The sequence below is a fragment of the Gopherus flavomarginatus genome, chromosome 5 (genome assembly GCF_025201925.1).
Source record: "Gopherus flavomarginatus isolate rGopFla2 chromosome 5, rGopFla2.mat.asm, whole genome shotgun sequence".
Taxonomy (NCBI): domain Eukaryota; kingdom Metazoa; phylum Chordata; order Testudines; family Testudinidae; genus Gopherus; species Gopherus flavomarginatus.
Genome location: NC_066621.1, coordinates 21,556,622 through 21,678,195, shown reverse-complemented (window position 1 = coordinate 21,678,195; position 121,574 = coordinate 21,556,622). Strand labels below are relative to the sequence as shown.

General features: G+C 47.9%; 1 protein-coding gene across 4 annotated transcripts; it reads left to right on the top strand.

Annotated features, from left to right (window-relative positions):
* Positions 1–19,952: 19,952 nt before the first annotated feature.
* Positions 19,953–85,822, top strand: KCNC4 (potassium voltage-gated channel subfamily C member 4). Of its 4 annotated transcripts, none has more exons than XM_050956185.1 (5): positions 19,953–21,984; positions 33,118–34,054; positions 37,436–37,621; positions 38,861–38,977; positions 85,053–85,123. In XM_050956185.1, the coding sequence occupies exons 1-4, from the start codon at positions 21,340–21,342 to the stop codon at positions 38,956–38,958; spliced, it is 1,866 nt and encodes a 621-aa protein (XP_050812142.1). In that variant the 5' UTR covers positions 19,953–21,339; the 3' UTR covers positions 38,959–38,977; positions 85,053–85,123. The 4 variants fall into 4 exon arrangements, with proteins under 4 accessions (XP_050812142.1, XP_050812141.1, XP_050812139.1 ...); XM_050956184.1 differs by lacking the exon at positions 85,053–85,123 and adding an exon at positions 70,348–71,154; XM_050956182.1 differs by lacking the exon at positions 38,861–38,977 and having other exon boundaries at positions 85,053–85,822.
* Positions 85,823–121,574: the final 35,752 nt, after the last annotated feature.

Genomic DNA, 121,574 nt, shown 5'->3' with positions numbered 1-121,574 from the left:
TAGCCTACAGCGCGGGAGACAGACCTTCATTCCTTGCGCTGCCACAGACGTCTTGTGGGACCTTGAGCAAGTCCCCCAGGCCCTGATCCTGGAAGATATTTGGGCCCAGGGCTGGCTCCAGGCACCAGCTTCGCAAGCAGATGCCTGGGGCGGCCAATGAAGAGGGGCAGCACCTCCAGCACCTCCACCTCCTGCCACCGAATTGCTGCCATAGAATGAAGCAGCAGTAGAGTTGCTGCTGAATTGCCACCAATCACGATCGTGGCTTTTTTTTTTTTTTTCCTGCTTGGGGCTGCAAAAACACTAGATCCGGCCCTGTCTGGGCCCCTAACTCCCATTGCAATCAACAAAAATACGTTTCGGGATCTGGGCCTTTGTCTCCCTGTGCTTCAGTTCTCCAGCTGTGACAGCACTGCTCTACCTCGCAGGGGGGTGAGGATAAACACACTAAAAAAAGATAGCGTGAGATGCAAATCAGGCCCAACCCCGCCCGTTTACACCCAAACACCCTTTCACTTCTGCTCAGTAGGACCCACTGGGTTCCCACAAGCCACTAGACTTGTGTCACTTCCTCTGGCTTTTGTACCATCACCATACTCTTTCTCCCAATTCACCTTGTTTTCCTGGGCAATGCATTAGGAGTCACGACATGGGTCCCGCTAATCTTCGGAGCAGAGTGAAAGTGATGAATGTGCCCTGTGCAGAGTCGAGTTCTTTGCGTCTGAGGCTGATTTTGTCTAGCTGGTGCATTTGCTTCGAGATGGGGATGGAGCAGCTGCAGGATGACCCTGGAAGGATCCATTAGCCGCTTGATAGACGCCAGCATCCCTAAGAAATTTCCACCTCAGATAATAGAGAATTTAAACCCAAGTGGGAATCAGAAGGGTTAGGAATTGATTCTTTTCCAAACTTCATGGGAGAAACACAGAGTCAGATCCCCTGCTGGTGGAAATTTCATTTTGACGTCAGTGATTTGCACCAGCTGTGACCAGGACCCCCCTTTTTTTCTGCTCTCATTTACACTGGCGTCTCCACGGATTTCCATAGCGTTACCCCTGACTTGCACTGAGGCGAGAATCAGGCTTGGCATTTGAATCACTCAGCTGAGCAGTACCTCAGCCTGGAATTGCAAATCTGTCATCTGACCCCACTCCGCAGGATGAGGAGAGTAGCAGATGGGACAGAAGTGCAGGTCAGAGGCAGTTTGGGGAGAGCAGGGTATTGATGGCATCAGAACCGAGTCCGTTCTGCTTGCAGCTTGGAGTCCCTGTCACCCGGGGAGCTTTGTAGAGGGTTTCTGCTGGGACAGGTAGCCATGTGCAGTTAGAATCAAAGCCACCCCTCTCCCTCTCTCCATCCTTTTGTGTCCCAATCTCTCTCCTTCCCACCACGCTTAGGAACACAGGGATGGCCTCACCTCTTCAGATCAGGGTCCACCTCCCCCAGGGCCCAGCATCAGCTGCTTTACAGAAAAGTCCAAGGAATTGTCTCCTGTTTAGTCACGGAATAATGTGCCCACTGGGGACAGGTCCTTCCAAACTTCCTCTCTTTCTCCCCCTCCAGGTCTTTTCGCTCCCATTGGGCCCCAGAATCCCAAGCAGGGGATTATCAAAGGAGCACAAGCATTGTACCTGATGCAGCCTTCCCAGACTGCGTCTGCAGAGCCACCAAAGCAGGCTACGAGCTGGTGCAAATCAGTGTCGCGCCATTAGAGTTAATGGGGCCAGATCCCCTGCTGGTGTCATGCCATTGGAGTTAAAGGCCAGAGCCCCAGCTGGTGTAAATCAGTCATAGTTCCATTGGAGTCAGTTTGCCCCCAAACAATCCCCAGCTGATGTCAATCAGCTCTAGTTCCAACTGGAGTCAATGAGGCCAGATCCCTAGCTGGCGTGAAGTAGTTCCAGCCACTTTAATGAAACAATGCTGACTTATGCCAGCTAGAGAGCTCGCCCACCCTCTCCTGAGCTAACGCTTTCGAGCCAGCAACCAATCCACTCAGTCCCCCTCCCTCTTCTTGTGGTGTGTCAGCAGTGGTGGTAGAAAGGCGAAGAACAGCTCTCTCACCTGTATACATATATACATAATAATCTATAGTTTCTATTTCTATTGTATATTTACTCTGTAAATGTTGGTGTAAATTCTGTTAAATGACGAACATATTCCAAAGTGACCCGTGGGCTATTTTCATTCTCAGTGCTGTACAGATCTATTTTCATTGTATATTTGAGATATTTATAATTTCTTAGTCTAGTGTGTGATTGGCAGCTGCCCCGCCACGTTGCCCACAGTGGGGAGCCACAAGCAGGAGCTGCCTTCATTTTTTTTCCGTGGAAGTACAGTATTGCTTGTGGCGTTTGCTAGATATTAGGTTCGGGGCGGGGTTTAAGTGTTAGGTGCTGTATGCTGTGTGTGTGTGTGTGTGTGTTATGTTTAATAGATGCTACATGTGTATGTTATGTTAAGACTTTTCGGTAATTCAACCACTCTTCAGTTTCTATTAACAACCAACTTTAGTCTGTTTATAACAGCAAATATGCCCTAGGGTACGTTCCCAGATCTTGCTCTCTCCCTGGCAGGGGAAGGGTTAAAGCTGATCATCTGCAGGGTTTTATGGCCAATGATCAATTTCTATCGCACTCTCTCAGACATGAGGATGAGCCAATATTATGACTGCATGCACTTTTTTTTTCTAATTGCAAAAATTTGATAGGTTGAAACCCTGTGGAATTAGTGGCCTTGGATGGGGTCAGTGAGGATTGGGGAGCAATAAGGGGTGTTCTCAGAAAGTGTCCCCACCTATCGTTGAGGGGATACTTAGCTGGCACCTGTCTGCTGAGGGGAGGCTGGTTTACTCGAGCACAGGATACAACTTCGACAAGCACAATAGCCTCTAATGAAGAATTGACCAACTTGCACAGCCTGCGTGGCAGCTACCAGCACTGTTTGTAACTCCACTCTCACCAGCTCCCTTACCCTGCCCAGCCCCACAGTATCTCTGGTGCTCCTCCGCAGACAGTCCTCCCTCTCAGCCTTCCAGGAAGAGACTGCTCCTTGCGCTGCTGAGCAGCCCTTTATATATGGGCCGCTCCAGCAAGCCTTCTCCTGATTGGCTCTCCCAATAAACCCTTTCCTGATTGGCTGGGTTCTGCGCAGTATCTTCAAGGCTGTCTTAACCCTTCTCCTGCCTCTATGGGGCAGCCGCCCCACCACACCCCCAAACACTTCCAACCTTGGGAGAGTGGGGAGGTCAAAATCTCAATTCTGGTTTAGTACATGGTCCAGTTATTTACAAAACTCTAGATCTGAACTTTGGAGATGTTCAGAATCCAGATCTGAGATTTTGGAAGCTTGTGTCTGACTCTGCTAAGTGTCCCTCAAACAGACAGCTGATTTTGCCTTTTGCTGCTAAACCACTGGCAGGACCGAGTGGCAGCTCAGCCCCTCTGCGAAGTGATATTTCTATCCAGGTGGCAGTAAGTGGGGTGGGTAATGGTTTCTGGCAATACATTCCCATGCACCGTGCTTTTAGTAACATACCGTAGATCATCATTGTCCTTGTCAATACCTGTTAGTGGTTGAACAGGTGGTGTAATTCCTCTGGGAACGATACAGACTGGATGCCATTTTTGCCACTGTGAGAATGGGGTGAGCAAGTCTCCACATCTCCCCCTAATGGCCTTGTGCAGTATTACTGCGTGATGCCATCCCCCTGCGCCGTTACCTATAGAGGACCTGGTGACTCAGCATTGCACTCAGCTGATCCCACAGTCCCTACCTTGCTTGTGTTTTGCTCAGGTCGTTTAAATGGGAGCCAGATCTCATTATCTTGTGGAGTTTATTATTGTAGATGTTCTCTCTGCATCCCCTGCCTTTTGTTCTGTCTAGAGGGGAATCTTCCTGGCCAGGGATGTCCTTGCATGAAGGAGGCAGCCGCAAGGGGCACCTCATAGGCTGATAGTTTGCGAGGCCAGAAAAGCCTATGGTGATCGTCTAGTCAGAAGTCTTGTATCGCGCAGGCCGTAGGACTTCCCCAAAATAAATCCTAGAGCAGATCGTCTAGAAAAACATCCCTCCTCCATTTAAAAATGGTCAGTGATGGAGACTCCACCACAACCCTTGGTAGAAGGGGGACCTTCGGGGCTGCATACTTCACCCCCAGACCAGTTCTGAACTGCTCCTCAGCTCCTGGTTCTGTTCACTCCTAGTCAGTGAGAGCCTGTGGGAATGAGGTGAGGTGGGGCACCATTACAGACTCATCACTCACCAGGTCAGCTACCTGATGCAGGTTCTGTCTACACTGCAGGTGGGTAGGCATAGCCGTGCTAGCTAGCATGGGTAATCATAGGAATGAAGACAGGGGACTGGGATTCAGCAGGGGCCAGCTGCCAAAGACAAGCTTGCTGGGGACAGTGGATACGTATTTGCATTGTTAGCCCCTGCCACCATGTTGACACTGCTATTGTTACCCATGTCAGCTAGATTAAAGCTAGCAGGGGTATGCCTACCTGTGCTGCAAACACCCCACGACTTGCAGTGTAGACATATTCCTACAAACCAAAAGGGCTGTGGGAATCAATGGGGGACTTTCCATTCCCCTGAGCATGGGGTCTTCCTGTGCTGAGCCTAGCAGGCACTGTGGTACTGCGGAGTGGCAAACACGGTGTCTGGTGTATGTCCCAGAATCCTTTGTGTTGGGAAACCAAGGGCCTGATCCCCAGTGCAGACAATGGCTAGACTCCCATTGGCTTCCAAGAACTTTAGATCAAGCCCCAGAGGAGCAGAAACAAGGGCCAAGAAGCAGGGGACAGAGGCGGGGAAGAGGTCTAGTTGCCGGTGAGCTAAGGGCTGACCCTGAGTAGCAAGGCCTTTAGGCCAGCGTGCCCTACGGTGAGATAGCCCCAAATGTAGCAGAGAAGAGCCCTCAGAGTGGCTGCGGTGTGTTGTGTGAGCTGCTGTGGTGATTAAACTTTGGAAAGCACATATCTGATGAACCCCTACTGTACAGGGCAAAGCAAAGAACTCGTCGTCTCACGTAGAATATAGCCGGTGTATTTACAAAGCACACCCTGGGCCGGCAGGAAAATGTATAGTAGGAGAAAGATACTGTAACAACTGTAACTGAGTCCCATTAAAGTCTCTTCTTATCAAGCACCGCCTCCTGGACTTCCTTTCTTGCACTCCGTGTCTGGGTAACTCAAAGCTTCGGGGAACAGGAATGTCACATGAAAAACAGGAGCAGCTGTGATGCTATCTTGGGGCACCCAGGACTGTGAGCCACCGTGTTACCGCCCCGGCTTCAGTGAGAGACAGGCTTGCTGGTACTTAACTGAGGTCAGCTCCCTGACTCATAGACTCATAGACTCATAGGTCAGAAGGGACCAATATGATCATCTAGTCTGACCTCCTGCACAAGGCAGGCCACAGAACCCTACCCATCCACTTTTATAACAACCCCTAACCCAGGACTGAGTTATTGAAATCCTCAAAATTGGTTTGAAGACCTCAAGCTGCAGAGAATCCACCAGCAAGCGACCCATGCCCAACGCTGCAGGGGAAGGCGAAAAACCTCCAGGGCCCCTGCCAATCCGCCCTGGAGGAAAATTCCTTCCCGACCCCAAATATGGCGATCAGCTAAACCCTGAGCATGTGGGCAAGACTCACCAGCCAGCACCCAAGAAGGAATTCTCTGCAGTAACTCAGTTCCCAACCCATCCAACATCTCCCCACAGACCATTGAGCAGACTTATCTGGTGATAATCCAAGATCAATTGCCCAAATTAAACTATCCTATCATAACATCCCCTCCATATACTTATCAAGCTTAGTCTTAAAGCCAGAAAAGTCTTTTGCCCCCACTACTTCCCTCGGAAGGCTGTTCCAGAACTTCACTCCCCTAATGGTTAGAAACCTTCGTCTAATTTCAAGTCTCAACTTCCTTATATCCAGTTTGTACCCATTCGTCCTCGTGCCTACATTAGTACTAAACTTAAATAATTCCTCTCCCTCTCTAACGTTAACCCCCCTGATATATTTATATAGAGCAAGCATATCCCCCCGCAGCCTTCTTTTGGCCAGGCTAAACAAGCCAAGCTCTTTGAGTCTCCTTTCATAAGGCAGGTTTTACATTCCTCGGATCATCCTAGTAGCCCGTCTCTGGACCTGTTCCAGTTTGAATTCATCCTTCTTGAACATGGGACACCAGAACTGCACACAATATTCCAGATGGGGTCTCACCAGCGCCTTATATAACGGTACTAACACCTCCTTATCCTTGCTGGAAATACCTCGCCTGATGCATCCTAAAATCACATTTGCTTTTCTAACAGCCGTATCACATTGGCGGCTCATTGTCATCCTGCTATCAACCAATACCCCAAGGTCCTTCTCCTCCTCTGTCGCTTCCAACTGATGCGTCCCCAACGTATATCTAAAATTCTTATTATTAATCCCTAAGTGCATGACCTTGCACTTTTCACTATAGTATTTCATCCTATTACTATTGCTCCAGTTTACAAGGTGGTCCAGATCTTCCTGAATAGTATCCCTGTCCTTCTCCGTGTTAGCAATACCCCCCAGCTTTGTGTCATCCGCAAACCTTATTAGCACATTCCCGCTCTTTGTGCCAAGGTCAGTAATAAAAAGGTTAAATAAGATTGGTCCCAAAACCGATCCTTGAGGGACTCCACTAGTGACCTCCTTCCAGCCTGACAGTTCACCCTTAAATACGACCCACTGGAGTCTCCCCTTTAACCAGTTCCTTATCCACCTTACAACTTTCATATTCATCCCCATCTTTTCCAATTTAACTAACAGTTCCCCATGTGGAACCGTGTCAAACGCCTTACTGAAATCGAGGTAAATTATATCTACCGCATTTCCTTTATCTAAGTAATCCATCACCTTCTCAAAGAAGGAGATCAGATTGGTTTGGCACGATCTACCTTTAGTAAATCCATGTTGCAATTCGTCCCAATTACCATTGACCTCTATGTCCTTAACTACTTTCTCCCTTAAAATTTTTTCCAAGATCTTACATACTACAGACGTCAAGCTAACAGACCTATAATTACCCGGATCACTTTTATTCCCTTTCTTAAAAATAGGAACTACGTTAGCAATCCTCCAGTCGTACGACACAACCCCCGAGTTTATCGATTGCTTAAAAATTCTCGCTAACGGGCTCGCAATTTCATGCGCCAGTTCCTTTAGTATCCTCGGATGGAGATTGTCCGGGCCCTCCGATTTTGTCCCATTAAACTGTTCAAGTTTGGCCTCTACCTCAGTTGCGGTAATATCCACCTCCATATCCACATTCCCGTTTATCATCCCTCCATCATCGCTAAACTCCTCCCTAGTCTTACTAAAAACTGAGGCAAAGTACTTATTTAGATATTGGGCCATACCTAGGTTATCCTTAACCTCCATTCCATCCTCAGTGTATAGCGGCCCCACTTCTTCTTTCTTTGTTTTCTTCTTATTTATGTGGCTGTAGAACCTTTTACTATTGGTTTTGATTCCCTTTGCAAGTTCCAGTTCAATGTGGCTTTTAGCCTTCCTCACTTTATCCCTACATGTTCTGACCTCACCAAGGTAGCTTCCCTTGCTAATCCCGCCTTTCTTCCACTCCCTGTAAGCTTTCTGCTTTTTTCTAATCCCCTCTCTGAGTTGCTTGCTCATCCAGCTTGGCCTACAACTCCTGCCCATGGTTTTTTTCCCCTTTCTTGGGATGCAGGCTTCCGACAATTTCCGCAGCTGCAACTTAAAGTAATTCCAGGCCTCCTCCGCATTTAAATCCACAAGTTCCTCCATCCAATCCACTTCCCTGACTAATTTCCTTAACTCTTTAAAATTAGCCCTCGAGAAGTCGAAAACCCTAATCCCAGATCTACATTTGTTTATCCTTCCATCTAGTTTGAACTGAATCAGCTCATGATCACTCGAACCAAGGTTGTCCCCTACCACCATTTCTTCTACGAGGTCCTCACTGCTCACCAAAACCAAATCTAAAATGGCATCCTCTCTCGTAGGTACTTCAACTACTTGATGAAGAAATCCATCCGCTATCACATCCAGAAAAATCTGACCCTTATTATTCTTGCAAGCACTCGTCCTCCAGTCTATATCCGGGAAGTTGAAGTCTCCCATAATCACACATTTCCCCTTTGTGTTTACTTCATTAAAGACATTAAAGAGGTCTCTATCCATATCCAAATCAGATCCCGGTGGTCTATAGCACACCCCAAGCACTATCTCAGGGGAAGCTCTAGTTGCTTTTTTACCCAGTGTGATTTTTGCCCAGACAGACTCTGTCTTATCCATTCCATCGCTTCTTATTTCATTACAGTTAATCTCATCATTGATGTACAAGGCTACTCCACCACCTTTGCCTTTCTTCCTGTCTTTTCTAAACAGCACATAGCCTTCAATACCTGTACTCCAGTCATGAGTACTATTCCACCAGGTTTCTGTTATCCCTATAATATCCGGTTTCACTTCCTGCACCAGTAGCTCCAGTTCCTCCATCTTGTTACCTAGGCTCCTTGCATTAGTGTACAGACATTTTAATTTTTGGCATTTGGCATCAGTGACATTCTTTCCCCCGTCGTGCACAGACCTTCTACCACCAGCATCACCCGATACTCTGGTTTCTACTCCACTATTCCTCCTTGGATCAATTCTTTGGTCCGCAAGGGTATCCCCTCTCACTTTGTTTACTTCCCTCTCCAGGTTATATTCCGGCGTGGAGATCTCCTGAACATCTCCCAACCATCTCCCCCAACTTCCTAGTTTAAAGCTCTCTTGATGAGGTCGGCGAGCCTCCATCCTAGAATTCTATTTCCCTCCTTACTTAGATGAAGTCCATCCTGAGCGAACAGTTGTCTATCCGTAAACGCTTCCCTATGACCGTACATCCCAAAGCCCTCCTTATAACACCAATGCCTGAGCCATCTGTTGATCGCCATAATCTTGTCACTCCTTCGTCGCCCTGCTCTAGGAACCGGCAGAATCCCACTGAAGATCACCTGAGCCTCGATTTCTTTGAGCGTCTTCCCCAGTCTGGCATAGTCCTCCTTGATACAGTCCAGCGAGTAACTAGCCGTATCATTCGTTCCCACATGAAGGACAATCAACAGATTCTTTCCCGCTCCCGCTAGGATCCTATTCAGCCTCAGGTCCACATCCTGTATCTTAGCCCCTGGCAGACAGCACACCCTTCTGTTCTCCCGATCAGGTCTAGTTACAGGCCTGTCTATTCTTCTCAGTAAAGAGTCTCCAATCATGTAGACTTGCCTTTTCCTGGCGACAGTGTGATTCTCCGGTCTATCCCCCACACCAGCTGGCCGCAAGTCCTCTCGATTTGTATTCGCCCTTACAATCCTCCTAGGGCTCATACTTGGTGTCGCCTCCATTGACTCCTCCCCTCCTTCTGCAGGACTAGCTGCTCATCTCTTTTTCCTTGCCCTCTCTCCTTCAGCAGCCTGCTGTGCTCCATCTTCATTTTCCAACTCAGCAAACCTGTTCCTGAGTTCTATTTCTCCATCGCTGGCCCGTCTTTTCCTCTGCCTGGTTCTCCTAGTCACATGCTTCCACCGTCCACTTTCCTCATCCAGCAGCCCCTCCTCAGAGTTCTTTGGTCCTGACGCCCCTAGTCTCTTAGCCACTTCCACTTCCATTTCCTCAGCTCTGCCAGCCCCGACTGTGCTTTCCAGTGTACCCCAAGCCCCTCACAAAGTGTCCCCCTGTAGTATCCAGCCCCTGGCACTGGACACTCAAAAGTAATTACCAAGGTCGCTGTTCCCAACTTGATTAGTACAACTCAGGATTTGGTCCTTTATAACCACACTGCACGGAGAGAGCTTTATAGTGGAACAATCCTACATCTTTTATCAAAGATTAAGCTGTAAGAGACACCGAGTATGTATAATGGAAGCAGAAATGGTTACATATAAAACAAAAAGCATAACACACTTCTTGAAGTCGAAACTTAACTTTACCAGGCTGGAATCCTTGTCTAAGGTAGGTTAGCACTTAAAGCAAACACCCAGTGACACCATCCCTGGATGCAAAAAGTGCTGTCTTTTTGGCTCCCTCTGCGATTGGCTAAAGATGTCCCCTTATACTCCATTGTTGCTCTCCCCAGAGTCAGTAAAGCCCCCTAATGTCTATTCCATGGTGACTGGTGGCTTCATATTGACTTCACAACCTCATATTGAGTCGTGTGCAAATGGGCTTCTATTGTGTTGACTTACAATGCTTCATTTACACATGAGAGAGTAAGAGACATTTTCGCTCCTGTGTGGGGGAAGCCCTGTTTGCTGGCTCTGCCTGGGACGCAGGTTTTAAAGCCTATGTCTAGTACATAGACACAACTTCTGAAATATCGTCCGTTCATACAGCATGCCATGATAAGCTAAGGATCAACGTGATCCTGGCTTTCATTTCAGATCTCACACAGCATTCTTTACAGATAAATACAGTGACAGGAAAGTGTTGGGTGTAGTGAGTTTCTCAGGCCTGCCACGGGCTGCTGATCCAGAACAGCGATCCCTTTGCCAGAGGTCACTAAGGGGTCACGGCAGGGATTACAAGAGCAATACAGATGAGCCTGAAGGAGGGATCTGGCTGCAGTGATAGAAGAGGGAGATTTTAATGGAGAGCATAAATATCTATCCATCCATCCAACAAACCCTCTGTCTATGTCTATCTATCACCCTACGTGTCTCTGTCTGTGTGTGGTGGGGCGGGGGCAGGGAATCTCTTTAGCTATTTGTACAGCAATTAGCACAGGAGGTCAGGGCCTTCAGGCAGTACAAATAATACTTAATGAGCTCGGTCGATCGCCATATGATCTCCTATATGGTGCTTCAGTCATCAGCCAGGCTTTGAGGAAAGCATATAACCATGGCAGTAGAATCCACAAACTCATAAATGAGGCAGAGAATTGCTTGAACTGGCTGGCACTTGGTGCCTGCAGGAGCAATGAGGTTCTCCCAGAAGATGAGATGAGCCTTGGAGAAGCTCAGACATTCAGAGAAGCATTTGGAGCTGTGGAGAAGGCACACAGGGAAAAGCGACAGGAGGTGCAGAATGGGCGGGCAGACTTCATGAGCAGCACCCAATCATTGCACCATTACTTGCTAGAGCTTGTATAGCTCTCCTCTCACCCTGCCCTCCCCCTCCACCTCCCCCTGTAGGAGCACGGGGGGAAAGGGGAGCTCCAGAATGCCTCTCATACCCCCATTTGGGCACCCCGGGCTCAGGGCTCTGTGTCTAGGGCATGCAGTGAGACTGCTTGTTCTCAATTCCCCACCCTCGTTTTGGGGGTGCTGCTCTGGCAAGCACTGATGGGGCCTATTTTGCATTCCCCAGTGACCTCCATGCTTATGGCATTCGCAAAACAGGCCCACTCTCAGCTCCTGGGGACTCAGCGGCATGTTTGTGGTATGAACCCAACCACCCCTCTTTGGGCTCAGGCTGTTTGCCTGAGTCATGTCCATTCTCAGTCCCCTTACAGTCGCAATGCTGCTTGCCTGTAATACAGACCAAGTAGACTCAGTTCCCCTCTGTCTCAGCACACAGGGACTTAGGTGTGGCAATACAATGTTACCGGCCCTCACTTTTAAATGCCTACAAAACCACTGGAAGAACAATGGGACCCCCTAAGCCTGAGTTAGGTGCTTAGGCTCCCTCGTCAGTAAATGGGGAAGAGACAGGCACCTAAGATTAGGATGCACAAAAGCCACCACATTAGGCAGGGAGCCACCTAAGCCAGCCACTGGGAGATGCTGCCGAGAGGTTGGGGGGTGGGAAACGGTGGATTTTAGAGCCACAGGGCTTGCTCAGAGGTATACCCCTGCCCTAGGGATGCTGATGGGGCAGAAAGATCCCAGACAGACTCCATGAGGGGAGCCTCAGAGAGTTTTCCTCCCACCCAAAGCACTAGCATGTGGGTGGTTAGGATGATTAAACCCAGGTGGAGCTGACACTTCTGTCTAAACCTCTTCCAGCCACAAGGTGGCGCCTTCTCCCTGCAAAAAATCACTAGGAGCCACTTCCCTGAGCAAAGGGCATGAGCTGTTAGGACTCCCCCCTTTGTCTGAAATTTGCAAATAACAGTCTGTCACTTTCCTCACTAACCCTTGCCATGGTGTGTGTTCACTTTAAAAATGCCCTTGACTCTGTGATAACGTAAGAAACTATTAATTTTCATAGCAACTTGGCCCAGAAACACCAACCAGTGGAAGTGAGGAGCCTAAATACCTCCTGAGATTTTGGACCTTCCCACGCAATCTCAGAGCACTTTATCACAGGCCCTGCAAATTACAGGCCACAGCCTCAGCTGGTGTAAATCAGCACCACTTCGTCGGCTTACACCAACGGAGGATCCTGTATCATAGAATATCAGAGTAGGAAGGGACCTCAGTCCAAGCCCCTGCTCAAAGCAGGACCAATCCTCAACTAAATTATACATAAAAGTATCAAAATTCAGCCACTTCTAGGGTGAAGCATGGCCCCTACTTAACAGTGCACAGCAACCCGCCAAAGGCCAGGAAAACTACTGCATCCGTTTGAAAGCGCAGGCAGAATTTAGAGCAGCAGGATGTAGTTCACCTGGGTAGAATTTGGCCTGGACACCAGGTCTTGCTCCTGGGACAAAATGCATGGGATGTTTAGTGCCCCAAAATACAACCCCAGCAGCCCAGGTAATAGGCCTTTGTAATAGAATCGGGGAGTTATTTGGATTTGAAAAGGCCAACCAGTAAAACACTGAGGGCCTGATTCCCTCTTTACTTGCACCCATGTAAAATGGGTGTAAATCCTTCCACTTCCCTGGAGTTACTCCTGATTTTCACCATCTTGAGAAAGAAGAGGATCAATCCCTATCCATCATGGGGGGACGACTGAATGAGGAAGAAAGACTGGATACAAGGGACCAGGTCCACAGTAGGCTATAAATTGGGAACATTGCCATGGCGCTTCCACGAGCTACAGCAGCTGAGGATCTAGCCCAGCACGCCTAGGGACATGCACCATATTGGAGCTGTAAGAATTTAGGGTACAATCCCCCAGATACCACTGAAATGCAGCCACCTCTGGGGTGGAAGGCAGCAACCAGGCAGACAACTGGCTCACTGCCAGCCACTAAGAAGTTTTGGACAAGACCACTGGGGCAAACTCCATGTTTTCACTCTTGGATCAGCACAGCTCCATGAATTTCAGTGGCGTCACTCCTGATCTATAGCAATGCACATAACGTCATTCAGACCCTGGTCCTCTGAGGAATATAGACCCCAGCCCTTGGGCAGTAGGGGCACAGGCCCAGTGGATGCTGCTAGCCCTGGTGGAAATGGGGTCCAAAGCTGAAGAACAAGCTGCCAGTGACTGAGACGTCTTAGCACTTGATAAGAAAAACCCCTCTACATAAATGTCCTAGGGATTTATACATGAAATAGGCTGCACAGATAGGAACCACCTGGAGCTGCATCACCCCAGGGCTCCACAGAGGCACAGCTAGGATGACCAGACAGCAAATGTGAAAAATCGGGACAGGGGGTGGGGGGTAATAGGAGCCTATATAAGAAAAAGACCCCAAAATCAGGACTGTCCCTATAAAATTGGGACATCTGGTCACCCTAAGCACAGCTCTTGCCTTGGTTTCTGCTCTGCTCCAGGGGGTTGTCACAGCACGCCCCTCATCCTAGCTCAGGTGTGCTGGCCAGTGAGTGGGAGGGGTCATAGCACCTCTGTAAGCCAGTGGGGCCAGCTCTTTGGCCAGTGTATTAGATAACTCCCAACAGCAGCTGCAGCTAAATCTCTTCTCTCTAGGAGGTGAGATTTGTTTCTCTAAAAAGAGCTCAACATGACTCATGTCTCCCTCAGGACCCTACCTGCACATTGCAGGTCTTGCTCCAGGGGGGAAATGCTTGTTGGCCTTTGAGCTTAGCACTTTGATCTTTGGGTTGTCTTCTGGCCTGTGACCTCCTCACATGAGAGACAGATAATTAGTCACAAGGGGTGTGTGACAGGGTCAGGCCAGATGGCTAAAAGACAGTGGTCGATGGTAGATACATTAGCTTCAGGTTAAGCAGGTCTCTTTTCCCTGGGTAAGATAACAGGGACTATTCCAGAACACTCAGGAACTTTCTAGAACTAATTAAGGCAGGTAGGCTAATTAGGACACCTGTAGCCAATTGGGAAGTTACTAGAATTAGTTAAGGCAAATCAGGACACCTGTTATAAAAAGGCTCTCACGCCAGTTAGTGGTGTGTGTAAGTAAAGAAAGAAAGAAAGAGCTGGGAGTGAGAGGATGTGCTACTGGAGGACTGATGAATACAAGTGTTAAGAGACACCAGGAGTAAGGTCCTGTGGTGAGGACAAAGGAGGTGTTGGGAAGGGACCATGGGGAAATAGCCCAGGGAATTGTAGCTGTTGTGCAGCTGTACCAGGAGGCACTCTAGACAGCTGCAGTCCACAGGGCCCTGGGCTGGAACCCAGGGTAGAGGATGAGACTGGGTTCTCCTCAAAACCTCCCAACTCCTGATCCAAAACAGAAAGATCTCTGAGGCTAGTCAAATCTGCCAATAAGTGCAGGACCCACCAAAATAGAGAAGGAACCCCAGTTCTCTTCAAGGGCCATCCCAGTCTGGGATACTGCCTATTTCCAAGCCCTGTGGTAGCCTCCAGAAGCACGAGTGACTGAAACTCTCAGAGGCTGGAGCATCCTTTCACAACAAACCCCTGTGTTCCCCATGGTTGTCTCCTCTCTGATCCAGGTTAGTCCATCACACAGCAGCGAGCAGCTTCTAAGGCTGTAATTGAGTGAGCCGATAAAGAGCCGCCCTGACCTATGGGGTGGAAAGAGCTGAGAGAATCTCTATTAGCAGAGGCTCGAGTGAAAGGGGACTGATAAAGGGAAGCAATTAAATTAGCGGCACAGGCAGTGGCAATGGGGCCAGTGCTGCGTTTAAAAGATACGGGCGCCCTGCACCACCAGCCGTGGGCTCTGCCAGTGTAGGAGCCTCCCAGGATGATTGGTATTAGCGTAGCACCTGAGACAGGCGTCTCCTCATGTTAGATGCTGTACACACAGCAGTGAGAAACCGCCTCTCTTCCAAAGAGCTCCCACTCACCAGAGAAAAGGCAGGGAAAGGAAGGCTTATCCTGCCTATCCTACAGGCAGGATGAAGGGCCTTACCCAAGTTCATACAGCACCTGAACCGAGGTCAGTTACATGACGCCGTCTTTGCACACTTAGAAAGCCGGGCCTCTAGAAAATGCACCTGAGGTGTTAGCACAGATCTGGCATGCATCCCGTGCTGTTACAACCCTCCTGTCAGTTGCCTTTGAACTGTGGCCTCCAGCACCAACCTCTGCCTCTTGAGCTAAAGAAGCAGCTCCCCTGACTGTAGTAGGGTCTGGTCCTCCATGTGGCCCTGAAACATGCTGGGGATGTGCAGCCCGTGGGCAGCATCTTGCACATGCAGATTGTGCGGGGGCTGGGTTTCAGAAGCCCTTTGGGATGTTGGCCCTGTGGGGAGCGGAGAGGTGAGTGAACGATTTGGGAGCCCAATTAAGCTGAGCTTGAGGCTGCTTCGCTGATGCCACTGGGCGATCTGGCAGGTATGTGACGGCATCGCTCCTCTTGCCAGCCAAGAAGAGCTGTGCATTCCAGGAGCTCGTTCTCCAGAGCAGAGAGAGCCTCAACCCATGGAGACCAGCCTGCCTGTCCTGACAGGATGATGTTTACATCATGCTGTCATGACACACTGGCAACCTAAGCACCATTCTAATCTATATAGGTTTATATTGCTCTGCAGTATCTGTCATGAAGCCATGAAGTCAATGCAGAAAGTTGAGAAAAGTCCTTTGGGCTCACTCTGTTCTGCTGACTGTTAGAATAGCAGTGTGTTGTGTGCCCCTTTGTTGGCTGGTCCTCATAGAGGATAACAGCCTACTACTGCTGCCAACTAGTGGAGTAATTCCTTTAGCTCAAGTGGCAGAGCCAGGTGCTTTGGAGCTGGTCTTGGTTTCTGCCCCTGCTGACCTACCACACTGGGGTGGGAGGGTTGTTATAATGCAAAGGTGCTGAGCACCATCTCTTTGGGATGAAGGACTTTCAGATCCTTGCAAACCCACCAGAGGGCAGAGTGTTCCTATGATGCTCCCCACGTCTAATCCCCAGCTTCTGCTGTTTAACCCCTGAGTTCTGTGCTTATCCCCCATCCTTCCTCCCCACAATCCTCCTTCAGCCCTGACTCTCTCAATTCCTCCCCACCCCATCTGTGCTTTGTCCACTGCTTCTCTCCCCTCTTGCACTCACACTGCTCCCCCCACACTGCAGCTCTGCTTTTTATCCTTCAACCATCCATCCAGCCTTCCCTCTTTCTCGCCCTTCTCCACTTGCTCCCTTTCCTATGTGCTCCTTGTCTCCTTGCCCACTCACTTCTTCCTTTCCTTCTCTCCAATCCTGTTTTATTCCCCGTCCTTGTCCTTGTGCAGAGGGACTTGGGACAGCTGGGTTCTGTTCCCATCTCTGCTACTCTGACCTGGTATTTCCCATCCCACTCGCCCTTGTCTTGGTAGATTGTAAACTCTTTGGGGTGGGCCCTTGTCTCTCTTACTGTGTTTGTACAGCACAACAGCTGAAATGGGTGAATTGAAAGAAGTGAGAGAAGGGTCCCAAGAGGGAGTCACAACACTGCTGGTGGAAAGCTAAATTCAGGTGAGAGAGAGAGAGGGCTCGGGATGAGCTGTCCCCAAACTCCAAAATGTCCCCATCCTGGCTGTTCCTTTGGTTTGGGAAGGGGCCAGCTCATAATGGGTGCAACTGCTACCACTAATTATACCTGGTTCTTACCTAGTGCTCTTCATTGGTAGATCTCAAAGTGGTTTACAAAGGAGGTCTGTCCCTTTTTACAGGTGGGGAAACTGAGGCACCATGAGAGAACACGACTTGCCCAAGGTCACCCTGCAGAGCTGGAAATAGAACCTGGGTTTTGGCTTTATCCATAGTCCATTCTCTAAATTGTCCACCTCCATAATTCTCTCTACCCTGCAGGCTTCACAAGGTACCCCCTTCACAACAACAATATCAATGCCCCTCTGCTATGTCGTAGTAGATATCTGCGTCCTCCAGCTCAGTTTCCTGCCAGAGGAGAAATCAATGATATGGAGCCAAGGTATTTTCTTAGTGGAACTTGTTTATTTACACTATATACACCAGTCCTGGAACAGAGATGATCTCAAGCAGCATGCAAGCAATCCCCTCTCAGCCCAAACACTGATGGCCAGTTCCCAGGGAGAACTCAGTCCTGAGAACTGGCTCTAGTTAGAGAGATTTGGGCAGAGAGCAAACTTTCCTGTGACTTGCAACAGCTGCCATGAGGCAAACCTGCATCACAAAAACTAATAGCAAAAGAGCATGTTTTCAAAGACTGTACACTTGCTCCTATACTGAAAGGGGAGGGGGAAGAAACTTTATAAGACTGTGAACAGGGATCCCTAATGACTCCTGCAAGAACAGTTATTTCCATAAGGCAGAATAATCCATCCCACTGAAACTGCAGTCAGAAGCATATAAATATATCATCTGAATTTAAACAGGACAGTGGGGTTAATACACCTCTCCTACTCTATAGACTCTTTAATGACCAAATGGGCCAGACCTCAGTTTCACATCTCATCTGAAAGATGAATGAGACACCTTCCTTCATCTTTCTGATGGAGATACCTGCATAGAACTCAGTTTAAGGACACCTCTCGGGGGAGACAGTATGTGCTCGCTATCTTTCTGCATGCACACTAAAGAGCTGATGTCATTTTTGGACCGAGCACAGGTGTCATTGGCCAAAAGTTCCCTTCCTCCTCCTGATGTGAGCTAGTTTTCTGGCTGGCTGCTTCCCTGCACCCCGCAGGGGGCTGCAATCCAATAGTGCCGCATGAGTATGGGTTCCTCAGTGCATTAAGATCTCCTGAGATGACAGGCACTATATAAATGTAAGATATTGTCATTTTGGGTCCCATCCCACAGTTTTCACTCCGACTTCATTCTGGCAAATCATCCATTAAGAATGGCAGGTATAGCCTGTTATGACAGATTATTATGTATAGAAAGGGGCGAGAGCGTTTGCTTTTCCATAGCAGATTTCCCAGTCAAAGCATCCCAGGGCCAGATCCTCAGCTGGTGTAAATTTAGGGTAGCTCCATTGACTGTTACAATGCTATGCTGATTTACACCAGCTGAGGATCTGGCCCCAAAAGGACACTGAGTGAACCATGGATAGCGTGTGTGTGTGTGTATGGGGTAGTTTGGGTCTAGTACTGCCATTGATTTTTTTTTTAATACCTGATCCATAATTGAACATTTTTCTCTCAAGCCTAAGGGCCAAATTATGCTCATCCTTCTGTGGATCTGCAAAGAGGGATGCCAGGTACCTCCAACTCCTTGCAGGAGGTAGCTGTACTTGGGCTGCGGATGCTAAAAAGAGTGAAGGAGGGAGGTGCCAGCACTGCCAGGGAGGTGTATTTGGGACCATGGACTGGCCACCCCCACGCCCCCCGTGCACACCAGCCAAGGGCCTCAGGGAACAGGAAGTGAGTGTAGATTGAACCTTTCCCACGCTTTATGCTAAGTGACCTCTGCATAGCATATTACCCTCTTCCTTCTCGTCTCATACGCGATGATCCCTTGGCTGGAGAGAAAAGTGCCATTTGTACCATTCATCACTTCCCTGCAAAGGCAGAAGAGCCATGTGGCCTATTCTGGATCTCTCCTCTGACCGTGGGCTGGGTCCCAAAGCCCAATAAGCTCAAGGGAAAGACTTCACTCCCTGAGCTCTGGGGTTATCCCTAGCCCTGCTCCAGAGACCATCCAGAAAGCCCCGGCCTCCCGCTCAGCCCAAACTGCCAGCACTGTATTTGGGATCCTACAGACCTGGTTGCTTTCCTAAAGGCCCAGAGATGACTATGTAGGTAAACATGGCACCAGTAAGCCACTGATTTGCAGAGAGGCTGAGCCAGCCAGGTCATGAGCAAATTGCTCACCCAGGACCTTGGGCACTGGCCTTGGCGAAGGAAGTTGTCCCTTATTCTTTCTCCCAAAGGTGCCTGGGCTCCTTAGCTTCTCCCTGGACAGTCACTAGAAACCAGCCACAGGAAGGTTTTGATCTGAGATCCCATCCAACATCTAGCAGTCCAGCTTTCCCCTGGGGGTGTATTTTCAGCAGAAAGTGCCTGGTATTGGATTTCCTATCGGGATATCCCCCGCACACACACAACAATTCTGGCAGGTGGTCAGCCCAGGCACTTTCTGAACCCTCCTCAAATTTCCCCTGGCACATCATGGCATCTTGAAAGATACCCCTAGGAGGGATAAAGAGCCCTTTGCCTTGCAGGGTGCCAGGAGGGAATGGAGCACCAATGGACATTGGTTGGCACATCCCATGCCAGCTGTCTAGGGCATTAGGGAAAGTGGGAGACTATCTGCTAACTGTCTCTTCTGACGTGGTCAAACTGGGCTGGGTAGATTTACACCAGTTGAGGATCTGGCCCATTCTATCTGCTGATGGCATCTATTAGTCTGGCTGTGGATGGAGCTGGGTGGGGAAAGTCAATGGGTCTTTTATTCGAGCCTCTGGAAGTAGCAGAAAGCTGGGCCGGTCCCTCCAGAGCTCTCTGCTGTCTTTTCCCCAGGGAGATCATTACATTTCCATCCCTCCCTGGCGTGTGGCCAGGCTTAATTCATTGGGGTAAAGTGCTGGCAGATCCCCAGATGGTCCCAGGGTGTAAACTCTATCTGGGTAGAGACGGGTGAGGGTGGATAGGGCTGGACAGATCAATACAAGGCGAGCTGTGAGGCGGGGCGAGAAGGGTTAACCGGAGAGGAGAGAGGGGCTGGGCTAGCGCCGGCTGAAAGAACAGGAGCCGAGTATAAAAGCAACAAGCAGCCGGAGGCATTTCATCAAACCAGCCCCAAAACATGGCTGTGCCGCTGCCTGCGGGTCTCTGATCGGCCTCCACCCCAGACGCAGCTGCCACCTGCAGCGCTCCCTCGCTGGCGCCCTGCCTGGGAAGGTGGCGAGCACAGAGAAGAAGCAACAGATCCCCGTGCCCCAGCCCCGGGAAGCCAGCGCCTGCTGGGTGATGCAAGAGGATACTTTGGGTGTGAGGAAGCTGCAGCTGCCACAGCCCAGCCCAGCCCCCCCACCCCCCCAGATCGCCTCCCTCCCTCCTTTCCTCCTGCCGAGGCAAAAAGTGACCGTGAGTTGGCAGCGAGCGATAAACAAGCAGCTCCTGGAGCTCACCCATCCACGCGCGTGAGCTCATCTCGGGGCTGAAAAAACCCAGGCTCGGAGAGAGAGACAGACAGACAGAGACCTGGGCAGTCTCCTAGCCAGTGTGTTTGCAGCGCCTCTGCCTGAAACTGACCCGACTCCCAAGCCAGCCCTCTGCTCCCTGCTCTCCCCGAAGCGCACCTGGAGGGGAAATCCAGCCGAGTTGTGTGTTTCTTCCTCAGCATCCGTCCAGGATCCCGATGCATCCGGTGCTGGCTGCTGGGAAGCGGATTCTATGGAGTGTCTGACAGGGAATCAACCAAAGCAGCCGTTCTTGTTGGTTCTTAAGCCTCTCTTGGAGGGAGGTATAAACACAGGGAACCAGCTACTCTAAATATAGACAGGACCAGGTCTCTACTCATCTTGTGTAGGGGAGAGAGAGCGAGAAAGTCAGAGATCTTCCTGGAGCACAGATCTCAGTCACTTTCCTTCCAGCTCTTCCAAACTTTAAGATCTATTTTAAAACAGAGCAAAGCTCTCCCATCTTTTCCCAAAGACTCCGATTGTTGGATTGATTGATTTTTCTTTATTTTTGCCCTCGCCAGCAAAGAGAGGATCACTGACACTTGCTGCTGCTGTCGAAATCCCCCTTTTTCTCTCTCTTTCTCCCTCAGATTCGTCTTTGTGGCTTGCCCAACAGCCACATCTATTTGTTCCCCTAATCAAAGTGCCTTTGCCGCTACTTTTCAGCCCGCATCGCGGTGGCAGGAGCTTCTATCACCGTTCTTCTCTTCCCGGTGGGAATTTCCTTGCTGCTGCTTCCTGGTGTCTGGAGCAAGGGCTCCAGGCCGTTATATTGCCCCCTTCCTTCTCTCCAAAGCAACCACCTGTGCCCAGTCTCCTCCTGAGGAGAGGGATCGATGAGGCAGCCAAAAGGCAGGGCTGTCTGAGGTTGGGGAGAGAGAAATCTGAGCTCCCCTCAGACCTCCCCCCACAGTCGCCCTTCCCTCCCCGCTCCTCGCTAGAGGAAGGGTGTTTAGAGGGCATTTCCCATCCACCTAAATCTATGATCAGCTCGGTGTGTGTCTCCTCATACCGTGGACGCAAGTCTGGGAACAAACCACCCTCCAAAACATGCCTGAAGGAAGAGATGGCCAAAGGAGAAGAGTCGGACAAGATCACCATCAACGTAGGGGGCACCAGGCATGAGACCTACAAGAGCACCTTGCGGACGTTGCCTGGCACCCGCCTGGCTTGGCTGGCCGACCCCGATGCCCAGAGCAACTTTGACTTTGATGGCAAGAGCAACGAGTTCTTCTTTGACCGCCACCCGGGCATCTTCTCCTACGTGCTCAACTACTACCGCACGGGCAAGCTGCACTGCCCTGCCGACATCTGCGGGCCCCTCTTTGAGGAGGAGCTGACCTACTGGGGCATCGATGAGACCGACGTGGAGCCCTGCTGCTGGATGACCTACCGGCAGCACCGCGATGCCGAGGAGGCGCTGGACATCTTTGAGAGCCCCGAGCCAGGGGCAGGGGGAGAGGAGGCCGAGGAGGAAGGGGGCAGGGAGATGGCCCTCCAGCGCCTGGGCATGGACGACAGGTCACCGGGGGCTGCTGGGGCCAAAGGAGGGGGTGGATGCTGCCGCAACTGGCAGCCTAGGATGTGGGCTCTCTTCGAGGATCCCTACTCGTCCAGGGCAGCAAGGGTGAGTTTGCGAGAGACAGCCCTGGGGCTGGGGGCGGGGCTGAGGAGAGAGGGATCGGAGCAGGTGCAGGGTCATTGACATGCATTGGTTCCCCCCTCATTGATCTGCTCCCTGGGCTCATTGGTTCACTCTCATTCATCTGCCACAACTCCATGGGTGCATTTGTTCACGCTGTCATTCATCTGCCATCCCTCCATGGGTGTCTTGGTTCACCCATTCATCTCCCCCACCCCACCTGAGCTGCATTGCTGCCCTCCTCATGTTTCCTCCCTGAGAGATGCTGACTCTTCCTCCCTCCCACCACCCATGCTCCTCTCTAACTTCCTCTACTCCAATTCTCCTGCTGTGCACAAAGGGTGGTTTCACCCACCGAACGATCAGCAGCCAGCCCCCAACACACGTCCCCAGCTGCCATCTCACCGCTGATGGGGACCGAGGGATTGCCAGGGAGAGTCCTTGCTAGCCCTAAATCCTGGTAGAATTCCAGGTGGCGCCAGAGGCAGGTGGATTATCCAGTTCCTCTTGTCGTTCTTTGTGGATCTACGTGCTGAAAGCGGTGTTTAATGTCACAAGGTTACAGCAGGAAGTCCAGGACTGGAGTGCTCTCACAGCCATGCCCACTGAAGTGGACAGACCCACAACATACCCTCACAAAGCCTGTCTCTCTCACACACACATCTGTGCACATTAAGGGGATTCATGCAAATACACCCACCCACACCCATCTGTACATATTCAAATACATGGAACATCCCCATACAAACTCTCCTGCCTGTTCCCTCACTCCTGCATACCAGCATCCGTGCCAATTGACACACTGGCACAGACACTCCCCCATATGCATGAACACAGACCCATCCATGTGTACACAGCAACACAGACACACACACAGTGTATCCCTACCCAATCCCAAAGAAGTTCAGCTGCATCCATCTTCATCCTCCCCCACACCAGCATATGCCTCTTTTCACACACTCCTCCCCAAGCCCACACACTACCAACTCATATAAACACACACACACATGCTGCCACGCATGTCCCCATCTTCCCCTGCTCCCTCATCCGCTCCTGTTCACACGTCTGTTCCCCTAGTCACACCCAGTTCATAAATACCAACAGGCTGACACACTTGGGATCTAAAAGAGTTTTTGACATTTTTGGAGGTGCAAAAAGGAACAGCAACAAAAAATAGACTCTAAGCTCCAAGCCTGCTCCTGGCAGGAACCACACGCAAACCCAGAGAGTGAGATGCTCCTTGAGAGGGTTTCCTTTCAGCTAAAAGGGAAACCCAACAGACGCCAGAATAAAATGCTTAGGCAGTGACAGCCTTTCCAGAGAGACCCGTTCTAAAGGGGGAACCAAACCTCTGTCTCAGCTCTGAGGGATATCTGGCTTTGAGAGCTGCTCCCAAATAGACTCTGCTTAAAACAACTGCCTAGGAGTTTTTTGCACTGCATTTCCCTCACCCTGAGCTCCTGTTTCCCCCCTGCCAGGCCAGGGTGCTGCTGATGGAAGCCATGCTTTAGGTATTTTTTCTAACTCCTTCAAGCCAGGGAGTATGGCAACACCAATGCTGCCAGGGAGCCTCGGGCATAGCTCATTGGGAGCAGAGGTTGTTGTCCTGGGTGCAGTGGCTCGGAGGCTATAGAGCAGCTAGGTAGACAAGTGACCATAAAAATGGCTCCTTCTTACCCATTATAATAGATGTCTACTTAGCACAGAGCTGCAGTGAGCTTGGGCTCTTCTCTGTAGTGCTTTCCACTCCACTAGCTCACAGCATTGTGCAAACATTTGGGATGGCAAATGGTACCTTCTTTTGGGAAACTGAGGCACCAAGCAGTGAAATCACCTACTCCAGGTCACTCAGAGCCAGGAACAGAATATGGGTTCCCTGATTCTCAAGTCAGTGACTGATCCCCTGGACCACAGTCTCACTGGCACAGAGTAACTAAAGGAGGTAGCCATGGTGGGTGGTTAAAGGACGAGGCAAGAACTGGGGCTGCATCCTCAGCTGACATAACTGGTGTCGTTCCAAAAAGCCACACTGGAATTGGGAGTGTTTAAACTGGGGCTTTGTTTCCAACCCATCTTTAGGTCGCATAGTCACCTTTACTCTGACCTACATCAGTAGCTGTAATGAAGTCAGTGGAGCTGTGCTCAGGAGCCAAACCTCTTTGTAACCTGACAGGCTGGGGGCTAGACGAGTGTTTAAACACGTGGTGAAATCTGATTGGGTTCTAAAGCGCTTCTCGAGCCAGGCCTTGGTATTCCACTAGCTGGATTATAAACAAATGCTTCAGCCTACTGGACTCTGGGGTTGGAGGAGAAGGAACTGGAGAGTGTGACCAGCAAGTCCCCTCTGACGTCTGTGTTGTCTTGACAGTGAGTTTTGCAATCCTATGCTCTTTGTTGGGGCAGGATTTGTCAGTGCTTGGCCTGAGACTCCTCTCCCTCACCCTGGTGTAGATCAGGAGTAACTCCACTGGGGCTCATGGCATTATGCCAGTGTAGTGTGAGAGGAGAATTGGGCCCATACCCCATCTATCCCATACACCCTTTTACCACTGCTGAATAGGACCCACTGAGTGGAAATGCACCAATTACACTGGCGTAAGCAAAGTCAGAATTTGGCCCAAGTTGTTTTCTCAGAGGATGTGATTGACTTGGTAGGGCCAGGGAGAACTTCTACGGTAACCAGTTTGGTGTGGAGGTGACTCCCCTATAACTATATAGGATGTATAGGTACAGGGCCAGACCCTCAGCATGTGTCAAGCAGTGTAACTCTATTGAAGTCTTTGCAGAGTGAGTCTTGACTCTTTATTTGACTGTGGGAATGAGAGGGGAAAGGAGAATATGTTACATATAAGCCTCAGCAGGCCACCTCCTCAGTGAGTGTAAATGAACATAGCTCTGCTGAAATCAATGGAACTATACTGTTTTACACTCCTCACTGGGAGTAATTCCCCACTGGCTTATGCCTTGTAAAGTCTCTGACAACGGTGCAAAGTGAGTGTAAACACTCGACCAAGTCAGAAGGGTGGTGTTTATATAGCATTTTCATCCTGAAGGATCCCAAAGAGTCTTACAAAAATTTGGATCAAATTCTGCTTTACTTACACCAGTGTTAATGCAACATAAGCCCATTGAAACCCTTGGAGTTGCTCCAGATTTCTAGCAGTGTAGCTTAGAAGAATTTGGCCCTTTATAGAAAATTTGTCACCCACCACCAAGATACAGTCACCTCTGAGGTGGAGCATGGCAGCAGGTAGTAACACTTCCTGAAATATGGGAGCAGGAAGCCTCCAACATCCACATGAAATAGAAGGGAGACTTTGTCTTATGGTAGTGCCTGGAGGTCTCATGGTGCAAGGAACTGTACAAACACTGTACAGTAAAACAGTTCCTCCCTGTAGAGCTTATGTTCTAAGCAGACAAAACAAGTAAAGGAAGGATTACTGTTCCCATTGTAAAGGAGCTGAGGTGTAGGGAAGTTAAGTGATTTGCCTAAGGTCACACAGGGAGTCAGTGGCAAAGCCAGAAAGCTAGTCCAGATGTTTTGAGTTGCTGGCTAGTGCTGTAGAAAGGAAGGATGGTCCAATGGTTAGAGCACTGGCGGAGGACTTCAGAGAACTGGATTGAAGACACTGCTCCGGCCCAGATTTAGCCTCTCTCTATCTTAGTCCTCCTTCAGTACAATGAGGATAATAGCACTCCCAACAATGGGGCCATCTAAGCGCTATATAGAAAGCTAATTGTGAGGCCGTCTTTCCTGGTGTGGAACTGCTGATTCAGCCTATCCTGGGGCTGGCATTACCCTGGTCAGGTGAAAGGGAGGGTGCATTCCTGAAGTGACAGAGTGGCTCCGAGGCTGCTGTTGTGAGCTGAACCCTGAGTAAATCTAGTGCACTCCGGTGCTGGTGGAGAAGTGACAGACACATGATCACAGCAGCTCGACTCATGCATCCCACCTGGCCTGCAGGCCTCCGCGTCAGCGACCGAGCATTCAGATACCCTGAGTTTGAGAAATAAATTGCTCTCACCGAAGCTAAGCAAAAAGTGAACAGGATGGAGGGGTGTGGAACAGAGCTGATGAGAGCTACCTGTTGCCTAGGTACGGGCCCGTTTCCTGCTTACTCGAGTTCTGTTTCACCAGAATCACAACGTCCAGGGTGTCTGGGCTTGGGAGCCAGCTGATGGCTTCTGTCTCCTGCCCTGTTTGTGGCCCTGGTGCCCCCATCTTAGCCCCTTGCAGCACAGTGCTATTGCCACACGGTGCCAGGGTTTTGCCTGGTTACCTCTGTGCCCCGCACAGTTTTTCAGTTGTTAGACTATAGTTTAGGTCCCTAGGACTGTTGCTGTGTTGCAACGGGCAGGTCTGCTGCCTGCTTTATCTCAGCCCATCCAGCCCGTGCCTCACATGTCAAATTTATTAGATTTCACTCGTCGATTTAACAGATAATTTAGGATCAGCTGGAAAAAATTATTCTTTGGATTTCTGTCAAAACATGCCAGTGTATGAGGATCACTTCTTCCCTTCTATTAGCTGCCTCTGTTGATGGCAGGGCAGAAGCCAGTTATTTAATTCATCTGGGAGCCTGATCCTTTCCTTCCCAACAGCAGTGTCTTTCTGGATGTTTTTTCTCGATGGGTGAGCATGAGATGGGCTGTGATTATTTTCCCAGGGCAGTTCAAAGGAAACCGAGTGAGGTTCCCTGATCTTGGAAGCCAGGTGGGACAAGTGCACCGCCCAGGTCCAAGGCTGGAGGCATCTCTGATGCTATGTGAAATGAGGACGATGTCACAGAGCTGGTGTGGCTGAGATTAGAGATAGGAGGTAACAAAGAAGGGAGCCTAATTCCCCTCTTTCTCATCCCAGTGTAAATCGAGTGCATCTCCACTGGGCCTGATTGCTCCCTCACTAACCCCAATGTCAGTCAATTGTTACTCTACTGATGCCAATGGAGTTACACCAGCGTAAAACTAGTGCAAATGACAGGAGATTCAGGCCTATGAGCGCTTAACCCTTCCTGTGCCAGAGTCCAGATGTGCAGCAGCAAGTACCTTTTGGATTAAAAATGTAGGAGAAGGAGGGAATAGAAGATCTCCCAAGCAGAGTCACAGTCCTTGTGAAGTATCAAGACTGAAGTATTAGGAACAGATGGGCTCTCCCACTCCTGGACCCCAGGCTCCTTCCTAACCAGCCCTTTCACTGAGGGTTACTTCTGGAAGGCACCAACGCTCTTCAGGCTGAATGGCTCAGAAAGACTGCCAGTGGCTTCGAGGGGCTGATCAACAGGCCATTGAAGTCAACACAGAGACCAGGGTGAGCTTCCGATTAGGCTCTAGAAGCCTTCCCTTCCCCGCAGCCCCAGATCACTGATTCAAGTCCAGCCCAAAGTGGCAGCGATCAGAAGCTGCTGCCAGGCGATGGCTGTTTGACAGCCAAGAAGAAATGAGTTGACAATATGCTGGTGTCCCAGAGACTATCGCTGTCGTTAGCCCTACCCGCGTCCCAGGGGAGCAATAACTGAAATCCCCAGGATTCTCTCCAGGGTAGAAACCTCATGCTGCCCTTGTCCATCTCTGTGGCTGAGTCCTCAGAGCTGCCCACCTGGCATCTTTCACTGGCACTGAATCACTAAAGTGACCGAGGAGCTTTCAGCCTTTTTGTCGCTGTCTGACTCGAACTCGCGTGTCCTGCTCTAGACGTCTCTGAACAGCTCGTCTCCAGGTTCTTCTCTTTTCTTTACTTCCATGTACTATTTTCACAAGCAACATGAGGGAAAGAGCGGGGTAGCAAGAGAAAGCCACAGGCAGCTTCCCTTGAGATGGAGATTAGATGCCAGCCTAGCCTCTTGGTATTTAACCTTCTGCTCGGCACTCTGCATTATCTCTGCATTAGCCTGACAGCAACAAAGGCTGATGGGAATGATCCTGGCTAAATGGCTAGAGCACCCAAGCAGCAAGCAGCAATTTCCTCCCCCAGCCTGGGGATTGTGAGACACCCTAGAGCCCCTTCTGGAGAAAGTAGACCTGTCTAATGCAGCTAAATTGTAGCTCAGGGGCACTTTGCTTGGTGCAGTGGCTGGGATATTGCTCTACGCAGAGTTTGTGGGTTGGGTTTTTTATTAGTATCTCCACCTGTAGAGCTTGGCAACTGACTCAGCATCTGCTTACAAGGTTCCCCCGAGCATTTAACCTCTCTCCCCTGTGGTAAGTTGACAGCATCAGTGCCCGCAGGCTCATAGACCCATTAGCTCATCTATCTAGTACAACTTCCCTGGCACTGGTGCAAGATTGGTCCTAGTTTATGCTCTGCCCCCCACCCCCTTCTGTGGAGAGAGCTTGATCCTTAGCTGGGCATAGCTTCAGCACAGCAGGCACTGTTTTCTAGTCTTGTATTAAAGACAGGTCACTTGGAGTAGGGAGAGGGGAGGTATTGGGACACTTCCAAGAACCACCTGCAAAATAAGCCCTGCCCACTTTAAGATGCCAAGGGGCCGCTCACAGTAACATATGCAGATGTTCTAAATATCATCCCATGTGTTCTGTTGGGCCCCTTTAGTGGGATTTAGAAGCCCTCCTGAGCTCTGCTAGGCTTCTTGGGTTTGGTGCAGTCCTGAGTATCGCGAGAATTGAAGGGTGAAAATCTCTCCCCAGGGGCCACTCACTTGTGGCACCAGAATGAGTGGTCATTCACATGTAATATGTCCACTTTCTAATATGCTCTGTCCCGTTCCTGGCCTCAGGCAGCAGGGAAGTGATTTAACAATGTTGACATCTCAATGGTCATTTTTGGGAATCTGAGTCAGCATCCCAGTGAGGTGAACATGGCAGGTCACGACACTCAGAGGCAATGTTCAGGCTCTCCGTGGACAAAGAGCATGCCTGGCACTGGGAGAGCCAGTGGCAATTGGACACTTAGCTCCTACAGGCCCATGTAAGACGCTCCAGCCTTAAACCTTGAAATCACAATGAAATATTTGGGGGTCTGGAATTCTCCTGTGACTTGATCTCCCTTTGCTCACGCTGGAGCCTTCTAAATAGCAGGCTCAGAAAGGAGCCCTTTAAAAAAAAAACAAAAAAACACTTTGACTTGCTACTAGACAAAGGTTGGAGCCAAGGTAAAGATTACGGACCAGATCCTCAGCTGGTCTAAAACTGGAGCTGTTCCACTGACTGCAGTAGAACGTCATCAATTCACATCGGCTGGAGATCCAACCCTTCTGTGTTTAGAGGATAGTTATACACTCCAGACCTGATTCTGCTCTCCCCTATGTTGGGTTTAAAACCAATGTAGCACCAATGTCTTAAGCAGAGTCACTCCAGATTTACATTGGTGCAAGAGAGAGCAAAATCACATTTGTTCTTTCTTTTGTTTGGTCTTTTGGGCTTAATTTGGATCTAAATTACACTGGTGTAAATCTGGAGTTAGTCCTTTTTAAGTCAATAATTGTGGGCTGGATCCTATTAATTGCCTATTGACTTCAACAGAGCTACATCAGTTTTCACCAGCTGACAAATTACACTGGTGGTAGGGTAAGATCAAAATGAGGTCCTTTGTCTGCCACTTTCTCCATCTCTCTCTCTCATTCATTCCATCTTCTTCTCCTTCTGTGTGCTGTGGGACAGTGTCTTTCCCTTCAGTGGTTCTCTGCACTGAACACAGTGTGATATGTTGTCATTCATTTCTAACTGCTCTCTTTTCCTTGGGGAGCCCAGGATGGGTTTCCGGGATACAGATCCTCTCAGCCTCCCACAGCCCTCAAGTCTTGGCATTTAGGACCAGCCTCTCCACTGGTGTGAACTAAGGTAGCTGGAAGCTGATTCTGATTCACTCCAGTTGAGGATCTGGCCTGTAATTTTTAACAGTCTTGTGGTGTCATGGTCTGATGCAACAAGGAAGGTCAAAAGAAGGTCTGACACACAAACTGGTCCAGTCCTCTTGACCAGAAGAGACTGAGCACTTAATTTGGCCCAATTCTGCTCATGTTGCAGCCAGCAGCGGGGAGTTTTGCTATCAACTCCAGTGTTAGCAGAATCAGGCTTGTGTTCAATGCTATAGGATGCTGCATGTCACTTCAGTGCAGATCAGGTCCCTGCAAAGCGGAAAGCCTGTATGTGCTGTTAATAGAGGAACCAGAGAAGATTCAGCAAGCTTCCTCAGCTGGGGCTTTTCTGCTCTGAGGCTTTTCAGGTGCTTTTAAAAACACATGCTCTGGATAATGGACTCATGATGAACTCATCCTGTCAGGAAGGAGGTCTGAGCATGGCTGATTGGGGAATAAAACCCATGTCTTCCGCAGAGTGTTTTCTTTCCAGCTAATTATTTTGGGCCTATTTGCAGTTGCTTGGAGTCTAGATGAATGAGAAGCCTGGATTGCTGTCGCTATTAGTAGAGGAGCTTTGCTAAGCATTTGAAACCAGCAACTGAAGAGTTAAAGGTCTATCTAAGGAGCACAGGAAAGCCAGATTCGTCCTGTGGTTCTATGGGTTTGGGTTGCCTACACTGCCTCAAGACTCCAGAATCATCCCAGAGCTGGAATTGCTCTGGAATAATTGTACTTTGCAGCTGTTCCCTACGAGCAAAAAATTAACACCCCGCCCCCAGTGGCAGCTCAGCTCTGGCAGCTGTTTATACAGGCTCCATCCCTTACCCACCTCTCCCCACCTCACCCTACCTCCCTGTTCAGAATGGGGGTGAGACATGAATGGACAGCAGCATCCTGCCTGGACATAAGGGCCTGGGAGCTGCTTAGCTGGTGTAAATTGCTATTAGAGCTACACCAATTTGCAGCATCTGAAAATCTGGGCCCTCTTGCTGCAATGGGGTCTGACAAATTTCTGGAGATTCTTACACTAGAGTTACAAACCTTTCCCTCCCCCCCAAGCAAAATTAATTTCTCTATTCAAATAGAAACCCAGACAGATCCTTAACTCTGGAGCTGTGAATAGCAACACTATCAGTTCCAGCAAGAGATGTTGCATGCAGAGCAATTGAAGGCTTTTAATTGGTGCTGTTACACCAGCCTTTCATGTGAATTCACAATGGACACTTAAACAAATCTGTTACTAGAGGGAGTTCCATTTCAGAATCTACATCACCTCATTCCAGCAGCTGCTGCAGCTTGACACGCCCTGCGGTCACACCGGATTGTAGCTCCTGTAAATGGATCTGGCCTGGCAGCCCTGGAGCTCGGAGTCCACGGGATGGGTACAACATGGGCACAGCAAGCTTCCCAGCACACGATCCTCAGAGCTCATCTGGGGCCAATTCTAGCCCTGGGAATGGAGTGGGATTTAAGGCTTTAGCTGGAGCCCTGCAGATTTCCATCAGCAGAAGAGCTGGCCCTTCCCTTCTATAACGATTCAGCACTGCCCTTTTAAACTGAGGCTCCCAGTTCGGATGTGTACCTCTGCCTGCGGGGCAGCTTTCTGTGTGTGCAATCTAGTGGATAATGCATTGGCCTAGGACTCAAGAGACCTGCATTCTATCTCTGAGCTGCAGGGGTACCTTGAGCAAGCTGCTGCCTCGCTCTGTGCCTCAGTTTCCCCATCTCTAAAATATGCATGATGATACTGATCTTCCTTGGTAGAGTGTTCTGCTAGCTACTGATGTGCTATTTACGAACTAGGTGTTGTTATTACTAGTAGGAACACAACACTGATCTCACCTAGACTGCCAAACAGCCCTCAGATGATTTATATACCTGAGTCTCTTTGGGCTTGGGGTCAAATGCATCCCTGGGGTGCTCCCAGAGGCTTCAATGGAGATTTGGTTCCAGGGTTGGATTTGAATGAGAGCATAGTGGTAGAGGTCAAAACCACTGTGGGGCTGGAATTTCAAACATCCTCTGATCCCATTCAGAAACCTGGATGAAGTGGCCAGATTTTCAGCTGAGTTCAGGACCCAGCACCTCCCATTGTTCTCAATAGTGCGCAGGAGGGGGTGTGTGAGGAGCAACCATTGTTCTCAATGGGAGCTGCTGCAACTTGAGCTCTTGAAATTCTGCCCCGGGAGGCCTTGAGCCAGAGGGGACTCGGACTTGAATGGAGCGGCTGCCATTCATACAAACTGAGGAGCAGGCTGGTTACCCTAGGAAAAGATGAGCCCAGGGTCTCCCAGCTTTAACTCAAGGTCACCGTGTGCCCGGGGAAGACGTCGTTATCACACCACACCGTTGCCCTTTGCGACTTAGAGGAGAGTCTAATGATCGAATAGTGGTATTGTGAATTTTAATTTCTCATGTGGAGCTGTGAGCTCAGGTGAAGAGCAAATGGACTGAGAGAGATGCAAAGGCACAAACATACTCAGGTCACCTCAACCGCAGAGGCCTAGCTATACGATCAGGGACTTCTTTTTTTTATTGGTAGTACCGGTGGAAGGTGCTGGGCTGACATTTTGAAAGCCCTGGAGGCCAAAGTCCTATAAGATACATCACCACCCCTAGCAGCTGTGAAAGCTTCCCTTGGCCTGTTCAGTCCATCACCTTTTCTCAACAGGAGGGTCAGGCCATGGTGGCTTTGTGACGTCCTTGTCTGTTCCCTGGGAAATGGTCTAAGAGCCACCCGAGATCCCCGATCTAAGATGAAGAGGGGAGCTAGAAGTGAAACGCTCTGTAGTTGTATCATCTTCCTGGTCCTTGCAGTCTTGAACTTCGACACCAGGGTTTGTTATGAAGAGTAGAGCAGGGCCGAGACCTCTGACCCCAGCAGAGGTGACCACTTTAAGAACATCCCCACCGGGTCCTGGAGGGCAGTGGTTACCATAACAATGCTGGGCTCTGGTGACAGGTACCCTGTGCTAGTCTCCTAGGTGTCACTGGAGGGGCGGCATCCTCTCCTTACCTGTGACCTCTAGCAGGGCAAGCTTCTGGGCTCTGCTTTGAGAGGGAACTGAAGGAGATAAGAGCAGGACTTGGGTCAGAGGGAGTGTATGAAATACAAATGACACCAGGAATATCCTGTGGTTGAACCCTTCCCCTCAGATTTGGACACAGTGTGTATCTTTCCTCCTACCCCCTTGTAGTGATTGATAAGAAGGGGAAGGAAGTCTATTCTGAAGTGCTTTCATACCTTTCCCTGTCTGCTCCGGGTTGTTCCCCTAATCACTGAGTTCATTTCTTCTTGCAGGTAGTTGCCTTTGCCTCGCTCTTCTTCATCCTGGTCTCCATCACGACATTCTGCCTGGAGACACATGAGGCCTTTAATAGAAATGTCAACGTGACTGAGACAATGGTGGTTGGCAACACCACAAGGGTCCTGCTGACGAATAAGGTGGAGACGGAGCCTGTCCTCACCTACATCGAGGGGGTGTGCGTCCTGTGGTTTACGCTGGAGTTCCTGGTGCGCATCATTTGCTGCCCAGATAAGCTGCTCTTCATCAAGAAACTGCTCAACATCATTGACTTTGTGGCTATCTTGCCCTTCTACCTGGAGGTAGGCCTCAGTGGCTTGTCCTCCAAGGCTGCCCGGGATGTTCTGGGCTTCCTGAGAGTGGTCCGTTTCGTCCGGATTCTCCGGATCTTCAAGCTGACGCGCCACTTTGTGGGGCTCCGGGTGCTAGGGCACACACTCCGGGCCAGCACCAATGAGTTTTTGCTCCTCATCATCTTCCTGGCCTTGGGGGTCTTGATCTTTGCTACAATGATCTACTATGCCGAGCGGATTGGGGCCAAGACATCCGACCTGAGCGGCACCGATCAAACTCACTTTAAGAACATCCCCATCGGGTTCTGGTGGGCAGTGGTCACCATGACAACGCTGGGCTATGGTGACATGTACCCCAAGACCTGGTCGGGCATGCTGGTGGGGGCTCTGTGTGCCCTGGCCGGGGTGCTGACCATCGCCATGCCAGTGCCTGTCATCGTCAACAACTTTGGAATGTACTACTCACTAGCTATGGCAAAGCAGAAGCTCCCAAAGAAGAAGAAAAAGCATATACCCCGTCCAGCCCCACTGGACTCCCCCACGTACTGCAAGTCCGAGGACAACTCGCCTCGCAACAGCACTCAGAGTGACACCTGCCCCCTGGCAGCGGAGGAAGTGGTGGTGGAGCGAAAGCGATCAGGTGAGATGCAAAAGCCCACAGTCAATAAGAACTGGTGGGGGAAGAAAAAGTGCCAGGTATGTAAGTCCCGCCTAATGGAGACTCCAGGGAAGAGTCCACGCCCACTGGGGTGTTTGGCTGACTGCTTTGGTTCAGTGGGTACACTCCAGCTTCATGGTGGAGCAAGAGCAGAATCTGGCCTGATGCCATCACCTCAAGGGGAGGCTGTCCCAAGAAGGACCAGTGGCACTCAGGTACTGATTTTTTGAGAGGGATTCCAGGCCTTTGACAGAGGCAGCTGGCTCAGGTGATCGCAACATGATGGAAGCAGAATCCTTGGAAAGCAATTAGGAATGGTGTCGCATAGATCTGATTCTGCTCTCACTCTGGCGTAGATTAGGAGTAAGTCAGTGGGGCCTAATTCCTCTCTCACTGCCCCTGGCGTAAACTAGGAGTAACTCCACTGATGGACTGCCTGATTTAAAAGCCCTCATGAGATCAGAAGCAACCCCAGTGTGTTAACCATTTTGCCTAACCCGAGAGTGAAGGTAGTAGCGATGAGTTTTGTTCAGTGTTGCTTCCTGTCTGTGGCTGGCATTTCTGTCTCGGTGGCTAGCATGTGCCAAGCTTCCCATTGCTAATGGCTAGCTAAGAAAATTGCGCTAATCCATCGGCAAATCCTCTAAGTACCTCTGTGCTAGCAGCTAGCCCGAGAGTGCCAGTTACTAGCCAAGCACTATGCCTCAGTGTGTTTTGGGCTAGCCTGACCTGTGCATTGCCCTGACACCTTCCTAGCTGGCCTGGCCTGTGTGGTAGCTAGCAGCTAGCCCAGCTATGCAGCGCTCCTATGCCCTGGTAGCTGGCCACACCCATGTCATGACCTTGTTCCCTGGTAGCTAGCCCAGCTTGTCCTGTGCCATGTGATTTGCCTGAGCTGCTCCAATGACCTCTTTGGTCTGGATCAGGTCAGGAAATGGAATTTCTATTCCCTGGGAAATTCCGACATTTCAAAATTTTGTTTAATTTCAAATTTTACAGCAAAAAGCAAAACATTTTGAAATGTTCTCGTGGATGAAAATTCTGGGGCCATCGAATTGGTTAGTTTCAATACAGTAACAATGTTTCCTTTCGGTAACGTTACAATGTGACCATACCCAATTGCACAAATGCAGCTTGATGTTAAAATTGGCATTTTAATATACACGTCGAACCAAAATGAATCAAAACGATAAAGGCAAAACAAAATGGTTTTACTTTATTGCAAGAAACCTCAAAATGATTCATTTTGACATTTGCCTCTAAAATGTTGTTGCAATGGATGCTGATCCTGGCAAACATTTCGATTTTGACCAAACCGCATTTTCCGATGGAAAACGGTTGTGTCGAAAATTTTACCGCTAGCCCCACTGGCATCTGGCAGATCCTCTGTGCTGTTTTGTCCAATCTTATTTGCACTGCACTGAGCTGCCAGCACCAAGCATCCACATGTCTTTGGGGTGCAAAGGTTAGCAGCCAGCCCCCAATGGAATGGATTACAGGGTAATAGATTGGAATCACTCCTGGGATGTCTTCAGAGCATAGCCTGTCATTGGAGCACAGGAGCTGCTGCATGCTCCTGATTTCTGCTGTATCTCCTGGTGCCAACACCTGGCAGCAGTTAAGCTCTGTGTGGCTGCTGCCTGGGGTTTGCCTCTCTCTGGGATTTCTTGCTACAGGCTCCTGGCTGGCAGAGGAAAGCACTCTGAGGCCTCCGTTGGGAGCCTTGCCCCTGATGTTTGTCTCCAGTTTTGAATTGCAAACAAAAGATGCATTTAAATTGCATGGGAAGGCTTGGCTTAGAGCCAAGGAATCCAGAGTGAAAGCTGAAAAGCCATCCTTAGCTTGGCCTGTTGCAGGCCTGGAGCCATCTAGGTCACTGGCTCAGATCTATTGAGCTCAGTTCTGGCTATGAGAGGCTGTAGATCAAAGCAACAAATACTTACAATAGCAAGTTGATGGTGACCAACAGCTGTGGCTGAAAGTGAGTTGGCTGGGTCTTAATCTAGTTCCCGGTGAAGAGGGGTCTTCATCACAAAGCTGCTGTCTACATTGCAAAGTGAAGGGGTGATGGTAGCGTGGGTGTCAATAGTTGTGTAGACGTGGTGGCGTGGTCTTGGCTACTGGCTAGTAACCAGAGTATATACCCTAGTGGACTTGTACTCTGGTTGCTAGCCCATGCCATCGTGTCTGCATAGCTATTGTTACCTATGCAAGCTAGATTGAAGCTAACATGGGTATGCCTACCAATGCTACAATCACACTTTCGCTTGCAGTGTGGACATACCCTAAGACACTAGCATAACTGGCACCAGCAGGCCACCTTGTTGGCATTCTCAGCAGAGAAAATAAGGACTGAATGGGCTGTGGAGACTGAACTGCCCTCTGGCCCCAGGAGCTGCTGATATTTGAGACGTTTGTGAGGGAAGTTGGCCCTGCTACTTCCCTTGATCGTACTTGCCCTACAGAGGAATCTCCACCCTGCAGGGCTGTTAATGTGGTGTCTTCACCAGCACTAAATTCACACCATGTACAGGGCTAGATCCTCAGCTGGAGCGAATTGCTGTAGCTCCACTGAAGGGCTTCACTGACTTACACCAACCGAAGATCTGGCCCTGCTCATGTTCCCTCCTGGGTGAATAGTGGGGTCTGCTAGAGGCCTGTGTTTTATACTCATCAGCACAGGACCTGAGCACCTCTATTAAAGTTGCAGGAATTTCCTTTCTAACCCCTTGTTTGTCCACACTCATGGAACATTTCCCTTCTAAACGGACCCAGCTCTCAGCCAAAATCCACTGGGTGCAGCTTGGGACAGTTGTAAAGGAGCTCGAGGATAGTTTTCCCAATCCTGCAGGTGGCTATTTGTTGTAATTCAGAGCCGCCTCTGGACTGATCTGAGGGTTGAGCCCAGAGAGCCAGGTACTGAGCTGGTGTAAACTGACGCAACTCCATTGGCATTACTAGACCAGATCTTCAACTGAGGTAAACTGACATAGGTCCTATGAAATCAGTAGAGATTCTCCGGTGTACCCCTGCTGGAAGGTGGCCTCCATCTCTACCTAATGGTGGATTTTTACTTTTTGGAAGGTTTGAACAGAACCCTCAAGTTATTTCTGATTTCTGGGAGAGCGGCATTAAATTCTCTGGGGGATGAGCCAGCAAACCCCATTGCTGCCTCAGTTCCACTCACATCAACTTGGGCCACATAAGGGGAAAGCTTGCCCTACCATAGCTAGTGGGCAGTCAGCCACACAACCTCCCTATTGCCAGTAGCAGAAGCAAGCAGACAAGTATCTTGGCTTGTCAATTTCTCTGGAAAATTGATATTTTTCATCCTTTTTGCCCCCTCCCATCCTGGCCCTGAAGACTCCAAGCAGAACGGCGATGCCAACACAGTGCTGTCAGACGAGGAGCAGCCCCTCTCGTCCTTGCACGAGGAGAAGCGGCCGATGAGGCGCTCCAGCACCAGGGACAAAACCAAGAAAGCAGCCACCTGCTTTCTGCTGAACGCCAGCGATTTCTCCTGCACGGCTGACGGCGGCATCCGGAAAGGTACAGGCGAGACCCAGAGGCATCTGGTGGACAGAGTGGCAGCGCGGGTCGGGGAGATGGAGGACAGAGGGACGAGTATGGACACGTAAAGCTGATTTCCCACTGGGGGTGGGGGAAGGTGGGGGGAGGACATTTCCCAGTCACTTCCCCATTAGCTCCCCCAATAGCAACCCCCTTCAAAAGCAAAATGCTTTGTTTCTCAGAAGAAACACCCCCACCATTGCATGAGAATGGCTGTTTAGAAGTGAATGCTGGAGCAGAGGTTGTCCATAAAATGCCACCTTGCCCTGAGCTTTGGCTTCCTCAGGCTCATCCCTTCACTGCGCGCCACAGGCATGTGCTGATCTTACAAAGGGCTTGCCCAGTGCACTGTGTGATCCATTTCCATTGTCCTGTGTGACCTTTTTCCTCTTTCACATCTGTCCCCGGGAGACCACTAGGATTATTTCCTTCCCACCTACTCCATCTCCCTCTACCTTTGTCTTTCTGTGCTAATTGGAATCCCCTTTGGCCTTCTCTTACCCATAATCCTCACCTGTATTCTTGGGGTCCTTCTTCCCCATCCACATCTAGCTGCTTCACTAGCCACAGCATTACCTAGAACCACTGGTTCTTCCCTGCACCTTGTCTGATCATTTACATCTGTGCAAAGTGCGTGTAATAAGCTACCAATTCAGCATGAGAGTGCTTTACGCTCACTTTGCCCAGAGAATCAGGTCTGCTTTATCTACCTGCCTCCCATCCAGCTAGATTATCTGCCTGTGAAGCTACCTTGCCACCAGTATCTTCTCTTCTCTTTACAGCTGCTGACTTTTGTGCCAGCTTCCTTACCCTCCAGCTCTGCCCATATCTTGTTTGTCCACTTCCTGACAGGGCATTCTGATGCCACTCAGCTAGCTAGATCCTCAGCTGATGTAAACTGGAGAAACTCCACTGAAGTCCATGGAGTTCCAGCTATAGCTGGTCAAAATGTTTTCTAGCACAAAAGTGATGCTAGGGCGGGGTTTGGTCAAAATGTTCAGGTTTTGCAATTGAAAAAACAGAAATCAAAATTAGAACATTTTTTGGTGAAAATATTTGGTTTTCTATAAGCATTTTGAGTTTATGGATTTCAAACCTCGTACCTCAGTACCAAAAACTGTTTCCTAAAACTGAAATGTTGGGCAATTTCAATTTTTCAATGAGAAAACAAAAAATGTTCATGAGAAATTTTGAAACTTTTTTTTTTTAAATTTCCAGCAAAAAACAATTGGCCTTTTCCAACTAGCTCCAGTTACCCTAATTTACACCAGCCAAGGATCCAGCCAATGAAGTTACTGAGAGATCTGACTGAATAGCCCAAAGGGATTGACCCAGGTGGGTTCGTGCAGGTCTGATGGTTTCGCATTGGGTCCTCGCTCCTCTAGTCCATCAGATGATCACTTTGTATGTTGTTGTTTCATAAACAAATTCTGCAAAGAGCTTAACTGAAAACTTGGAAAAATAAATCAGATCAGGATTTTTCTCTTTCCTATTTAATGAGCCGCATAAAGCAATCTGCTGGCTCCGTCTCTCTTGCTGCATTTAGAGCTCAGAAGCTCTGAGCAGTGGCTTTGTTCTTTAAATCTGCCACTGAGGCATCATGGCCTATTCCCCCCCTTTCTCTCTCTCTGATGGTGTAACATAAGCCAATGCTTAGGTGCTCTGCTAGTAGGCAGGGTCAGTGTGTATTACACAACCCTCTCTGTGCCCAGTCTACAGAGATGTCTCTCACGGTCCCAGGGATGGACCCAGGCAGTTTAGCTCAGACTGTGGGGGATTTCCGTTCATTCTTTGGTGTGAGCCAAGAACACTGGCTGCCACGCTATTGTCTCTTGTGGCATTAGAGACTGGATGAGCCAGCACTGAGCAGTGCCCAGGATTGGGGAGCCGTGAGCCACTTCACCAGTGCCAGTCTCTCTTGCAGTCTGAATGGCTAATCCAGTGGCAAGAGTCTAGTTCCAGTGTTCTCTTACAGCAAGAATAACATAATCAGCTTCAGTTCCCTTTGTACTATTTGCCAACCAGGAACAGGTGGGTCAAGGCCCCCCCAAAGCTAATGGGGGAGTAGTTGCTATGCTCATGCTACAAGGGAGTGTGTGGGACAACGAAGGGGAAAACAGGAACGGGAGTGAGGTCAAAGGTTGAAAGTCAAGGAACCAGATGGGGACACCCTCGGAGAGCACCCACTGCTCCTCAAAGGCACGAGGTCGTCAGTGGACACTGCCCAAAGGAACTCTGCCCCCAGGTGTGATTGAACAAGGCAATGGAAATAGCTCCCAGAGTTGCAGAGCACACCACACCCCACCTCCCAGCTTCCTTCTGCTGCAGTGATGGAGGCCATCTTGGCCAGCACCAGGAGGAGGTTGATAAGGAGGTCCCAGTCCCATGACTTTGTGCATAGGTCAGGGAATGCAGGGAAAAGTGCAGCCAGAATCTGAATACAAGGTTCTGGAGGAGCCAGAAGAGGGGCTGCCACTTGACACACCTTACTCCAGTTTCCCTTGTCGTGGCAGTGGCTGATCCAACTCTGAGGCGCTTTGGAGCAGCACTGCCTTTCCTGTGGTCAGTGTGGATCCAGTGCTGTGTCGCTGTGCCAGATCCAGTCTCTGGCAATGCAGAGAGCCCTGAGTAGCTTCGTCAATTCCATCCTCACTTTGCCATCAAAGCTTCTGGCTAATCCAACACTACGCAGGACTGTGCACCGCTGCCAGCCCATTGTTGTGATGTAGAAGCAACATTGCTAGACCAAAACACTCTAGCTCCTCCAGCAGAGACAAGAGCTGGAGCCTTCTGTGTGACTCTGCCATGGAAGGACCCTCTGTTATTCTCCACTAATGTGGAGATTAGGAACCAGATCCAAAGGCCACTGAAGTCCACTGATTTCATTAGGATTTAGATCAGGTTTTGGGTCAGCTAGGAAATTGGAGCTGCATATTTTGATTTAGTTGGTGTTGGTCCTACTTTGATCGGGGGTTGGACTAGATGACCTCCTGAGGTCCCTTCCAACCCTGATATTCTACGATTCACAGAGCAGCTGGAATTTATAACATATGAAGCTTCGTGCTTTATCAGGTGAAGGAGGGAATTAGAAACTCAGAGATATTAAGATTTTCAGATTTTTGAGAGAGTTGGAAGAAAAATGTCAATTACTTTTCATGGGAAACATTGAAACACTTTTTATTATATACATTTTCCTGCCTTTCTTTTTAATGAAAAAGCAAAACTGAAAAGGACTTTTTTCCTTCAGTATTCAAAACTAGTTTTTGGTTTTTAAAAAATTGACTTTTGTAAGTCAAAAATAACCAACAATGTTTACTATACCAAATAAAAATATTTTTTGACTAAAAGAATAAAATGGGGGGGTTTAAAAAAATTCACCCTCTCCCACCAAAAAAATGGTTTTGAGGGTTTTTTTGACCTAAATGAAAAATTTCTGCAAACTTTTTATTTTGGACCTGAAGCCATAATTTTTCAATCACAAATATTTTGATTAAAAAAAAATGTTAACCAGCTCTGATTTGTAAACTTTCAGACCAGATGGGGAAACAGGTTGGGGAAAATGAGGAAGAATTAACACTGGGCTTTTCCCTTTCCAGGAAAACCTCTTTAGACAGAGCCTCTGCTGGCGTAAACTGGAAGTAAACTTGCTGAAGATCTGACCTGTTCTCTTTTAAACTGCACAAGTCAATTGTAGAGGGTTGAGTGGGATCTGAACAGGAAGTTTCATTGCATGTTACAATGGGCTCTTGAGCTGTCTTTTATAAAGTCATGATTGCTGATTGATTATATGGTTCCTTTTGCAAGCACAAGGGGCTTTACAAAGGTATGAATTCTATGCATACAGGGGTAACTTGCCGTCACCCTCAGCTGAAATGCACCACCTCTGGAGTGGGATGTGGCATTAGAATAGCTTGGGTAACACTCCAAGGGTGCTCTAAAACAGAAAGTGGGAGAGATTACCGTAACCAGCTGGAGCAACTGGGAAATGTAAGTGGACAGGATGCAATTACTCACATTAGGTGGGACACTGGCACTGGCTTCCCTTCTCTGGTGAAAACCTCCATGGGATCTTTCATGATGACATGTGGTCAGGACATCTCACCCAACAGAGCAAAGTATCCTCTAACACCATGCTGGGGCACTGGTTCACTAACAATTCCAAGCAAAGCGCAGCCACCCTACTGGATCACCAATACTATTTCCTATAGCATCTGCCTGTGTTGCCAGAGATTTCTCATCCAAGGACTGACCCAGCTTGGCCCTGCTTAGCTCTGAGAATCAATGTAACCATTGGTTCGTGGTGCATGAAATTAAATGGACCAGCACATTCCTTTAATGTCCCTCCAAAATATCTAGACCTCCTGGCTGAGGTGCGGTCAGAACTTGGTATCAGATGATTTGGGTTGAGAACTGGGGAAGATGCTCATTTGGAGATGTGACTTCTAGTTACTGTGTGATGTGATGAATGATAGGTCTCTCAGGGGTGAGATGGCCGTTTCTCAACATGCTTCATGAAACACATTTAGCCTGGAGACTAGTGATTGTTTCTATTAACTGCGACCTTTGTTTCACGCATTGTTATTTAAAGAGGTTTCTTTGGACCAGAGGAGAGAGAGAGAGGATTAGATATGCTTAGGAGGATCCTTTGTATCCAAATATTAGAACCTTCTAGCTCGATTGTCTCAGTCCTAGACGAAGTTAATGGGAGCTGTGACTGCTCATGCCCTAATTAATCTCCTATTGTGGCTTTTTGTGCTGGTACTGGACACCCTGGCAATGCTCCAAACTCAGAGTACCTTGGTTCTGAGCCCAGCTCACTGAGAGACTTCTGTCAAATTTGGGGACAGGTACTTATGTTATTGCAAGCTCTGGAAGCCAGGACATTGGCATTTGGTTGGAAGAATAATGCAGATATCAGCCATCGACAGGATTTTGGTCCTGGTTCCAGCAGAAATGTTGCAAACTGAGCATGGTTTATTTCAGGAAGATGGAGAATATAATTCTCCTTCCCATAATATCCTTCTTCTTCGGTCCTGAGAAGAGCAAGCCCATCCTAACACAGATGAAGCATTTCCCCCTCTTTTCCCTTCAGAGGGCATGACCCCAATCCCTCATCCATACAGATGATGTGTTTGAAACCATCTCAGCAGCAGAAGTGGGGGAATCATTTGTTGCTATCCTGAAACATGGCTGTGTGTATCCGTACTGGCATGTTTCTGTGCGCATGTTTCACTTTGCGTATACCCTGCATGTCGGTGCACATCCTGGCCTTTTGCTGAGCTACACACAGGGCTCTAGAAGGTACACGCCGGTGGCAGGTCCAGAACTCATCTCGCCAGCACCAGGCAGGGTGGTTCAGGGCAGCCCTTGGGAAAGATGTGGAAAGTCTCTTGGATTCTAAGGCCTAAAGGGACCGTTGTGATCATCTCGTCTGACCCTCTCTAGAGTACAGGCCAGAGAACTTCCCCACAATAATTCCCAGAGCTGATCTTTTAGAAAATCATCCAATCTTGGTTTAAAAATTGCCAGTGATGCAGAATCCACCACGACCCTTGGTAATGGTTAATTACTCTCACTATTTCAAAATCTATGCCTTATTTCCAGTCTGAATTTGTCCAGCGTCCGCTTCCAGCCGTCGGATCATGTTAAACCTTTCTCTGCTAGCTTGAAGAGTCCATTATTAAATATTTGGTCCCTATGTAGGTGCTTGTAGACTGCAACCACCTCTTAAGCTTTCCTTTGTTAAACTACATAGATTGAGCTGCTTGAGTCTCTCACTAGAAGGCAGGTTTTCTAATCCTTTCATCATTCTCATTGCTCTTCTCTGAACCCTCTCCAGTTTATCAACATCCTTCTTGAATTGTGAGTACCAGAAATGGACACAATATCCTATCAGCTGTCTCACCAGTACTAAATACAGAGGGAAAATAACCTCTCTGCTCCTACTTGAGAGTCCCATGTTTATGCATCCCAGGCTGGCATTAGTTATTTTGTTCACAGCATCACACTGGAAGCTCATGTTTGGCTGATTATCCATCAGGCCCCCAAATCTTTTTCAGAGTCTCTGCTCCCCATCCTGCACCTATGGCTTATATTCTGTGTTTCTAGATGAGTGCATTTACATCTAGCCATGTTAAAATGCATATTGTTTGCTTGTTCTCCATTTACTAAGTGATCCGTACTGCACTTTGTCGTAATCTAGCCTCAGCAGGAGAAAAAAAACTTTTGTAGTGATAATCAAGATGGCCCATTTTAGACAGTTGACAAGAAGGTGTGAGGATACTTAACATGGGGAAATAGATGACCCTAGCTGGGTCATTACACATGTTGAATCTATTTCCCCATGTTAAGTATTGTCACACCTTCTTGTCAACTGTCTAAAATGGACCATCTTGATTATCACTATGAAAGTTTTTTTTTCTCCTGCTGATAATAGCTCATTTTAATTAATTAGCCTCTTACAGTTGGTATGGCTACTTCCACTTTTTCATATGCTCTGTATGTGTGTGTATATAGATAGATAGATAGACAGATAGATAGATATCTTCTTACTATATGTTCCATTCTATGCGTCCGATGAAGTGGGCTGTAGCCCACAAAAGCTGATACTCAAATAAATGTGTTAGTCTCTAAGGTGCCACAAGTCCTCCTGTTCTTTTTAAGGGTGTTTTAATACTGGCCGCATGAGACCTCCAGCATGTGTCTCGCAAATTGAAGTCCTCCATGGTCACAATTGTTTGTTTTTGTTTGTTTTTTACCCCTACACATTATAGATAGTTATGTAAGGATCCCATCATCCTGCTCCCTAGTGTGATTTGGTGGTCTGTAGCCCCCCATCTAGTACTTTATATGTTAGAACATTGATTCATAAGCATCTTAGTACTTCTTCAAGAGGAGCAGCGCGCATCCCCACCACTCAACCAGATTATGGGTAAAATTTATCACTGGTGCTGGCCCTTGTTATTAGGGTAAATTTTGCCCCATATGCCTGGAGGGCTTCAGGGCCTGGCAATGCCATGAGATGCGCAGACCACATCCCCTTGAGGCTGTAGTTGGGCAGCAGGCATGGCAGCCAGACCCCTAACCCAGCACCTGTGTGCTACTTTGCAGTCTGTCCGGCCATCTAACTCCCACTGCCTCAGGCTGTGTCTATACTACACAGTTAACCTGGTTAGCCTAACCTGGCATCTCAGCTCCTAAGTCCTGCCCTCAGTACTGTGTCCTTACTGTTTCTGCATTCACTCGTATCTGTCTGGGCATATCCCATGGTTCTTTGGGATGAAATGCTCTAGGATTCTTTCCCAGTCAATTGCGAGAGAATTTCTGTCATTCGGGGGAATTGTGGGTAGGCATTGGAGGACTATTAGAACTCAAGTGATTTGCTTGTGTCTTCACTGAAAGTAGGCAGGTTTCCACTTTGCCAGCAGATCGAGGGATGTGATCATTCCCCTCTATTCAGCATTGGTGAGGCATCATCGGAAGTACTGTGCCCAGTTTTGGGCCCCACAGTACAAGAAGAATGTGGAAAAATTGGAAAGAGTCCAGTGGAGGGCAACAAAAATAATTAGGGGGCCAGAGCACATGACTTACAAGGAGAGGCTGAGGGAACTGGGATTATTTAGTCTGCAGAAGAGAAGAATGAGGTGGGATTTGATAGCTGCTTTCAACTACCTGAAGAGGGGTTCCAAAAAGGATGGATCTAGACTGTTCTCAGTGGTGGCAGATGACAGAACAAGGAGCAATGGTCTCAAGTTGCAGTGGGAGAGGTTTAGGTTGAATATTAGGAAAAGCTTTTCCACTAGGAGGGTGGTGAAGCACTGGAATGGGTTACATAGGAAGGTGGTGGAATCTCCTTCCTTAGAGATTTTTAAGGTCAGGATTGACAAAGCCCTGGCTCAGATGATTTAGTTGGGGTTGGTTCTGCTTTGAGCAGGGGGTAGGACCAGATGACCTCTTGAGGTCCTTTCCAATACCGCTATTCTATGATTCTGCTCTAGTTAAAGCATAGCCTGGGTTCTAACCCACACTCCCAGCTGAGTAACTTCCCATGGGCTCAAATGCCTCCAAACCCTGGTTAGAGGTTGTTCTGTGTGGAAGGTAGGGAGGGTAAGAGCCTGGGTAACAGTGCAGTCCCATTGTCCTGCATCAGCCTAGGGCACCAAGCAGCTGAGGGTTTTGCTATCTATGTAACTACAAGATTATGTGCATATGTGATGCAGAAGTGATACCTACATAAGTCTGTGTTGATCTGAGTGCTAGGTATGTAGGAGAGAATGTGTATATAATTCATTTAGTAGTGTGTGTGCCTGAGTTAATGGACTGGGTCATGGATGTGCAAACATCCATGTGTTTTTCATGCTAAATGAGTGCACAGTATGTATGCATGAGTTATTTGTGATGTGCCGGTGTTACCAGAAGTATAGGAGTACGTGAGATAATGCAGCTCCCCACCCATGTGCATTGTTGGGTCCATGTGCTTGTCTGTGCGACGATGCATTTCTGTTCTCCATTCAGTGCACGTATGTGATCATGCAGGCGCATCACTGAGTGCTGAGTATTTGCATGTGGCTAAGGTGGAATCTCTGATGCCCTTTTCCATGGGAAGAGACCATCGAGGTGCCCACTGCCATCAGCCACTCTGTTTATAAAATGCCTCCATGCAGCTCCTTGGCAACAAACCCATTTTTAAACCAATTAGGCTGACCTCAGTTAGCATCTATATGTGTTGCTGGGAAACCAGCCTCCCTAACTAACAGCACTGATGGCAATTAGCATAGCAAAACTCTCCGATGCTTTGCAACTTTCCTTTGATGATTAGCGTGCTTGGTGTGCTGGGGCCTGGAGCTGGCCCTGCTCACATAAGCCAAGTATCATTCAAACCAGCTGCACATTTTTAACAGGGGGGTGGGGAGGGGAACTGACCACTGTAACAGTTTACTATGGGATGGGATGGATTCTCCCATCCTTGGGCCCTGTCACAGGGTGGCTGGCCCCTTAAGGGCCTCAGCGCCCCACCTGTGGTGAGATCAGCACATCTCCCCAGGTGGGACAAATGATTCCGGTCACATGGCAGGAAGGTCATGTGACTGACTGACCAGGCTCAGGAATATAAGGGAGAGTGGAAGAGCAGGTTGGAGGCATCTGAGCCAGCCACAGGTCAGCTGGAAGCTACAGGTGAGTGCTGTAAGGATTGGGGCTGTTTGGATTATAACAGGGAAGTTGGGCTGGGGGAACCTGACTCAGGGAGAGAACTGGTGTCTGAAGGGGCTAGCTGGTGTGAAGTGCTGCATTGTTCTGGAGAGATGGCTATGGGCTCCCTGGGTTAGGGGGAAGGGTTGGGGCCTGAAGGACCAATGTGTGTATGGACTACATTAATTGTTACCTCCCCACCCTCTTCCGGATGGAGAATGTTTTAAAATGATATATACTGGGTAGAGTTTTTGAGGAACTCTATGAGAGAGGGAAACTGAGGCAGGGTGCTGCAGAGCCACCACAAGAGTGCTCAGGAGGCAGAGACCCATTTACAGGCCTCTCTTCAAGAAAGCACTTAAGCATGCTCTTAACTTCTAAACATGTGCTTAACTACTGTCCTGAATAAAGATGCTTTGGGTGTGTACAAGATCTGTAGCTGTTCAACCAGGGTAGGGACTGAATTAAGGATTTTAGGGTTAGGTTCTCTGGCTTGTGCTATGCAGGAGGTCAGAGGTCATTATTCTCTAGTTGTGCTGCTTAATTGGCTAGCAAGGTCACAAGCTAGCTCCCTGCCTGGAGGACAGTAAAGGACTCTTTCCGTTTACAGAGTTTAGGTTTGCAAATTATCCCCAAAAGTTTAGTGTTACTTACCTGATCTATTGCACATTCAGTTCTTCACGAGAAAGTTCATTACGTCCCCTCTTGCCTTAGGAATCTCTGAATTCACCTGGATATTTGGGGAAAGCCCAAGTGTAATGAACTTTCTCATGAGGAACTGAATGTGCAATAGATAGGTAAGTAACACTAAACTTTTGGGGATAATTTGCAAACCTAAACTCTGTAAACGGAAAGAGTCCTTTACTGTCCTCCAGGCAGGGAGCTAGCTTGTGACCTTGCTAGCCAATTAAGCAGCACAACTAGAGAATCATGAGTAGCAAACAATCTACAGGCTGACACAGCTTTGCACAAACTTCTGGTTGAATGATTACCAAGACCCACTAATTTTGGGCACTTCCATTTGCCCAAAAGGCCTCAAGTTGAGGCCAAGAAATTGAGGCACTTGAAATCAGTGGCCATTTCACAAATATTTTAAACTCAAATCAGTAAGAACTGTGACCTCTAATAGGCAACTTGTTGCCTGAGAAAGGGCTGGATTTGTTGCCTGAGAAAAAGGGCTGGATTTGTTGAATAAGCTGTTTGCCGCAATAGTTCACCTGGCTGTAGTGATCTTTCTTTACAAACCCCCAATTGGTGGCTTTCTACAAAGCCAGAGCCTCTTTTCTACCGTGGGCCTGATTCAGCTGTTGCTTATATCCCAGTAAACAAGGACTTAGCACCACTGAAATTGGAATGGGGTGCATCAGGGGTCAGAATCAGACCCTTTTGTGTCTAAACCTAAACACAGAAACCTGATGGTTATACAGAGTGTTTCCAGGCACCATCAAACTGACTAACAGTTTTTGCTGTCAAAGAACTGATTTCCTGCCCTTCCCTAGAAGTTCTCAATGTGGTGATGAGGGAAATCTCAGGCATCTGTTTTCAAGGGATAACACCAGTGCAGGGTTCTTAGGAGTGATCTATTGTCTCTGTGACTGGCAGGTGAATGCAGAATGATTCCAAGAGTCCTGCATGTTGTCAATGGATACTTTGTCTGGTCATGAATGAGGCCACACTTACTTTGAGCAAGCTTCCCTCTCCTTAACCTTGGGTTGTGTTAATGGTGGTAAAATCTAGACCGGTCATTAATGTTCATGGAGGATGCAGTGTAGGACAGACATGCTCCATCCTCGGGTGGAGCTGTATTGAGGGTTAATTAGGCATCAGGATTTTCTGACGGAAGACAAGGCCTGAAGTGGACTCTGGAGGACTCTAAAAGTAGAACTGATATTTGAGCTAATTATATTTTTTTTTCCAAAGGGGGGAAGTTTTTTGGTTGGTTGGTTTGTTTGGGTTTTTTTGATGCAAAAGACAATTTTCATTTTGGTTGAAATGTTCTAATTTTTTCTTAATGAATAAGCAAAATTGCTTTTGATTTCTCAAACTATTTTTTTTACTTTTTGGCTTTCATAGAAAAATTTCTGTGTGAATCTTTTTTATGACAGTTTTTTTTAAAATTTCTCATAGGAAAACAACTGGATTTTTTTTACAACCAGCTTTGCCTGATATGTAAACATGGCAGCAGCAGGTATCAACCCTACTATCTCCAATTTAAAATGAGAGCTGAGGGAATAATTCATTATGAATCATCAGCTGATTGTTTGTTTTACAAATAATCATGAAAAACAAATGAAACAGGGGATTTTGTGGGCTGCAAACAGACAGGCAGAATTCAATTTCCCCTAGGAACAACTTGTTATCAAAACTTCCAAGATGTTTTACTATATGAGTCATAGGGCATAGCGTCTATGCCCTGACTGGATGATCTCTGTAATTAACCAAAGCAATACATATTTACTACTGAATATTCCAGTCTATATTCACCCTCAGTGAATCTTGACTTTCAAATGAGCTTAAAATTCATGCTGTGGTAAAAGATCATCCACAGACAGTGACCATGAGAAGGTTGAGGACATGGCTGAATCAAAACTGGTTTTAGAATTCACTCCTCTCTGACTGAAAGCCCTGTCTATGGTTGTCTTTCCAGCAGGGAAAGTTCCTTCCTGAACTGACTTTTTGCCCTCTAGGTTGATTAAGGATTCTCATCCACACTGATGATCTCTATTTTCATAGCTTTTCAGATAATGTGGGCTGTGGTCTCTAGGGGACCATACTCAGGAATGGATCCTTTTAAATGTAGGATCTTGATGATGCTCTTCTGAGGGTTTCTGCACATCTAGGTCATGGTCGTCTCTGACTCTGCCCAATGAAGTTTCTTTGGCTTTAACCTCACTTGTGTCCATTTTCTTTTTCTTCACAAAGCCTATAGAAAAACCCAGGAGTCTGAACATCATAGCTGATATCTGTCATACCCCGAGCCTCTCTCTGTTCCCATCACGCTGCAACTCTTCTTATTCTCTGAAACACCCTCAATCTCCCATATCTTCCAGTCTCTAACAGCATACGGACCTCTCTGTCATTTCATTGTCCTTCACTGGTCTCTGCTCCACTACCCCCACCATCACACAACATGATGTTGCATCTCCACTCTGCCCTTCCCCTGCACGTTGACATTGACGACTGATTCTCCTCCCCTGGCACTCAAACTGGGAAGTGCTCTCCAACTGAGTGCACTGTCCTTGGCACTAGCCACTTGTTTTTCTGGCCACGTTCACTTTTATGTAAGGGGAACAAATCTATTCTCTCCCAAGTGCATTTGGGGAAAACCCCAGGTGCAGATTTGCCACTTTCCTCAAATCCTTAAGTGTAACCTAAATAAAACAGGGCAGGGATGTTCCACCTCTCCGTCGAATTGCTCCCAGAACAGCTGTGGGTGCAAGTGAATGGGTGGAACATAAAGGGTCACTGAGTTGGGTGATGCAGTAAATTAAAAAAAATAAATAAATGAGACTCCAACGTAAGGGGTGAGGGGGCGACCTCTATTTCCCATCTCCTTAGCCACCCCCAGTTTTGGTGATTTAAGCTGTCCATCTTGCTGTCAGTGCCCGTTTTGTCTATCCAACAACTGGATTGTTAAGGTCAATGGTAGCCCTAGTCCTGTGCAACGCCAGAGCAATGGAGCACTGGGGCAGAAACCTGTAGCCTCTACAGGTGCAAGAGGCTTTGGCAGCTGGCTGTGTCAGGGGAGCTAGTCATTAAGGAAGCATGGGGGAGGAAGAGCTGTACTGGGGGAGAAACAGGGAAGCAGTTGTGCCTCCCCCCATAAGGTATGTCTAAGAATGAATGTCCTTGCTCAAGTCAAGTAGACTTGAGCTAGTGCACTTAAAATAGCAGCGTTCTGGCTCGGGGGAGTGTGTGTGTGTGGGGGGGAACTTTGGCTCTGAAGCTAAGAGAATCCAAGCTGGGACATCCACAACCCCAGCTGGCAGCTAGTCTCTCAGCTGCAGTGTAGACCTACTAAGCAGGCTATTGTGCTGGGAGCCGTAGACGTGTGCTGATGGGGCCAGGTGCCCTGTGCATGATGTGTCATAGAACCATAGAAAATCAGGATTGGAAGAGACCTCAGAAGGCCATCTAGTCCAATGCCCTGCTCAAAGCAGGGCCTGCGCACTTGCTCTGTGATTGGCTACGGCTTAACCTTTGCTCTGTGACTGCTGTGGGGCCAGGCTAGGAGCCTCTCACTCATGCTAGGTAGCACCTTATTCCACAGCAGAACTTGTCAGGAATTCGCAGCCGAAATGTCTTGTAGCTGGGGAAAACGCTGATTTGTCAAAGGACACTGTTTGCGGGAAAGGGTCCATTTCAGCAAATCTCCACTTTGAAAAATTGGGAGGCAAGAGGGGAGAAGAAAACTATTGATGTTTGTGGAATGTCCCAGTTGGATGTAGCAGTGAAGTGAAGGACTCTCCAGTGAAGGAAGGGGATCAGAGCCCAGTCTTTGGTCTCTTTAAGGGTCCCAGAGCTTTAACTGACCCCATCAAAGGACCCAATCTCCTCTATTACTAGCAAAGCAGAGCTGAGCACTTCTATTTCAATGGGACAGCTTGAGGGGTAGGGTACTACTCAACAACTGGGCTCTTTGTTCCTGCTGTAGTTTTGGACGTACCATGATCCACACTAGACAGGCAATCAAGAGACCTGGGTTCTAATCCCAGCTTTACTGGGGACCTGTTCAGTAATTGCTTCCCTTCTTTGCCTCAGTTCCCCCATCTGTACAAGGGGGATAATGATACCAACCTCCCTCAGTACTGAGATCTGTGTGTGAAAGGTACTACTTAAGGGTGGTGTGACTGGCCTGATTTCCCTGCCGAGCTTAACAAGCTCACAGGAGTGTGTAGAAAAATCTCCCTCTTCTTTCAGAAGGAAAAAAATGTGTGGTGTGTTTTTTTTTTTTTTTTTTTTTTTTTTTTTTTTTTTTTTTTTTTCTTCTGAGCCCTAGTTAGCACAGGGCAGAGACTAGAGAAGTCGTGGTTGTCTTTCTCCCCCCACCCCCGCCCAAGCTTGTCTGTGGATCATTAAAAGAACAAAAAAATTAAAAGCAGGGACTTGTGCCGGGAGCACTCTGCAAACTGTTCAGCTGCTTCCTTTAGGCTGCAGATCACTGACAAATTTGTGTCAGGGCTGCTAAGTGCTAAATAACCATTTCTGACATGGTACCTTCCCCACCTCCTCCATGGGTCTGTTACCAAATTTGGAGCAGTGGTGCAGGCCAAGGCTGTGTTTACACTACAGCCTAATGCCAGCGCAGCTATAATACCTAGCCCTGCCATGAGTGCAGGGACAGGACTAGATGACCTCTCGAGGTCCCTTCCAGTCCTGCAATTTTACATGGATCAGGGAGGGGTGTGATCTCTGACTGTAGGGTGACCAGACAGCAAATGTGAAAAATCAGGATGGGGGTGGGGGGTAATAGGAGCCTATATAAGAGACCCCAAAATCAGACTGTCCCCTATAAAATCAGGACATCTGGTCACCCTACCTGACCGACAGCCGTGCTGGCAGCAGTTCACAGTGTGCTTTTACTGGCATTGCCTGTTCTGCTCACAGGGAGTGGTTTCATTTATGCCAGTGCAAAGCATGACTTTGGCCGACAGCTGCATCCAGACCAGGAGCACTTCGCTGGTGTAGTTATACCAGTGGTGCACGCCAAGGCCAGTGTGGACGTAGCCTGAAAGAGAACCTAGCCCTGCGTTTTCATCCATTTCCAATCTCGGGGCCAGGCTTGCCCTGAACTCTGCCATGTCTGTGACTCATCTGCCATTTTACCTCAAACAAGCTCTTCATGGAGCTATTCTGTAGCAGTGCATGTGTCTGATTTCAGTAATTAGGCATATTCATTTACCTAACAATTCTGGTAATTTTAACAGGTTTGTGAGTCACAGAATATTCATGGTTAACACCTCTAATGTAACCAAGGGAAAAGAGAAAAGGCCACAGCTCCTAGCACTAACAATGTCTCCTCCTTCTCCCCTGGCATCTATTGTATCTCAACAGACTTTACAAACAATGTCTTTTTATTTGTATTACTACAGTACACAGGAGCTCCCGCCATGGGCCAAGATCCCGTTGTGCATGGTGCTGTACCAATACAGAACAGAAAAAAGGTCCATGCCCCAAATTCTAGCCTGACAATAAGTCAATATTGGTATTTGGGTTTTGCAGATGGGGAAACTGAGGCAGTGAGGAACAAAAGCCTATTTAGGTTTTAATACCCAGTGCATCATCATAGTAAGTAGCTGGGCATCTTCAGGAGAGATCATGTGATGGATTCTCCATCTCTTCAGATCTGTCAATCAAAATAAGGTATCTGTGTCTGAAAGAGCTGTGTTAGTGAAACTGTAAGTTATTGCACTGTCTGCAGAAAGTGGCAGGTGAAATTCTCTGGCTGCGCTATGCAGGATCAGACAGCATTGATCACCCTGATCCTTTCTGGCCTTGGCATCTGTGAATCATAAGTGATTTGCCTAAGTCACACAGAAAGGTTGGGAAGACCAAGGAATAGAATCCAGACCTGCTGCCCCCTTTCCAAGGAAAACCTTGGTTCCGAGATACTTGAAAGCTGTAATTTGGCCCTACATTGGATACATCTACAAGTCCAAAGAGCCTGTTCTTTGCTGTCACTGCAGCTAACTAAGCTCCTGAAACAGATTGCTGCAAACACCAAAGAGGAGCCTGTTGCTCTGTGTGGCATGGAAAACCCTGAGCAGACAAACTTATGATCAGCAAAGCTATTAATGTTTCATCTAATGTGTATTAGACCTGACATGTAGCTGTGCTCTGTGATTTTTAGAATTAGCGTTATGTAACTTGGTAAAAAGCATGACTAATGTGCAGCCCTTCCTGCTTCTACAGCAACAGAAACCAGAAATAGAGAGTAAGATTCAGGGATTTTTGTAGTGAGAGGCACCAAACTGAGGAATCAATTGGATTTTTTTACTCCTTTTCCACCTAAAGAATAAGTAACTTTTGGGGTGGGGGACCTGTACATGTTGGGTGGTTGTTAGTGGTTTTTTTGCAGCCTGGAATAGCCTTTTAAAAAGACCTTTCCTCTTCATGATGTTTAGAGCTCTATGGAGAAGAGACATTTCCAATTAAGGAGAAATGTCTGTGAAAGAGCAGCAGGGCAGTTTTTTATTCAGATTCTCCAAAAAAAATAAATAGCAGCTCATTTGCCTTTGCCAGAGTTCTGACAAGAACATGTTGCTAAGTATGGCTTTCACATTGAACTCAGTCCTGGCTTGATGGCCTTGGGGTCTGATTCTTCGGTTTAACTGCAGGGCCCAAGTAATGGCAGTGCCAGCTTTAATTAAATGTGCATCTGCTCTGGGCTGGAGGTATCATTTGGTCTTCATGCCCATTCAGTCCTTGGCACCTCTGCTTGCAGGAACAGAAGGCCAGAGGTGGCAGTGACACCTGTTGGCTGGACTGGAGTGAAACCATAGACTCATTGCTTCACATGGCTCACTGAATGGCCCTCTGGGTGTAATGGGCCATTGCTGCTAGCCCAAGCTGGATTTGAACCTGTGATTTAGAAATAAAAACCTCCTTAGCCTATCAGCAGTCCCCTGAGTCACACCAGCTGTGGCTAATCAGCTGCAATTAGCCCTTGTGGCAGGGCTCTGAAGCTAGAAGCCTGATTGGAGCTGTGTTGGGATCAGAATATTTTCACAAAATTTAGATTGGTAACTTTTTTCCTGAAGTTGTTTATGGATCCAAGGTAATTTCTCAAACTCCCTCATATTAACAGATGCATTATTAGGTCAATGCTGCTGAAAATATGGTGCCTTAGTATGTTAAATTCCCCTTCTCTCCCCCTCACACCCTAGGCAGGCCCTGGAAATGGCTAGGATTGCTACAGCTCACATGTTCACTGCACTGAAATTCAGTACATGCACACGTTGTGCACACAGGCCCATCCAAGGTGCATACACACTCACTGCACAAAGACCCATCTTGTGTCTATATATGAGCACTCAGCCATACATTAATGACACCCACAATGCATCAGCACTGCATGCAAAGGATACACTTCCCCTCAAGCAGTGCGCACTCACTCTGATACAGTACACTGCACAAGGCCTGTCTATGCATATACTGTGTTTGCACATACCTATACCCAGGCACAACCCCCACATCTACATACATGACCCATAGGACACATCTGCCGGCACACTGCTGTAGATTCAAACTCCCACTTGGAAAACCATGTGATGGTCTGGTGTGGATGGCAGAAAAGAGATGCAGTCCATCAAGGTGTGGGGTAGTATGGTCCAATAATGAAGGCACAGGAGGGTTGGCAGGATTCCTAGGGTCTCTTCTCAACTTAATCACTGATCTGCCTGGGGCAAGTCTGCATCCTTTCCTTGTCTGGTCTCTTCAGCTTGCAAGGTCTTTCAGAAGGGAGACTCTTTCTGGGTATAGGCACAATGGGACCCTGGACTTGGCACTATTCTAACACAAATGATGAGCGTGTGCAGCCAGCCAGCTTATCTTCTATCCTGACCCTATGCATTAGTCCCTATTACTGCTCCAAAACAGGACCCCACTGTGTTATGTGCTGTACAAACACGGGGGAAAAACAGATGGTCCCTGCCACCAAAGTGCTGATATGCTCATCACTCTGGTGCCTGTCTGAGCACTAGGCACCAGAAATTCTACATTCCTTTACCAACTCCTCCACTGCCGCCTTCAGCATGACTTTGAGGAAGTCACTTACTTTCAGCTCTTCTTCTGGATAACTGATTTCCAGAACCTCCATGTATGTTTAACACTTGTGAAGCCCTTTTAGATCCCAGGAAGAAAGATATGTGCAAAGTATTGCTCCGTTTCTCAGAGTCCTGAAGGAGCTGAGAAAATGGAAAGACCGAACGATAAGTTGGACAAGAAATAGATGTGGTATGAAAATAATTGCATTGCCCAGAAACAGTCTGTGCCTGGCTTCCCCAGCACTGCCAGTAAAAATCTGCAGTGTCTATTTAATGACAATAAAAAATGTCAGTTAAGCAATGCCTATGAGGAAATAAGAGCAAAGGCAAATGTGGTATAAGACAGTGGTTCTCAAACTAGGGCCGCTGCTTGCTCAGGGAAAGCCCCTGACGGGCCAGGCCCATTTGTTTACCAGCCGCGTCACAGCTCCCAGTGGCTGCGGTTCGCCGCTCCAGGCCAATGGGAGCTGCAGGAAGTGGCACGGGCTGAGGGACGTACTGGCTGCCACTTCCCGCAGCCCCCATCGTCCTGGAGTGGCAAGCTGTGATTGGCTGAATCTGTGGACATGGCAGGTAAACAAACCGGCCCAGCCCACCAGAGGTTTTCCCTGAACAAGCGGCAGCCCTAGCATGAGAACCACTGGTATAAGATGCAGTCCTAGAATAAAGAGAGCTCTCTAGCTAAACTTTAAGCTACTGATATATGATTTGGGTTGTCCCCTCCAGCTTTCTGGACAATAGCTTCTTGTTATGCCAGGCTCTTGCCTCCCAGCCACAGCCCAATGGAAAGTAAAGATTCCTCCAGAAGGACCACAAAGCACTTGGCAACACACTTATACAAGGGCCATTTTCTGACTGTTGAAATGCAGCCACCTCTCAGGTGGAACACAGCAGCTGCTCAACAGCACAGTGCAACAATAAATGGCACTTCAGGATAGGAAGAAAAGAATTACAGCACTGTATCAGTATATCAAACAGCAGCTAAAACTGCAAAGGGGAAACATAAGTAATTCATCAATATACCTAGGACACAGTGCCATGGGCACCTTAGACATCCAAATCCCAAGGAACATGGATGCTTTAAAGTAACAGCATGTGGTTTATGGGATGGGGAGAGGGATTATAGGTGTGGTTTTTGTCCCATCTCTGTGATGTGTTAATGGGAACCCATTTTAAATCCCAGCCATAAACAATAGATGTTACTTACAAGGCAAGCCCAGGGGATGCAACTGCAAAGTGACTGCAGAAAATAGGTTGCTGAGAGAGCTGCTTTGGGTATTTTTAATTCCTGCAGTTTTAGAGGCTGTCATAGTTTGCTGAAATAAAATGAAAGGGATGAAGGAAAATGGTCCCGGAAAGTGTCATGTTCCATATCTAGAAAGAAAAACTCCTTCAGAGCCATGTATCTGAAAGATTAAAGTTAGATTCTAAGGTCTGGAAGCCTGGGTAATGATATTCAGCAGAGGAAGCAGGAGAAGCTGCTTAGAAGTCACAGGTGCAATTTCCCTTGCTAGGACTTTCTTCCACCCCGGCAAGTGTTCTGTCTCCAAGGGAGAACTGTGGTATCCAGAGGGCAATAGTGTTCATGTAACCCACATGAACCCAGGCTGGCTTTGTCTTCCTCTAGTGGCTGGCTCTCACGAGGATAAGAGCCTACTACAGCTGCCAAGGAGCATTTGACTCAAGTGACAGAGGCTTGTGCCTTTTAGTGCTGAACATCCAGCATTCCGTTTCCCCTGAGGACCCAGCACTCGTTGTTTCAACTTCGAAAACCTCTTGACAAGAAAACGTCTCCATTCCTTTCAACCAGCAAGATTGGCTTCCCTACATTTGAAAGGATCTGTGAAGGTTTCTGGCTCCCATCCATATTCATATTGTGCTGGTTTTGCTTGAGTGGGTTCAGGTTCCAGCATTTCCTGAGCTGCTCTGTCTGCTCAGACAGGTTCTTTGACAAAGAGAACCACAAAAGCAGGTGATCTATTGTAGGATGCACACAATCGGAGCAATGTGGCGTGGGTCAAGCTATGTGAATAATTGGTTTTTGAGTTTGAGGCATGTACTCTCATGTCTATATTGCTATTTTTGCCATGCTAGGCCGGGTAAAGCCAGCGCAGGTATTTCTACTTGTGCTACAATCACACCTCTGGTTACACCGTAGACATGCCCATGGAGGATTCCAGGCTATGACAGTGGGCACTGCACTGGGATTGCACCTGAGGAGACATTACTGTAGCAAATAACATAAGGACCCGATCCTGCTCCCATTCCGGGGCATGCAGTCACTTCAGTGAGAGTCTGCTGTTATGACAGCGTGCTGTGCGGGGCACTTGGGGTAGCTTGCTTCAGAGTAGAAGGCTGGCCTTGTGGCCATGGCACTGAATTTGGGCTCTGGAGAGTTGGGTGCCATTCCTGGATCTGCAACAGACTCTGTATGGGACCTTGGGCAAGTCATTAAATAGTTCTGTCTCTGTTCTGAGAAGAATTCTGCTTCATCTATTTAGATTGGGGCAGGGACTATATAGTCTTATGGGCCCCTGACCTTGTGCAGGGCCCGGCGCAGTGAGGGGCCCCAGTCACAGTCGGGGCCACGATAGTGTCTGCCATAATACAAATAATAATTCTATGAAAGCGGATTGCACTCTTGGCATTGTTGTCTGGTGATGGGCCTAAACAAAGTCCTTTGTTGCTATTTATTTCTTAGCTGGGTTAATTTCTCAGACTAGGGAAGCTGTTTTCAAAGGCAAGTCGCTGGGGGACCTGGACAATCACGACTTCGATGCAAAAACAGCTTGGAAGGTTAAGCAAGCTGGGGGAGCTAAAAGCTTAGAGGTGTCCTGAGAAGTCAATAGAGCGGGCTGGAGTGTTCCTAGCTGCACTGAAGGACAACGGGAATCTTTTAAACACTGCCCCTTTCTTCACAAGCAGGGCAGGGTGTTGTTTGCACAGGTGAGAGGGGATGCTTTGAGCAGGAGCTCTGCTCCTGGCTACAGCTGGCTTTTCCTGGGAGATCACTCCCAAGTCAAGGTCCAGACTCAATCTTCTCCCCATCCAGACAGGAGTGGTATTGCCAAGTGCTAGAGTCCTGCAGGTATCTTGGATTACCCCACACTGCTGCTAGCCTAGGACACTTCCCCCTTTCATCCCTATCTAGAGCCCTGACGCCCCACCAGTTCCATCAGCTGGAGGCATGAGCTGTTATCCTATTCCTGACAGCCTCCTCTGAGATCTTCTCTTCACTTGGATAACACTCTGCTTGCAATTCCAATGGAATCTGCCCAACGTGGTGGCTCAGAGGTTTTCATACAGCCTCACGAGCTTTGTGGCTGGCCTTCCCGTTCTTTGGGGGACTGGGCTGGTCTGAGGCAAATGGACAGAGCCTCCTAGCAGGGAAACAAATTCTCAGACTTGGGAGACGTGGGTTCAGGTCTCTGCTTTGCCACAGACTAGAGCCCTATGGGTTACTAGTGCTCTAGGTTTTGGGACATCTGGGTTTCAGTAAGGTATGAGGGAGCAAAACTGCTCCTGTGAAAATCCACCTGAAGGTTTGCTGGGGGTGGGAACGGATCAGAATCCCAGTGCTGACCAATGAAGTTTGGTTCTGAATCCCAACTCTGGGCTGGATCCTCTGCTGGGGTAAATCAATGGATCTTTCTTTCTATCTATAGAAGAACTGGGTCTTGGGGGCCATCTCTGAACCAACTCTTTTTGGAGGTGTGAAAGGCTTTTGCTTTCATTTTTAGTGATCTGAGCCTCCCAGTATGGTTCAGGATGGATGCAGAAATCCCTGGAATCCTGAGTGAAAGGCTGCTTTCCTGAATGGCAACCCCCAGTAGAGTGACCGCATGTCCCATTTTAGCCAGGACAGTCCCTTTTTTAAGCCCTGTCCCAGCCATCCCTACTTTTTTTTGGCAAAAGTGGACATTTGTCCCATTTGCTCTTGCCAACTGATCAATGGGACAAATACTCATTTTTGTCAAAAGTAGGGTGAGGAGAAATGTGTGTATGGGAACAGCAATGCTAGCCCCACCAGGCAGGGCTCATGTGAGCAGCAACACCAGCTCCACACATGGAGGGAGAGGACTTGGGACACCACATAAGCATAGCCTGTTTTTCCCTTGGGGGGGGGGGGAATATGGTCACCCTACCTCCCAGGGATCTTCTTCTTGGGACATTACTGACAGACTTGCAGCCCCCATAGTTTGGATGAGGCTCAGTGAAGCCGCCAAACTTCTGGAGACTCGTATGGCTCCAAATTCCAAACCCGTTTAGAGATTCTTCCATCACTCGTTTGAATCTCCTTTTGTAAGCAATGACGACACATGAAATTTTTTAGTGCTAAATCCCTGTCACAAAAATCCCACTCATCACCATGAATGCATCATACCATCCTGTCCAATGCAGGGGTCTGGAACAGGTTAATGAGTGTTGTAAATCAGGTATCTGATTTGGCTAAGCTGGGTGGTCATGGGGCGTCAGGACCTGGCAGAGCTGTGTGACATAGGCAGAGCTCAGCATAGGCAGGGCTGGGTGGTCAGGTTTGCCTGTAGAGAACTCAGCAGCCTCTCTCTCTCTCTCTCTCTCTCTCTCTCTCTGCCCAAGATGGGATCCAGGACTGGGCTATGGGAGGGACTGGGAAGTCAGGACTGAGATGCAGCAGCAGAGCTCAGTGAGGGCAATGGGAGTTGTGGGTCAGGGCTGATTAGCAGAGCTGTGTGGGTGGTACAAGCTAGGAAAACCAGAGATCCTGCTGGAAGAAGGAGGAGCATAGGCAGAGCTGTATGTGGGAGCCCAGCACTGGAACAGCAGGGAGTACTGCAGGTCAGGGCTGAAATGTATTGATAGAGCTGTGTGGGTGGGAAGCTTACAAAGCTCATTTTCCCATATCATGCCTTGTAATTATTTGTTGTATACAAGGCATCAGAAATGTACGTGGTGCTTTGCAAAACAAAGATGGAGTCCCTGCCCAGAAGGACTTAAAATCCAAGGCACAGAGTTTATTTTTGTCTCCATACCACCTGGATCAGGGCCCCATTGTCTTGCATGCTGCAGACACTCATAGCAAGAGACAGCCCCTGCCCCAAGGAGCTATAGACAAAGGAAACAGAGAGGAAGTGACTTGACCAGGTCCCGCAACAAGTCAGGGACAGAGCCAGGAGCAGAACACAGGTCTGTCTGATTCCCCATCCAATGCCCTCTGCACTAGGCATCACTGACTCCCAGTATACTTTAATGGAGTTACTTGTATGCATAAGTGTAAAACAGGGTGGAAAAGGGCTCTCCACCTGGTCCTAAATTAAGACACTAGCTGCAGAAAGAAGCAACAGATAAAGGGGAGCAGGCAGGGCAGGATTAGGGTGAAGAAGTTTGGTCATTTGCATCGCTCACACAATGGAGGGTCTCATTGAGTCTTGGTTTCATTGTAAGATGGGGTATAAAGCTCCTTAGAGAAGAGAGTTTGGGGTAGGATGGTGAGAGGACAGGGCAGTGGGGAAAGCAGGCAGGAGCTCCATAACCTGGGCCCTACATTTAGTGAGCACTGAAATTAGGGGAATTCACATGGAGTAAGAAATAGGACTTTAGAAGATAAACAGAGGAGAAAAGCCCCCTTTGAGGAGCCAGGTTTCTTCGATTAGAAGCCTGGGGCATGATTCTGCTGCTACTTACAGGAGTAAACTGGGAGTGGCTCCACTTGCGTGACACTAATGTTGATTCTGATCTCACTCAGGTTTAAGCTCCTGGCTCTACTGTACTGCCAAGGACTGAGAACTCCCTCCTGTCCCCAGATTTTCTGGAGACATATCTATCTTCAAAGCAAGAGTTAGTTTATTCCCCATTCAGCTTTGGAGGACACTTTTTTTTTTCCTCAGTATGAGCAAAGAGATTATTAAAGCCTATAAGATCATCTCTTTTGCTATAAATGGCACTTCACTGCATGCATGGGATCAGTTATATCACAGGGAGATACACCCTCAGGAAAGAGCACTGGGGCTTCACCTGAAGAGCATGGTGTTAGGTTATTTTTATTTACACATCACACAATTAGCCCGTGGAACTCATTGTCACAAGATAATGTGAGAGTGCCTTACGGGTCCTTCTCTGTGCCTGATCCACAGAGGATATTAGTTGTTACAGCCTCTGGCTACAGAGCCTCGGTTTGTTATCTAGGCTTTTCACTTTGAAGGTCACTGATTCAGTCCCAGTGTGTTGGCCGAGGGGGTGGCCAGAACAATAGCACTAAAGCAGAAAACCTCTGAAGTAACCAAAATCCTTTTTCTCCCACACGTTCATCTGTAAACAATATGTAACTCGTCAATTGAGCATGTCCTGACCCCTTCTAGTGGCTAATCCACATAAAGCATAAAAGCATGCTGTTTCGACCAGGAAATGGAGAATTAGCTCAGGTGATAGAGACCCGTGCTCGGAGCTGGAAATGATATATTTTATCCCAGACAAGACAGCCTCTGGGTTTGGGGATTGATTTAGGGATAGGCTTGACAGAATCGAATTATTATTTTCCTCTATCATTTTAACATTGATTTTATTTTAAAGCATTTTTTCTAGTTTTATCTATTTAAACATTCACAGTTATCAGAAATTGAGTGGGTCAGACAATGATTTAATGGCAGTAGATGTGGAGATTCAGAAGTTAAGGGTTTATAACCCTTAAAACACAAATTTGTCAATGTCCTGTCAAAATGTATGCAGTAAGCTGCCTTAAATCAAACTTGATGTTTTCAAACAGCATTTTTCTTATTTTGCCTAGCTGTCAACTTTGGTGGAAATACTCCTTGTCAGTATCTGTATGGGCAGTGATATTGGTTTGGTTTTTTTTACCAACACTTACTGATTTTTTTTTTTTTAAATGTAATCCATCCTAGCCTAGTTACGTATCATGTGAGCTAAGTCTGTCTTTGTCCCTTTCTAGTTGTCAGACTGTGGAAGAAGATTTAAATTACACTGGCTGAGTGAATGGGGCTGATTATTTATCATCTAGCAGTACATGCCCTTAGATCCAGAGCTCCTGGGTTCAGTCCCTGAAGATAACCCATCTAGGGTGATTGTTATAGTGGTATAAATATTCTTGGAGAGAGTTTTTCCCCTCCTATTTTTTCTAGTCTGACCCCTGATCCTTGTGTTATTTCAGTGCTTCCCTAACAAATCCCAAGGTTTTCAAAGCTGAAGAATATTCATTACTGAGCTTGCTACTTCTCAAGTGCTTTAACTTCCCACAACTGCTATCTTGGCGGTTCCCACCCTGACAAACAGCAGGAGGGATTTTTAAAAGGAGATTTTTAGATGTATAATGCATGTTGACTGATCTTCCTGGTGGCATCTTTCCTTGCATGAGAGCAGCCAGCATACCTTACTCATGGCTTTGGTGCATGTGAGCTAGCTTGTCTTTTCCCAGCAGGGGATGTAATATCCTATCAGAACTTAGCCATCAGGCATGGAGATCTGTTTGTAGGGCCAATTTCTAACTGCTCAGTGCCCCCAATGCGACCAAAATTTTCACTGTCCCTTTGGCCTAGTGCTTGGCCAATACTCTGGGCCTTATAGGGTTGGGCTCATTAAATGAGAGGTAGAAACTACTTAACTCATAGCATCAAGCAAACAGCAGGACCTCAGAAACCCTCACACCTGCCACTCCAGTGAGCTCTGTGCCCAGGAAGTTCTCTTTCTGCTTCCTCTCAGGGTCATGCTCACAACTGCTTCTCTAGGTTTCCTGCTTCCAACACACAGGCTGCAAAATCAATCTCCTAGCTCCTACATTGGCAGTCAGGGAAACTCAGCCCACACAGCTGAGCTGCAACCAGTCATGTGCCTTGGGCAGTCCCTGCATTGTTCGTAGCGGTTTGCTATAAAAATGGGCTTAATTGCTCCTTCCATTGAGTCATGTAACCACTGAGTTTAGAGGTCTATGATTGTCCTTGGATCAAAGCTGGGCCACCCAGAGGATTCAGGGGGTCTGGGGTCTTTGGCAGGGGGGTCCCTCGGTTCAGCGGTAATTTGGTGGTGGGGGGGTCCTTCTGCCCAAGGCAGAAGGATCCCCCTCTGCTGAAGACCTGGAGCAGAAGAAGCTCCAGGGGACGGGGCCCCACAAGAGTTTTCCAGGGCCACCCGGAGCAAGTGAAGGACCCTGCTCCAGGGGCCCTGAAAAACTCTCGTGGGGGCCCCTGCGGGGCCCAGGGCCTGGGGCAAATTGCCCCACTTCCCCCCTCCCCAGGCAGCCCTGGATCAAAGACCCTCCTGAGGGCAGCCATTAGCACCTTTCAACATAACAGTTCCCTGAGATCCATCCAGGCAATAGAAAAGCTCAGCAGACCCTTTAATTGCTCGCTGGGTTGCAAAATAAAGCTTTGCTTCTGCATTGATCCTGTGCAAGATGCAGTCCCCCCTCATCCTGCCCTACTTCTTGGCACCCAGCAGTCTGTGTGCTGTGCCCATAAAGGCTGTGAGATATAGCAGGCACATGGCAGACTGCTCCAGCTAATCTGCAAACTGATCTCTGCCACTGCAGCTTTTGAGGCTAAAAGGGTTTTGTTTTTTTATGTTGGGGAATATAGGTCATCCCTAACCTTAAAGAAACCAAACAAGGAATAGAAAAGCCTAAGCTGCAATCTCTGGTGTCTCAATGGAGATTCAGTTCCAATAGCCCACGTGGAGGAGACTCCTAGTGAAAGGAACAGAGATGTATTTGAGTGAAGGCCCTTGCGATTTCATAAAGGGTCTGGTCTGGCACACGTTAATGTACTGTTAACAGGCTGCCCCCGCATCAAGGAAGCTGCGGCTAGAATTTCTGTGGGCGGTTTAGCTTCAAACTGCTGCTCTCCAGAGAAGGCAGCCCTTGATGGGCAGACTCAGGCAACGATCACATGGGGTGCTCCCTGCTGATCTAAGGTACTAACCATGTCATAGCATCTAAGCACCTCACATTCCATAAGGTATTTATCCTCACCGCACCTCTGGTAAGCAGCCAGTGTAGTGCTGTTATCTCCATTGTACATAGGGGGAACAGAAAGGTTAGGATCCAGATGTTTAACACTATTTGGTTCGTAGATTCCAGGGCCAGACAGGACCATTGTGATCATCTAGTCTGACCTCCTGCATAACCCAGGTTAGAGAACTTCCTTAAAATATTTCCTAGAGCAGATGTTTTTTAGAAACATCCAATCCTGATTTTAAAAGCTGCCAGTGATGGAGATTCTACCACAATCCTTGGTAAATTGTTCCAGTGGCTAATTACACTCACTATTAAATATTTCCAGTCTAAATTTGTCTAGCTTCAGCTTCCACAAATGGACTGTGTTAGATCTTCCTTTGGTAGACTGAAGAACCCATCATTCAATATTTGTTCCCCATGTAGGTACTTATAGACAGTAATCAAGTCTCCCCTTAACCATCTCTTTGTTGAACTATATAGATTGAACTCTTTGAGTCTCTCGCTTTAAGACAAGTTTTCTAAACCATTCATCATTCTTGTGGTTCTTTTCTGACCCCTCTCCAATTGATCAACATCCTTCTTGAATTGCGGGCACGAGACCTGGACACAAGATTCCAGCAGCAGTCTCACTAGTGCCAAATACAGAGGTTAAATAATCTCTTTACTCTTACATCAGATTCCCCTATGAATGCATCAAAGGATTATATTAGCTCTATTGACCACAGTATCACACTGGAAGCTTCTGTTCAACTGATTATCCACCACAACCCCCAAATCTTTTTCAGACTCACTGCTTCCCAGGATAGAATCCACCATCCTGAAAGTAGGACCTACAGTCTTTGCTCCTAGATGTATGCATCTATATTTCACCATATTAAAGCACTGTTTGCTTGCTTATGCCAGTTTACCAAGTGTTCCAGATCACTGTATATCGTTAACTTGCGATCTTCATTATTTACCACTCTGCCTAGTTTTGTGCCCTCTGCAGACTTCATTTATGTTTTCTCGGTGATCGCTGATAAAAATGTTAACTAGCGTAGGGCCAAGAATAGGTCCCCACTAGAAACACATCTACTCAATAATTCCTCACTTGCAGTTGAGGCCATTTAATATGTGCCATGTTAATTTTATATCATTGTAGTTTTGTTAATCAAAATGTCATGCAGTACAGAGTCAGATGCCTACAGAAGTCTAAGTATAGTACATCATCACTATTGCCTTTATTAAACTGGGTATCTTTTTTGATGAGATTACCAGTTAGTTGGACAGGATTTATTTTCCATAAACCCATGTTGACTGGTATTATGTAATAGAATTAACTCCCACTGAAAGCAGGGCCCCTGGGTGGGTGGGGCAGGTAGAGGCTTGTGTCCTAGGGCAGAGCCCAGCCTTGTCACTGGCCCCTCACTGCCATCTCCTCCAGAAATCAATGGGAGTTAGGTGCCTAAATACCTTTAAAAAATCTGGGCCTGAGCAATTTGCCCAAGGCAATGTGTGGCAAAGCAGGGAACTGATCCCATGTAACCCAAGTGCCCTGCTTACTGGGCCTTTCTTCCCCTCTGGAAAGCCGCTTGTGGGCAGGGACATACCATTTATTTCTATGGTTGAATGTTGCCTTCTTGCCCACACAAGTGGAGCCAGCTCTGCTCTCCTCCCAGGATGTGAGTTAACAAGGATCATAGTCATTTCCCACTGTCGCTGCCTTTCCCGCAGTGACCCCCAGGGTGAAGACAGACAGCCTTTGTACATTCCTACCCTGCACCCTGGGGAAAGCAAGAATGTAATCAGATGGACCGTGGTTAATACGGGAAAGGTGGCTGCTCAGTGGCATTGCACCTGCCATTCTGCAGAGCAACAGGCCCTGAGGAAGGATCCACAGTCCATTTTTTTTCATCGCACTGACCTATTCTGAGGTCACGTTCATGTGTTTGTCACCAGTGTGTAGATCTCATTCATGCCTCTTCCCAATGCGTTGTTCACATACATAGTGCATGGGGCAGTCATAGTTGCATTATGTACTTGAACTGGATCCAAACATCCCTGAGACCCAAAAGCAGAATTTGCACATGCTCCTTTCTCAGTATTCCGCCTAATCTGACCCCGCCCCTCCCCAGATCTCAGAATGCCAGGAACATCTGGAAAACTTGGATCCCACCCATTAAACACTTTCCTGACTAGCTGGAGCTTCTTAGGGAGCTAGGGTTACCAACCCTTCAGAATTGGCCTGGAGTCTCCAGGAAGTAAAGATCATGTCATGTGATCAAATCTCCAGGAATACATCCAACCAGAATTGGCAACCCTATTGAGAGCCCAGCCTCCTGGTCCCAGTATTTTCTTTTTCTTGGAAGTCCAAGCTATTCTTTCAGGTCCTAAGTCCACATCCTCAATGGTATCCAAGCTCCTAACTTCATTGAAATCAATGGAAGTTAGGGGCCCAAGTACTTTTCAGGAGCTGGGTTTAAAGCACTTACTTCAAGAGTGTGAGTAATCCCCGTGACTCCAATAAGACAGTTACATGCTTAAAAGTGAGCCTGTGCTTGACCTCTGCTGAATTGGAGCATCAATCTTTTGGTGTTTAAGTACCCAAGAAGGCAAGGTAGTAGGAGACCAATCCAATGAAAACACCCTCCCTATCTGAATATACCATCCTGTGCTGTGCAGATTAGGCAGTGGGAAAAGTGACAAATTCTCAGGACAAAGTCTGATCTGGCATAACTTCATGGAAGTCCATTGAGTTTGTATTTACATCAGTGTAAGAGATGTGGACAAATTGGAGAGTCCAGCAGAGGACAATGAAAATGATTAGGGGTCTGGGGCACATGACATGAGGAAAGGCTGAGGGAACTGGGATTATTTAGGCTGCAGAAGAGAAGAGTGGGGGGGATTTGATAGCAATCTTCAATTACCTGAAGTGAGGTCCCAAAGAGGGTGGAGCTTGGCTGTTCTCAGTGGTGGCAGATGAGAGAACAAGGAGCAATGGTCTCTAGTTGCAGTGGGAAAGGTCTAGGTTGGATATTAGGAAACACTGCTTCACTAGGAGGGTGGTGAAGCACTGGAATGGGTTACCTAGAGAGGTGGTGGAATCTCCTTCCTTAGAAGTTTTTAAGGCCTGGCTTGACAAAGCCCTAGCTGGGATGATTTAGTTGGGGATTGGTCCTGCTTTGAGCAGGGGATTGGACTAGATGACCTCCTAAAATCTCTTCCAACCTTAATCTTCCATGATCAGGATCTGGCCCATCTGTGGATAATCCTGCCTTTCCTATGGCAATAACACTACCCTGATGAGGAGAGAAAATGCCTCAAATCACGGGGCTGGATTCTGATCATATTTCCACCAGTGTCAATGTGGTTCTGCTCACTTCAGTGGAGTTACTCCAGCTTACACCAGCATAGATGGGAACAGAATCTGTCCCATGGTGGGTTCCCTCAGCATCCAGACCCAACTATGCATGGAGTATCAGGTGTATTCTGTGGCAATGAGGGGTCTGAAGTGATTTTGGAGTGTGCTGTATTGATGACCTAGGAAGACTGTTTGTTTCTTAAATATCCTGTTAAGGAAATATGTGACCTTTTATGTTAAGGTGAAGGCTCTTTTCTAAAAGAATCATACTCCCATTCTGCTGTTAGTCATTTTGGTCAGTTTATTAGCTGGAATCATATAAGCAGGGGCCTTGATAGCTTTGGTCTCCTGCAGGATCTGTTCCCTTATTGAATTTCCTGACTACAATCAATAGCAACTTCTCTTCTCAAACCTCACATGGGCTCACTGCAGCTAACTAGCTAGGTATGGACTCCAGGGGATTGCCAGCTATTTACCAGCTCCACTCAGCCTGATGTGAACTCAGGGGCAGCTGGGAATGTGGGCCCAGGCAGTGGGATGATGCAGGGAGTTGTCAGTAGAAACATAGGCCTAGAAGGGCATGTGCAATCCTGGGGTCCATGCAGGCTGGTACCCTATCTGGCCCCAGGCATTCTTAGCCAAGTTAAGGGTGCTTATGTGGCCAGCCCTCAGGGAGCACCATGAGGGGTGATGGTACTCTGTAGCATGGGATCGCTACCAGCTACCTCCTCTTTCTTTGTGGCTAGTTGGGACTGAGGTCCCTAAACTAATCGTAGCAATACAGGGTCACAGTATTCTTGCCAGCAAGCTAAAGAAGTATGGGCTAGATGAATGGACTATAAGGTGGATGGAAAGCTGGCTAGATCATCGGGCTCAATGGGTAGTGATCAATGGCTCCATGTCTAGTTGGCAGCTGGTATCAAGCGGAGTGCCTCAGGGATTGGTCCTGGGGCCGGTTTTGTTCAATATCTTTATTAATGATCTGGAGGATGCCATTGATTGCACCCTCAGCAAGTTTGTAGATGACACTAAACTGGGAGGAGTGGTAGATATGCTGGAGGGCAGGGATAGGATACAGAGGGGCCTAGACAAATTGAAGGATTGGGCCAAAGAAATCTGAAGTTAAACAAGGACAAGTGCAGAGTCCTTCACTTAGGACGGAAGAATCCCATGCACTGCTACAGACTAGGGGCCGAGTGGCTAGGCAGCAGTTCTGCAGAAAGGGATCTAGGCATTATAGTGAATGTGAAGCTGGATAGGAGTCAACAGTTAGCCTTCTTGGCAACAAGGGCAAACAGAATTTTGGGTTGTAGAAGTAGGAGCATTGCCAGCAGATCGAGGGACATGATCATTCCCCTCTATTCAGCATTGGTGAAGCCTCATCTAAAGTATTGCATCCAGTTTTGGGCCCCACACTACAAGAAGGATGTGGAAAAATTGGAAAGAGTCCAGCTGAGAGCAACAAAAATGATTAGGGGGCTGGAGCACATGAGCAGAGGCTGAGGGAAGTGTGATTGTTTAGTCTGCAGAAGAGAAGAATGAGTGGGGCTTTGATAGCTACTTTCAACTACCTGAAGGAGGAGTTCCAAAGAGGATGGACCTAAACTGTTCTCAGTGGTGCTGGATGACAGAACAAGGAGTAATGGTCTCAGGTTGCAGTGGGGGAGATCTGGGTTGGATATTAAGACCCATTATTTCACTAAGAGGGTGGTGAAGCACTGGAATGGGTTACCGAGGGAGGTGATTGAATCTCCATCCTTAAAGGTTTTTAAGGTCAGGTGTGACAAAGCCCTGGCTGGGATGATTTAGTTGGGTTGGTCCTATTTTGAGCAGGGGGTTGGACTAGATGACCTCCTGAGGTCCCTTCCAACCCTGATATTCTATGAAAAGGTTAAGAACCACTGCTCTTGTGAGTCCTAGTCAGGTTGAGGCTCATCCAGTGCCCAGGGATGCTCAGCTAGGGGGTGGGACTCTAACTGCAGAGTGATTGTATTGTACCCAGCCCTAGGGGTGCCCATCCTGGGTGATGTCAGCCCTTCATTTAGCTTAAGCCTTCTCCCTCTGACTCACTCAAACAACCATCTGTTCTGTCTGGGTGGCTTCAGTGTTACCCAGGCTTTAGAAAGCTGAATGAATCATCCTTTCAAAGCATCCCTCTTTCTGGATCCACAAGGCACATGGATCTCCTGTCTCTCTATTTTTATTTATTTAAATCCCTGAGCAGGAAGTGCTGAGAGGAGAGTGTACCATGGTGTGTTTAATGTCAGTGTCCTTTAAACACAGAGAGCTGCAAAGATGTCCTCTCTTCTAATTATCCCCAAGCTGAGGTCCTCACCTCCTCTTAAAGCTTTGGTCATGCGCTGGCAGGCAAAGAGAACAAGACGAGTTAGTGGGGCCACATTTGCCTGCTCTCAGCCACACGGGCAAAGATCTCTTTGCTGTGAGACTCTGAAAATCCTTGTTTTTGCAGGACTGTCGAATCCCCTCTGACTCCCTTGGAAGCTGGGGTTTGCTCAGATCATTTGCCGGGTCTAAATGTACCTACGGCGGGCAAGCAAAGAGGGGGACGAGAGTGGATTTTCCTGCCACGCTGTAACCTTGCTTGTTGTGCATGTGTCGTACGACCGTCTGTCTGACGTGTACCACGGTCCTCACCCCGCCCCTACTGACGACACCATTAACAACTCCTATGCTGTCTGACTGTTCCAATGAACCCTCTCGCTCCCCGTCATTCGTTGACTGACCCGTTGGCCGGCGTGATTGCTGTCGTTCTGCTGTAGTAACTTAGACGGCGACCGGATCTCGCTGCAGACGACCATAGCTGGGTGTCAGCTGCTCATCACAGACGCCCTGTCGCAGGCACCATCTGTGCTGTCACCGTGTCCATCCGCCGAGCTGTAGCTGTGGACTATTTTTTAATTATTATTTTTAGATTCTGACGTTTGCTCCAGCCTCCTCCAATGTACAGACTCCTTCTCTAAAAGAGGCTGCTCCTGGGATTGGTTTGGGACCCATTGGACGATGGCTCCTGAGGTGCATGGGGTTGGGGTGGAGAAGCCTCCAAGAAGTCCAAGTTGCAATACTAGAGTAGCCAATGACTGCATGCAATAGCAGAGACCAGGTGGATCGGCTGGCCTGATATGGCTAGCTTCTTTCTAATGCTGTTACATATCTCTGTGACAAAGACAATACTAATCCCATTACCTTATATGCTGTACACATGCCTCTTCCTGTCAAGCAGTACTAGAGTTCTAATAAAGAGATCTGGGAGCTGAAATTGGTTCTTGTACGTGTCACTGTCTCTGCCTTTCCTTTTGTGCAAGCTCACTGAATCCATCTAGTTATCAGCCAAACCCACTGCAGCCAAGACCCTGTATAAACCTGCAGCACCCTGGGCCTCTATTCTACAGTACGGTCCCCCATGTTCTGTGTCCAGGTCCCTGGACTCTGACAGGGTCACTGGATTCTGCTTGGGTTCCACAGTGCTTCACCTGGGTTCCACAGTGCTCTTGGTGCACTAGACTGGAAATTCCATGGCAGCTTCACTTAAATGATTTCTGGTTTTATGTGTTCTTTGTTTTTAATATCAATTTCCCTACTTGACAGCATGAGATTGTAGATGAAGAACTCATCCTGGCTCTTTCTTTAAAGATGATTAGCAGGGAAATAGTTGACCTTTTTAAATGGTTTAGGTTTCAGAGTTAACAACCTCTTGCAATGAATGGAATTGTTCACACCTCACCGAGCTGTTGTCAGGCTGCCTGCAGATTCAGGAAGACAGCACTATATCATGAGTGATGTGGAGAAAGTAGATAAGGAAAAGTTATTTACTTATTCCCATAATACAAGAACAATGGGCCACCAGATGAAATTAATGGGCAGCAGGTTTAAAACAAATAAAAGGAAGTTCTTCTTCACACAGCACAGTCAACTTGTGCAACTCCTTGCCTGAGGAGGTTGTGAAGACTAGGACTATAATAGCATTTAAAAGAGAACTGGATAAATTCATGGAGGTTATTATCCAGGATGGGTAAGGAATGGTGTCCCTAGCCTCTGTTTGTCAGAGGATGGAGATGGATGGCAGGAGAGAGATCACTTGATCATTGCCTGTTAGGATCACTCCCTCTGGGGCACCTGGCATTGGCCACTGTCAGTAGAAAGGATACTGAGCTAGATGGACCTTTGGTCTGACATAGTACAGCCATTCTTATGTAAAACAATACAAGAACATTAAGTTCATATATTCAAACTTTTTTGCAGTCATAAGGCCTAGAAATATAGAATCAGATCCTCAGCTGATAACTGATGTAGCTCCACTTGAGTCAAAGGAGTTGCACAGATTTGCACCAGGTGAGGATCTAGCCCCTAATAGTTTTAAATGACAGTTTAGGTTCTCCAGCACAGGACAAGGATTGAGTAGCAAATGTCACGGAATGGCAGTGTACATGGGGGCCCTGATTGCACTGCCTAGTGTTCCAGGTCACTGTTGTAATTAGCTTGTGGGACGTTAATTTAAGCTCACAAGTAACGCATGTTGGGAATGACACTGGAGAGAATGTACACAGGTGGGGGCTGGTTTTTGTGAATGATGGTGAAATGCGATGATCAGAAACAGAACTAGAGGGTTTCAGCCCCTGGGAATCTATAGCTGGGAAAGGCCTCCTATAACACTGGGAGAAAAAAAGCAGTGTAAAATACTGAGTGATAGTGGTTTTGTGGCTGATGGCCAAGCATCAATTAAAGATAAAACCTCTCTGAGACATTTAGAGAAACTATATATTTCCCACTCAGATGAGATAAAGCCATTTGCAAGCCAGGTTGGCTGAAAGCTGCACCACTGGCTTCATAATTATATTAAGCTCTATGGCCTGGTTCCAAAATGCCGCTGTTTCGCTCTCAGAAGATCAATGCTGAGCAAGCGGCTTCATTATCTGGGTCTGAAAGCAGCTCAGAGTCATTATGTAAATGGACCTGAGCACCTCGGTGATGCAGGACCACAGTGGCACTTGCTGATTGACCGTGCTGCAGGATGAGCCCATGCCCGCGCTCCATAGCCCAGAGTTCAACTTCAAGTCAGGGTGACTCTCTGGCAGCAGCCCCAGGGTGGCAGAATGGGATCACAGAAAGGTCGAGCAAGGCAAGCACTGGTGGAGATGTCAAAGACGAGTATTTGCAGCAAATACTCATCTAGGCCAATGCAGGGCTGGACCATGTACAAGCAGGTGCTCAGCCAGCAATATGAACAGCTCAAAGACCGCAATGGGTCTTGGCAAGGCTGGAACAGAAAGAAGCAACTGGGGCAATGCTGCAGGCAGAAGATTAGGGACCTTCTCCTCCCAGCCATTCTAGGTCGCCTTTAGAGGGCAGTGGTGCTCTGTCCCTTATCCAATTTGGCACCACTAGGGGGCACTGTCACTAGCTCAAAGCCAGGCTGTTACACTGCCATTGAAACTTTCCAATAGTCGGTTTGTTGATGAATCTTGTTGAAATTTCAATGAGAAAATGAGATGAAACTTGGGGGGGTGGCTGTTTTTTTTTTCTCATTGGCATTCAAAGCTTTTGATTAAAAAGTTTGTCCAAAAACAATTAATTTGGGGGCAAATGTTAACCAGCTCAAATTATCAACTTGTTAACATTCTCATCCCTCCAGCACTGTTAATCAATTATGTGATCATTTGGGGCCTGATCCAACTCCCTTTGGAATCCAATGGGTAATGGTAGATATGTCCCTTGTGACACCTGCAGGGAGAAGGGTAGGTAGCAGCAGAAGACATGGAGCTTGGGGGAAGCATGAGAAGGCAAATGCTATCCAGGGCTTCTATGCCTCTGCAAAGTGGGCTTCACTCTGGTGCAAGGTAGGAGCTGTATGGCTGGGGAAGATGGCTTCAAAGGATGTTCCTAAGTCATGCAAGAGTGGGTTATATCTCCTGAACATTTTAGTTGCTCCTGATTACAGTCATATCCTTCTGACACCACACTGTTGCTCCAAAAAGTCCTTCTGTCCCTCCTGCCGTTGCTGCAGCATGCGTCCTGCTCCTATTCTCTCTTGCAGCAGATAGCTTTAAGGTGTCAATCACCTTATGACCCCAGCTAGGCCACACCACAGAGCTGTTCAAGTGGCAGACAGACATGCCAGAGCTGGGAGGTGGCAGGAGAATGGCCATTTGTGGAACAGAGGCAGAAAAACTGTTTGTTTGCAGCGTCCTGGCCAGAATGGGAAATGCTGAGGTCACTGGTGTAGGTTCAGAACCTCCGTGTTGTCCATAGTGCCCTGCCAGCGTGGGAAGCCTCTCCATGCACATATGCAGATGCTCAAGAACACAACACATGTTCACACAGAGAGGCGCACCCTTGCAATTGGAAAAGCATTTGGGAAACATGGCTGCTAAAATACAGAGGGGTCCCTACATGACTGAAATAGTCATATAGAAAGTAGCTCAGCAGACATGTATGCAGATATTCAGGCTGAGAGCCAGACTGAACTACTCAGCGTTAAACCGTGAAGAGGGGAGTTAGGGGGGCAGCCTAGCTACAGGAAACCAAATGGGTTGATTGCCCAGTAAAAGGGCACTTCCTGAAAAGGGGAGCGGAGCTGTAGAGATGCAGCACAGCTGATGAGAGATTGAATCGGAAGAAAGGGACTAAAGGAGTGAGCCAGAGAGCAGCTGTTGCCCTAGCCTGGAGAGACAAAGGAAATAGGATTTCCAGTTTTCTTTTCTTCCCCTCATCTCCTTTTTCTCTGTGGCTTCACACATCTGGAAAGTAAACCTACCGACAGGAAAGCACCTCTCTTGCAACTCCTTTCTGCTTCATCTCAGTCAAAAGCAGCCCAACTTTGGTTTGGGGTGCCTAATACCCTTTGGACTGGTCTGCAGCCCTGAGACTGGATGGGAGCTGAGCTTTGAATTGCCACAGAGCAGAGGTGGGCAAACTATGGACCGCGGGACCCAGCCCCTCCCCTGATGTCCCCCCTCCCCTGCAGCCTCAGCTCACCGTACCAGTGCTCTGGGTAGTGGGGCTGCAAGCTCCTGCCAGGCAGCCCAACTGCCAGTCCTGGTGCTCTGAGCAGCATGGTAAAGGGTGGGGGGGGTTGGATGGGTCGGGGGTTCTGAGGGGGGCAGTCAGGGGGAAGGAAGTGGGTGGATAGGGGACAGGCTGTTTGGGGAGGCACAGCCTTCCCTATCCGGCCCCCCATACAGTTTCAAAACCCCGATGTGGCCTTCAGGCCAAAAAGCTTGCCCACCCCTGCCATAGAGCCTTTTAAGATGTGCTTATCAAAGGTTCCTGCCCCAGACAGGGCTGTGGCTGCTGCAGCAAATGGGTTCTTTCGTTCCAGGAGTTAAAGCTAGGTGCAGTCTTTCCAGTGGCTCGTCCCAGAGAGTTCTGTATGCAGCATTTGCAGTAGCAGACTCCAGGTAAGATACCTGCTGTTGTTCAAACAGCAGAAGATGCCATAAATAGAAACCTACTAGCATTTCTAACCTGGGTCCTTACTGCGATCCAGTAAGTTCATCCTCCACAACAGATGCGCACCCTGAAGTCAATCTAAGCAGAGGATTATGGTCCAGAGAGGTGCAGTGGAGATAGAAGGGGGATCATCACTACCAAGTAAGACTTCTTGGTCCTGAGATAGCAGTGTGGATCTCCAATCTCAGTAAGGTGGGAATCTACTGAATGTGGCCCCTGCTTTTTCCCAAGGCTTTATACATTCTTATCCAGCTGGAAGCAAACAAACCCCTCTGAAGTGATTAGCTGTGTCTGTGCCTTAACATGAAGGGCTGTGATTCTGGTGTAAAGTAATCCTCCACAGCCAGTGAGAGAACAAGGCCTGATTAGGGCAGGTGTCTGGGTTAGGGTTAAGAAAGGAGGAAGCCCTCACAACCTCCTGGAGGAAGCCCTCACAACCTCCTGGAGGGGCAAGAGCAGAGCAAGACCAACCTTTCCTGGGGCATTAGGTGCCCAAATCCTATTGAAACACAATGGAAGTTGGGTGCCTAACTCTCATTGGCTCCTTTTAAAAATCTCATCCCTCATGGCTACAAATATCTTAATCTCAGATGCTGTCAAGTTTCCTTCCCCACTCTGGACTTTAGGGTACAGATGTGGGGACCTGCATGGACACTTCTAAGCTTAATTACCAGCTTAGATCTGGTATCACTGCCACCACTCTCAAGCACTACCTTTCTTCCCTGGGTAGCCTTGGGAGACTTCACCAATTTCCTGGTGAACACAGATCCAAACCCCTTGGATCATAAAACAAGGAGAAATTAACCATCCCCCCTCCTTTCTCCCACCAACTCCTGGTGGATCCAGATCCAACCTCCTTGGATCTAAAAACAAGGAACAAATCAATCAGGTATTTTTTTAAAAAAGGCTTTTAATTAGAGAAAAGAAAGGTAAAAGAAAACCTTCTGGGAGAGATTGGCACACCAGCTACTCTCACAGACAACAGATTCAAAACACAGAGGATATTCTCCTGGGCAAAAATCTTAATACACACAAGAATACCTAAATTTGATAATTTCCTTAATGGTACCAAGACAAGTTACAAAGAAAATAAACATAAACCTATTTATCCCTTTCTAAAACTTACTACTCTGGTAAGAGGCTGGTTCCTTGATCTTTTTCACTCAGGCTGAGACTGAAACTCTAAACAAAGGAAAACTTCCCTCCTTCCTTTTGAAACATCTTGTTCCCTCATTGGTTCCTCTGGTCAGGTGTCAGCTAGGCTAGGTGAACTGATTAACTCTTTACAGGTAAAAGAGGCATTAACCCTTAACTATCTGTTTATGACAGATGCCATCCACTGAGAGCTGATAACACCTCTCTCTTATCATCTTAGATCTCAAAGCACTTTGCAAAGGAGGGTCGGGATCATCACCACCACTTGATGGATGAGGAAACTGAGGCACTGGGCGAGAAAGTGACTGGTTTCAAAGTCAGCCAACAGAATAGAGCCCAGCTCTCCTGAGTGCTCTATTCACTAGACCACACTGCCTGTCTTTATAATACTTGGCACATCCCTAGCACCTTCTAACTGCGGAGATCAAAGCATGTTAGAAAGGTAGGGTCACCTATCATTGTCTCCAGTTTAAAGATGTCACAGTCACAGAGGGATGTAGGGCCAAAACTTCTGCAGGGTGTAAATCAGAAGGCACTGGAGTGACAGCCGTTTGCACTAGCTGAAGCTTGGAACCCAGTCAGACCTGTGCAAATACAGGGAGTAACTCCACTGACATTAGTGGAGTCGCTCCAGTGTGACAGTTGTGAAGCCAGTGTGAAATTGGGCCCTCCTACCCCCGGCTGCAGGTCACAATCAAGCAGAGAATCCAGTCCCCCCCCCACCCCACCTCACCCGGTCTGTGGTCCCCTTCTCCAGCTGTGACACGGTGTGGCCTCCTGTGCTGCTGTATCTGTGCTGCCTTCATGCTGTGGTGGGATAGAGCCATACAAGAAGCCTACTGTTCATCAGCACAAGCTGATGATGGCACCTGCAGTGTGAACATGGCAGGCCAGCGGGACACCGGGGGAAAGAACAAGCCAGAGAGCAGAGGAAGCAGAGATGAGGGATGCGGGCAGGTGCAGCAGAGTCCCTCTCCCGCTGCTGCACTGGGGAGCTGCTGTTTACTAGCAAGACACAGAGGCCTTGCTTGAGTCCAGCCAAGCATTGCGTTCATCCCGAAGTAGTTGTTTAAAGCCAGTTGCTATAGAGTTGCTATAGCGAGTTTGGAACACTCAGGAGGCAGGATCCCCTCCCAGGGGACATTTAACCCTTTCTGATCTGGCCCAGAGGGACAGAGAGATGAGTGTTCTGGCTGCAGTACCAGTGTTTGATGGTGGGGAAAAGATGGATTATTTAACTAAGCCCAAAGGTGGATTCCTGGCAGATAAAAGAAATAACCCATGCTGGGGTAAGAATGGCTTGTAAATTACATACACATTCCCACTTGGGAAGGATGCAGCTGACTATCTGCTCTTCTCCATAATAGTGATCACAATCGTTTGTATTTCTAGTGAGCCTTACACCCATGGGTCTCAAGGCACTTTGTAGATATTAATTAACCAGTCCTCGCCAGAACCCCTGGGAGGCTGGACATGGTGCCCATTTTACAGAAGGGGAAGCTGAGGGACAGAGAGGTTAAGGACTAGCTTTTCAAAAGAAGGCAGCATGCATGATGAGTGCTGAGCTTGTCTGAAAATCTGACCAATAGTATCCCAATGAGAGCTGCTGGATGCTGAATTACTTTGAAAATCTCAGGGCAAGTGGCAAATCTAACCCTGAGCTCTTGTGAAAATCTGGCCTTGGGTAACTTCCCTTAAATAGTCTGATGAGGCAGCGACAGAGATAGGAATAGAAACCAGTCTGCCACCCCATGCCCCATTCTAACTATCAGACCACACTCCCTTCTGCAGAAGGAAGAGAATCCAGGCATTCTGGCTCCCCGTTTGAAGCAGTGGTGCTGAATGGTACATTTCCTGCTTGGTTTTGTTTGGTTTTGCTTACCACGCTAACATTCTTTTGGGGGATAATCAGGGAGACTTTAATCATAATTTCTAATATTTGAATACGGGGGGATTAAAGTACCACAGTTGAGAGAGGACACAGGGAACAGAAAACACTATTGTACAGCAACAACCTGAGCTCCAACTGATCAAGGGGGGGTTGTAAGGGAATCTGCTGTTTATTTAAGGGCATGTGTGTGTTTTCTCTAGACTCCCATTCTTGACAGCAAGCCCTTGGAATAAGTCTCTTTTGGCAAGACTTTTGCTGTTGGACTGTATTACTCGGCTCAGCAGTGCCTCTGTGTATAAAACCATCACAGGCAATGCGAGAGAGGAGGGAATAGGGAATGAGTCTGCAACATACTCACAAGCCCTATTTCCTCCCCGAAAACAAAAAGACACCCTCCCCCTGCCACCAGATTGGATTTATAGCTCCCCCTCAAAGCACTTTGTATCTTATTTCCAAGTGCAGGACAGAAAGAAAGGAAGAGGAGAGAAAATACAGGTGGAATGACAGGAAAAAGTGAAAGGCAGTCAGCCGGCGAGAGGAGAAAAAAAAGCCAGAACGAGACAGACCTTGAGAGACTAGAGCAGAGACTGAAAGACAAAATGGGACAAAGGCGCAAATCCAAAAATAGACATTGGGCACCACATGCCTGCAGGTGAGCCTGCGATGAGCTGGAGAATGCAATAAAGGGGATTTAATAAGCAAAAAAACAATGTTGTAAAATGGGCAGAGGGGGGCTGCTTTGAAGTGTCCTGTGCTGCTGAGCCAGATGGTTGATTGCATTGCTTTTAATCTAGAAAAGTAGCCCCAAGTGTCTGATCAGGCAGGAACAAAACCCAGCAGAGGTGTCAGCATCTGGGCTGCCTCCCATCTGTCAATATCTTTCAGGGAAAGAGATGCCCAAGACTAAATGCATCATTATGGTGGCAATTGCACTGGAGAAGGAGAAAAGGGCTGTCTCTTCCAGGCTTCACTGGCAGAATATGCAGACCGGCACTAGCCTATATAGCTGCCATATTGCACTGCAATTCCACGTTTCATTTGCTGTCACCCCAATGTATCTTTCAGCACTGCAGTGAAAAGCGTGTAAAGCCAGACCATGGAAATGAGAAATAAATGTTATATATATTTAGCCCTGAAGAAGGACTCCTCCCACACATTTCAGATCTAGCTCTAGATGTCCACTTCCCTGAGTTTCACTCTGATGCTCTGGTATCAGCATACATAAAATGATGGGGTCTAAATTAGCTGTTCCCACTCAAGAGAGAGATCTTGGAGTCATTGTGGTTAGTTCTCTGAAAACATCCACTCAGTGTGCAATGGCAGTCAAAAAAGCCAACAGAATGCTGGGAATAATTAAGAAAGGGATGGATAATAGGGCAGAAAATATCACGTTGCCTCTATATAAATCCATGGTACACCCACATCTTGAATACTGTGTGCAGATGTGGTTGCCCCATCTCAAAAAAGATACATTGGAATTGGAAAAAGTTCAGAAAAGGGCCACAGGAATGATTAGGGGTATGGAACGGCTTCCCTATGAGGAGAGATTAATAAGACTGGGACTTTTCAGCCTGGAAAAGAGATGGCTAAGGGGGGATATGATTGAGGTCTACAAAATCATGACTGGTGTAGAGAAAGTAGATAAGGAAGTGTTGTTTACTACTTCTCATAACACAAGAACTAGGGGTCACCAAATGAAATTAATAGGCAGCAGGTTTAAAACAAAGAAAAGGAAGTATTTCTTCACACAACACACAGTCAACCTGTGGAACTCCTTGCCAGGGGACACTGTGAAGGCCAAGACTATAACAGGGTTCAAAAAAGAACTAGATAAATTCATGGAGGATAGGTCCATCCATGGCTATCAGCCAGGATGGGCAGGAATGGTGTCCCTAACCTCTGTTTGCCAGAAGCTGGGAATGGAAGACAGGGGATGAATCACTTGATGATGCCCGGTTCTGTTCATTCCCTCTGGGGCACCTGGTACTTAGCCACTGTCGGAAGACAGGATGCTGGGCTAGATAGACCTTTGGTATGACTCAGTACAGCCAGTCTTATGTTCTTATGTTCATAGATCAGAGCTATTGTTGCAACCAATCCCAATCTTGTACAGAAAAGGAAGATGTTAAGGCTGTCTTGTAGTTAAATTGGGGGACTGGGAGTCAAAAGGCCTGGGTTTTTGGCAGCTGACTTGCTCTGTGCCCATGGGTAAGTCTGTCGCTCTGGGTCTCAGTTTGTCCATGTGTAAAATGAAGATAATTATATTTACTCACCTCCGTGAAGTGTGTCAAGCTTCTTGCCTGGCACATGCTAGCTCAGTTCAGGGGACTATTAGTGTTCAGCACTGTAAAATCAAAGCAGTGAGACTGAGATTGCTAGCTAGCCAGGGCCATGGCTGTCCTTTTGTCATATGGTTGTACAGCACCTAGCACAATGAGGCACTACTACAAAGGGAATAAATAATAATTAATGAGAGCACAATGTTACTATCCAGGCTGGGGCTAAGAAGGAATTCTAACCTCACTGAGAAGGCTGATAGATACTGTGAGATAGAAACATTGAAACCCTTTGGGCCAAATTCTGCCCCTGATGTGCAGCCCCTGCTGGTTGCAATAGGAGTTATTGATGCACTTGTGAGCAGAATTTTGGCTCTTCACTGGTTCCTTTGAAGACAGAAGCAGCATGGAGCTGAGGTGTGGCCTGACTCCTGACCAACAGGCAGTCGACCTATCACCTAAGGAAGCTGTGTTGCCTCTGGCAAGTAGAATAAGTAGTTTTCCCCCTTTGCTGGAGCTGTGTTTGTGCATCAAATGTGCCCCAGGCTCCTGATTCTCCCCACCACAACTAACATGCTCAGCCGCCAACCTTCCTTCAAAGGCTCCTGATAAACCAGTCACTTCTGATTCCGCTGCTAACTGGTCGAACGAAAGGCAAGTGGCCTGTAGCAAGCTGTTCCCTGCCCACCCTGGGGTATAGAGATCTGCCGGCAGCCCCTGTTTTAACTTAGCTGTTGCTCAAGTCCTGCCGTTGAAAGGGCTGATTGAAGCAGCCCTCTTTCATGTAAGGGATTCGAGGCAGAGAGAGAGACAGACAGTGCAGACTTTCCCAATGGGGAGGAGCTGATCAAATAGTTGCTGGATGAAATCAGTGGTAAGTATCATACTGAGCCCTTTGACCCATGCTGGGCAGCCAGAGCAGGGGAGGTCTTCTGATAGCGGCCCTTTGTCTATCTCTTACTGTATCTATTGGGTTTCTGGGAGGGGAGGACCCACAGGACCCCAAACCCATTGATTACGGGGGACAACTAATAAAAGAACAGGGACAGGACTGCTGTCAAAGGGTCATAAGAAGGGAACCTGATGGGGACACCGAGCAGAGAACCCCGGACAGCGCCCACTGCTCCTTGAAGGCGTCAAGCAGGGCGATCACCCTGCTCCAGTTTGGAAGGGGTTGAAAACAGCCCTGGGAAAGGGCTGGCCTGGGGAGCCAATCATGAGCGGGCTTGAGACAGCCAATCAGGGCCCGGCTGGGCCAGTATAAGAAGGGCTCTTGGGATGAAGGTGGTGAGTCTCATTACAATCTTGGAGTGAGAAGGATCTAGCTGCCTGGGAGTACATAGTACTTTGGGCAGGGCAGGGCAGGGCAGGGCAGCTGAGCTGAGCTGAGCTGAGCTGAGCTGAGCTGAGCTGAGCTGAGCTTCAGCCTTGTTAAAGGCCTACGGAGGTACTGGAGCTGCAGAGGTGCAGCTTGGGGATAGGGAGAGGCAGCTGGTCGAACCCCCTTGCCAATGGTGAGTGGCTATAACAGACTGCAGCCTGCCCCAGGAAAAGGGGGCTAGATGATGACTGACAGTAGCCACTGAGGCAAGGTGGGCATAGGGGGAGGGAAGACCCAGAGTATGGGGACTTCTGTGGATCAGCACCCCAAGGTAAGGGGCACTGGGGTCTGGGAGAGACATGGGGCCTGTGGCAGGCTAGATGCTGGCCAGCAGGAAGTGCTCTGAGGCTGGAAAGAACTAATTCCTGGACTGACCAGCAGGAGGAACCATGGTGGTGAGTGCTTGATCTGCTACATTTACAATCATACTCACTTACTCTACTGTTCTTTGTCTGATGGTAGAACCAAGAGGCAGGACTGGCTCCAGGCACCAGCTCAGCAAGCAAGTTCTTGGGGCGGCCAAGGGGAAGGGGCGGCACGTCGGGCTCTTTGGCAATTTGGCGGTGGGTCACTCTGTCCCTCTTGGAGGGAAGGACCTGCTGCTGAATTGCCACCAAAGAAGAAAGCGGTATGGTGGAGCTGCTACCGATTTGTGATCATGGCTTTCTTTTTTTCCCCCCACTGCTTGGGGTGGCAAAAACCCTGGAGCCGGCCCTGCCAAGAGGGCTCCATTGTGCTAGGTGCTGTACATACACATGGCAAAAGCCAGTGTCTGCCCTAAAGAGCTTACAATCTAACAACATCCCTTGTCAGGAAACAGGACCTGCAGCAGAGTCAGTCTCTGGGCACCCTAACAAGCACAGCTGGCCTGGATTGACAGCCTGATTGGTTACCCCACCTCATTGTTTGAAGAGTCAGCAGAGCCACTCATAAACTCTGCAGCAGTTCACTGACTGCTCAAAGCGCCCCCCTTCCTCCCCACATGGCTCTGACAGCTCCTGTTCCCAGCCTGGCCTCATTCCAGGCAAGTTGGTCCAGTCCCTTGGCTCTGTTTCCTGACTTGTGATTTCAGCTCTTATGCCTGGCCGCTGACTCCGACTCTGGCCTGGATGCCTATTCCAGACTTCCAACTCCTGCTCTAACCACTAGAGATGCCTGCTTGTGTTTTGGTCACTGACACTGCTGTGGTTTACAGGAATAGGACAGTATCCTTTTAAGTAGCTTGTGAGCCCTGTAATGCTGCTCACTGTATTTGGTGTTTTAGAAGCTGCCGAATGCCAGCCAGCACAGCAGTGTATGTGTCGCTAGGCCTGAAATGGTGGGTATATTTGGTAAATATGGTGGTTTGAGATCTGATTGTGCCCGTGTGGGTGTTTTTTCTTCAGATTATTTTGGTTGGGTAAATAAAGGGTAAAAAACACAGCATCCCCAAAGGATATGTCTGCATGAGAGGCTGATCAGTAAAAGCTAGTCTGGAGTGAACAAACCTTTTGGGGAGTGTACAAACATTTGTGGTTTAACTCAATTAACCTGGTAAGTAACACAAGGTAAAAAACTCTAGGCTTGATCTACACTAGAAAGTTTTCCTGGCATAGCTATGTTGGACAGGAGTGTGGAAAAAATCACCCATGTAACTATGCCAGCAAAAGCTATAGTGTAGATGCAGTTGCTGGTACAGCTTATTCCATTTGGGGAACTGGCTGACACTATGCCATCAAAAGAACTCTGGCTGGTATAAGCTGCATCTCCAATGGGTGGGCTTACTTCTCTAGCTATAGCAATAAACCCTTTTTAGTGTAGACAAAGCCCTAATGTAGACCTATCCCAAAGGGGTTAACCATGACTAGCTAACTAAACATCACTAAGGCTTGGTCGGCACTAAGATTTTTCTGCTATAACTATTTTGGATAGGAGTATGACTTATTTTTTTTAACTGAAATAGTTACACTGATAAAAGCCTAGTGTAGACACAGTTATACTGGTATAAAGGTGCTTTATACTAGCATAGATTATTCCTCTTTCTGTATGGGATTAACTATACTAGTATAAGGACCTTTATTTCTATATAACTGCATCTATACTAGGGAAGTTGTACCTCTTTAACCACACCAGTGTCGTTAAAGAGGTACAACTTAATAGTGTAAACAAGGTCTTAGTTTAAAAATGTGTTTAAAAAGCACTAGTGGATATGTTTGAAAACACCATTCATTCTCCAAGGCTATATGAGACCCAAGTGCCCAGACCAGTGAGGTATCTAGACTCTCTAATCATCATCATCATCATCAGAAAATAACTATGGATCAGGCCCAATACCATGTGACTTGGGTGCCCAATCACTCTGCATGAATATCCTACAGTGACCAACCCAAAAATGAGTTCGGGAACAGCTTGGTGAATAACAAATACCTTTGGGACAAGTTAGCTGCTTGCAAAAAGATCTTAGGGATTTTGTCCCTAATAGCAGCCACCTTTGGCTGGTCACCAATTCATGCAGTAGGTGTAACCTATTTACAGTGCTTTGAACCATGATTTGTCCCAGTGCAGATTATCTCAGCTCCATCAGTGCAACTAGTTGACTTTGCCTTCTCTACACTGGGGCTTCCTCCCATGTAACTACACCAGCTGCTGAAATCAGGGCAAATTCCCAGTGTAGATGAGGCCTGGTTTGCTAGCAAATATGCTTAATCGTGAAGAACTCAGCCAGCCCCTAAATGCCCAAAGCTTTCTGCCATCAATAATTCCCCCTCCCCCCCCATCGCAGATCCATCTTGTCTTCCATGGACTCTTGGCAGTTTAATTCATCAGCAGTCTATAGCTCTCCTGGCTGTGCCTTCTCTATACGTCCATTTCTGCTCTGACACTTCAGACTTTTGCTCTAATGGGGCCTAGATTGAGATTTTGGCAGAGGAGTCAGAGGACAGCTTGTTGATTATGTCCAGTTCCTGGTAATTTAATGTGATGCAAGCTAATAAATAAATCAGACCATGAATGGCTTCTCTTTACAGGTAAGGAGTGGAACTCTCAACCTATCTTTTGCTGGAGAACGAGATCCTCATACAGGTTTATTTTATTTTCCTTCTTACATGGAATTGATGGAAAAAATTGCCTTAATCTTCTTGTCATCAGGATGAAACTGTTCGAAGAACAGACAAAAATTACCTAAAATGTCCTTTCCCCTTTGTGACACTCAAGATTCACCACTGTCATGTAACTAGGATATGTTTTGTACAAAGTATGCCTTGTGAGATCATTCTAAAAGTCTTGATCTGCTAGACAGTAATATCTCATTAGGTTGTATGTGAAGTTATGAAGTTTGGCTAGGTATATGTTACTGAAACACATTGTGAGGCTGCAAACACCCACAAGCAGCCTTTCAGGTACAACAGTAAAAAGGCCAAACAATGTTAATAGCTTATAGAGGAAATGCACACAAGCACCAGTGTTACCCCAGGAACTGTATGCAATGGAAAGCTCTCAGATAACACTACACAATGGGAACTGTTGGACCCAGGTCACAGCAGAAGAGCTTTCCAGCAAGTGAGGAGAAGAAGATATAAAAGGGTGGGGGCGGGGGGGATGACATCATGATGGTACCTCACACTCCCTAGAACATACCTGGAAACACCTGAGGAAGAAAGACTGAACAAGGGGGAGGTGATGGCCCCAGGCTAAGGGATTGCTAGCCTGTGTATGAAAACCTGGGAAAGCCAAGGCACCTTATGCCTTAAGAATCTGCCAGCCTGTTCATCAGTCGGGATGAGAGTTTGCTAATTCATATCCTACCTAACTAGTGTGTAAAACTCAGTTTGCAGTTTTGTTTATTTACTAGGTAATCTGCTTTGATCTGTTTCCTATTATTTATAATCACTTAAAATCTATCCTTTTGTAGTTAATAAATTTATTTTATGTCTTAATCCAAAGCGGTGTGTGTTTGACTAAGAGGTCTGGGGAAAATCTCAGCTTGGTTACCACAAGTGGGCCTGGTCCTCTTCACACTGAGGGAGAGGCAGCGTCCATATTAAACCCATGTACTGGCCAGATTTGACCAGAGCAAGACAGAACTGCTCTGGGATCCTAGGCTGGTGGGTAGAGAGCCCTTGTGTGACTGCAGCTGGGTGTGTCTCCACCTGTGTGAATGCAGGTGGAAGTGCAAAGCCCTCCAAGCTTGCAACTTGTCACAGCAGCAAGTGTGAGAGGGAGCCCAGGCTGGGGGGTCAGAGGGCTCAGGGGTACCTCAGTTCCAGTTGACACCCCAGCAGGAACCCATCACACCCTTCCTAATTTCTCTCATTCTATGAAACAGAAAAGAATGACCAACCAGCAGTGATAAGGTGTCTAAGAGCAATGGAGGGGAAAGGTAGAGAATTTTTTTGGGGGGGGGCGGGGACGGGGAACATTAGGCCTTTAAAAGATCCTCATCTGTACAATGGGCATAAAAGCCCTGCCTGAACACAGAGGTATGTGAGCCTTAATCCATTAAAGAGTATGAGGGGCTCACATTCAGCAATAATGGGGGCCTTATCAGTGCCCAAGTCAAGACAATTGATAAACAATACACTCGCCATGCACCCCACACCCTCTTTGTTAATTTCTTCATCTAGTTACAAGATGCTTCTGAGAGGCTTCATTAATGCTTCTACATAAGAACAGCCATAGTGGCTCAGACCAAAGGTCCATCTAGCCCAGTATCCTGTCTTCTAACAGTGGCCAAGGCCAGGTGCTCCAGAGGGAATGAACAGAACAGGTTCACCAAATGATCCATCCCCTGATGCTCATTCCCAGCTTCTGGCAAACAGACTAGGGACACCATTCCTGCCCATCCTGGCTCATAGCCATTAATGGACCTATCCTCCATGAACTTATCTAGTTTTTTGAACCCTGTAATAGTTTCAGCCTTCACAACATCCTCTGACAAAGCGTTTCACAGGTTGACTGTGTGCTGTGTGAAGAAATACTTCCTTTTGTTTGTTTTAAACCTGCTGCCTATTAATTTCATTGAGTCACCACTGGTTCTTGTGTTATGAGAAGGAGTAAATAGCACTTCCTTATTTACTTTCTCCCTACCAGTCACAATTTTATAGACCTCAATCATATCCCCCCTTAGTCATCTCTTTTCCCAGCTGAAAAGTCCCAGTCTTATTAATCTCTCCTCATATGACAGCCGTTCCATACCCCTCATCATTTTTGTTGCCCTTTTCTGAACCTTTTCCAATCCCAATATAGCTTCTGAAGCACTTTTCACTGCTCAGCTAAAGGACAACATACGATTATTTCACAGAGGCCACCACAAACCCTTCAAAGGGAAATGATTTTTTGGCCCTGCATTTGAACTGCTGAACAAGCTATGAAAGTCCCCAGTTCCCATCACCAGCCCCATGAGCCATCCAGGCCCTGCCTTTCCTATATTTAAAGTGTCATTCTCCTGATGGACCTTCTCCTCAAGAAGCAGAGGTCCATCAATCGGATTGGTGCATTACACCAGTCAACGGTGTACCACAACACAGCTCAGCCGGTGTCCCGCAATCCTAGAAGAATGGGAATTACTAATATTTCTGTGGCGTGGCACCTCAGGTTGGAGGGAATTCTTACACCAGGCTATCTCTGTAAGAACTCAAACTAGTGAGGTGCTGAGTGCATTTTTTTGTCACAGGGTGACTGGCCCTTTATGGTGATATGGGACCAGCAGTGCCTGTGCCATAATTAGCAGCCACCCAGCCTAAGGAGGCAGGACTAATTGGAGTCAGATGACAGCCTAATAAACACCTGGGCCTTATCAAAGGGCAGAGAGTTCAGTTTGGGGGGAAAATGATAGGAAGTAACTTAAGCAGCTGGGGAAGGCCCTGAAGCAGATCTGTGAGGACTTCAGGGAAGCAGGCTGGGCTTCAGGATTCTATCCCAAAGTGGAGAGAACTGAAAAGTAGGCCAGAAAGGGCTGGGAACTGAGCCCTGAGGATGGGCTGAAGAAGGAGCCCAAGCAGGGTGTTTGTTTGGATTTTTGTTACCCTGAAAGAGGTTAAGTTTTAGTTAGTGTCTTGGCTAGAGGGTTAAATCACATCACCAGCCCAACCTAAGTGGGGAAGGCTGAGGGAGCCCACCTCAGAGGAGGAAAGTGAGGCTGGGAGTGCCTGCAGCATCATGTTCAGCCAGCAGGGGGTACTGTGGTGCAGACATGTCTGTGACAACCTTCTACGAGGTGCAGAGTTGAAATCCATGCAAGTTGAGGGCACTCTAAATCTTTGTGACAATCCTCCACAGGAGAGGAGGGAGGTCACTGGGTCTTCAAGTGCTTCCATTCTGCAGGGGGTGTAGAAAGTGAAGCCAGTATGGTGGACTGGTCCCAGCTCCAGTCTGCACTGCCCACTAAGCCAGGCTCTGACTCAGGTTTGAGTCTGAGCCCTGCTTCCATCCATACACAAATCAGTCAGACTTGGGTCAGCCAGCACTCAGGCACTGTGTGCTAGGACTCTGCTGGGGGTGGGGGGGTATCAAAGCCCAAGTCCAGCTGTCACGCAGGTCCAAGCCCTGTCATTTTGCAGTGTGGATGCAGCTCAAACCACAGACCCGAGTCAGAAGGTCAGCATAGTGCAGTGTGGATGCTCTCATATGGCTTTAGGACCTCAGGCTCAGCAACTGTAAACCCAGGTTTACAGTGCAGGATGAGGCTTGGCAACCCCGAGTCCCAAGACCCAGGTTTACAATGCAGTGCAGACATAACCTGCGGACCCCCCAATCATAGAATATCAGGGTTGGAAGGGACCTTGGGAAGTCATCTAGTCCCACCCCCTTCTCAAAGCAGGACCAATCCCTAACTAAATCTTCCCAGCCAGGGCTTTGTCAAGCCTGACCTTAAAAACGACTAAGGATGGAGATTCCATCACGTCCTAGGTAACCCAGTAGAACACTCTGCACCCAATCCAGCACTGGGAACACAACGAGAAGCCCATCACCGTAACATTAGGGAAGAGGCATGATACACATTTTACATTTCCTCAATAGTTCTGCCAGCTTCCTAATTTTAGCTGATTCATGGAATTTCAGAGGCTCAGCAACACAGTCTTGCTTTAAGATGTTTACTCCAGTACAGGGGGAGATGGAGTGCTGTGTATTTTTAGCCCACTGGGTAGCTGAGCGGTATTAAAATGCAGTCAGTGTTACAGACGCTTGGTGTGAATCAGTATTCCAGCACAAGCCTCTCTGTGCCAGCATTTTCCATTGAGTGTCTGAAAAGTGAGTTACCATGGAGACCTAGCTCCAGGGCAACAGAACTTCTTGTCAAAAAGCAGCCACACAGGTAGAAAGATGGTCCAATAGCATTCCAAGCAGCTTCGAGAATGTCATACAGTTCGTCTCTAGAAGGCAAATGTCATCAATAAAGCCTGTCTCCTTTCTCATCTGAGCTACCGGAGGATAAATTAAAGTTAGGACAATTAGGCTGCGGACCTCTGAGGAAAGGTGGTTTAAAGGCATATGGGAGATTTTTGTGTGCCTTCCCAGAATGATCTGCTCATTTGTCTCTCTCTCTCATTCTTTTAATTCATTCTGCCGCCTTCCGCCCTTCATTGTTGATTTCAAAAAGCCAAAATCACCCTCAGAAAGGTAAGTATGAAAAATGAAGGATCTGTAAGGTGGCTGCCGGATGTCTTTGACCTGAAAAACATAATTGCTGTGGAATAAATTACATGAAGCAAAAGCCAAGGGAAAGGTGGTCCTTCTGGGGATGATGGAACAAGAAATTATTCCCCTGAGCCTCTCTTCTAGGATTAGATGAACTGAATCAGATCTGCATTTCATTCTGTGCATAACATCCTCCCGCGGACCTTATCCTCTCCCAGTGGCCCAGTTCCCAGCAGCTTGGCTCTCACACACTTGTGTCCCATGGCCTATTCAGAAGGGTTCGACAACACACTATATGAACAGCTGAATAAAATAAAGATTCTGTCTGGTTTTTGAATTGACCCAAGGATGGGACCGTTTGTTCCAGGAGGACAATTAGAGGGAGAACCATTCTTCATTGACGGGCCAAATGCTCTGCTCTGCTGGTGTCCACTAGTGCAGGTCCACTGATGTCAGTGGGCCAATTTACAGCAGCAGAAAGTTTGCCCCAATGAGTTCACTGTTGAGTGAAGCATCCACTGGAATAGTTCAGTTTCCTTTATTTTCTGGCCCATCAAATCTCCTTCTCCTTGGTCTCGCAGCTGCCTGGGAAATTTAGAAAAAGAATTAGCTCTTGCTATGCATAATAGTAGTGATGGACACTTTTATATAATCCCTTTCATCCAGAGAGTGCTGAAACACTGGCGTACCGTACAAGGATCATTTCACCTGTTGCTGAAACAGAGCCACCTCTGAGATGGAAGGTGGCAGTTTAAGTAGTACAGCAATCCTCCAGAATGCAATCTTCCTCAGCTGGAACACTGGAGAATGTTTGGCCAATGCAATGAGCCGTAGTTATTCCTTGGTCACACCCGAGGAGAGACATCTCACCCCAGGGGATTCTTTGGTCTTTCCACAGGATAGACACAGAGAGATTAATTTGTGTCACAGTAATTAGGCAATCAGAGTTGTTGATCACAAATGGTCAAGATGTTGGTTTTATGCCTTGTTCAGCACAGCTGGTTCAATATCGACTTGGAAGAGTGTCCTATATGACTCACCTACAGCAGGGGTGGGCAAACTTTTGATCTGAAGGCTACATCGGGGTTGCGAAAATGTACGGAGGGCCGGGTAGGGAAGGTTGTGCTTCCCCAACAGCCTGGCCTCCACCTCCTATCTGCCCCCTTCCACTTCCTGCCCCCTGACTGCTGCCCTCAGAACCCCCCACCCATCCAACCCCCTCTGTTCCTTGTACCCTCACCGCCTCTCCTGGGATCCCCTGCCCCTGACAGTCCCCCCACGACTCCCATGCCTATCCAACTCCCTCACTCCCTGTCCCCTGACTGTCCCAACCCATATCCATAGCCCTGCCCCTGACAGGCCCCCTGGGACTCCCAAGCCTGTCCAACCCCCCCGTTCCCAGTCCCTGACTGTCCCCTCAAAAACCTCTGCCCCATCCAACTGCTCCCTGTCTCCTGACAGCACCCTGGGACCTCCTGCCCCTTATCCAACCCCCTCCCACACTCCCTGCCCCCTTACTATGCCTGAGCCAGCCATGCTGCCCGCAAGGCTGCGTAACTGTGGGGAAGGAGAGGAGATAGCGGGGTGGGCGGACATCCCCGGCCAGGAACTCAAAGGCCAGGCAAGACGGTCCCTTGGGCTGTATGTGGCCCACGGGCCATAGTTTGCCCACCTTTGACCTACACTCTCTGTGTTTGTGCAGCACCACGAGATGTGGGACCTTTTGGGCCATCCTTATTTATCTTCTGAATTCCAACAAGATCAAAGCTCCAGGTGAGCTGCAAATATTCGGACTCCTCTCCAGTCCCTTTCTCTTTTCCCACAGCATCACACAATGCCAGCATCAGCCACTCAGCGGTAATCTAACATGACCCGAGAAACAGAATCAAAGCACCTTTAATGAAGCACAATTCCATGCTTTCAGCTGTGACAGCCTCATTTACATCACCTGGTCTCTTTAAACTTTGGCAGAGCCCCCAGCTGCCACCAGGTAGTTTATAATGTAATACCCAGAGGAGCTATAGTCACAATTCAGAACATTACTGCAGCCAGGGATTCACAAGTAGTTGTACCAGCACAGGCTGAAAAACCCATACAGTAGGGAGATACTGTTCTCAATATGGTTGTGACAAAGTAGTCATGGATATTGAGGTTTTAGATACAAAAGCTGAGTTACAGAGGACTTGGCTTTTAGGGCCAAATGCACAGGTGATGTGTGTAAGGTGGTGTAACTGAGATGCCCTTACACTCAGAGTCACTTAGACTGATTTACACCCATTCAATGGATGTGCTGAGTTGGTGGAATTTACCGGCTGGATTAAAAGAAAATAAACTGTGTTTCTCTCTCAAGCTCTGCCCCCCTCCCCATCTAAGCCTCACCTACTTGTGATCCCAAAATGGGATGCCGCTCACTGTAGATTGCACGAGCCTTGTGGATATGATTATCCCTCTCTTGTCCTGTTTGCTTGGAAATAATTCAGGTTGGCATTAAGATTGTCATCAGTAGGCTCCAGTGGTTATCAAACTTATTTGATAGGGACCCCTCGGGCTTGGGCTTCGGCCCTGGACCCCAGCACATCTAAACGCCTGCCCTGGTGACCCCATTAAAATGGGGTCCTGACCCACAGTTTGAGAACCGCTGGCTCACAATCAAGATGAATGGGAGCAGTTTACCTTGACACTCATGTGAGTGTCGCCCCTTAAGTTACTCTCAGCTCATCTTATGAAGGTCCGACTCTAAAGGCTTCACCAACCCAGAAGATGAGAGGGTGACTTTTTTTAAAAGCTTACACTTTGCAGCACCAGATGGAGATGGGGACCCTGGGGAAGAGAACCATGCTGCTACAGATCAGTCCAGTTTGACTGGTGTTATCTAAGTTACTGTTAGAGGCTCATTTACTGCACTTTATGTATATTGCTTCTGAAATTGGCCCTGAAGAAAGTTGATCTCCAATGGAAGCTATTAGGCACGACTTCCTTCAAAGCCACAACTTCTGCAGGGTATTCTCGTTCTGAATCTTGTCAGCCTACGGTAGCCTTCATGATTCCTTGATGGTACTACGCAGCATGGGCTAGCGGCTAAGATATTGGACTAAGAGTTTGTCAAGATAGGTGCTAGCCTCAGTTCTGCCACTGACCTACTGCTTGACCGTGGGCAAATCATTTTGCTATCCCACCCTTTGCCTTATCTTTTGAGACTGTAAGCTCTTGGAGGCAGCAGCTGTCTGTCATTTTGAATTTGTACAGCACCTGGCGCAGTGGGGTTCACAGTTTGGTTGGCACTACTGCACCATAAATCATCATCATCTGCAGCTAGCATCTGGTGTTTTCTTTAGTGACTGGGAGGCAAAATTAGTTTCCTTCCACGTACATGTGCAGAGCATTTTCTTGCTATCTGAGCTGGGTGTGTACAAGGGGGAAAATCCATTGGCAAGGGCTGGAGCAAGACCTATGCACTGCTTACACTCCATTCCTGAGTAGAAAGGGTTAACAGCTTGGAGAGTATATTTCATGTGTACCAGCCCTGCTAGCGGTGTTCCCACCTCGCGCCTTATCTCACTGGGACAGGTGCGAGACAATGAACAAAAAAGTGAACTGTGAGCCTAAAGCTGAGATTGTGGTCCCTGTTCATCCCACGTGCCGTGGAGCAAAGATGCAAAATGAACAGTAGTCTGTAGCTCTGAACTCCAGCTGAACTGAAACCCAAGTGATCTTTCCTGCTACACAAACACTCCATGTTCAGGTCTTCGACTTGTTGTGGGCATGACAATTAACACCATCCTATGCTTCTGTCCCACCCTCCCCAGGGATCTCAAAGTAGGGAAACAAAGGACAGGGCGCTCGATTCTTTGTCACTGAAGTCAGGGGCGGGGAATCAAAACTAGAAGAATGACTTGCCGGCCACAAGTGGCAAGCCACGGATTGAACCCTGTTCTCCAAAGATAAGGGTACACATCATCTACGCTGGAGGTATCATTTCCAGCTCAGGCAGATGTGCCTGTGCTAGCTCTGATTGGATCATAGAATCATAGGACTGGAAGGGACCTCGAGAGGTCGTCTAGTCCAGTCCCCTACACTCATGGCAGGACTAATTATCTAGACCATCCCTGACAAGTGTTTGTCTAACCTGCTCTTAAAAATCCCCAATGTTGGAGATTCCCCTACCTCCCTAGGCAATTTATTCCAGTGCTTAACCACTCTGACAGTTAGGAAGGTTTTCCTAATGTCCAACCTAAACCACCCTTGCTGCAATTTAAGCCCATTGCTTCTTGTCCTATCTTCAGCAGTTAAGAACAATTTTTCTCTCTCCTCCTTGTAACAACCTTTGATGTACTTGAAAACTGTTCTCATGTCCCCTCTCAGTCTTCTCTTTGCCAGACTAAACAAACCCAATTTTTTCAATCTTCCCCCATAGGTCATGTTTTCTAGACCTTTCATCATTTTTGTTGCTCTTGTCTGGACTTTCTCCAATTTGTCCGCATCTTTCCTGAAATGTGGCGCCCGGAACTGGACACTATACTCTAGTTAAGGCCTAATCAGTACGGAGTAGAGCGGAAGAATTATTTCTTGTGTCTTGCTTACACACTCCTGCTAATACATACCAGAATGATGTTTGCTTTTTTTGCAATAGAGTTACATTGTTGACTCATATTTAGCTTGTGATCCACTATGATCCCAGATCCCTTTCCGCAGTACTCCTTCCTAGGCAGTCATTTCCCATTTTGTGTATGTACAATTGATTGTTCCTTCCTAAGCAGTGTACTTTGCATTTGTCCTTATTGAATTTCATTCTGTTTACTTCAGACCATTTCTCCAGTTTGTCCAGATCATTTTGAATTTTAATCTTATCCTCCAAAGCACTTGCAAACCCTCCCAGCATGGTATTGTCCACAAACTTTATCAGCGTGCTTTCTATGCCATTATCTAAATCATTGATGAAGAAATTGAACAGAACCGGACCCAGAACCTATCCCTGCAGGATCCCACTCATTATGCCCTTCCAGCATGACTGTAAACCACTGATAACTACACTCTGGGAATGGTTTTCCAACCAGTTATGCACCCACCTTATAGTAGCTATAGGTTGCATTTCCCTAGTTTGTTTATGAGGTGGTCATGCAAGACAGTATCAAAAGCCTTACTAAAGTCGAGCTTGCCCCCTATCTACAAGGCTTGTTACCCTGTCAAAGAAGGCTATCAGGTTGGTTTGACACGATTTGTTCTTGACAAAGCCATGCTGATTGTTACTTATCACCTTATTGTCTTCTAGGTGTTTGCAAATTGATTGCTTAATTATGTACTCCATTATCTTTCCGGGTACAGAAGTTAAAGTGACTGGTCTGTAAATCCCTGGGTTGAGCTAGCATGCTAACAACAGTGGTGTACGTACCCCCAGGCTTCCCGAGTATGATCCAGCCTGACACCCTCAGTATGTATTTGGGTGGCTAGCGCAGCCTGCTGCCAATGTGCCACAGCTACACTGGTGTTTTTAGGATGCTAGCTCAGAGCTAGCACAGAAATGTCTACGCGAGCTGGAAATTACAGCCCCACTTCAATGCAGACATACCCACAGCCAATATTTCCCTACAAGATGGTGCTCACATCCTCCCCTCTGGCATGTGGTACTTTCCCAATGGGTAGCAACAGTGGTTGAGAAATGCCAATTATTTTTCCTGGAAAATGTAGGGAAAAAATTGCTTTTTAAACCTCCCCTCTGATTCATTTCCTTAATACAATTTTTCGGGTTTTCAAAAGCCATTTTTGGTTCAAAAAATTGATTTTCAAAAACCAAACACTGAGGGTTTTTTTTAACTGAAAACCTTCAAACTGAAAGCTGAAAATTTTTACTGTCAAGTTTTCAGCTTCTGATTTAGAGTTGTTGGGTTTGTTCTTTTTGTCCAACCTGAAAATTTTCTTTGGGAATGTTTGTTTGGGGCTAAAAGCCACTTTCCATCCAAAAAGGTTGCCGTGCCACCAGCTTTCATGAATAATCAGTTTGCTATTCTAAACATGCAGTCAGCATAACAGTAAGGAGCTGGAAACAGCCCTCAGCCAATGGGCTCTTCATCTGTGCTTGTGGCATATTTATCCAGCCCGTTTCTAGGCAGGCTACCATCAGAAAATGCTTCGCTTCCCTTGTTATGGGTAATAACCATAAAAGAAAATAGTTCAGTCTGACACTTGTGGTCTTGTGGCCTTGTAAACCACTTGTCCTCTCCTGGTAACTGACAAGAATCACGCTCAACAAGGACCTTTGGTGACAGATCGACAATTAAACCATGAGCCATTGCAAGGTATGACTAAGAATTTTCACCAAGGTACATTGTTAGGCATGGGGTGAAGGTTGAAGGCTGTCAAGGCACCTAGGCAAGACTTCGGTCACACAGCTGTTCAAACTCTGGCCCAAGGTATTTTTAGCGCTCCCCTCAGAGGGTTCTGCAGGATGGGGAGTTTGGTTCCAGCTGTCCTGGGGGGAAGATCTCTGGGCTGAGAGTTTGCACAAGACAATCTCTGGGGTGGAAGGTGAGAGGGGGGGAGGCATCATGATAATAGGGCAGACATCTATTCCTGACTTCGACTGGAAGCTCTTTGGGGCAGGGGCCTGCTTTGTGTTGTGTGTCTGTACAGCGCCTCGCACGATGGGGGCCTGGCCCATGTCTGGGGCTGCTAGGTGCTACGAGAACCCAAATAATTAACCATAATAATTCCAGCCTGGGGGCATGTAAAAGAGTGTGCTGGCCCTTTAAGGACAGTCCCAACACCTTTTATAGGGCACAGCTGGAGCCCTGAATGCTTAGATAGTGCCACTGGCAGGGAAGTGCTCACATCTCTTTTGCAGCCATTTCTCTCTGCTGCTGACCTCTCCCCAGGGACCCCTGTCTTGATGATGCTCTCTTTAGATTATTGCAATGTAGTCTATGCAGCTACCTCTCCGGACCGCTGATGTCACCACAGTGACACAAGGGGGGATGCACTTGCAATTTGTCCAGCTATCAGACTAAGAGAGGCACCAAGTAATTCTGCCTGCCCTGCAGTAGAGGAGCCAACTGGCAGACAAGTCACAGGCTGATGATCACCATCAGAGACACGTAGAAGGTTTCTGCTTGGTCTCATTTCTGCTGCTGAGGTCTTTGCAAGGTGCTCTGAGTTGGGCCTGTGAGAGGCTGTACAAACTATGCGCAGGCCAGGGGCAGGTTGTTGAACTGCTCAGGGCTCAAGAGGTCCTGCCCCAATGCACCTGCGGGCAGGGGCGGGTCTAGGTATTTTGCAGCCCCAAGCATGGCAGGCAGGCTGCCTTCGGCGGCTTGCCTGCGTGAGGTCCTCAGTCCCGCGGTTTCAGCGGCGCGTCTGTGGGAGGTCCGTCAAAGCCGCGGGACCGGCGGACCCTCCGCAGGCATGCCGCTGAAGGCAACCTGCCTGCCGCCCTCGTGGCGACCAGCAGAGCGCCCCCGGTGGCTTGCCACCCCACGCACACGCTTGGCGTGCAGGTGCCTGGAGCCGCCCCTGCCTGCGGGGCACGTCAGGCCTGGAAGAAGGGCCTACAGAGGGATGGCTTCAGGCCCCAGCACACCAAGCGTGTGCTTGGGGCAGCAAGCCACTGGGGGCGCTCTGCCGGTCGCCGCAAGGGCGGCAGGCAGGCTGCCTTCGGCAGCTTGCCTGCAGAGGGTCCACTGGTCCCGCGGCTTCGGCGGACCTCCCACAGGCACACCTGCGGGAGGTCCACCGAAGCCAAGGGACCTGTGGACCCTCCACAGGCAAACCGCTGATGGCAGCCTGCCTGCAGTGCTTGGGGCAGCAAAATGCCTAGAGCCGCCCCTGGGCCTACAAAGAGGACATGCAGCTCAGTTAGCAACAGCCCTGGAAGAAGAACAGATCTCTGTATGTCAGCTCCAGGAGGAAAATATGGCTGAGAGCAAAGACTGCTCCTCTGGCTGCTGCCTGCCCAAGTCCCTCGAGGGGAAGGTGGGCTGGACTGCTAATGATTACTTTGGAACTCTTATTAGCAATTCAGTTGTGGGTGTTCAGCTGGATTATGACTTGCCAGAGGCCCCAGAAAGGAAGGTCGGTCAGCTGGGACCTTATCAATTTGCCTCTCTCTTCACCTGCTTCTCGACCTTTAGTAGCTCTGGAAGGGTTACATGTCCATGTGACCTTGTGCTGCTGATGGACGGGAGGCTGGGTGAGTACAGGGCCCCATCGTCTTGGTGGGGTGGGGTGGGAGACCCAGCCAACAACAGGCCCTCAGCTCAAATGGGTGAGTTTTGCCCTGTCGCAGGTGGAAACTGCTAGAGTGTGTGATGTGAGCGATGCATGAGTTGCAACTCCCCTCTCCATTTGTGTGAAGAACGCTGTTGTGCGGATCATGACATACACGAATGTGTGAGACCTGTACCAGTTTGCATGAGTCAGTCAGGGGGCATGTAGGAAAAACAATGGCCTGAATGAGCCTGGCTGATTGTGAAAATGTCCTGGGGGATGGAAAAGATGCTCACCTTCAGCTCAATTCACATAACCAGGTCAGGTCCAAACTGGTCGAGTTCCTCTTGACTTGAAACTTTCCCAACAACCTCACGCAGTGCTGATCATTATTCACTCCCAGGAGGTTCTGGGTCTCTCTTCTCAGTATGAATATTATTTAAGCCAAATATAGACACTCTGGGCTCAATTCTCACTCCAGATCTACACAGCATAACCCTCCTTGCCTTCAGTGGAGCTACAGGGGCCTTAAACCAATGTGAGTGAGAGAAAAATCTGACCTTGGAGCTGCATTGGAAACGGAATGCAGGAAACCAAATGCAACACGAGATCCTTTCAGATCAGAGACCTTCCATTTAAAGAATTTGGTGCAGTGAGTTTATTGGATTTTCCAAGGTAAGAAATAGATGCCAATGTTTGATTTAAAAAGCAGGAATTGCACTGGGGAAACTCTCTTCCAATCTGCCATGCTTTATAAATGCCTAAGGATTTTGTCAGCTTCCAGGACTAGCCTTTCAGATTTAGGCTTGGACATCCTGAAATGAAAGCTGATGCCTCTGATGCGATGTGTAGCTCGGAAAGACTGCAAATGGAAGATCTCTGTCTGAAACACCTGGATAGTCTTGTGTGTCAAGCACACCTGTTGTTGACCTGCTGGAGAACTCTGTCTAAAGCCTTGCTATCCTGGGAGGCAACGGTTAATAACAGCATCTAGTCCTTATATAGCCTGTTGCATCAGTAGATCTCAAAGCACTTTGCAAAGGAGGTTGGTATCATTATCCCTGCTCTTTTACAGACAGGGTAAACTGAGGCACAGAGCTGCTTAAAATGGGAGTTATTGGCAGCAATCTCAGCTTTAGTATTGTTTCTTGTTTTTATTTTTAAAAAGCCTTCACTGAGCTCAGGGCCCCATTGTGCTAGGCACTGGGCATGCCTGGTGAGAGACAGTCCCTGCCCCAAAGAGCTACAGTCTGAACAGTCAAGGGAAGGATTAGATTTAAAGAGGAGGAAGAGACTGACCATCACAGGGAGTCTGTGTTAGAAGCAGGAGCAGAGCTTGGATTTCAGGAGTCCTGGTCTAGTACCTTCACCACAAGACTCACCCACCACAGGCCCCCTGCTTCACCATTGTGTCTGAGCATCTGATATTTAATGTCTTGATCTTCACAGCCCCCTCCACTCTCCCACCCCCTGAGAGCTAGGTCAGTGCTGTTCTCCCCACTGAACAGAAGGGGGATTGAGGCCCAGAAATGCTAAATCTGTGGTGAGCAGTGACTTGAGTCCAACTCTTCCAAGTCCCACACTAGTGCTCTAACCATTGAACTGTCCTTCCTCTCTAAGGCACTAGACGGCCTCAAAAATCTGGGGACTAAGTGATTTTCCCAAGATCACCCAGGGAATCTGTGCTAGAGTAGGGAATTAAACTTGTCTCCTAAGTTCCCGCCCACTGTTCTGACCATTGGGCCATCTCTCGGCAGGCATGTACCTGCACATCTGGCTGTTATTAATCATGTTTATGATGGTAGTGCTAAAGGACCAACCAAGAGCAAGGGCCCATTGTGCCAGGCACTGCACAAACCCAGAGTAGGAGATGGTCCCTGCCCCAGAGAGCTTCCAATCTAAATATACCAGACAGACACCGGGTTTGAGGGGAAAGGTAGGACGCACCAGCGGAGTGAACAAAGTGATGTCAGCAAGCTGCATGTTAATTCCATAAAGATTTGGGTGCAGAATTTAGGTTTAGATTTGGAATCAGTGGGTTTCGTTAGGAGGGGATCAGCTCTGTGGGAAGGGAAGGGGAGAGGGTAGGGGAGAAGAGGGTAGGAGCTGCAGGTGAGGAGTGAAACAGAAATGAAGACACTAGAGGGAGGTGGGCTACTTCTTGCGAGTTTCCAGGATTGTGAGGCACCTGCCCTTAGCGGGAGGAAGCCACGGCTGTGCCTGCTGTGAGTCAGTTCCCCCACACAAGCCCTGCATTCCAGGCCTCACTGCCTATTTACAGGTTAGAATCATAGAGTACCAGGGTTGGAAGGGACCTCAGGAGGTCATCTAGTCCAACCCCCTGCTCAAAGCAGGACCAATCCCCAACTAAATCATCCCAGCCAGGGCTTTGTCAAGCCTGACCTTAAAAACCTCTAAGGAAGGAGAATCCATCACCTCCCTAGGTAACCCATTCCAGTGCCTCACCACCCTCCTAGTGAAAAAGTTTTTCCTAATATCCAATCTAACCCTTCTCCATTGCAACTTGAGACCATTGCTCCTTGTTCTGTCAGCTGGTACCACTGAGAACAGTCTAGATCCATCCTCTTTGGAACCCCCTTTCAGGTATTTGAAAGCAGCTATCAAATCCCCCCTCATTCTTCTCTTCTGCAGACTAAACAATCCCACTTCCCTCAGCCTCTCCTCATGTGCTTCAGCCCCCTGATCATCTTTGTTGCCCTCTGCTGGACTCTTTCCAATTTTTCCACATCTTTCTTGTAGTGTAGTGCCCAAAACTGGATGCAATACTCCAGATGAGGCCTCACCACTGCAGAATAGAGGGGAATGATCACGTCCCTCGATCTGCTGGCAATGCTCCTACTTCTATGGCCCAAAATGCAGTTAGCCTCCTTGGCAACAAGGGCACATTGTTGACTCATATCCAGCTTCTCAACCACTGTAACCTGTGGCAAATTGCCAGCACTATTATGATAGGTCTCGCGCTTTCTCTTCTTTGGGAGAGTTTCAGGGCACCATTTCTTGCCCCTAAATTGGAATATTAATTGCCACACTAGTGTCCTCAGGTAGTGGAGTGGAGAGGGAGGGACCTGGGCCTGCCCTCTACTCCAGGTCCCAGCTCAGGGCCCTGAGGATAGTGGTGAACCACTTGAACTGATGGATCCTTCCCCTGGGCTACTTCCTTCTCCTGCCCTTCAGCTTGTGGGGGGCTTCCTGCCCTCCCTCTGCACAAGCCAGGTGCCCCTTTACCTAGGGTCCTGGACTTCTTAGCCCACCGCAGCACTTCTCCAAACTGTCCTCTGCTTCCCTTCAAACTGTTCTCTGCTCCAACACCACTCCTTTCTGCTCCAACTCCCACACTGTCTGATTGAAGCAGGGGGGTTTTATCATGTGACTGGTTTCAGGTGCTCTAATTGGCGTCAGGTGCTCTAGTTAATCTATAGCAAACTTTCTTCCCCTTACAGGGAATAAGGCTCCCTTCTAACACTCTCCTGCTGCCCTCTGGCCATGCTGTATCACAAACCTTAGATCCTTTTCTGCAGATCTGCTGCCTAGCCATTAAGTCCCTAGTCTGTAGCAGTGCATGGGATTCTTCCATCCTAAGTGCAGGACAGAAGCCTAGCAATAGGCACAATCCAACTCTGCAGCCCTCCAAGCATCTCCCTGGAGTGCCCAGCCCCTGGTCCACAGGGTGCTCTCAGAATTCCCAGATCCTTTGGTCCCAAAGGAATAGGCCACCCAGCTTCCCTGTTATGTCACAGAACACAGCACTTGGATTTCCAGTGACTATAAGTTTATTTAACAAAGAACAGAGATTGAAATGCGTAAGCAGAAAAATTGGAAAGAAAGGATACAATAAAAATAAAATCATAACACACCTACTGGAGCCTAAGCTGTCCTACCAAGACACTGTCCCATCATCAGAGCAAACGTGTGCCCCCAATGCTTCCAGTGTGTGTCACAGCCAGGCTTGGCTGTGGTGTTCTGTTCATGAGACAAGCACATTGTCCTCTTCACTGCCCAGTGTTTGTCTCTGTCTCCACAGTTATAGTTCAAAAATCCATTATCTTCACTTAAACATACGAACGATTGTACTGGATTAGACCAACGGTCAGTCTAGGCTAGGGGTCGGCAACCTCTCAGAAGTGGGGTGCCAAGTCTTCATTTATTCACTCTAATTTAAGGTTTCGCGTTCCAGTAATAATTTTAATGTTTTTAGAAGGTCTCTTTCTCTAAGTCTATAATATATAACTAAACTATTGTTGTATGTAAAGTAAATAAGGTTTTTAAAATGTTTAAGAAGCTTCATTTCAAATTAAATTAAAATGCAGATCTCCCCAGACCGGTGGCCAGGACCTGGGCAGTGTGAGTGCCACTGAAAATCAGCTTGCTTGCCGCCTTTGGCACGCATGCCATAGGTTGCCTACCCCTGATCTAGGCCCATATCCTGCCTCTGACAGTGGCCATTGCCAGATGCTTCTGGCAGTTGGAGATTTAGAGACACCTGGAGCATGGGGTTGTGGCCCTGACCATCTTGGCTAATAGCCATTGATGGACCTATCCTCCATGAACGTACCTCATTCTTTTTTTAACCCAGTTATACTTTTGGCCTTTAGAACATCCCCTGGCAATGAGTTCCACAGATTGACGGGGCACTGCGTGATGAAGTACTTCCTTCTGTTTTAAACCAGCTGCCTATTAATTTCATTGGGTGACCCCTAGTTCTTGTGTTAGGTGAAGCGGCATATAACACTTCCCCATTCACTTTCTCCCTACCATTTGGGAGTTTGTAGGCCTCTCTTGTGTCCCCCCCTTAATCGTCTCTTTTTCCAGCTAACTTGCAAACCCCCACTGCTTGTGTTTCCCTGTCTAGGATCTCCCTTGGAGACTTTGCAATTACTTGATTAGCTCGTTGCTCAGGCTGTAAATAGGTGTTTGGTGTGAAGTACTCAATTTACATGTGGACAGACCAATAGATAAACATCAGCTGCTGGAAAGAAACCTGGTTCTTGCCTTTTGTTGACCACTCCAAGTCACAGACCTACAGAATATGATTTTCAGGAGTTACACATAATTCTTCACAGTTATGCATCCATCCATCTCACAAGGATTATGAGGACCAGTGTGACACAGGCTTTCAAGAGTGACCTCATGTGACACTCTTTGGCGAACTACTATGTGGATACCACTCCATGCCCTCTGTCAGTTAACATCAAGGGGTCCTTGAGTCACATGGGAAGGGAGAGGGTTGGTGCAAACAGCCAAGCAGCATAGGGCACAGAAAGTCCAATCAAAACTGTACAGTGCTCTCTGAATGTGAGAAGGTCCCTGCTCCAGCTGGAGTCTCTAGCTGGCTCCTCTGTTCCGTTTTCCCCCAAAGCCACAAAAAGGGGAAAAGGAGGCACCATGGGGTTCTACTTTGTCCAGACTGTGAGGGGTCTTCCCTATACACTTCTGAGGGGTGCTGGGGATAGGGGTGGGCCCCCCTTCCCCTGCAGTGCAGAAGTCCCTGCTTTGGCTGCTCCAGCAGCTGCTCCTACCAGCTGATGTCTCTGTGGCTGGTGCCTTGTAAAAATCCATCTCTCCAGCGTATTCGTATTATAATAAACATCCATTTTTTTGTCTTGAAGAGTCTAAAAACAACCCTCAAACCCCCGCACAGATGAATTGCCTCTTGCCATTGCTTGTTGCTCACCGTTCTCTACATCATTAGCCTTTCGTTTCTTTCTGGCACGAACAATTCTTCATCTTTTGCTTTCTGCTCCGAGAACATGGCGTTTGCAGAACAGCGTGCAGCACAGACAAATTGCAGCACTCCAGAAATCCACTGATGCTAATATTTCAGTCACCTGCTGAAACTTGCCAAGGGGCAAGGTTTCCTTCAGGGGGCGCTGTTTCTTTCTTGTGTGTAGACACTGAGGAGTCACAATGAGGGACTCCAGTCTGTTCAAAGCGAGGTGCAGTTGGAGGAGAGGCAGGATCGGAGGCGTATTAATGTTCTGTGATGAATTTACGGCATTCCAGCATGCTCGGGTGTTTGACACGGCCCCTGAATTTCTTTGGCCTCCTGCTCCAGCATCTTCTCAACCTGCTTCCTGTCATGACCACTAGATCGTCACCTGCATCTGGCACTGTTCAGTCATTAATTATTTATGACTAGGACGCCACTGTGTCGGGTGCTGTACAAACGTAGGATAAAAAAGATGGCCCTTGCCCCACAAGAGGTTCCTGTCTAAGGGTATGTCTACATCTACAATTTTGCAGCGCTGGTTGTTACAGCTGTATTAGTACAGCTGTATAGGGCCAGTGCTGCAGAGTGGCCACACTTACAGCAACCAGCACTGCAAGTGGTGTTAGATGTGGCCACACTGCAGCGCTGTTGGGCGGCTTCAAGGGGGGTTCGGGGAACGCGACAGCAAACCGGGGAAGGAGACCAGCTTCGCCGCGGTCTGCTCTCGCGTTCCCCGAACCACCCTGCAAACTGCAGGGAAGGAGACCTGCTTGCTCGGGGTTCGGGGAAAGCGAGAGCAAACCGGGGAAAGAGACCAGCTTGATTACCAGAGGCTTCCTCAGGTATGCTGGGATACCTGCTTATTCCACGGAGGTCAAGAAAAGCGCTGGTAAGTGTCTACACTTGATTACCAGCGCTGGATCACCAGCGCTGGATCCTCTACACCCGAGACAAAACGGGAGTACAGCCAGCGCTGCAAACAGGGAGTTGCAGCGCTGGTGATGCCCTGCAGATGTGTACACCTCCTAAGTTGCAGCGCTGTAACCCCCTCACCAGCGCTGCAACTTTGTGATGTAGACAAGCCCTTAGATTGCGCCGCTCCTGGATCCTGCGTTCAGACCGTCCTCTGGGCCATTGAAATAACAGAGTGGTCTCTTGGCAGGCAGGCCACAGATCAGCATATGCTTAAATGCTTTGCTGAGTGGGGCTGGGCGTAACAGGGAGTAAAAGCATGAGTGATAAGCAGGCGTGTGTCGAGAGATGGGGAAGAGGGTTAAAGAGCAAATCTTGCCCAACTGGATGGATATTTTCAGACAAAATTCCATCACTTGAAAGCCTGGAAGTCCATTCTTCTGTGCCCCACTTACTCTCCCTCCCATCCCCTCCTCCCACACCTGTTTGTTTCACCTGACCCCTGGAGTGAAATCCCTGTCTCAATGAAGTTAGTGGCAAAACTCCCATTGACTTCAGTGGGGCTAGGATGTCACCCCTAGACAGTAAGTATTCTGAGGCAGGGGTTGTGGTTTGTTCTGCATCAGTACAGTAGGCAGGATGGGTCCTGGTCCATGACTGGGCACCCTAGTGCTGTGGCAACCCTAATAATGATCAATATAAATACTTATTTGTAAGGTGTCTATCACTAGGGGGCCTTGGTCCTTGATAAGGACCTTGTATTGCTACTGTAATACAAATAATTGCTAATAATACTAATGCAGTAACTCTCCTGTGAGTAGGCACTGTGTTCCCTCGTGCAACCCCTGCATGACTCCACAAAGCTGCGGCTAAAAACTGCAGCTGCTCTCTGGGTAGTTAGATGAGTGAAACATTCCATTTAGCCTGTAATAAAAATCTCGCTCCCTAAATTAATTCAGATTGGCTTGGAGATGAATGCTGACTTTCTGGCTGCAGTATAATATAGAAATGCAGGGCTGGAAGAAACCTCGAAAGGTCATCTGGTCCAGCCCACTGTACTGAAGCAAGACCAAGTAAACCCCTACGCCGCCCCGACAGGTGTTTGTCCAACCTGTTCTTAAAAACCTCCAGTGACGGGGGTTTCACAGCCTCCCTTGGAAGCCTGTTCCAGAGCATAACTATCCTGAGACTTAGAAAGTTTTTCCTAATATCCAACCTAAATCTCCCTTGGTGCAGATTAAGCCCATTACTTCTTGTCCTACCTTCAGTGGACACGGAGAACATTTGATAAGGGCTGTTATAAAGAGGACAGTTAACATATTTGGTGACTGTTGGCATATCCCCTTCTCAGTCTTCTTTTCTCAAGGCTAAACATGTCCAGTTCTTTTTTTTTTTTTTAACCTTTCCTCATAGGTCAGGTCTTCCAAATATTTTCTCATTTTTTTGTTGCTCTCCTCTGGCCTCTCTCTGATTTATCCACATCTTTGTTAAAGTGAGGAGAGCAGAATTGGACACAGGTCTCCAGCTGAGGCCTCACCAGTGCCAAGTAGAGCTGAACAATTACCACCTGTATCTTACATACGACACTCCTGTTCAGACACCCCAGAACGGTACTAGCCTTTTTTTTGCAACTGCATCACATTGTTGACTCCCATTAAATTTGTGGTCCACTGTAACCCCCAGATCTTTTTCAACCAGTACAAACCCCAGGAACGTCATCATTAAGATTGCACTAAAAAAAAAAAGTAAACATGCTGCTGTGTGGATATGCAGTTACGACATCCAAACAACAGTAACTCTGCCCGGTAAAGCGATAACCTTATGATTTTAAAGTTTGTGGTCCCCTCCCTGGCACCTGCCTCCCTACCTCCCACCAAGCTGGGATGAGGTCCCCTCCCTGGCACCTGCAACAGCCCCCTGCCACTCTCCCAAGCACAGGGCCACCCAAGATGTCCCAGCCTCCTGCCCACACTGGGCCAGACTGAGGTCCACCTCCCCACTGGCACCTGGGGCCATCCCAAGCCCCCACCCACAACCCCCCTTTCCCCTGCGGATCCTTAACCCCCATGCATAGGACTAGTGGTCCGAGTCCCCTGCCGCACGCACAAACCTGGGGCCGCGTGAGGCCCCTCCTCTCCTCCCTGAATGTGCAGCTGGCCAACCCGATCCACTCTCCCTTTCCCTCCCTCCAGTGCAGGGCTGGCGTTGCCACTCATCCTCCACCCCCCCACACATTCCTCTGCAACCCACTAGGGGTCCCACCCCACTTTTTTTGCCAAAATGGGACAAATGTCCAGTTTTGTAAAAAAAAATTTGGAACGACCTGGACTTGGCCTAAAAAAGGGACTGTCTCAGCCAAAATGGGACGTATGGTCACACTAGGGATTTTGGCCTGCTGAACAGAGATGGGTCTGCAGTGTGATATAGCAGCAAGAAAGGTCGGTGTAATCTTGAGCTGTGTACACAGAGACACCACATCCTAGAGGAGGAGGCCATTGATAGTCTCTTTCTGCCCAGCTCGTGGGGTTAGACTGGCATCTTGCAATCCACCCCAAGTAAGGGGCAGCATGTGGTTGCATTGCCCCAGGAATAGAGCAGGGAATGAACTGTGACTTTCCCAGAAATAAGCTGCACAAGGCCTTTTCCTCCCCCAAGACTCTGTCCAGCCCCATGGAAAACCAAGGACCCTGGACATAAGTGGCATTTAAGTAACCACAGTATATTCTGCAAGAATCCTGGTACCCTGGTCAGTTTCCAGCTCTGGGATTAATGCTCTGCCTCCCTAAAATTCCCACTGTGTTTCCCAAGGGATATGCAAATCCTCCTGTCCTGTCATAAACAGTTGGATAGTGTTGCTACAGGCTGTTAAATACTAGCATTTTGCTGAAAGTGATTCCTTTTTGTATGTGTTTCTCTGCTCTCCTGATGCTTGCTTGTGGGACATGGGGCAATCGACATAGTTGTCTTTTCATGTGCTTGTACAGATGCCTTCTAGGATCAATTGTTATGACTGATTCTGTTCCAAAAACGTAATTGTGTCTTACACTAGTCATGGGAAAGAGATATGCTAACTGCAGTTAGCGTGAATTATTACTTTGTGCCACAATTAGTGGCTTTTCAAAATTATTTGTCTGTTAAAATAAGTTTGTAAGGAGATGTATCAAAAAGTTAAATCTGGCTAATTCCTCATGTGGGTGGACTGCCCATGGGCCAGGTCTTCCACTGATATAAATCAATGGAGCTACACCAACTTAACACCAGCTGAGACTCTGGCCCAGTGTAACCTAATGAGACTAGTGTCTGGGCCTGATTCTCAGCCATCATGAGGCAGCTGTCCACTAACCCACAAGATCAGGGTCGCTCTAAAGCTGGCTTAGCTGACAACAGGTGGATTCCTGTAGTGTATGGGGCTGGGGCTTCCTTACACCCAGCTGATCCTCTAGCTTCCAGAATAGCTTCTTGGGGCTGTTAGCAGCCAGTGTACATTAGAGCAGCCCCGAGGCTGCTCTAATTCATGTTGGGAACTAGCCTGACACAGAATTCCCAGGATCCTGAGCTACACCAAGGCTCCTGGGCCTTTAAGTTAAGCAAATATGAGTGTAGCTCCAGTGATGGCATCAGAGCAATGTTGATTTATCCCATCTGAGGGTCTGGCCCTTGGAGAGCATATGAAACCAGCCAAAAGTCTATTTCCAGGAACTGCAGAGGAGAAAGCTCTTGTATCCCCAGTGATGCTGAGTCACCACTAGGTGAGTGGAAGGAGCAGGGAAGGAAATAGAAAGAGAGACACAAGGTCTGTGAGATCAGCTAGAGTGAGCTTATGAAGGGTTTTTAAAAATGCAAGGGAGTAAGTGTGACAGAGGCAAAGTGAGGAACAGAGAGACTGGGGGCGGGTGGAGGAGGGACAGCCATACGGAAAGGGAGGTGGGAGAAGAAGCGGCAAACATGATCATAAAAGGAATGAATCTGCCAGGGAAGGGAAGCATTTAGACATAAATGCAGTGTGGCTCAGACAGTGCCGGTGAGGCCAGGATCTGCAGCCACTTGGCTGCGCTAAACTGAGCCAGTTAATGGAAGAGTGCATGGCTGAGAGCCCCTTTTTGTGTAATAATTAGAAATGTCTTTCCATGGCTTAGAAAACACAAAGCATGTCACAAAAGCCCTTTTCATCCATCCATTAGCTGGAGTGATTGCCTAGAAGCCCTCGAGCAGAGAGAGGCTGCATGTAATGGAGGAGGGGCGATTGAAATAGGCCTTGGTTTTGTTGTGGGCTGTGTTGAGTTGTTGGCTTTTTTGGTGTCTCAAAGAGTTTAATTCAGATGCCAGAAGTTGTTTCCTGTGGGAGAGGGAAGTGTGGCCTCTGGAGGAAGCAGCTGGTGCTGGGGATGGAAACGGAAGCAGATGAGAGGCTAACACTGAATAGTGAAAGGGACTGGAGAATATACGGCAGCCGGTTATACAGCACCTGCATTAGGCCAGAGCTCTTGTCTTAGGGAGCAGTGAGTCGGGGCGACGGGAACCCAGAACTCAAGGGAAGACAAGGGAAAAGCCCATTCTCCAGCGCCACTCGTGCTGGTGTAAATCAGCATTTGCAAATAGGGTTATTTTGATTTACTCCAGCTGGGGATTTGGTCCTCTGTGTGCACCTAGGGGTGCCATTCCTCTCTGATGCAGATCTGATCACAGCAATCCAGGCCTTGGCCACCTCCCTGTTCCCTTGCCACTTCCTGCGCTTGGCACTGCCTTGGAGAGCAGAAGGCAGCAGCCCCCTGGCTTAGTGGACTGAGCCATGAGGAGCACAAATAGCGCCAGTGCTCTATGAACTGCCCTGGCTTCCCATCTTCCATTGCCTAAGAGACTGCTCCCCCACCCCTCCACACACGAACCCATGGGTGAATCAGCTGAGGCATTGCCTTTGGAGAGTGCCTAGATCTGAACTCCAGGATGCAGACAGAGTGTTTCCACTGCCTGCTCCTCAGCTGTCACGCCAAGGCACCCAGCTCCCTTTGAAATCCAGTCGGAGTTAGGTACCTGTTTCATTTAGGCTCCTCTAAAAAGGTCAGCTTGGCTTCCCATCTGCTTCTCCGTGCCTTGTAAAGACCAAGGCCTGGCTACCTCAGGGAACATCCACACTGCAATCAAACACCAGCTGAGACTCAAACACCAGTGCCTGGCTACCTCAGGGTACATCCACACTGCAATCAAACGCCAGCTGAGCCACAAACACCAGTGCCTGGCTACCTCAGGGTACGTCCACACTGCAATCAAACACCAGCTGAAACTCAAACACCGGCGCCTGGCTACCTCGGAGTACGTCCATACTGCAGTCAAACGCCAGCTGAGACTCAAACACCGGCACCTGGTTACCTCGGGGTATGTCCACACTGCAATCAAATGCCTGCCTCTGGCCTGTGTCCGCTGACTTGGGGGTCACAGGGCTCAAGGCTATAACACTGCAGTGTAGCCCAAGTCCCGCAAGTCCAAGTCAGCTGACTCGGGCCAGCTTCGGGTGTTTGATTGCAGTGTAGACATACCGAATGCGTCGTCCTCACCCCATGGACTTCACTGGGACAGTTGAGCAAGGCAATGGCTCTTTTGCTGAGAGCCTTTAGGATTGAGAACTAAACAGGACTGAGGCTGGGCAGTCCCATTACATAGTCCATCTTTAGGGGTGCAGACAGATTTGCAAGTACTCAGCCCCTGCTGTCAGGGTTAGATTTTCAAAAGAGCTCAGCTCTCATTGTGACACCTCGGGGAAGATCCTCCTACCCTCCAGCACTTTGCTGTCCTGAAAATCTGTGGGCTCAGAAAGCTGTTTTAAAAATTCTGCCCTTACTGATCAGGGCACAGTACCAATGATGCCCATTGTGAATGACTGAATGTTGCCCTCTAGCAAGGGAACCCTCCCCCCCTACAAAATCAAGGCAAATGCAACTGACAACGCACTTTGATCATTTCTCTTGAGACCTCTATCTAGGTTCTGATAATTTGTGATCATCCATCATGCAGTAAATAAAATGTAAGATAGATTTGAGCCAAAAAAAAAGAAAAAAGTAAGTGAAATCTTCGTAATATGAAACCATTCTAAATTATCCACACTTAAATATTTGCTGAAAGTTGAGGGTAGGTCCCAGCATTTTGCTTTCTCATATGGATTAGAAAGCATGTGGAGGAACTAAAGTAGGATCATTGACATGCTAAAAAACTACAAACACAGAAACATTGGAATTACAAGACTGCATCAGACCTGGAATCTATCTCAGGATTCTGTCTCTTAACAGTGTCTGCTTCAGACGAAGATGCAAGACACCTATCTCCTCAATTGACAATTGTGGAATAACCTGCCCATGGGGGAAATTACTTCCTGACCTCAACTAGTTAGAGGTTGATTCATGCCCTGAAGCAGGAAGGTTTATAGCCCTTCCAAAACTCTTGTTCATATTTTTCATCTTTACTGGGGAAATTCCAAAGGATTGGAGTCCTGCCAATGTAGTTTCAATGTTTTAAAAGGATGACCCAGAGAATGGTAGATCAGCTAGCCTGTTGTCAGTCCCAGGTAAAATAATGTCATGGTTAATATGTAGGTTTGGGAGGATTTAATTTTTATTTGTAAATGTTGATTTCACTGAACAACCACAAACTGACAAAAAATGCATCCATCATAATAAAAATGTACTGATAGACAAAATAAAAAAAACCTGTTGCTTGAGAACTAATCTGAGTCTGATTTAAGTATATTTACCCGGTATATTTTGACAGGTGATATTGACAGTTTGTGTTTGGTTAAAAAGCTTTAACTTTTTGAATCTTAATGTCTACTGTCATTAAATAATTATTGTCTGACACCCTGCCATAACTTGGTGCAGCTGTGAAAATTTAATTTGATAAAAATTGCTTAAAATAAACATTAATATTATCTATAAAAATTATGAAAATGATCAAAATTTAATCCTGTCAAGCCTATTTATACAAGACTCTATCCACAAAGAATTAATGGATAGGCATATAATTAATGCTGGCTATCATGATTTTATGTAAGTTAGATCTTGCCAAACAAACTTTTGTAGGATTATGGGTCTGATTGAATAAGGCAACTGTGTTAATATAATATAGTTGGATTTCTCCAAGGCACTTGACTTAAACTCCCTCTGCATAATATGGAACTAATGGCACAGGGTAGATGGATTAAAAACTGGCTCACTGATAGATCTCAAAATGTAGTTATTAATGAGGAGACATCAAGGAAGGGGGCTGTTTCTAGTGGGCTCCCCAGGGATTGGTTGCTGGTCCAATGCTGCTGTAATATTTTTACAGCTATCTGGATGATGATGCAAAATCTTTGCTGGTAAAGTTTGCAGATAACACAAATATTAGCAGGGTAGTAAATAAATAGAGTATCAGAGGGGTAGTTAGAGTGATCTGAATCATCTGGTTAAATGGTCAGAATCCAATAAAAGTCATTTTAATATAGCAAAATGCAAAATAATAAATCTGGGGGGAAAGAATGCAGACGATACCTGCAAGTTGAGAGTCTGTCTTGGACGAGCATGGATTCAGAAGATCTTAGAGATCATTGTATATCATCGCCTCAACATGAGCTCTGCTGTGACAAAATAGGCTAAAGTGATCTTTGGATGTATGAACGGGGGAGGGGGGTATCAAATGGAAGCAGGGATGTGATCTTGTCCCCGGACATTGTAAGAATATTGTGTCCAGTTCTGGTGTCCACACATCAAGAAAGATGTGGAAATACTGGAATGAGTCCTAAGGAGGGCCACAAAAATGATCCAAGGGCTGGGGAAAAAAATAATGACGTGAGATTTGAGGAGCTCCCCGTAATCAGCTCATCAAAGAGAAGGTTGAGAGGTGACTGTGTTTAGGTACTTACACATGGCAAAGAGATCTGATAGTAAAGGGCTTTTCAGCCTTGCTGACCAACATCTTGTTATGCCCTGAAGTTAGACAAATTTATCCTTGAAATAAGATGAAATTTCCTTATGGCGAGGGGAATGACACATTGGAACAGCTCACTAGGGAAAGTGTTGGGCTCTAAAACAAGATCAGGGATCTTTTTAAAGGCTATTCTTTAATCCAGCTTCTGGGGGAAATTCTACTGCCTGTGTGAGCAAAAGAATGGATGATTGTGGTGGTCTTTTCTGGCCTTGGTGTCTGTGAATTTATGAATCCTGCTATCCATCCCCTTCCTTATAGCCATAGAGAGATCAGGCAGTTCTGTGTTACCCTCAACGTGCTCATAACACATGAAGCTTTGTATTAATCAAGTCTCATGCTTCAGTCGGCCGTCTGCATGGGCCAGGAAGGAATGTTTTTCCCCGATGCACAACTAACCAGATGTGTTTTGGGTTTCTTTTTCCCTGCTTTCCTCTGAAATATCAGGGATTGGTCACCGCTGGAGATAGGACACTGGACAAGGTGGACTAGTGCTCTGAGATGGCCCAGAGATTTATCTTTCCTAGATGCCTGGCTGGTGTGTGTTTGCTCCCATGCTCAGGGTGAAATTGATTGCCAGATTTAGGGTGAATTTTCCTCCTTGTCAGATTGTCCAGGGTCCTCAGTGTTCCATGGAGTGTGGCTTGCCTGCTAAGATCTTCTGAGCATTGCCTAATAAATTCCCTGCTATTGCAGGAGCCTCTGGCATTGGTGGAAGATCAGGCTTTCCTTTCTCTGCCTGTGGCCACAACAGTTTAGTCTCTTGAGGACTGAAGTGTGTGATTAAAACAATTGGGCTCTCTATTAAAATAATAGGGCTATGGGAGGTGAAACGTAATGGCTGTATGTTTACAGGAGGTCAGACTAGATAATCTATTTGTCTCTTCCGGCTTCAACTCTATGAAACTATTCCAACTGGATAGTCTTGTTAGCTTCATGAACTTCTAGTCTTTTTAAACTCTTGGCCTCACTGGTATCTTGCGGCTGGTATCTTGTTCCACAGGCTAACTGTGCGTCACGTGAAAGTGTTTTAAAAATGCCCTGAAGTCTGGAAATGCTGTAACCCTCCTGCCTCAGGACTTAAGGCAGCCTCTGACTATTGGAGCTTGGTGATGTTAGAAAGAAACTTCCCTTCTGGATGGATTATTCCATAACGGAGTGCATCTTCTTCTGAAGCAGCTGGTACTAACCACTGGCTGAAACAGGGGTCCCAATTCGGCAAGGTAACTAATCATGTGTCTCACTTCTAAGCACATGATATGAATAGGTAGAGCCCTACCAATTTCACTGTCATGAAAAACATGTCACAGACCGTGAAATAAGCCCTTCCCTGTGAAATCTGATCTCCCTCTTACTGCTGGAAGCACCTCAGCCAGGGGACTCCTAGCTGCAAGTCCCCACTGGGCTGGGGGAGGACAGAACTCTCGCCCTCAGGGGGAGATCAGACCCACCTTGGAGTGCCTCCCTCTGCTGCAGAAAGCTCCATCCCCGGAGGTTCCTGCAGCTGGAAGAGACTTGTGGAGGTGGGTCCAATATCCCCCTGCTGCTGGGAGCACCCCAGCCAGGGGGGTCCTACCTGCAAGTCCCTGCTGGGCTGGGGAGGGACAGGACTAGTCCTTTCCTTGCATGGGGGATCAGACTCACGTCTGGGTGCCTTTGGGGTTGGGATTGCATGGTTACAACACTGTGAAATTTCAGATATAAACATCTGAAAATGTGAAATTGACCAATTTAAAAACCCTCTGGGCATGAAATTGATCAAAATGGGCCATGAATTTGGTAGGCCCCATCAATAGGGCTAGTCACCAGCTTAAAACTAGGTACATGCCTTGGTGAATTGGGGCCAGGACACTGGACTAGAAAGCCCACTGGTCAGACATGTGATTGCAATTGCAATAGCATTGGTAAACTTTTGATGACAGGATTTTGGAGGGTTTGTTGTTACTGCTCCAGATTTTACCATAGTCACAGAAACTGTTAGACTTTCATATCTTTGTGCTACATACCATCTCTGTCTTCTTTTAAATTTAGCTCTTTTGGGCAGGGAGGGGAACCCGGGGGCCAGTGTTTACCATCTGCCTCCCTTGCCTAATCAAAGAGCATTTGACTTGAAAGGATCTCGATTCTAAGCGAAGGCAACAAGGAACATGTATCATTAAAAAATGTTCAAGTGACTTTCAGGGAGTAGTGGAATGCCTTTGCAATTTCTCAGGTTATAAATACACCACACAGCGGCAGCTGTGTAGAGAGATGGTGTCGGGGAGGAATTAAGAATCTAATTTTACAGCGCTCATCAATTTTGCAGTAACTCTCACAGGTAAAGCCTCTGATAGCCAACGAGTGGGCATGTTTTCTCTAATAGTAAATGAAAATAGATTTATAAGGCCCACGCTTCCCAGACCTTTGCTGTGCCCCTGCACCCAACTTTCCACCCCTAAAACAGCTCATTTGTTAGGTAACAAGTTGTTTTCATCTGCTTATAACTCTCCCTCCCTAATCCCCCTTCCCTGTGAAGGGCTGGGATATTAGATGTTTAAGACAAAAGAGAATTTGCTGCTTACAGTTACCGGGTAAGAACATCTGTCTTGAGGATGTTTACTTAAACAGAGGGATTGGTAGAAAACAGCTGTATCTAGTAGCTATAACCCAGATTACTGTATTGAAGTTCTAGATACAAGAATGCCCTGGTGAGTATATCAAAAGCCAGATGCATTGCAACTACGTCAAGTTTTCCTCTTGTATTTGTCATATCCAGGCATCTTTTAATCCACAGCCGAGACCTTCTTGTGTCTGTGATCCTGTCAGAGCTCCCAGGCTAAGTAGGGTTAGGACACTTCAGTACTTGGAGAGCAAGATAAACCAGGAGCTGATGATGTTGATTTCAGTAGAGGGAGCTGTCCCCTTGGAGTCAGTGCTGATCCCAATGCTTCAGTGTGGTAGGAGCGGGGGTTGTTCTGCAGGGAGTAGGGTGGTTGGCTCAGTAGATGCACTGTGTCCTGGAAGTCAGTGCTGACCCTACGGCCGCCATGCTGTGTGCTACAAGGAGCAATAAAAGTGACTCAGCAGGGAGCATGCTCCCCTCTCAGGCAATGCTAGCCCCAGTGTCTCAGCATGGTGCTAGGGGGGTGCTGTGCTGCAGGAAGTGGTATCCAGCCCCAGAGCCATGCTAGGGGATGTGCTGTGCCGTAGGGAGTGGGGCGGAAGGCTTAGCAGGGGATGCTGTCTCCTCTGACTCAAGGCTAAGCCCGATGTCTCAGCCTGGAGCTGCACTGCAGACAGTGGTACCCACCTCGGTGCCCCAGGGTGAATGACTCAATAGAGGTCTGATTCAGAGATGAGAGGGAAATAAGCCGGTCTGGATGGGCCAAGAAAGAAGTGGGAACGGCAAGTAAAAACAAACTCCAAGGGCCAGATCTTCCTCTGGGGTAAATTACTGTAGCTTCACTCACTGACTTCAGTGATGCTAGGCTGATTTACACTTCCTGAGGCTATGGCCCCACATTCTCCTTCCAGCACCCTAAAAATCCCCTTTGGGCCTCCAGTTGGGATCGGGCAGTTTGGAGGATCATCTGGCAAAAAGCTCCTTATTTATAGATAGTTGCTTTAAACAGCTCGGTCAGGATGACCTCAGAGCAGGTGATGGATTCACACAGTAATTTCCCAGCTCCACAAGAACTTGTGTTGTATGCGGTGGGAAGCTCTGGGACAAAGCCCTCACATCTCTTTCAGAGGCTGTCGCTCTGGAAGCATGAGGGGTGATGCTGCAGAGACGACTGCTTGGATCCCAGCAGCCACATTTTCACATGCCCCACGCCCTGGGAAAGTGACCTGTCTTCTGTTGCTGCACTGACAATGTGCCAGGCATTGGAGGGCTGCAGCTACTTTGCAGATGCAGCCTGTGTAGACTACATGTCCCAGCATGCAATGCTCCATTTTGGCCCACGTCAGAGAAGGTGGAGAAGTGCACTCTGACTACACCTCTCTAGGATCGCACTATTTTTATTGTTATTTGAGATTTACATTGACCTAGTTACTGGAGACTTCAACCAGGCTAGAGACCCCTGTGCCAGGCACTGTGCAAACGTGTAGGACCTGAGTCTCATTTGCACTAAGGTGCCTTTATATACTCTGTCAGAGTGGTGTAAAGAGGCCTTAGTGTAAATCAGAAGAGACCCATTTGAAATGGCAGTGTAGAGTACCAGTCAGTCAGTTAAACGGGAGGAAGGCCAAAGGCTCTAGTGTAGGCCCACTTTGGCTATCCCTGGATTACCGTATAGGCCCAGTGACCATGTCAATAACCAGGAGTCACTAATACACAGGGAAAGGGAGATGTTAACGTTAAATATGCTCGGGATTTACATAAGAAAATAAGAACAGCTGAGCTGGGTCAGATCGGTGGTCAATCTAGCCCAGTATCCTGTCTTCCCACAATGGCAAATGCCAGGTGCTTCAGAGGAAATGAACAGAACAGGGCAGTTATCATATGATCAATCCCCTGTCATCCAGTCCCAGCACTTAAAGGCTTAGGGACACCCAGAGCATGGGGTTGCATCCCTGACTATCCTGCCTAATAGCCATCGATGGACCTATCCTCTACGAACTTTTATTTAATAATTCTTTGAACCCAGTTATATTTTTGACCTTCACAACATCCCCTGGCAACGAGTGCCACAGCTTGACTCTGTGTTGTGTGAGGAAGTACTTTTTTATATTTGTTTTAAATGTGCTGCCTATTAATTTCTATGAGTGATCCTGGGTTCTTGTGTGTTACGAAGGGGTCAACAACACTTCCTTATTCACTTTCTCCACAGATTTGAACTTAACTATCTTGAGTAATTTTGAATCATCTGCAAATTTTGCCACCTCACTGTTTACCCCCTTTTCCAGATCATTGATGAATATGTTGAACAGCACTGGTCCCAATACAGTTCCTTGGGGGATCCTGCTATTTACCTCTCTCCATTGTAAAAGATGGCCATTTTATTCCTTATTCCTTTGTCTCTTATCTTTTAATCAGATACTGATCCAGGAAAGGATGCTCCCTCTTATCCCATGACTGCTTACTTTGCTTAAAAATCCTTGGTATGGGACATTGTCAAAGGCTTTCAGAAAGTGCAAGTACACTATATCAAGTGGATCACCCTCGTCCACTTGCTTATTGACTTCCTCAAATAATTCTAATAGATTGGTGAGGCATGATTTCCCTTTACAAAAGCTGTGTTGACTCTTCCCCAACAAACTGTGTTTATCTATGCCTGATAATTCTGTACTTTACTATAATTTCAACTAATTTTCCTAGTACTGAAGTTAGATTTACTGGCCTGTAATTGCCAGGATCACCTCTGGAGCCTCTTTTAAAAATCAGTGTTACATTAGCTGTCCTCCAATCGTCTGTATGGAGACTGATTTAAGCGATAGGTCACATACCACAGTTAGTAGTTCTACCATTTCATATATGAGTTCCTTCAGAACTCTTGAGTGAATCCCATCTGGTCCTGGTGACTTATTATTGTTTAATTTATCAATTCATTCAAAAATCTCCTCTACAGACAGCACAGTCTGGGACAGTTCCTCAGATTTGTCACCTAAAAAGAATAGCTTAGGTGTGGAACTCTCCCTCACATCATCTGTAATGAAGACTGATGCAAAGATTTCATTTAGCTTCTCCACAATGGCCTTATCTTCCTTGAACGCTCCTTTAGCACCTTGATTGTCCAATAGCAGGCTTCCTGGCCTTTCAGGCTCCCCATCCATTTCAAAGCTGAGCCAGGGTACAGCTGGTTGAGTAAGCAGGGGGCAGCCTCCCCTTTCACAGGGTCTGTGTTGTAGATGGGCACCGAGGCAGCAAAAGAACTTTTTTGGGAACCAAAAGCTTCTGCTGTCTGTGAGGGAGAATTTAAGGGGAGCTTTACTCTCTCCTCCTGCTTGTTCAGGCCAGTTTCTCCAGAACCAGCAACAGGAGAGGATGACACTCAGCTGGAAGGGGACCCTGCTGGCTAATAGCATTGGTCTCAAAATGCCTATTTTGCAGATGGGGAAACTGAGGCACAATAGGCCAAATTTTAAAAGCTAATTTAGGCACCTAAAGATTCAGATAGGTGCGTGCTGGGTGCATTTGGAAATCCCACTAGGCACCTGAATACATTTTAAAAATCCAGCCCAAAGTGACTTGCTCAGTAGCAGAGCTGAGAATACACCCCTCAAGTCTCCAGGCACTTAGACTAGTGCTTTACCCATTAGACCAGCTGACCTCCTTGGTAGGAGCACCCTCTAAATGAGCCACACTCATTCTCATGATTCCTGTCACACGCTGCTATTGTTCCAGCACTGGTTGGAACAAGTGGCCTCCCACTTTCCAGAGGTTGTCGTGTGGCAAGAGGTTGCCTGCATGGCCCGAGGCAGCACAGCTGTATCCCAGACCCCACTAGCTCTTCCTTCTGGCTAAGGAATTTTGTGACCCTTGTTCATGCAGGGAACAGCACATCTCGCCCATCATGCTGATCATCATCAGCCACTCGGCTGGAATGCAAAGCCTCTTTCATTAGAGAAATCAGCTGTGACAGCTGCATGGCAGACTCGCTCAGCATGCCAGCCTGCTGCATTGCCACGCCAAGAATCTCAAACAGGGACGAGACCATCTGCGCTGGGTTACAGCTGAAACTTTGCTGAGATGTAGATGCAGCCTTGCAAAGAGTGATGGGAAGAAGGGGTGGGATGGGGAAGGTCAGAGCTTCAACCTTCTGTCCCTCCCTCTGTCAGGGCTTTCCTCTCTGTCTGTTGTCTTAACTGGGCATTGCTTGATTCATCCAGGGGAAGGAATGGTGCCTTCTGGGAGGCATCTGGGCTAGAATGAGAGTCATTATTAGAGGATACTTCTGTAGTAACCATGCTGATCAGAGACAGAACCCTCTGGGTTTTATCACCTCCTCAGAGAATACCTGGGTGGATCAGTGCCTGCTGCAGACCCATGAGTCTTAAACATCTATCTGGTTCATCACATGGCTACTTTTGACAATCCCCTGACATTGTGGATTTGGTGGTTGCTATCATAACCATGGGATGGGTGGGTTAAGACAGGATCAAACCGGTCAGCTGAGCTGGGTCTCCCAATTGGATAGGATTTCCAGATTTTTCTCAAAGGGACACACATTTTGCCACATCCTCATGGAGATTTTTTATTGTCCAAAGCCTCCCCACAGTTTTCTTAAGGAGTCCTGAAATTTTGCATCTCCATCCCACTCTTCCTCAGCAATATGCCAGCTGCTTTGACCCACTTTCTGAAAAGGAACCCCAAACTTTCCCCCTCTACTCCTTCTCGGGGACTGGTCCTGTTTTGAGCAGGGGGTAGGACTAGATGACCTCCTGAGGTCTCTTCCAACCCTGATAGTCTATAATTCTATGATTCCACTCTGTAGCCTCACCAGAAATATACAACAGGGTTGAATTCAAGCAACACTGTGGGATGTCTACGCTACCACGGCGAGGTATGATTGCTTCATACGTAGACATACCCAATCTAGCTTTGACCAGGCTAGAGCCAAGCTAGCTCAAGCAGCTATAGCAGTGAAGTTCAGGCAGCATGGGCTGCGGTCCCTTGAGTAGGTACCCGGCGTCCCGGGTGAGCAGGGCTAGCCCATAGAGCTGCTTGTGATCACACTGGCGACTTCACTTCTATTGTTCAAGCTAGTTTTGCCCGAGCTAGATCAAAGCTAGCTTGGGTCTGCCGACACATGTTGCCGTCACACCTCCTGACTGTAGTGTAGACGGACCCTTAATCCATTTCTCCGACAGGGAGGACAGGTCTTCTGCGCTTCCCAAGTGGCTTCTCTAGAGGCACAAAAGGGCCAGTCCTGGCTACTCAGACACACCAGTTCCAGGTTCCAGGTGGCTGTGCATTGCCTGTGCTGATTGAAATTCTGAGCTGCAGCATGTTGTGGCCTCTGAGTCAGAGCAAGAGAAATGAGCACTGGCTGTCTATCATCCCCACTAATCACTGCCAACAGCCACAATTCAAAGCAGCTGCTCCATGTCGATATGACACTGAGCATCCTTCCAGCGTCCTGCGGCTCTGGCCGAGCCTACTGTGTAATCAGGCTGGAAGTGAGGAGGTGGGGAGCCAGGATATGGAATATAATTAGACTAATGGCAAGGAAAATTATGCTTGCTGGAGGAGCGGGGTGGAATATCCAGCCACGCTTCACTAGAATCAATCATGTCAGTGGGGGATTCTTGCAAGGATCAGCAATTCAGAGATGCTTCTGAGAGATGATGTCAGCGTGGTCCAGGGGATAGGCTGCTAAACTGGGAGCCAGGAGAACCAGGACCATGTTCCTAGCTCTGCCACTGACCTAGTCTGTAGCCTTGGGCAAATCACTTAATCGCTCTGTGCCTCAGTTTCCTCATCTGTGTGGAGCAGAGATGACACTGAATTTCTTTTGTAAAGTGATCTAAATAAGAGTCATAGATTTTAAGGCAATAGGGAACCATGGTGATCAGCCTGCATTACACAGATCATGAAATTTCTAAGTATTATTAATATTATTATCAGCTGTCATTACTGAGAAGGGAACAGGAACTGACAGAGCCTCACATTGAAACTTCATGGGCGGGCAACTTTTTAAAGCAGTCACCTCCAGCCAGGCCACCTGTTACAGGAATGCCAAACATAAAGGTAATATAGCTGTAATGGATGTGCATGCCATATATAGCGAGTGATTATAAAGCGCGCCATCTACTGGCAGATAAGGATTTGTAGCATGGCTCCTAAATGGTGCTGTTACGCACTACAGATTGGCTACTTGAGTCTAGGTCTTACTATTGCCGTGTGCTCCTTCCAAGCTAAGAACATCTGGGCTGTGTTAGGACTTGGATGGGAGACTTCAGAGTAGAACATTTCAAGGGGGCTGATTGTTTAATGTCTATCACATGCGCACCCCCATGGTGCAGCATCTTTGTTTCACTTTTCTCCCCCTTAAGTTCATAGTGAACCAATGCAGCAGCATGGGACTGTGCTGCTGGATGTGGGGTAAAATCAAGGGCCTGACCACGTGTAGTTATTAGGTTCTATTGCAATACAAAATACCAGGATCCCCCAGCCATGGACCTAACTCCCTGTTGTGCTAGGCAT

Excerpts from the sequence above, each read along its gene's own strand:
- KCNC4 (XM_050956182.1), top strand. The coding sequence starts at position 21,340 with ATGATCAGCTCGGTGTGTGTCTCCTCATACCGTGGACGCAAGTCTGGG. Across the intron at positions 21,985-33,117 it reads ACTCGTCCAGGGCAGCAAGG|GTAGTTGCCTTTGCCTCGCT; the intron begins GTGAGTTTGCGA and ends TTCTTCTTGCAG. Across the intron at positions 34,055-37,435 it reads GGTGGAGCGAAAGCGATCAG|ACTCCAAGCAGAACGGCGAT; the intron begins GTGAGATGCAAA and ends CTGGCCCTGAAG.